Here is a 144,179-nt window from a genome sequence, read left to right on the forward strand (position 1 = left end):
TTACTCTAAAATGATACCCTTAACTTTTTGAAGGAAGTTGTTGCTTCTTCCTGTGTCATTTCACTCTTATTTTTCATTGTTTCTTCCCTTCTATGTCTTAATTTATATTTTGGTGAGGAGAAACTTGGTGAGCAGACAAAAACGATTCTCTAATTTTTCTACATATTTATTTTATATTCTGAAAAGACAACAAATAAAAAGTGAAACAAATATATGGAAATTCACAGAGCACATGAACAGGATTCCTATAATATCTATTCATAGCCTGGCATGGTACTAGGTACAAATATGGATATCATAACTGAGAATGCTTCACATCCACCTTCTGTGAGACTACAATGCCAAAATCTACATTGCTTTAATCTTTATTTTCAAATAATGACTTCTAAATTCTCTTTTTTTTAAATGAGGCAGCAGGGTATTCTCCTCTTCGAAAAATAATCTAGATAAAAAAGGATAATCTGATTCAATAGAAAAGATGTGAAAATTTTATTTGTTAGATTTCTCTAGATAAGAGAGCAACTTCTTTTTGAATAAACAAACGTTGATTTATTCACAGTTACTGTGGGTAGGTATTTTTGCCAATCAAGCATAACAGGTATATATTGTAGAACAACATCAAGAGGCGTTGTGAGGATGCAACTCAGTAAAAACAAACAGGTCACACACTTAGGCAAGAATAATGAACTGCAGAAAAATAAGGTGAGGAAGAACAAGCTAAATAATTGCATGTCAGAAACAGATTTGGATGTTAAATAGATCATAAGATGAATAGAAGTGAGAAATGTTATGCTGCTGTAAAAAAGGGAAACCCTTATTGCAATTTATAGCCTATATTATCACCTAAAAAATATTTAGCAATTCTTCAGCTCTCCTTGAAGATGTCTGCCCCAGCTGTGTCCAATTTTGGATATTTCAAGGAAGGTATTGTCCTACTGGGGAAAAAAACAGAGGAAGATAACAATAATTATCAGGCTTGCTAAAAGTATACTTGTAAGGAAAAGCTGAAGGAATTAGGATAAATTTAATCTGACATTCCTCTGAACAGCTGAACTTCAGGGAAAAGAAAATTAAGAGGTAAAATAGTAACAACTTTCGAGTACACAAAAGGTAATTTCAATAAGAGGAACAAACTGTTTTCTGTGTCTGCTGTGCACAGGACAGAGGCATTTTTCTCTCCTGACTCTTTGCTCATCTCTGTTGAAATGCTGTCTGGAAATGGACATGTTACCCAAATAACACTAAATACAGTCTTTTCACTGCTACAATTTTCCTGGTGCATTAAAAATACACTTAAGAAATACAGTTTGGGAAAAGCATGGCAGAACTGGAGAAAACGGAAAAAATCCTCCCATGATTGTAGATGACTCTTCTCCTCTGAAGCAGCTGCTGTCTGAAATTGTTTTCAAAGAACCTTCCCCTCACCTCTGTGCTGAATGAACCTACAGAAAAACCTTGCACAAGCTTGATTTGAAACGAAATAACTCTCATTTTGGAGTGGACTGTCTGATGAAGATGTAGTTATAAAATAAATAATGATTCAGCTCTAACTTTCAATTTTGTCCTTATTAAGTTGCTCAACCAGGTGTTGAAGCCAATAGAATTTGCTTTCCCTCTGTTGGAAAGCTATTTTGAGTGCAGCGTGACTGAAGAATAGCCACTTAATAGCTGCTCGGCAGTGCTCTTGGCTTTGCTGCTAGAATCCCCCACAATTGCTCGAACAACACTTTTGCCAATACTGATCTAGCTCAATCAGCAGCTATAACACTGGAGTATGAAATTCTGCACTGTTTGTGACGGTGGTTAAGTTGCCTGCTGTTTAACATCTCTGTTTCATGGTCTGATGTCAGGAGGGAGGCATTGCTGATTTTCATCTTCAGTTTGTATTTAATTCTTTCTCTCTTCAATCTATTCAACTGAATTCTCTTGTAGTCTTAGTGCAGTATCCATCCTGACTGAAATTCCCGGGCAATGTTGCTGTGTGCTTTTACGGAGTTGCCACGTTTTATGCTGGAGCTATATTTCCTTCATGATGGGGGATGTAATTCTTCTGCATCCCAACTGGACTGTGAGGATTAATTAAAGTTTGCAATGCACAGTGAATACCTTGTATGCCATTGAAGTGGAAATTATTGTTTATTACAGCCAGTCTGAATGCCATCTGGGATTTCCATGTTCCTATTTCAGCTCAGTTGTACATTACCAAGCTTGATCTGTTACCATGAACAAAAGATTAGCATTCTTGTTCTGTGTCCAGCCCTTGTGTAAATCTGCATACATCCCTAGAAGCTATGCTTAGCACACTAGGGCTCCAAAGGCTTTTCTGTAGCTGGAAGCCTACAGCATCCTTCTCTTTTTTCTGCACTTCCACTCTGGTATGTGTTGGGTCCACAGAGCAGTAGATCCCTTTGGCCTTCTCCACTGTCACCCTTGCCTGCAAGTCAGCTTTGAGACTGTGTAAGGAAGGATGGTGGAATTGGGCTCTGCATTTTGCAAAAGATGCTTTTTCCCATGCAATAGAATTGTAACTTTTTTGTGGTATCTAAAATCCCACGTGGACATGATGAAAAGGGCTGAGATCCAAGCCAGTAATGTAAGTGATGCATAGCCATCCCACAATATTCTTGTATGTTTGCAATACCTACAAAACTTAACCCCAAACCTGTTTTGCTAGTTCACTCTGAGATCCTCTACAAGGCCAGTGAGTATCTCTGAACTACAAAAACCACAACTATGATTTGTTACTCTGCTTTTATGGACTGGCTTTAGATCAGCTAAGAGTACATTTTAAAACACATTCTTGTGACTTCACTGTCTTTGTAAGTCACAATAAGCAAATGGGGTTAAATAACTGTACGAACTCGCCCAGTACCATGAGAGATACTCAAAATGGCATAAAATGTAACCACCCAACCTACTTGTGAGCTTTCCCTGGGGAACAGATGAGCTAACAAAGAGTTTAAAGTTTACTTCCTAACTGAAGGATTCTATTATGTATCTTATCTAAATAAACTGGGAGGGTTGACCTTCCTAGGAGCGCACTATTTTCATAGAGGTACAAGTGTAGTCCTCTGACCACACTGGCGTTTACATCTTGCTGGTCTGACAGGTTTCAGTTTTAGAGTCAGACCCCAGTGCTGAGTGCTAAATAAATACCTACCAGAAGTTAGATGTTATCCATCTGAGCTTTGTGTTTGCTCACTCCTTCCATAGTATTAGACTCTCCTCCACCTTTCAAGTGTCCCTTCTGGCTTTCGGTACAAGCACAAAATTAATTTGGCAGGAATTCTGCTGTAACTGTTCTTCAGTGAGGACAACGTCATGTGCATTACTCTCTTCCTCTGCCATGCTGAGACATTATTTTCTGATTTTATGAAGAAAAGCTTAGGTACCATCTACACTTTCATATTCTGGAGCCAGCCTAGGGAGCAGTGCCTATTTGATAATTTTCAAGCAACCACACCATGTGGACACATATCTGTTTGTCTCTACACACATCCAACCACCCGTCCAGTCATAATCAATTTTTACTTAAAGTCTTTGGAGATATTAAGCTCTTCGAAATTTCATAAAAAGAGTCAAGTGGTTACAGAAAATAAACTCTATTAAGTGTCCCCACCAGGCAAAGGTTTTGGCAAAGGTAAAACTCACCTCTGGCATTTGGGCCAGTATTGGGGAACCAGCATGGAGAGCTGAGAAACATGGATTATCTCTTACACGGTCAATAGCTGGGAGCAAGGAGATGAAGTTATAAAAAATGTGAACAGAAAGCTCCAGGTGAAATTTCAGGGAATACAGGGCTTGTGACAAATCTGAAGGATAGATGAAGAACTGGGAACAATAGAGAAGAGACTGGAAATCCGAATGAAAGAATGATACAGGAGAAATTGACATCTAAATGTTTATTACAAGATAAACACAATTTATTGTCATTATAGCTTCTTTGATTACCTTTCAACCTTTTCTTAATGATGCCCATATGTTGCAAATAAGAAGGTTTTATGACTTCTGTTCTCTCACCTTTCCCATGGCTTACATTCCCACTTTAATTAACACGCTGACATCAGATGCCTCGCCTAATGCTCTTGTCCCAGTACTCCGTCTGCGCTAATCCCTGGGGATCCACTTCCCGTTCGGGTGATGTTCGCCAGGTGGCGATGCCGGCACTGCTGTGCCGTTTCCAGGCCTTAAGGGGGCAGGGGGCCTTGTTTAACAACAAAAACTTGAAAAAATGCTTCAAATGACTTAAAATGGTGAGTAGAAGTATGTTATTGGATTCTATGTGGATTTCCTGAGAACAATAATAAAACAAGAAAATAAAATATCCAGTGAGGAAGTGGTAGCGCTGTCAGGAAGGGGCAATGCTCACTTTAGTCGCTGTGTATCTCTATATGAGGACAATGAATGTCAAGAATCTATGAATTAATATTACTTTCTTTTTCTGTTGATATAAATTTCATAGGGACAACAACATTTTCTCCTGTCTGATCTCTTTGAAATTATTGTGACTAGATGAGGTCTTGGAATTAAATCCATGGTGAATAAAACTGTAACTGCTCATGACTTACCCAAAAGTAATATGCTTGCTCCTGTGGTTATAGATGCAAGAATATCACGGAAGCTTGTTAACAGTCTTCCCCCTCCAACCTGCCCTCAAAATGTCAAGGCTGTAATGATATAGTAATGTTAAGACTTTCTCCCTTCAGAGAAGGACTTGGAGGTGATGGTTGATGAAAAAGTCAACATGAGCCAGCAATGACCACTCACAGCCCAGAAAGCCAACCGTGTTCTGGAGTGCATCAAAAGCAGTGTGGCCAGCAGGTCAAGAGATTCTCTCCCTCTGCTCTGCTCTTGTGAGACCCCACCTGGAGTACTGCCTACAGTTCTGGTATCTCCAACATAAGAAGGCCATGGAACTGTTGGAGCAAGTCCAGATGAGAGTCACAAAGTTGATAAGGGCACTAGAGCAGCTCCCCTTCAAAGACAGGCTGAGAAAGTTGGGGTTGTTCAGCCTGGAGAAGGTTGCATGGAGACCTCATAGCAACTTTCCAGTATTTGAAGGGGGCCTACAGGAAAGCTGGAGAGATAAGCATTGACTTTCTTCCATTACCTCTATGGGGTTTACTGACTGCTTTAACCATGTTAAAGTTAGTTAGTTAGAAACTTCTCTCCTTTAATTATTGAAACTCTGCTGCACATATATAGAATATAAAGAAATTGAGTTTCCCGAAAGATGCTTCATCTGGATAGCATTTGTTATAAACTACCATAACTGTAGCAGCACTCAAGCTTTGTACAGACAGGGCACATATCGGATATTTTAAGTGCTGAATGTTCTTAATCACTTTGTTTAAAATTACTTTGCATTGCCACTTCATATCGTGCGCTGTCTCTGCTAAGAAACCTATACAAGAGCCAATGAAAAAAATTTAGTCCCGTTACCTTCTTCTAGGAATCTTAACTCCTTATCCCTGAAAAAAGCCAAACTTTGTCAAGAGACAAGCTAAAAAAAAGGGGGGGGGGAATTTACAGTGCTTTTTAAATAAAAAAAGCTGATGCCTTTTCAGGTTTGGTTCTTTTTTATTGGTAAGAACAACGGAAGGACAATTTGCTTCTTTAATGGTTTTGCAGGTTGACATGAATTCCGCTTCCAGCAGAGGAAGTGCTGACAGGAGTAAGAGGAACCTTAGAGCTGTTCCCATCAGCTGGTGACTTTCAGCTGGCATCACCTGTGTCCCTTCAATGGCTCCCAATCCAGTACACCCTGTCTTACTCATTTCTCTGAGTATCATGACACAGACTGAGGAAGTTGGGGCTGTTCAACCTGGAGAAGAGAGGGTTGTGTGAAGACCTCATAGCACCTTTCCAGGGCCTACAGGGAAGCCAGGGAGAGACTCTTCGTCAGGAAGTGTAGTGATAGGACACGGAATAATGGATATAAATTGAAAAGGGGGAAAATCAGCTAAGATATTACGAAGAAATTATTTACTGTGAGGGTGACAAGACTGGAACAGGTTGCCTAAGGAGGTTGCAGATGCCCCAACCCTGGAAGTGTTCAAAGCCAGGCTGGATGGGGCCCTCAGCAACCTGGTGTGGTGGGAGCTGTCCCTGCCCATGGCAGGGGGGTTGGAACTGGATGATCTGTAAGGTCCATTCCAACCCCTTAACATTCTGTGATTCTACGAAGTAAAAAGATGAAGCTGTTCCCACTGAAAGTATAGTGTGGGGGGAAAAAAAGAAAAAAAAAGCTGGTGCTATATTTGGAGCATTCCTAATTGCACTGTTCTATTTCTAGCTGCCAAAATCCGTGCTAGAATTTTAATTAAGGGCTAAAATTATGCCGCAGATCCTGACAACAGGAAACAGCCCTAACAACGGGAAACAGTTCTGTTATTTAAACAGGCTTAGGAATAATCAGACTTTATCTCCCGAAGCGGCACTCCAATGAATATTAAAGCTGCTTTTGTTCTCCCGGAGAGGGCTGCGCTTGCTCGGCAAGCTTTGGGAAACCATTGAGGCCAGGCCAGGCAGTGGGTCGTTCCCTTTCACATATGGCTGCCACGGCCGGCAGAGAGCGAGCAGAGAGCGCCCCACGGGCTCCACACACCCCCGGCCGCACAGCCGCCCTGCCCGCGGGGCGCCCTGGGCGGCGGGAACGACGCCCCCGGCACAAGATGGCGGCCTGAGGCGCCTCACCTGCTCCGCCGGCGCCGCAGCGCCCCCTACCGGCCACGACGCCCCCGCAGCGCCGCGCTCCGCTGCGGCGGCCGCAGCGCGCAACGGCGCATGCGCGGGAGGACTCCCCGCCCCTCCCGGCGCGCGGACAGGCGCGTGCGCAGGAGGGCGCCGCTGCGCTGCCCCCGGGGGCGGGGCGGGCTGGTCAGGTGACGCGCGGCTCGCGCTGACTGACGGGTGGCGCCGGGATCGGGATCGGCACCGGGATCGGGAGCGGCGGCCTGGCGGGGCGGGAGGAGGAAGAGGAGGAAGGGTCTCGGCCCCGACGAGGCGCCATGGCGACCACCGTCAGCACCCAGCGGGGCCCGGTGAGTGCTGCGGGCGCGGGGCCCGCCCGGGGCCGTGTCCCGGTACCGCTCCCCGCGCGGGGCAGGCGAGGCCCGGCTCGGAGCGACCCCGATGGGCTGCGCCGTCCGGCCCTCCCGGCCCGGCCTCTGCTGCGCCGCTCTGCGAGCGAGACTCCGTGTGTCCCGCCTTACCCCCGCTCCGACCGGGGCGGAGGGAGGACAGGAAAAGTCCTCTCTTCTTCTCTGCCGGGGGGCGAGGGGAGGGAAGTCTGCCTCTCTTCCCGGCTCCCTGCCGGGCGAAGAGGCTTCGGGAGAGGGGAGAGTCCTTCCTCTCTGCGCATGGGGCTTGAGGCGGCTGTTCTGCCCGTTCTTTGTCCAGAGGCCTTCCCGAGCAGGGATCAGCTTAAACTAAACCGGACCTAAAGCGCTTTCCCCTGGAAGCGGAGCGCAGCTCCCTGTGCTCGCGGAGCACAGTCGGGCCTCTGTCCCTGGAACCGCCGCCTGAGGGCTGGAACGACGCATCTAGTGTGGGATGTAGGCGTGCGTGTTGGACGGGAGGCGCTGAGCAGTCGTAAAAACAATTTACAGCCTCCTGGGAGATGGTGCTCACAGTTTATTGGGAATATGTTATTGTCTGGTTTTGCCCAGGGATATTCATGCATCATACCGGGATGTTCCGCCGTGTGGGGTACAACATCAGCTCTCGACTGATGTGCTGCTCCTGTCTGTTCTTCCTGTCCAGAAGGATCTGGTAGTAATTGACAGCATGATGTTGCTTTGAAGATGAACTGAGGCTTTTTTTAGACAATCAGTTTAAACGGCTATGTTTTATTTTGTAGAAACAGCTACTCTTTTGCTACATCTACAGAGCCTCGTAGAAAGACCAGCGAGGTGAATTATGAAATTACTAGTCTTGAAGAACTGCGTTGCTGTCTGTTGTTATCTTGTGACAGTAATATTATATGATCATCGGTTTTAATTCCTTAAAAAAGTAAATTCATTTTTTTGTTGCTCCTTGTAGTATCATTAAAAAACAGCTGCTATTCTTGTTGAATCTGTGGTGACTTAGGCAGTTGCTATGCCCAAAGGTTTGACATGTGTGTGATTCCACCCAAATAGAATTCAGTCAATATGTAACAGATTTCACTCAAGAAAGCTCCAAATAATATAAATTCCTGAAAAATAGTCAGTCTGTTTAATAGGAACTTCACTTTTAGTTATCCTTTAGTTTTATGTTTAGAGGGAGTTGGGGATATTGAGGGATTTGGTTACAAACAGAATGGTTTGACTGAAGGTGAACAGTAGTCCTGATTTGCAGAGATGTGAAATTGTGCCGATATTTCTATCCCTGAAATGGAGTGGCATTTCTTTGCGGGAGAAGTTTTGCCTGCCTGTGGTGCTAAACACCTTGTTGGCATTGAGTGGAGTACTTTCGATGTCTGCTTGTTTTGGCTTGGTGAAACTTCCTGGGCTTAGACAAGATTTTAGTGAGAACTTTCTTGAACACAGAATCTACCAGGTTGGAAAGGACCTCTGAGATCATCAAGTCCAACCCTTGATCCACTACCACCGTTGTTACTAGACCATGGCACTAAGTGCCACAACTTCTCAAACATCATGTTTGAATATTATAACCACCTAGTCTTTCTTAAATTTTTTAAGGGAGCTACATCTCAGACATAGAATGTTATTCTTCTAGATGTCTTGTTTTACAGTTTCCCAGGTACTCCTGTGTAATCTCTTTACAATCTTTTGTTTCCTAAACTTGATTGAAGCCTGGCAAGTGGAAAGATGTGTGATAATTTATTGTGTGCAGCTTTGACTTTCTGGATTTCGGGCTTTGGGAGTTTTTTTTAATGCGTTCCTAACATTGTTTTGCATGCTTTTCTTCTTTGCCCACTTTAGAGGTTTCAGTGTTTTCAAATGAATTAATAAATTATGCAATATTAAGCAGCCATTCACAGCTAACGATATTGATATGATACATGCCAGCCTTTCTTAATTTTCTCTAGAGAGGAAGATAGATTTCTACTTGTGTCTATATATGCGACTGCATTACAAATGAATGGCCACTGAATGGTGCTAAAGGATTGGGAAACATTTTTTTGTTTAGTGCTGGAGAGAACAGTTCTGTCTTTCACACACTATAGCTGAGTATGTAAGGGCTGCTAAGTGATACCTTTTACAAATGGGAGTATTAATAAACAGTTTGATCAGGCTTAACGTTAAGACTGAGCCACCAAAAACCTTGTATTTCTGATTCCTTGGTTAGCCGTCATATCCAGAATTACTCAGTATTCACTGTGCTGGCGAATATGTCAGGTCCTTCAAAATTAGATCAAATACCAAGCTAGGACTACATAGATTTCTTCTCCTAATTTCCTTAATAATCACTACTCTGATGAGTTTTGTCTTGAGACACTTCAAGACTTTGATATCTTTTTCTACAGGCCCTGGTCAGAAGTCCCTCTCCAGCTTTCTTGTAGGCCCCTTTAGGGACTGGAAGGTGTTCTGCGGTCCTCCTGGAGCCTTCTCTTCTCCAGGAATAGGTGTAGGTGTCATATGGACACTCATTCTATCTTTAATTTTTAACTCATGTTTGTATACCATAGTTACCCCTGTTTATTTCACGTAAAATCTCCTCCATTTCAGTTTGACAGCTGAGATCTCCTTTCTTCTTGTATTGCATCTCAGAAGAGAGCCTGGCTCTGTTTTCTCAATGACCTCCTCGTAGATACTGGAAAGCTGCTACAGGGTGCATTTTAAGTTTCTCCTGCTCTGTACAAATCTTCAGCCTGACCTCACAGGTTTTGTGCTCCAGCCCTTTTCATAGGCCATCTTGGTGCATGGTGGGTCTTTGCTGGGCTTCCTCAAGCTCAATACTGCTGGGTCCCAAACAGGTTGCAGTATTCCAGATGTGGTCTAACGAGTGCTAAATAAAGGGAAACCATTGCTTTCCTCAGCCCACTGGCTGGGCTCTTGTTGATGCAGTGGAGTCTGCTGTTAGGCTTCATGCTGCGAGAGTGCTCTGCTCATCCGTGTTTAGCTTGCTCTTCACCTCTGTAGAGGTATAGCCCTGTCAGTTGTTTCCCAGTCTGTATTGGTGCCAGGGATTTTTCTGTCCAAAGTACAGGACTTTGCCCATGTTGAATTTCATAGGATTCCTGCCAGCGAATTCCTCTCTCTCTAGTTGATCCTGTCCTCAAATATTTTTCCCCAAATTTGGTGTCCTCCTCAAAACTGGTAAGACACATAAGTTAGTGTCAGTACAGACCTTTGAAAAATTTCACCTTTAACCAACCTCCAGTGTCATTCACCACTGAACTTTAACTTTGATCTCAGTGCCTCAGCCAGTTTTTCATCAATGCAACCCATTTGGATTGTAATGACCCAGCTTTGATACTTTTCTGCTCTCTCCTTATTCACATATTCCAGTAATTTTATTGTAGAAGGCAGATGGCTCATTAGGCTTTTTTTGTTTTAAAGCATTGTTAAAGGCTGGCTATTCCTAGTCCCTGGTGTTTTTTTTTCTTTGTGTGTCAAGAAATGTCTTCCAGAAGGACTTGCTCTATAAAATTTTTAGTGTCAGAAGTGAGGCTGACCTGCCTGTGGTTCCTCAGGTCATCCTTCTTACCCTTTTGAAAGCTGGGTATGAGATTTGTCTTTCTGCAACTATAGGGCCCTTCCTCTAATCTCTGTGACCTTTCAAAGATGTTAGAGAGCAACCTTGAACAAATATCAGCTCTTTCAGGACCTCTGGATGCATCTTATCTGGTACCAATTTTTTATTTAGTGTGCAAAGCATAGAATAGTAGTTCAACATTCTGTCTCATTCACTTTTTCTTTCTTAAAGACAGTAAAACCATTTAAAGGAGAATGGTTAGAACTTTTTTGAGCAGTTAGGTGTTTAAAGCTCTGTGATGTTTCAAAGAATTTTCATGTTAGATTTCCTTGGTAGTTGCTGGTGTGGAAACCTTAGTTATGTTTCCCTGAATGGACTGTGTCTGGGCAAATGGTTCCGTAAGTTAGGGCATTTGTGGTTGTCCCTGGCACTGCGTTCCCTTTCCCTCCTGTTTGTAGGTACCACTTGCGTGATCAGTTACTGAGTTCAGGGTTCTGATGACTTCCCTCCACTTCCCTTTACTTCCGAACCTTGTTTCACTTTCTTCTGATCATCCCTCTGCACTAACATACTTTGCAACTATTTGCCCCATTTAGTGTTGTACAAGAAACAGGGAGGTGAAACTGAGATGCCCCCGTCCCCGGTTACTTCAAATAGCTGTAGAACATCACACTGCCTTCAGTTTGAAGAAGCTGAGATGCAGTTTTTGTACCTGCAGCTTTCCACTTTGGAGATCCTCAAAACTACCTCTCAGGTGGTTGTAGCACATAGGAAAAGCAATATTATTCTGTTTCTAGATAATGCATATTTTTGATGTGCAATGCTGTCAATAAAGTTTATTAGGAAGTAATTATAAGCAGGCTTATTTTTTATGAATGCCTGTTAAACATTTATCTTCTGAATTGTAGTCCTATCCATGTTCTATTGCTAAATGAAATTAATTTTTCATTTTGCATTTAGTGACAGAACATGTTTGAGTTTCACATTCTTTCTTAAATGCCATTATGGTAGAGGGAAATGCATTTGTTTTAAAGTGGTTGTGGAGTAGGATCAGTGATCCGAGCTTGTCTGATATGTTCTCCTTGTGTTAAAAACAAAAACTGGTTGAATGCTGGTTATGTAACTTTGTATTTTTGATGGAGGTGGCACTTATGTGCCTGTTGAGGAAGATGTAAATTAGCCTATCTCCTTACAGATAAAAAGGTTGCAGTATTTGTTGCCATCAGTATGGAATCAACTGATAATTAGCATAAGGACATACAAAGTAGTGTATTTTCCTCAATAAGCATCTCTCCTAGGTATTTTACAGACTGTATCACCAGGACTTGTCTTCTAGATCTCAGTCAGAACTGAATATTTAAAAGGAGAGTGTATGCATCTCCTGTTCCCCACTCTTCCTTTTGGAAGGGTTTACCACTCAGATCTTTTGAGAACTTAGTTAACACTAGCTGGTTTTAGTTTCTATGTGAGTCTACTCTGCAATTCTAGGATAAGCACGTAGCTTTGTATGAGGTAACTGAATGACCTAAAATTAGCTTAGATGCTGTAAGAAAACTTTGGTCTCCCTTACAGGCTTTTTTTGTCCCTTTTGAACCTCAGTACAGAGACTATTTATATTATTTTGGGGCGGTATTTGGCTGACTTATATAAAATAAAATCCAAAAAAGAGAAAGATACTATTAGACTTATGTCGTGAATGACTTAAGCTTTCCAGTGTCCACATTAGTGTGGTAGAGATAAAAGAGGCTGTCCTGTTTTCTGAGGAGTTGACAGAGGGAGCTTGCATATATGGAAATGAGATTTCTGGGCTGCAGCCACAACTTCTGACTACGGGAAGTGTTTATGATGTTTGTTCCTAGAGATGCTAATAATAACAGATTTGAAACATCCTTTAGGACTAGGGCTGGAGGGGGACCTGTTGTGTTGTAAATGCAATTTCTTTGATAAATTCTGGTGTCATTTCAAATCTTGCCTAAATGGATTATGTTTTATTTTAAAACCAACTCCTTTTTAATGATATGTATTGTAATGAGAAGGCTGTTACCAGCTCACATGTAATTTCCAGCCAAATTTAAATAAGCTTTCTTTTATTATTCACTTTTAGCTTAGTTTTCTCCCTGTTTGCCCCTGTTTTTTTTTCTTCTCACTTTTTAAAACTAAAACTGCTTAGGATTTTAATGGTAAAATTTTAAGATGCTTGTAAGCAAAACTGATTGCCCTCTTTCCCTCCCAACAGCCTGGTAGCAGGCATTCGGTGCTTCTTCCTGAGCTTTTTAGATAAACTTCCTTTCTGGCATGTGACACCCACTGTTGCCAGGATTCTGAGGCTCTCAGATAGTCATACAAAATAGTCATGCAACATGTGATTTGGCAAGAGCTTCAATTTCTGTCTCCAAGATGCAATCTTGACATGCCAATGCTGTCTAATCTTGAAAAACTATGTCCTCGAGGCCTGTTAACATCTTAAATTATGTTCTGTAGGCATGCATCTGCCAGACAGACAATTGAGTAATATTGCTTAGGGTTGCAACATGAGAAATTGCATTGTCCTTTGTCTTCATGAGGTAGACAGTTCTCTATTAAATATGTAAACAACTCTATAGACAACAGAAATAAGTACAGCTTAATTATAAATTTTCCATGCCACTTTACACTTTGCCTTTTAAAATTTATTAGTATGTGTGTTAGTTTAAAACGATGCTCTCTCTAAGTGTGTTGTTGATAACGTTCACCAAGCATTTAAAACCTAGAAACAATCTGAGTTGTTGAACTGACAAGTAATAGGTAGAAACTTTCCCTTCTTTTACTGTAAAGCTAACAGAAAATACATGGTGAGTGCTGATTCATATTGGCTCATGTGGTGGAGGTCCTCTAGTATACTTTTTGTCATGACTTATCCTCTTGATAGACCAGAGTTTTAATTTCTCCATTATTGTTTTGAGTGTGGTGAAATTTTGTCGCCAAGATTAGTTGCAAGCTGGCTGTGTTTAACACTGGAAAATCATTAGGGCATCTTTATTCTGTTACAGGATTCATAGGAAATACTATTTCTACAATCTATCTTGAAGGTGACTGTGAAAGTGACCTTTTCAAATGAAAGCAGTGTGCTATGTCTTGACACAGGAATACTTGGGTTCAATGTGAGTGAAAGAACTGGGTGCCATCAGATGTCATCTGTGAATATGATGCAAAACTTCGTAGCTCTGACATTTGTAAGGACTACTTAAATGTTTAGTTGCAGAGCAGCTTTGGCTCTGTGTGTCCTGTATTTTTTCAGAGGCTTATGTTGGAATTTAGTGTTTTTGAAGGTATGAGAACATTCTCTACATGAGTTGGCAGTTTTGTCATTTTATTGGTTCTTTGTTTGTGCTGTCAAAACTAGACTAAATCCAGCTGAATTTGATACACTTTGATTTATATTCTTTTCTTTCTCATTCTAAATGTGGAAAACTCACCTTTGAAGTATTTTTTCCCTTCTTCCTCTTTCTTTTTTAAGGTATATGTTGGTGAACTTCCTCAAGATTTTCTTCGCATTACCCCAACCCAGCAGCAACAGCAAATCCAACTGGATGCCCAGGCAGCTCAGCAGTTACAGTATGGAGGACCCATGGGTACAGTAGGAAGACTCAGCATTACTGTAGTACAGGTATAAATTGTGCCATCTTTGGAAAATTAAGTAATTTTAAGTAATTAATTGTATTAATCTTTTTTGATCGGTGGCCATGAAAAGACTTTGTATTGGAATTCAAGTTACTAAGTTACTTGTAAAAGGGAATGAGTAATTCCTAAGGTTTTTGTAGCTTCATGTTTTCTGTACATCAGCATCTTGTCCAGTTTCATATTTCATAGCTGCCTGATGCAGTAATTTCCTGTAAACCTTGCTATTATAGCACATAATCAAATAAACTCATGGGGTTTTTTTGTGGTGAACAGGTTTCTCAGAAAACTTCTGTTAAGAATACTTCCTGTAGAAACACAGTGTAGTTAACCTACAGAAGGTGAAAGGCTGATGAAGTATTTTGTATTTAAATATGTGTTGATAAATTATATCGAGCAGCATGCGTTAGTTCTGTTACTAATAAACTGGTGGAAGATCTGAAAAAGTTTCTGGGAAGGTAATTTACTGCACTTTTTTTCATGCAGATACATAGGAATGGTGGTGAGTTTGTCTAAGCATTGTTGATTGTTGCCTTTCTTTTTGAAAGAGTTTTATGATAAGCTACTTGATCTCATGACTTCAGAGTCTAGAGAGTGGGTAATTTAGGTGCCAACTTTCCTACTTTAATTGTTAAGTTCACATTTACAAGAAACAGTTTGAGACCTTTCTCACAAGCTGTAATGTACCAATTGCTGAACCAGCACGTGTCCTGAAGGAGAAAAGGGCTTTCCAAGCCTGAGGCGCAGCACTTGTGATAAATGCTATGCACCTCTTCACTATTGAATTCTGTAAACTGTCCTGTAGGTGGGAGGCACCTTTAGGCACCATGGTTTGTCACTTGTCTTACTATGAAAAGAACTGCTTAGTACAGGTCAGAGAAACAGCATGTCCAAAGAACCCAGCTTCTGCTTGGGCACAGCTGTGCAGCAGTACTCGGTGTTGTGTTCAGGATTGTCTTCAACTTGTTCTGTTCTGGTCTTCTGATGTTACAGCAAAAGTATGTTGGATCTTTTCTGATTCTGCATACCATCTGTTTTTATAGTAATGTTAGGATTTAAGTTGTCCACTGAATTAAATATCCAGTGCACATGCTGAAGGTATGATCTCCTGAAGTCTACCTCAATTGAACTGCTTTTGCAGTTTGTGCTTTTGTATTGTGTGATGTTCTTGAAGCTACTGGATTTTTGCATTTCGTCCTTTAAAAGAACTTCAGTGAAAGAGAACAGGATACCTATCTCATTACGCTTTTGATTGTATGTTGGAGAGCACATATCTAGGGAAAAACTGGACTTTTTACTGTTTCCTTGTAATCGTGTATCTTTTGCTTTATTGTGAAGCAGTTTATTTTAGCTTTGGTGAAAATGTGTATTATCTACAATAGACAAGTTAAAAAGATGATCCCTTTTCAAGGTGTCCCAGACATTTAATGATGTCATTGGTTTATGTTTTAATCTGAATGCTCTTTTTCTGGACTTTTTTTTCCCCTCCTTCCTGTCTACCACATAATTGAATATAGTCCTTTATTTTCAAGTTTATGCCAATATTATATTCTTACTGTGTTTCTTTTCAGGCAAAACTGGCAAAGAACTATGGAATGACGCGCATGGATCCGTACTGTCGAATACGGCTGGGCTATGCCGTGTATGAAACTCCTACAGCACATAATGGAGCCAAGAACCCCCGCTGGAACAAAGTTATTCAGTGCACTGTTCCCCCGGGTGTGGACTCTTTTTATCTAGAGATATTTGATGAGGTCAGAACTGCTATATGTTTTTTCTACTTCTCTCCATCTGCTATTTGGACTGAGGTTTGGGTGAAACCTTGCAAAAAAGCATTGAGTTACCAAAGACAATTTCTGTGTTCTCTGGGAGATGATGAAAATTTTTCAGAATGCCAAAATCAGCAATGTATAAGGCCTTACTCTTCCCCAAGAATGTCAGAACTATTATTTTTCTTTGGTAGCTGATAAGAGGCACCAGCAGCAGAGTTGCCTGGAAAGGAAGAGAGGCAAAAGATGTCTGAGTGGTATTTAAGCTCCTCTTGCCTATCAGAATGCCCTGCAGCCTTATATTCTGCACTGTCCCTGTTAAAAATCACCTGTTTGTACAATGCTGTTTTACTCAAAAATTCTTCAGTATTATTCTAACCTAGGATGAGCTTGGAAGCTTTCCCAAGCTTGGACATGCTGAGGATAAAACTGTCAAATGTAGACTATGTGCAGTCACTAGGACTTACTAGAAGAAACTAGGGGGCTACAACTGAGGCTAAAGTCTTATAGTTGGCCTATTTTTTGCTGCCTCTCATGTAAAGCATGTCACTGCAGCAGCTGTGTGCTCATTACACAAGTGAGGCTTTTGGATGCTCTTTTGTGGGCTTCATTGGTAAGGTTCAAGTGCCTGTTTCATTGCTGCAGCAGGGATGGCAGATCAGTGCTTGTATCTGCTCCTGAATTACTGGAGTTCACAGCCTATAGTAGTAAAGAGAAGCTGTTTGCATTCATGTAATGGCCTCTGATGTGATGTCATAAGATTCACACAGACTATGCTGATATTAGTGTGTTGTATTTCTGGAAGTGTTCTGCTTCAGGCTTTCAATATCTTGCTATTAAATATCTGCAGTCAACCTATAATCCCATTAATTAAAAGGATCATTCATCCTTGTTGGAAAGGAGATGGCCAAAATATTTACTGACACTTCAGTAGTTTCAAAAGGAATAAAAATTAACAAAATTAAATAGCATGAAACTGAAGTGTTAGTCAAGAGTAATTTTAAGTTGCTTTGGGGTTTTTTATCAATTAACTCGATAATATTTTTTAAATTATATTTCAGCGAGCCTTTTCAATGGATGACCGCATCGCTTGGACACACATTACAATTCCTGAGTCTCTGAAACAAGGAAATGTGGAAGATGAGTGGTATAGCCTGAGTGGAAGGCAAGGTGATGATAAGGAAGGAATGATTAATCTGGTTATGTCATACACGGTAAGCCAAGTTTGAGGCTGGGCGGAGGAAGGGAGAGAAGCTTCTTAAGTAGCTGGAGGGAGGTATTTTACACTGAAGTAGAAGTAGTTCTGTTTTTCCATACTGGGTGTTTGTGTCTATTAGCATTTAAAATAATTATACTTAAGTCTGGGAATAGCAGTCAAACATATTAGTTAAGGCAATAAATACTTTTTAGTGAGGTGGTAGATGAGCATTTATCTCGTTCTGCAATTATGAAAAGTCAGCTTATTCCTGTTGTTTAGGAATACATTCAGTGTCGATACCTCCCCCTGCCCCCGCCACCAATCTTAAGAAATTCATGTCAGTTTAAAAGAAAGATAATGGAAACTCTTCTCTGTCTTAGATCTTTCTTGGATAATTTGAATGATCTTTCAGATGACATTGTTTTTTACTTCCATTCTTGTTCATTTGATACTACTGGTTATGAACTGCTGACTTATACAGGTCTGTTAAGCAGCTCATGGAGTGTTCTTATCTGTCACCTTTGTATTAAGTAGCTGTTGGATAACATGTAGCATGTGCAGCCCTGAGCACTTCCTACTGCACTTGTACATTGTCAGAAGTTCCAGGCTGCTGTTGAATGCACAGCTGGGAACAGATGTTTGCTGCTGTTTGAAATTCACATTCTGCCCCAGATCTGAACAGTTGTTCTGTTACCCTTAAGAAAAATAAGTTTGTGATGAACCTTGAAAACTGTCTCCCCATGAATCTACTGTACATAGAATTGGATGTTTTAATATTTTCAAGGATAAAACTGAACTGAATTGTGGTAGTAAAAGGGAATGGGGTTAATTGACATTTTCTTTAAAGAACTGGTTTACCTCAGAAATAATTGATTCAAACTCAATTTTGCTTCTAAGAGCAGTATACTGCTTTTAAAAATAAAAAATAAATATAAAATTCAGATTTTCTCTAATATTTCATTTATCATATGTTGTATATTCACTTCACTAGAATAAGGCATGAAAGCTGATTGAACCTGTATTTTAAAATAATTCGCTTCAGTAACGAGATTTTAGTGACAAATTTTATCACACTCTTGCAAAAGGTACTTTGACATGATGTGTTTTTATTAATTTACAGGCAAATTGTCACTTAAGAGTTGGTAGTTCAGTTAATTTGCTAGGGATTGTTTGATCTAGATTAGCACTTAGCATAATAATATTGTAATATTGGACATGGATTTGCAGTGTGATGACTTGTTTGCAAACAGTTTTAATTGATGATTTTGGGGGTTTGCTGTTTCTTGAGTTGTTCTAATCTGTTCTAATCTGTGCTTTTTGTGTCAAGTCTTTGCCAGCTGCCATGATGATGCAGCCCCAGCCAGTGGTGCTGATGCCCACTGTATATCAGCAAGGAGTTGGATATGTGCCTATAGCAGGTATGTTTTCTCTCCTTGAAGACTCTGAAACTTTCAGATGAAGGGTTTCTCAGAAATAAATACCAAATTTATCCCGTTTTCAGAACGTGCAGGGAGCTATAAATGATTTTGTCCTTGACCATTTTGCCCATGACACATTTTTGTGAGAAGAGGAAGCAAATTAAGTGTAGGTCTGCTTTCAGTTCTTGTACACTGTTTAAGGATGCTGCATGAGTTTGATTAAATGGATTAAAATGTCTATCAAGTTGGAACAAGTATCTTGAAGGCCTCTCTTTCTGAGTATTTTAGACCTAGGTCAGGTCACTGAAGATACTGTGTTGGAAACTTGCTGCACCGCATGTGAAGTGTGTAGCTCAGTGAATGAAGAATGCTAGGGAGCTCTGAGGTAGTTACGTAAATACATCAGAATGAGCTGCAGCAGGTATTGTCAGTGCTCTTGGTTGGTTCAAAGTCAGTTTTGGACTTCTAGAGAAAAGGTGTATTAACGTAGGTTTTGTGATTTTTCTGTCAAAGATGAAAAGTTTAAAGTATGTAAATAAGCCTGAATTTGCCCTACTTAGGTAACTGATAAGTAAAGTTCATTTGAGTTTGTGTTTCACTTTTAGGCTCTTAAAATCTCTGGTTTGTTGTATGGATATTTATTCAGTAATATGTGTAATTTTTAGGCAAAATAAGAGATAAATTTACTTATTTTTCATTTCTTTGCATGCAAGTGTATGAATGAGTGATAGAGTGTGTGGGACATAATTGCAGTGCGAAGGGCTGACACAACAGTGATGTAGATACGTTTTATTTTTCTTTTGTAAGACTAGAGCATGATTGAATTTAAAATTCCATTCTCTGTAAAAGCAAATCTCATCAACGGAAGACTGGATATGTAACTTAGAAATCCTACCTCCTGTTTCATTTTTATGGAGTTAAGTTAGAGCAAAACATGGAAAAGTTTGGCAGCATACTTTATTCCCTGATAAAAACATCCAGTTTGCTTCATCCAAAATGCTTTTAAGATTTTAAGTCTTGCTTGCTTTGCCAGTGAATTGCTTTTAACTTGGATGTGCATTCTGAAGGGTGTTCCTGTTGTGATAAACCAGACCTTCTGTAGTGAGCTTCAAACATAGTCATCTTGTGTGTGGTTAAAAGATACAGTAGGAGGTGCTACAGAATAGATCAAAATGAGACTATTCATATAATATTACAAAATTTCTGTGCCAGAGAGAATATTAACAGAAGAAATAAAACAGAGACTACTTTCAGGTATAATTGAAAGTAGACATAGAACTCAGCAGATAAAACTGATACAAGACCCTCAAAATTGTTTTTCAAGTACCATGGTATATCTTATGTTCAGATCTTGATGTTCTGTTAATTTTGTATTTATCTTGAGAGTACTTTCTACTTGCACAAGTGAAGAAATAAATAGTATTTTTCAAGTGATAGTTCCACTCTTGGATTTGAACTTTTATTTTGTTCTGGGAAAGTTTGAATGTACTTCCTTGGCTTTATAAATACCAGACTTTTTACAAGCCACCTTTGCCCTATATTTAATATTTTTGAAATTTTTTTAAATATTACTGTGCTTTGTATTTGCTGTTCTAGAATTTCTGTGGACATCATCAAATTTTCCCAAAGTACTGTGAGTTTTAAAGCTTTGACTTATTCACTAGTCAATGACCCACTAGTGATAATTAGACAGATGTTTGGATTTGGAATTGTAAAGTAACTTTAATTGTGTCACACATTTAATAGCTTAATAAAAGTAGTTTCAAATTACAAGTGAAACCAGTAGTGCCTCTTGGAAGACATGAATTTTTTTAAAATGTTTTCTGTATACTGAACTAGATGCTCCTCCTGGATTCTGTAAACACTTTCAGAAAGGTGTATGAAAACTATTGGCCTTCCCTGACTAACTGAATTGTTTGTATCTTCTGGGCCCACTCTGTTGGCACACTTTGTAACACTGTACAGCACTTTTTCTCTTTTTTTTGAAACTGCTTCAAGAAGGCTGATGGTAGGACATCAGTATGTTCCAGAGGAATATGTTTATCTTCTTTGCATCTTTTTAGTTCCGTTTTTTTACCTACCCAGCTAAATGAGTGTTGTAAGTAAGCAAGTTCTATTTGTTTTCCTTCAGAAGAGTGGAAGAGCATCACTGAATAGTTTATTATATCTGAAGTGGAGAGGATTCCGCTGTTGGGCAAGACTGTTAGAATCTAAGTCTTATCTATGATGGAAATACAGCAGGTAGACTAAAATGCTTATCCAGAGTTTAACAGTTACTTGTTAACTGTCCAAAATAGCAGCGCTTTAAAGAGAGATGATGTTAAGTTAAATTCAGGTGTGTCACAAAGGCCAAGCTGGTTTTCTGTAACAGAAACCTTCTGTTCCAACCTTGGTGTATGTAACTAACTTTCTAATTAGACTCAGAGCAGCTAATTGCTCTGGGATAAACAGTAGGAGCAAGAAGTGAGTCACTGTGGTAAGCAGGTGAAGGCTGCTCATTTCCTCACATTTGGCAATAGATGTTACAGAGCTGTGATGAGAACAGAAATGGCCATAGAATATTCTTGTACCATGGTAATTAATTTCAAAAGTTTTTGAAATTGGAAACTTTTGACAATAACACTAGTTGCTACAAACTGTAGTTGATGTAGATGATATATTTGTAGATTAATATACGAAAATTTAAACTTATCAATCCTGTTGCTCTTCTAGAAGTTGAATTTGTCTACCATCTCTTCCCTTTTCTTTTTCTAAAGATTACTTACTTAGGCTGTAGAATATTGTGATATACTGGTGCTGATAGTATCTTGGTAGTAGTGTATCAGAGACAGTAAGCTAAAAAATGTTAGTTCAATAAGCAAATGATATTTCTTATCAGCTAAGTAATCATGGGATAAATAGGAAACTTATTTGTACTTAATTTATTGACACCTGTGTGAAAAGTACCTCAAAACCCCATGTGTTTCAGGGTCCTATCAGAGTGGAGAATATCACTTTTCATTGAGGCAAGTTTGTGTGTATATGTACATTACTCCTTTTGGTGTCCATATTGAGTTTCTTGGGTTAGCTCGTGACACTATTGGTATTTGTTCAGAAAACCATGAATGTATGTTGTCCTTTGTGGGCTATAAAATATAATCCTTGCTGCAAACACCTGGTGGTTTACTTATTTTGGAAACATTTCCTCTAATTGTGACTTCTGTATAAACAGCACATTTAGGAAATTTGATCAGAGTGCTGAAGCAAATTAGTTGAGAGACTGAATCCTAGCAGCATTTAGTTTTTTTTAGTATTAGGTAGTTTAGGTTTTACCCAACTGCCTCAGTTTATCCAGCTTTCACTGTTGGAAGCTAAATGATCAATTTCCTTTTAAAAATAGATTAATATTTCTTTCCCATGTCTTATTCCTTTCCCCTTGCCCCTTCATTTTCACCTGTCTTTAGGGCTTGAGTACTTTGCACTGGGTAAGTTTCCAAGCTCTTTTCTCACTCCCATCCTCATTGACTCAAGAGTCTTTGCATGAACTCACCTAAACAGCTTTATTTGTTACAGCAGACTGTATCACAAGGTACTGCCACTTGGTTGTCACATTAGTACAATTTGTTCCATCTCCTGGAAATTGTTAAAGCCTCTCTAACCTGTTGCAAAATCTTCAAAGACTCAGCTTCATGCTATAACGCTTAAACTAATTGGTGATAATGGTGTTGATGGATATAACGTGATGTTATAATATTCTTCTGAAGCTGTTGTATGTCAGCGAGCTCTTCTAGGTCATAGTTTCGTAGAAGAGAACCATTATGCTTGCAGCTGTTCTGCTACTGCAAGTTTTGGGAAGAACCAGGTAATGTCATGACTTTTTGTGAGCTTGAAAGCAAAGAACTCAGTTCTGCAATGACACTGAGAAGACAACCTACCAGTTGCCTTCTGTTAATCTTCAAATAAGCTTTTTTTATTCCTAAAAGATAACACTTTTTTGAATCAGTGTGTATTTTTCATGCACATCTGTTTTAGATCCATGTCAAGTTTAAGCACCAGACTAGAACTCTTAAAGGCAGATTATATTACAGGAAATCAATTTTACTTCAATTTAGACTTACTTTACTGTGACACCTTTGATTTGGAATTGTGCGAAGATATTATGACATCATTAACTTTGATAAAACATTGGTCTTCAATCAAAAATGTTCAGAAAACTCTACAGTTACTCCTTGTGAGATATAATGTAATTTCTTGATGCTCTGAATTTCAGAAAGATGCTGTAAATAAAAATATTGTGGTTATTGCAACATATTTGGTTTATTCAGAGCTGTGGCATTTTAGAATTTTTTTGCGGGTCCATACGCTTAATTTTTCTAGTAGCTTGCAAAGAAGCACCATTTTAAAAAATTGAGATGTCATGCATATTTAGCACTGAGTTTTTTTCTGAAGCAAATATCATTAAGACCTATTGTGTCTTTTAGAAAAGGTGATACTGATTTCTTTATTTAAATTAAAAACTTTGTGCTGAGAAGGTTCCTGAGTTTACTCTGAAAGAGTCTATACATGGGACAGAATAATAATGAGTTAAGAGATTAACCATAGGGCACTTGACTGAAAAAGAAAATAAAATTACAAGTGTGTAATGCCTTGTATGCAGTTAGAAAAAGTTTACCCTGTTAATTCTGCTTTGATGCTTCCATTGATGCTTCTAGCAATTGACTTGCTATTGTTTCATGTATTGGAATGTCACTGCTTATGCCAGCATGTTTGCCATTGCCATTTCACTGAATTGGAAAACAGTGCTTCATTCTTCTGATTTACAACACCTGATACCTGAGGGCAACACAGGAGTCTGCAATTCCATTGGTAGTGGACTCTTATGTCGTTCAGTTCCAGTCACCTGCTAGTGATACGAGGTTTTTAATATGTAAAGCAGATCTTTACTGAGCATTGATAACTTTCTCTAATGACTGTGTATATATGGATATTTTCTAAATTCTAGTGTGTAGTTCTTCAAGTCTATGCTTAAGTCTTACTATTTTGAAAATCAGAAATTATGGATGCTTTTAGCCCGAGTGTGGAACAAAAAAAAGCCTACCCCAAAGTACTGTTAAATTGGTATTTGTGTAGCTTGAATGTTAAGTTTCATGAAAAGTAAGCATTTATCATGGAGGTATTTGTATACAGTGTAGTTGTAGAAAGTATGAACTAATTCTAAAACTGTAAGAGCTGAGAAAACAGATTTTGAAAAATCATTAGTGAGAAACAATGCAGTTAAGAAATTTCTTGTGTATAGAATTGATTATTTATATTGAAAATACTTTTGAAGTCTGTGCAGATGTCTGCCTTCATAATTTTTTTTTTTATGACAGCAGTAAGGAAAACTGTGTTCTAGTCTTGATTTTTGTTTCTGGGGGCTGATAAGACACTGAAACATTATTAGTAGGCTGTAGGATGCTATGGTGTTTGGGAAGTGAGCCTCATGTTTAATTTGGATTAATATTTTAAGCTGCCCTCCTGTATGGACAGTTCCTACACAGTTTAGGCTGATTGTTGGATAATCTTAGGGTATCGATGATGTACTAAAAATATTGGAAAGTTTGTGTTAAAAATAAAACATAACTTCTGTTGCTCTGTTCTTTCAGGTACTTTGCACCTTTATTTTTTTGAGGCCACACATCTTTGTTCAACCCTTTTAAATACAAAGATTGTTTGTAGGAGGTGTGAGGAATGAGTTGATGTTTGTTGAAGTTATGGAAGAGGCAGTCTGAAATGCTGCTGGATATAGTTATTGGGGAAAGTGTATTTGCAGTATTGCTAAGGGCTGCACAGTGTTTTGCCTCTAGGGTGCACACATGGTCTGATTTGCCATGTGTTCAGATGCTTAGTGCCAGACAAGATTACAGTGCCCATGGTCCAAATGGCATAAAAAAGTAATAGAGCTAAAGTTTAGGGTGTTGTGGAAAAGGCACCAGATGTCCTTTGTAGAGTTGTGACTCAGGTGATGGGGCAGGGACATGGTTCCAGTGTGCAGGTAATAAATTTATGAATCATGACTGAGTTGTCAGTATGAATCTTTTTGAATAGATGCAGCCTGTACATTTGACTTAAAGCTTCTAGGTTCCTTTTTTGCTTCTAATAAAACTTGAGATGATTAAAAGGGGAGTTTTAAAATCAAAATTGAAGAACATTGATAAATATGGGGGTACTTACAAATCAGTAGTGTATCCCTTCAGATAGGACAAAAGTCTGAGTTTAGGAAAGAAAGAGTACATTAGGTAAAATTGTGGTGGAAATACACATAGTCAAACTATATAAAATTACAGTACCTTGTCAGCCAGAGTTGATGCTTAGCTCATCCAACCTTGAATCTGATTTATAATGTAGCATTTTCAATACTGATAGAAAAAGAGTCAGAGAGATGCTAAAACATTTGTACAAGTTAAGGTGAGTATAGATGTTTCTAATTACATAGTTAGATTAAAGAAAATCTTGAAGAGACAAGGTAAGTATTGAAACTGCTCCTTGCTCTTTTTTTCAGATGTTAAGCCTGAATAGAAGTAGTATAATATAGTTGCAATAATCACATAAGTACTTTAGTCATTATGCTGAAAGAGATGAGGCTGCAGAGGCACTCTTGGAAATTTTATCAGTTGTACATATGCTTTGTTATGATTTTTGAGCAGTTAGAATTCAATAGAAGAGAAGCAGCTTCTGATCTACTTCTGAGTAATACATGAAACCTGGTTCAAAAAGAGTCATATTTTGGATGTTTATAATAGCAGTGATGCAAATAGTTCATGCTGTGTTTAACTTACAGGGAAGTAATAAAGGTCATATATAGAAAGCTAAACAAGTGAACTAAAAATGATGTAAAGGAAGTTGTTAGCTGCTCTGAGAAAACCCAACCAAAACCACAAAATCAACAACATTCTATTCCTGTGTTTAGTTATTGCTGTGAATCATAAAAAATATGAAGTAAAACAGTGAAGTAGGTTTCTGTCAAAAATTGGTAGGCCTGCCCAAATATGGGGATGTGGGTGTTAATTAAATATTAAATCTAAACTCGTTGTAAGGTTTTGAAGATCAAATGTGTAAAAAGTTGAGAGCTCTTTATTTTAAAGAAACAGAGAACCTAGAATCATTTATGTAATGAAATTACTAAAAAGATGTACATATGTAAGGTAATACAAAAAAAAAAAAACAGTTGGAAGGTGAGATAATAACAGGAGGAGGAAGAAAGTGTTTGGTTTTGCCCTTTTTAGGAAGGAATGCTTTTTTTATAAAGAAGGAACCTTAGATTATAATTTCAGAATTTAACACGATCTGTTAAGGTGAGCAATAAGAAAATGCAGGTAAGATAACATTCCCTGTCTTGCATGTCAGGTTTGGTTTTTTTTACCAAATGCAGTATGTAATCTATTGCTTAATTAGTCTTGCTTTCAGAGGACTGGAGGATAGCAAAGTGAAATTTCTTCTAAAAACAGTTCTCAAGTAACTGTTTTCTCTATTGCATAAAATGATTAAAAGCTATGAAGACAAACTGTTTTAAACCAAGCATGTAACTAGGTAAACTTAAGGAAGAAGTGATGTGGTTGAGTAGGGAAAGCTTATACCTTAAAATTTATAGACATATGAGTATGTGAAAAAGAATGGTGTAGTACACGGGTATCATCTTGTGAGCTGCATTTGGAAAATGTTATTTGCTAAGTATTCTTTCTGTCATACGATATTCTGATATAATAAAGGTCATCTTGTGGTTTAATAGCTATTTTGAAAAGCCAATGAGCAGATAAAAATAAGTGATTATTATATCCTAATGGAAAGAGACCTTTGATGGGGTGTGTCATATTTCTTAAAAAACTAATTGAAGGAAGGGGACTAATAGACAATTTGTCAAAACAAAACCACTTAGCAGTTTTCTAAGTCTCTCTGACTGCAGCAGGTTGCAGAAGGATCTTCTTATAGTAAATAGGAAATAAAATTGTACCTTAAGGCTAGTGTTAAAGTATGTGTAAAGAAAAATCTTGGCTAACACGTTTGGTGATGATTTCTTGATTGGTTATTACTGCACATGAAGGTCTTTGAATTACTGTAGACTACTCCATAAAAATACCAGATAAGTAGTCTTTGAAACAGTGCATAAAATGCTTGAAAGCAAATAGCAGCATGATAAAGTTTTAGTGTTTGTTCTCAGTATGAGGCAGTGCCATGTTTGTACCTAGGTAATTCTCCTTGCCCTACCTTGACGCTGTGGGAGAACTACAGAAGCTAACACACAAAGGAGTAGGACTAAGATAATAAGGGATCTGAAACTACATAGCGAAGACATGAAATACACCATTTTCAGAAGTGATGAAAAGGGAATTCTGTCTGGTGATTCCTTTTAAGAGGAATTGGAAAACTCATTTTCTAAAACTCATTTTTGTAAAACTCTTTATAAAAAACTACCTGCGCTTTAATTTCATGTAGACATGCAAGCAATTAACAAAAAATGTTAGATCAGATGAAATTTGTCCTCTAGCAGAGAGACAGGGAAAAGCAGTGTGTATACCCCTATAGGCATTGCTCTTTTGCCACTTAGTGACTTTTCAGGCTGGATGAAACTTTAGCCAGAGAAAAACATTTGCTAAAATTTTAATTGCTTATTTGTGTGGTCCAGTCTCCTAGTGGACCAAAGTACTTTGCTTTCCTTTGAATGCACTGCAGATTGCATTCATTGACTTTCTGAATATCGGCTATGTATATTGCTGATGTAAAACCAATTTTTTCATAACATAAATACACTGGAACTAAAATATGACGAAGGGGACACAAACCACGCCTTTCTGTGATGAGCTCAGTATTTGGTTAGTGATCCATGTGTAAACCTGCTTAATGCAAGATGTACCTAATTTTTACCAGTACCTGTTGCCATACTGTAGTTTACAACTTCTGGAATGTACCTTTGGAGGGACAACCTGTTCCAGAAAAATATTTTCCAGTTACAACAGTATAGGTATAATCTCTGCAATCTTTTTGTTTTCCCCCTCTTCTGGAGTGCATGTTGAAATAAATAAATGCTGAAGTTGGTGGGTTGGGATGAGCCATGAGCTGCTCTCTTCTTCAAAATCACTGATTTTTATTTTTTTCCCCCCACTCATGTGTTTTGTGGTTTTTCTTCTTCTTCTCTTTTTAACCTGCAGGGATGCCTGCAGTCTGTAATCCAGGCATGGTACCAATGGCAATACCACCACCTGCGGTCAACCCTCAGCACCTGTGTAATGAAGAGGACCTGAAATCTATCCAGGACATGTTTCCCAACATGGACAGGGAAGTAATCCGCTCAGTGTTAGAAGCTCAGAGGGGGAACAAGGATGCAGCTATCAACTCCTTACTTCAGATGACTGAAGAATCATAGATGCCCACTTCCTGCATAGTCCCCGTCCTTGATGCCACTTATTTTTACTTGCCAAGCCAGGGATTTAGCTAGAGGAAGAATTTCCCAACAGCTTTCTGTTAGCGCATCTGGTGTGAAAGATTATACCCCTTTTCTCCTTGGACATTTGGATCTTTTTCTTTCTCAGTCTGTACATACTTAGTTTAGCTTATGTCATGCAATAGACCAGTGAAGCATCTTTGCTGTCGGCTGTGCCCTGTGTGGCTGTAATCTGATGGGGTGGGGAGTAATGCTGCTTTGTTTCTTTCTCTCCTCCTTTTCATAAATTTACTCTTACAAAGTAACGCTATGCAGTACAAGGTTGACTAGTGTACATTAGATTGAGGAAAAAATCTTTCCATGGAAGGTTTGCTCTTTAAACACAACTGATTTGTTGAAAGTATTTAGGTTTCAGCAAGCAGCCTACTTTTGACAGAAGTTTAAAAAAAGACCCTTTTTGTTTGGTGGTGTTTAGTTATTACTGTAATACACTCACCCCTTTCTGATTAAAGATTTTTAGTTTAATAAGCTCAGTGTTTTAGGTTGTGCTGTTGGTATTTGCAATGAACATCTTTTATTCAATCTAGTCATTGGGCACCAAAGCAATGTATTTTCTGGTGTGCATTTGGGGCTTTGTCCTCCCACATAGTATTTATTGTTATGTATCTGTAAAATCTTAATAGGTGACTTTTAACTCGTACAGTATGTATTGCTGTAGCAGAGAACAGGACTAAGCCCTAATGTACTCCCACAGTTAATTGCACTCTAACTACTACTTCTGCATTCCCATGGCTGTTTCAAAGGATAAGTGCAGAAGGAAGGATTTTTATATCTGGAAAGTGACTGAAGCCGTAAAGAATTATTAAAGATATTGTCTTACATTAAAAAACGAAGAAATCTACGATCTGATTATAAGGCTTCTTTCTTTACACCTATATTTCAGCGAAGTTACTGCTTTACATTAGTGGGAAAACGATTGTATTTTTTTTCCTGTAATATTAAAATAAGCATGAAAAGTAGCTTCAGGATCTTAGAATGGCATTATGAATTGCTCAGTGACTTGTTAGACTACATTTGCTGTAGTCAATTTACTATTATGCAGATGGAAATAAAATTCTTTGTGAGAGACAATTTAACATATCTGAGTTACAGTCTGATCCTCAGAGGAGGTTGTTTGTATTTATTGTTAGTGTAATTTTTTTCTAATAAGAGTTGATTTAGGAGCTGCAGAATCTTACGGTATGCACCAGTTACACCTGTTGGATAAATTTCTGCGGTGTCTGTTTCTGTAAAGTAATGCACTTTAAATAGTAAGCACCGATTAATTTTTCCAGTGATGTGCAATGTTGCTGTTTTATCTCTTTAAGAATTGATTTGAAATACTTTCTACAATAGCCATAGACCTTTATATTTTCAAGAGTTGAAATGAATGTACAGTTGAAATCTAGGGTCTTGAGTGAGAACATTAAAGCCAGGTTTGGAATAAGGAATAATGACCCATATTCTTTTCTTCCCCATACGTTATTTCATGTCCCATGCTTAAAGTATTTTCTTTATTATCTGTTGGAAAGCTGATTTTATTTTTTTTCCCTGAACCTACATTCAAGTAGCCTTTAGGTAGCACTGTCAGTAGGGCATGAATATTTATTTTTTTATCATTAAAGTACTGAAACTTTTAAAATACAGCACCAAAAATCATCCCAGTTTCTGACCTTTTAAAGCTGTCTTTTCATAATGTATGGTTTTAAATTTTGTTATGAATCCCTTAACATCTTAAATTTTCCATTGAAAACCTGTGTCTTTAAACATCCTCCAATTGGCTTTTGATATTCAAAGTTATAGTTTCGGTGTGCTGTAGCTGTAGAATCACCACACTTTTGTTTTCTAAAGTAAAATGGGTGTTCTTCAAGAAACTAGTCTTACCCCTTCTCTACAATCATGGTAAATTTTGTGATTGAGTAGGTGTAGAGGCATTTGGTCTTCATAGCACAGTGTTTTATGACATCTTGACCCAAAAGGGTAAATGTTGGTAAGGATTTAATGCTTAGATACCTCTGTGAAGAGTCCCTTGCTCTAACTTTTACACAGATAGCATGAATTGCTAGGGATGGAACAATTCAGGGAAAATGTATATATTTAAATTTTTATATTAAAATGGTGGGATTCATAATACAGCTTTTCATAAAAGCAAGTGGTCATGGTTCAACTTAATGGCTGGTAAATTGTACTGCATCCTATTACAGCTCCATTTCAAGCACAGAATAAACACCTTTCAGTCCTAACTGCCAGGAGAGGTAAGTGCGAGTGTTAGGCCAGCCAGGTTTATTCATAGACTGGGCTCTGAGCCTCTGAGAGAGACTCCTGTTCTTAGATTTACTTTTGGTTTGTATTTTTTTCCTAGGCAAATGTTGTGCAAAACAGGGTACATGTATGAGTTAAAAGTTGGGATATGTAGGAGCAGTATGGCCAGTAAATGGAGTTCAGTATGTTACACTATACTTAAATATTGTTCTGTGAGGTGTTTTTTTTTTATTTAATTAAACATTAGAGCTGAAACTCTTATGTCAAAGCATGCTACTTTCTCTTGTTAAAAAGAACAAAAATCATAAGCCTACTCAGCTATTCAGCATACATATCCCTCCAGTCAAGCTGTTTGTTGGCAGGTTTGAATTTGAGAGAGATGTAAAAATGCAGGGAGTGTTTAGTTATTTTAAGGTCTGTGAAATTAAGGTATTTGAATTGAAAGTCTGTTTATTTAAATGAATAAATTGTCACTCATGATTGTAGCCTTTGACAAAATGCTAATGGGGTAATACTGTGTTTGATGCTGCTCCTCTGCTCAACAGCTTCAAGCAGCTTGGAGCCAAAGCCAGCTGTGTAAGACAGGCATCTGCTAAAAGTTAGTGCTCTTAGTACTAGTTTTGAGTCCTGCCAAGAGCCTCAACTTGCTAAAGGTAGGAACATTTTTTGTCTAGCTAGATCCTTGCAACTTCTCTACTGCTCTTTGCATCTGCTGATGGTACTGAATGTTTCCCCCCCCTTATAAACATTATTGCCTGTTTGGTTGATATGTAATACCGTACAGAGGATGTTTTATGCTGTAATTATTCTGAAGACATTGTTTCTCTGTATTGAGGTCCAGTGTCCAGTTATGTTTCTTGCACTCTAAAGTACATTAACTTTTTCATTCTAATTTAATAAATGTATCATCTAAATGAAAGTGTATTATGTCTCTGTTGGAAAGCACCACAGTTTTGAGTCTTTGTCCATAGACTGATCTAGAATTCAGTATCAGTTAGTGTCTTTTATTCAGTGTTGCACATTAGTTGACAAATTACACTGGTTCTTAATGTGACCATCTGGTGGGAATACTAACAGTAAATGCTCAAAAGTATTTTAAGAGTTCCTCTCCAGGTGGATACCTCTCTGACTCTTCTAGGTGTTGCTTTCTCAAGAAACTATTATACCATTTCAGGTCTAGAGGACAGAACAAGGCAGTAGTGAGGTTGCATTGTTTGAAGGGCAACATTGGAGGGAAAGGGAGGAGGGAAGAACAGCGTTTGGGTGTGGAGGAAATGCTGCAGTGTGAAGGACTGAAGACTCTGGATGAGAGTGGTGTCCAAGTGAAGAGTTATGAAATAGACCTTGTTTGCTATTTCAGCTACAAAATGAGCTGTCTTTATCTGCTAATGTATAATAAGTGAATTTAGAAGATTTGGTTTGCATAGCATCTCTTTCTAATTCTGTGGTTGCAAAGATAACTGAGTCACTCTCAACAGCATTGCTGTGCTTAGTGATTATTAATCAACTGCGATTGTGACCTATGAGTGTATTATCAATTGTGTTCAAATTGTGCTTTCTTCTAGTCCTGGAGTGTCAGTTTCTGTCCCGATTTATCTTGTAAAACTTACAGTTTGCTTTCACTTTTCTCCGTTGTACTGTGAGAGATAGGAAGAGTGAGAATTAGTTTACTTTAAACGGATGTTGATGTTTTTGTGGCTACTGAAGGATCTGTTTAGAGTTTTATATTTTTATTAGCTTTTTCATTTCAATGATAATCAACCACTGATGATGTGTGTGAGTGTAAAGATAAATGAGAGTATTTTGAATTATTAAAACATTTCAGAACATCAGTGAGCACGTAGTCCCTAGGAAGAAATGCGAATGTGTATTGTCTTAGAATAAATAGGAAAAATAAAACCCCATTTTAGCAATCTTCTCTACAGTTTTAAGTTGTAGCCTACTGGAGACTTGAACTTTCTCTTCTGCATCTTCAGGAAGCTTAGTTAGAAATGCACGTTGAACTATTTTCATACAGCAGTATATTTTAGAAGTATTTACTATTTTGCCAAAAAGCATAATTAATTTTGTAATAACAAATAGACTATACTTATATTATACCATAACTTCTGAAGGAAAATTTGCATGTAATTGGGAGAAGCAAATTTGTGGGAAACAAGTAGATTGAAATTGATCTTAGCTAAGTCTGTGTTTCCATGTGTGGGAGAACTATGAAAGTACTGCTGTTTGGTGTATTGAAAGAGTTCACTTAGAACATGGTTTTAAAACACCAAGTGTATTACTCTGGTATGTGAGGTGGACGAGATACAAATGGACAACTTTTATAAGTTTAATGCATTTATCACTGAAAGAGAATGAAAGATGATTTGGTTTATTTTAAAATTATCTCCAATTACAAAATAGTGAGTGAAAAACCTTATCTTCCATGTCTGTGCTGTCCATGTTTCTTTATGTATTAGATTCAGGAGCTTGACACTGTCACAGGACAATGTTTTTCTGTCCTAAATTCATAATCTCTGTAATAGTAATCATCTTAATGTGGAGTATTCAGTTTGATTTGAAATGCTTAATGCTATTTTTAAAATTATTCACAAAGTAGTTATAAAAGTGACAGGTTCCTGGCTGGCACACTCTGTGACTACCACACCTTCTCAGGTGCCCTTGTGTGATAGGTACAAGGCTCTGCAAGTGAACAGTGATGAGGTCGATGGTTCATCTATGTTGGAGAAATCGCCAAGGTTAAGTTGCCCTATGCACTGTATCAAAACTGCTTCCAGAAAGAAAAAAAGATGAGTTATTTTCATAGGAGACCCTCTTCTGAGGGGAGCAGGCCCACTTCTTAGAGCTTTCCTGGGGCCTGGGTTAGAGATGTGGTGAGGAAACTTTCAACCCTAGTACAGCCTTTGGATTATTATGCATTATTGCTTTTTATGTAGGCAGCAATGAAGTTGCAGTATGAAGGCCAAGAGTTGTCAAAAGAGACTTCAGGGCCTTGGGACAACTGGTTACTATGGGATCTGGAGCGTGAGCAGCGTTCTGCTTTATCCTTCCAGCTGCAGGGAATGATGAGGGAAGAAACAAGAACCATCATCTGGCTCCATGACTGGTATCACCATAAAATTTGGGGTTTTTTGATCACAGGTCAGTTTACATGATGCAAGGCCTGCTGGCAACAGATGGGGTACAACTGTCTCAAAGGGAGAAAAGGATCTTTGCACAGAGGTGCTGAGCTTGTTGAAACAGTTTTAAACTAGATTGAAGGGGGAAAGGAATAAATCCAGGCTTGCTAGAGGTAAGCCTGGTGACTACACTCCAGTGTTTGAGGGATGGAGTGATAGCAAGGTCCTTCACACCGTGCCATGATGTGTAAGTGCACTGGAGCACATTTGAATTATATGCTAATGCACATAGCATAAGGAACAAACAGAAGGAGCTAGAAGTGTTGGGCCACTCCCAGAGCTATGACATCACTGGCTTAAGCAAAATCCAGTGGGATGTGTCCTGTGCTGTGCCATGATGGATAGTTACAGGCTCCTCAGGAGGGACAGGCAAGGCAGGCGAAGTGGGGAGTGTGCTGTATGTAGAGGAGCATATAACACTCTTGGCAATTACAAGGGGTTGAGAGCCTCTAGGTAAGCATGAAGGGGAAAGCAAATAAAGCAAATGTTGTGGAATCTACTGTTGACCACCCAGTCAGGATGATGACGCTAATGAATTGTTCTACAAGGAACGAAGGGGTATCTCTAGATCAACTGCTGTTGTCCTTATGGCTGGTTTTAGCTTCCCAGATGTTAACTGGTGTTCAGTCTGGGGGGGCACTGGACTGGACCAGTTGTGATGCCCACCTGGTCTTGAACAGGGCAAGATACACAAGCACACTTGACAAAGTGGAGACATTTAATGTCATCTCTGTTTCTGTCACCCCCGGACTCCTGCATTGGAATACTGTTCCTGGGGGCCATGATAAACTCCCAGCCAACTGAACTTGTTCGAGACTTACTGCTCCAGCTAGATGTGCATCAGTCTATGGGACCTGATGGGATTCATCCCAGGGTAGTGGAATGTCTCCTGTTATCATGAAACCTCTCTGCATTATTTTTCAGTGGTCTTGGGAATCTGGAAGAGGTCCCAGTCTACTGGAAGCTGGCAAATGTCCCAGATTTCAAGAAGGGAAAGAAAGAAGACCCTGGTAATTACAGACCTGTCAGACTCACTTTAGTGCCGATTAAAATTATGGAGAAGGTTATTCAGTGAGTTATTAAAAAACACTTGAGAAACCATGAAGTCATTTTGTCCCAGCCAACATGAGTTTATGAGGGGAAAGTCCTGCTTAACTGACTCACTTTCCTATCGTGACAAGGTCGCCCATCTAGTTGGCCAAGGGAAAACAGTAGATGTAGTACTTTTGTACTTTGAGACAGTATCAAAAGCTGTGCTAGAGCGTCCTTCAGGACAAAAAGTCTGGCATACAGCTTGACAAATCCACAATACAATTGATTATCAGTTGGCTGATGGTCAAGCTCAAAGAGTTACTGCAAATGAGGCTACATCAGGCTGATGACCAATTCACCGTTGGGGCTCCTCAGGCCTCAGTTTTAAGCTTTTTTTTCTGGATGCAGAAGTAAAAAGTACATTAAGTAGGTTTGCTGATGATACTAAACTAGGAGGTACTGTGGACTCCCTTGAGGGTAGAGAGGCATTACAGAGGTCTGGATAGACTAGAGAGCTCAGCAATCACCAAGGGTATGAAATTTTAACAAGAGCAACTTCAGGATTGCCCATCTGGGATGGAGTAATCCTGGGGTACGAGAGGCTAGAGAGCCTGAATATTTTTATATTGAAGGTGGTCCCCCCACTGAGGGGAACAAAACAGTGAAAACAGCTGGGAGAAGCAGAGATGCTTCATTAGTGTTGTGTATAGTCAGCTGTCAGAAACATGACCATAAGGACTGTGTTGTGACTATCTCTGTAAAGGCAGCCACAAAAGTTGCTGCGATATTACGTTAGAACACACCTTTTTTTTTTCTTTGATTGTCACTTCTTTGTTTTAAATAAAAATGATTTTTTTTGTGTTATTATGTGAGTTGGGTTTGATGGGGTGAATGAAGCTTATAGAAAAGAAATTCATAGTCCTTTTCTACTGAAAGCAACATCCAGTTAAGAATCTTTTACTTCTTTAGAAAGCAAAAGGCTGAGGCTTTAGAAAGAAGGATAAGTAAAAGCAGATTGAAGGTCTGCAATATCTTAATTTTCAGATCCTGAACTGGTGCATCCATGATTTTTGTAACAAAAGCAAATGGAGTATGATTGGTCTTTTAAAGAAGGTCAGCACACCAGCTTTCAGTGGTTCCTTTTGACATCTTGTAGAAAGGAAGTATTCTTTAATTTGTGGACAGCTCATGATAAAGTTCTAGATCCCCAAAAATCATGAAAATGTCAGTGCTCTGTATGCTCATCCATCAGGCAAGCCCTTTTGCACATACCTTGTTTTCAGGATTACGGTAGGCGAACTTTATATACTTCAAATACTGCACCAGTAACTAATAGGTGAGCCTAATAGGCCAAATCAGTGATTTATTGTCATGTTGGCAACATAATCTTGGGGCTTAGGAAATGAAAGTGTGAAAACAGGAGATCTAAAAGTATCCTTAAGAACTTTCTGGTATAACTCATTGCCTGGAAGCATTGCACATTAGAGAATAGAATCTCTGCTCTCAAGAGATGGAATTGCACTGTGTGTAGTGGTAAAATTAATGATGCAGTAACTCCATATGTTTGTTGGGAGACAAGTAGGTGACATGAATGAACACATCAAACTCCTTAGACATAAAGTTATGGGAAGTGCTATCAAATACCATTAGAGGAAAGGGGAAGGAAGAGAGGTGAATAAAAGTCAAAAGCCAAAATCAACGAAATATCTCCTTAAATCACTGCCTGGTGGTGCTGTTACAAAAGAAGAGGAAACAGGAGAAGTTGCACTGAAAGATGAAAAAGAAAAATAAACAATGTAAAGGGAGAAGTATTTATCTTGTTTAGCATTTCTATATCATGCAAATTTTTCATATGCTTAAGACTTAGGGAAGGATCTGATAAATAGGGCCCCACTGTTCTTTTTAACCAAAATAATTTGGCGCTATTATTGCCCAGTTTCAGAGTAATTGATTTCATTTAGTCTTTCAAATTAATTTTAGTCTATTTAGCATATTTCCAGTCCAGTACCTGATTGAGTGTTGTTGGTATTTTGTTTGGAAAGGCTAGAGGAAGCACAGGTCATGATTTGGATTGGAAGGTAAAGGGCCTTGCTTATGAATGTTGTACAGGTATGTTACCCAATTTATTTTGTTCAGGGATACTAAATTCTGTCCTCCAGCTGATGAACTAATGAAGTCTGGGTTTATATATTATTGATATTAGTTTAAAACTTAACAAATATCTCTCATGTGGTTAAGCACCACAGTTCCACAAATGGCACTGACTTTTACAGAGCAGTAGCATAACCTTCATATTTGTCTAGTTTAAGATTATCAGATGATAAAACCTGTAAATCGTTTCATTTGCAATGGGACATTTTATTCAATGAACAATAATGAACAATTTAATAAGATTCTTAGTACGGTCAACAGATTTGTTTAAGAGACATTATGTCAACATATCAATAAATCACTATGTGGGTAGTTCCACCATACATATGCATATTGCTACATAAGATTCCCTAATGCAGTAGTCCCTGCAATCGTCTACTTAGTGGAATAGAAAAAGGAGTGTTCTGTTTCCTGATAAAGGTAAATACTTTTCTGTGGTACTTTTTAGTGAAGCATCAGTATATTTGATTATGGCAAATGTAGGATAAAAAGATAGCACTTACTGATTGTAGAGCATTCAGGATTCATGTTATGTATTGGTTTTTGTTTTAAATACTATTAATCTGTAGTTCTGTAACAGGAATTTTTCTGATGCTATGATTGTATATTTAACGTATTTGGAAATTTTCCTATAAAATTAAGACATACATGCATTTTATAATTTCAAGTTAAAATAGCTTGATATAGTACGCAATAAGTAGACATATTTTAATATAAATGGTATCTTCTTGATATCAAGCAAATGTATGTCTTCATGTTTTCCTTTTTAGCTAATTTCTTTGCTTTCATGTAATTACCAGAGATTCCTTGAAACTGTAATTGCAGTATAGCATTTGCTCAAAAGAGAAATTGAAATTATTGTTTTCTCCTAATCCTATTTACTCAAAGTGCAAATCCCTTGTGTTTTCTTCTGTGTAGGCCTGAGAGAAAAAAAAGTACAAAAATAGATTTTCTTTAAAAAAATTGGAAGCTGTATTTTAGAGCGGAGACAATTCAGTGGTTTCTAGCATTTTGCAGTGGGCTGGTTTTCAAAGCAAAAAGAACCCAACCAAAACAAACAACCCAACCCCCCAGAATTCCACTAATCAAGATTATTTCTTCTAAATGGTGAGTTATGGTGCTGAATTTTATTTATTTATTTATTTATTTTTAATGAATGCAGTGATCACTGAGTGTTGCAATGGCATCTTCAAATTACATTCATAGGTAACCAATCAGCTACCTGGAAATAATGTGGTGTTCAGCTTTGAGAAATAGTCCCTACATCCTCTAATTTGGAAATTTAAAATTAAAAAATACTTTTATGTACTAATATAATTAATTGATCTCTGATGGCTGATCATGCTCTGCAAGACTTAATGCAAAGCTTACAAGCCTATCTACTTCTCCCCACTGGTTAATCCTAATATGGTATCAGATCATGCCCGTGAAGGCCAATAGATAGGGCTCTACTGATTTCATTCAGGGATTTTGCCTCTAAGTAAGCATGCGAAAAATATGCAACTATTTGATCAAAGAGCTCCTCCTCTATTTTTCAGCCAAGCCTTCAGGGCAGATTTCAGGCTTTGTATTGTAACAGCTGCTGATAAGGTAAATGCTCCAAACAGCTCAGGTAAACATGGTGAACTACTGTGGGGAACAGGCAGCCAGTTTCCTCCTTAGTATAAATCCATTCAAAATCTTTTAGATCGTACAGGAAACAAACACACAGTTTAAAAATACATCCTGAACTTGTTTTTGAATATTGTTAAAATTATAGGCAGAAGAATTTTCTGATTTTACTAAGTTCATTGACTTTAGTATGTATATAGGTTTGTTTCTTCAGCTGAAGGAGCAAGTGCTGATTTCTACAGTCAAATACCTTTTGATCTAAGCATGAAATGGTAGTGATGAATACTGTTTTCCCTTCCTCTTTTTTTTATACTTGTTTTCTGGAACTCTTCATTTATTACTACACCTACCTGCTATCCCACCCTCTTGGCAACTAGAACACAGCACATGAGAGGGGTTGTTTTTCATCTTTGTACCTTTTACGCCAGTGGAAAGAGCTATTTAGACCCGAGTGAGTGAATTTTACGTCATCCAGGAAAAGGGCTTTGAGAGTGTCTTCATTCCCAAAGGTTGCTAGAGAACATACTCATCTGACTTAGAAAACTTCCTGATGCCACTGGACTCTCATTTAGATAATGAAGATGGGTATCGGACAGTCACCGAAATTGAAAAATGCTGAAAGTTTTATTAATCAAATAAAAGAAAACAGCTTTGTCCCTGTCACTGTGATGTGTTAGGACCATTAAATCTATAAAAATGTTATGCGATAAAGCTTTCACTAGGGACAGGAAATACAATGTAGCTGCAACGTTTTCTGGTTTTATTTTTTAGAGACCCCTTAATCCTTTTCTTTTTTCGGAAAATAACAGTTTTGTGATCAAGTAGAAATGTGTTTCCATATTTAATTTTCACAAGGTATTTTCCATGCTCATTTGTTTTTACCCTTCAATACTGTATCACTGAAAAAAAAATCCAAACACTACAATGTAATTATTTGCTTTTTTTTTATTTTTTTTTTACAAGTAAGAAATGAGAAAAGGTGATAACAGAAGTTGACATAAGATCTGTTAAAGAAGGAGCGCAAGTTACTCTAGGGAAGACATGATTTCAGCTTCCCTAGGGTTCTCTGCTTTCTTTTTTCAACGATATATCTTATTACTTGTGCTGATTTGCCATTGGGAACCAAATGCCGCAGCCTATTGCAATTGGGAGCTGTATTCTTCAGATTGTTGTGTTTGAGAGTCTTGTGATGCAGAGGTTTGTGAAGAGCAACCATTCGTACACTGGCATTTTTCCACGTATACATAGTTGTAATTTATGCTTGTTCCATTTTGGCAAGTCAGGGTCACCTCTCTCGTTTGGGTGCTGAGCTCTTGGCAACAGCCACACTCATGTTGCATCTGGTTTGCTTCAAGAGAATACCTGTGTTCCACCAGAAAAAAAAAATCATCTCAGTAAAAACTGACACACAGAACCTGCTCAGTGACTTTTCTTTTGGGGGTATTTGGTTTGGTTTTTGGTTTTTTATACATCCTCTTTTCCTCCCTCTCAGACACACTTATGAATGTGATTTTAATTACTTGTCTCTTCAATAGTGAAACTGTTCTTGCTTCCATTGAATCTGAATCAATTCAATGGAATCATATAAACACATTAACTTTGTTGCTATTCTGTGATCATAGAATCATGTAGGTTGGAACAGACCTTTCAGATCGAGTCCAACCATTAACCCAGTACTGCCAAGTCTACCACTAAACCATGTCCTGAAGTGCCACATCTGCATGTCTTTTAAATATCACTTCCTTGGGCAGCCTGTTCTGATACTTGACAACCCTTTCAATGCAGAAATTTTTCTTAACGTCCAATCTAAAGCTCCCCTGGTGCAACTCCTCATCTCACTACAACCTCCTTCCAGGTAGTTGTGGAGAGCAGTAAGGTCTCCCATGAGCCTCCTTGTGAGAGACCAATAAAGTATAAATGAAGCCATAGAGATGTTAAATTAATCTTTAGAACTTACACTGAGGAGCCAGGACAATTTCCTTCACAATATGACAGCTCAACAGGTTCAGAAGACTCACAGCCAGCATGGCGGATCACAGTTTTCTTGCTGTAAGGCTTACATTTTGCAGCTTCATGAAAAGAAGAGGGAAAAGTATATTTCAAATCTCTAGTTCAGAACTAAAGGAATGCTAACACAGTTTCAAAGTGCATGATGTTTGATTATTGAGAATCAGCAGTATGTGATGGGGTGGGGAGTGGGTGCTGTGTAAGGTATCTGGAGTTTTCAGATTATTCTTTGATTTCAGCTCTAAAAGTGTCTTTGGAAGATAATGCAGAGGCCTGAGCATTGCTGGTTTGATTTGTGATATTAAGTATCAGGAAAACAAATCTGCATTTTTCTTTTGAATAAATAGCGAAACACAGGGTCTTGACATATAGAATATGTGAAAACAGGGGGAGTGAAGAATCCTTCCATCCACTCAAAGATAGTTAGAAGTTGAACACAATCCTCTTTAAGTAGAACACATAAACACAGCATTACTTACGTTTACATATTTTGCAGCAGCCATCAGACGTAGTCTCTGTTTCATCCTTTGTAAAAGTAAAGGAGGATTTGTATTAGTGCATGGATGACAATCATGAGTAAGAATATGAGTTAGCAGTATTGATACTGAGCAGAAATCTCCTCTGTGCTGAACCCTAAATGAAACAATGAATGACTTGCTGTCCTCACCATAGAAATCTTGAATCCTTGTAGCCTCATAAAAAAGTACTAAGCCTTTCTTATTGCTAATGTTACAGCAAGACTAATTTCATTCTTAAGACATTCCTGCAACTTCAGTGAAACTAATTTGTTGTATTCTTCGTTGTCCCTCCTTGCTCTTTTGAACTGCATTCAATCAGTGAAGAATTGATTAAAACTTACAGGATCGCACTCTCCAGGCTCGTAGTCAGGGCATACTCTCTTACTTTGGACTGCAACAAACTGATCTTCGATTTTTTCACATTTGTAATGGCTGCATTGGTCGAGTGGCAGGATCTCATTAACCTAAGATTTTATAAGAAAAGCAAAAGTTTTTTTTCATTGTCATCAAGTATGTCAGAGCTAATTAAGTTCTTATACCTCAGAGGTTCTTAGATGCTTCTGAAGTTCTTTCAAGTGGCAAAAATGAAATTCTGCAAACTGCAGCTAACTTGAAAGTTTAAATCCTGGATCTGAACACTCAGACCCCAAATTAGAAATCACTGCCCCATTAACCACACATATCAAGAATTTGTCGTTCCAAGTAAGTGTTCAGTTCAGAAAGCTGGTGTGTTGTTTTCAGAGTATTTTCAGTATTATATTTTTACTAGTAAGGGACATAAATTGACTCTTAGCTGTTATACCAGCTAACAGAGAGATCTGAAATTGAAAGGAGTACTTACATTGAGTACGTGAACAGTGTTGTTACTTAGTTTGACTTTGCAAGCTACTTCGATACACTTCCCACAGCACTCTCCTTCCTCAGTCATATATTGATAACCCTACTCATAAGGAGATGAAAAAGAAAGTATGTTGAATTGGTGATGGAGAATTCTAATCTTGCTGTAACTGAGGGCTGACTGGGCAGCCTGGAGAATCTGAACTCACCAGTGGGCAAGATGTTTCACACTGAACCGTTTCACAATGCACAGTGTTAGCATTAGTCACTGGATCTTTCTCGGAACTGCAGGTACATTTCTTACATGAATTGATTACTACTGACTTTCCAACCTGGAAGACAGAAAAAAAACCCCAACATTCAAATGGCAACAGTTTCCATATAATGTATAGGCAGAGTTGAACACATTGCTGAGAACCATTAAGATTGCTGAAATCCAACTGCTCCTGAGTTCTTCAACTCTCTTTGAACACAGAGTTGTTTGGCTTCAAGCCTTGCAGGAAAGCACACAGTAAGAGGAAACTAAATGAAGCAATGTAAAAAAGAAGAGTAAATTAATAAAATGAAGGTAAGACTAGTTTATACTGTCTCATTATTTTCCCAGCTTTTCAATGCTCCATTTAAGAATATTTTTTCTCTATAAGTCATGTTCAGTGGTTATAATTTGAAAATGGAGATTAAAATAAGCATATACATAAGTAGAGGTATAACTTTACACATGGATTTTAGTCTTTTGAAATGGATCCCCAAAGGCTCCAATGCTAATGCTTCAGTTTTGAGTTAATGACCTAAGCACCAATTTTAGCAAAAAGGTTTAGGGTATCAATTAAAGCAAAAATGCTAGCTTTGTTTTTTTAAGGTTCTCTGTGCTTATTTCATTGAGTTTGCACTATTCATCAGATTGTTTGGGAAATTCATTAGTTCCAGAAGCAGGAGGGAGCTTAAAAAAGAAAGTATAGTACTAAAAATAGTACACTCTTCTTCTCTGCTACACGTTGTGGAACATTTCTGGGATCAATTTGTTTTTGACATTAAAAAAACTGAAAAACTCCCAGTTAAGGGTGAGAGATAAAAAACCCACATGTACTGGGAAAAGAACTTTCTCAAAGACTTATTTTGGTAGAAAGGATGTACTTTCCACTTCCAGCAATATACTCTACAATGCTATAACATTCTCACCGTGTACAATGTACCGTTAATCACACAGACATCAGGTACTGGTTCTGAAAAACAAAACAAAAAATTATTCCAGAGTAAACTCAAACTGTGAGACTTCCTGAGAAGTCAAGATGTTATCAAGTTTTGTTAGTAACACAGAGAGTATGGAAAACTTGAATTCAATCCTCCTACATGCTTAGACCTCATAGGTAGTAGATGTTTAAGTAAAGTTTCGTCATTGAGATTAGCTAGAAGAGTTGGTGAGGAATGGCTTCAAACTCAAGCTATTCATGAAAAATCCCTTTTTTGCCCTTTCAATATCTGATTCACTTCAAATTAAATTAGTTGTTTCCTCTTTGAACCTTAGAAGTCCAGTCCAATAATATTCAAAGATGCTTTAGTTACTGATTCTTTATGACCTCTCAGAATGTGGTTGGATGGAATACTGACTCTGAGTCAAAAAAGAGTGTCTTTCACAGAACCACTTCAAACTTGCCTGTTCCTTTGTTTTGACTGTCCTGTTTCAAGCTTAATTTATGGGTACTTTTTTCTTTTTATTCTTTTGCGCACATATATGTATATAAAAATTTATGTATATAAATAAACTTGTATAGCTGTAGGATTTTTAAATTTTCATGAGCATTCAATGACATTGTAAGTATAATTATTTTTTTTCATACATTGGCAATTCAATTACTGATAACGCTTCACTTTGTATTATTGCTTCCTGTTACTTGCTCTTGTAGTTAATTGTTAAGCTTTTTGCTGTGCTATTCTTATGTTTATGCATCTTAGTTTAGCTGCAGCTGGGCTAATGTTAATGTGCTCCAACGTTACATTAATAACATTTAAAAAAATTAATTGACAACATTTATGATTACAGATGCAGAGATAGTTGAGCTATATAGACTTCATGAAGGTTCAAAGTATTATCCTGCTATCCCACCCATTCTTTCATCAAAGTTAATTGAAAATAACGTTTTGTTTTTAAATAAAGATCTAATGCACATTTAGCCAAAAATTGATGTGTGTTCACTGAGACAGAACAACTTAAGGTTTTGCTATTATTGTGATACATGAAGAACTTCCTTAGGTATCAACAGAAGTGCAAATGTAATTTATTGGAATGCGTAGTGTGGTGTTTATATATGTATTTTTAATACTTACGGCATTTAAATTCAGGACAACATGGGTCTTTTTGTGGTAGTACAACCATGGAGACAAATCCTAGGTCACAAGTTGTTTCCTTTGTTGTTGGGCATGGGAGCGGCTGGCATTGCACAGTAGCAGTGAGGGAGTCACAGACACACTTCTGGCATTCACTTATCCAGCTCTCTCCAGGCTGAAAATATGTAAATGATTTATTCTCAAATGCTCTTTCTAGCCCTAGTTGTTTTGTTTCAGCTTAAGATAGACTCAAAATTGGTGGGAAGTTCAGATTAGAGTTTTCTTAGCATACTATTAAGAGCAGGAATGCTGAGAACAATTTTCTTCTGCATAAAAAGAAATATACTTTACTTTTCATACGTAGTCTGCTTCTTTCTATGACATTTAAGTGTCTTTTATTAAAAACAAATGGTCTGCCATGGTCTTAGTGAGCTTTTCCACCTACAGATTACTTAAAATAACCTGGTAATACCAAGTTAAAGAATTGTGTGTTATCAGGTCATTTGTTACACAACCAACTTCCTTATTGAAATACTTAGAGGTTGATTTGAATTGGCTATTAGAGGACAGAAATTGTGCTGTTTTTGCAACAGTGATATATTAGAAAGTAAGGAGGGGAACCACCTTTCGTGGAGGATTGACATCAGTACAGTTTCTTTCTGCTGAAGTTGTGAGGGATGTTGCTGTGGTTGGTGAGGCAGAAGACAATACGTGATCTGTGGATGAGGTGCCTTGTGTTGTAGTTGTTGAAGCGACTGAAGGGACAGGAGTTGTCAAAGGACACGGCCCCTGGAATGGCTCAATTTCGCATTCCTTGCTGCAAATTGCATAAAAATTACAGCCAGCTCTGTCTGTTCTGTTGTATACCACTTCGCCTGTAGAGGAAAATTGGAGGAGAAATTACAAGACAAATGAAAATACTTAGGGAGAAAAACCAGGAAAATACTGTGAAAATATAAAGTGTGTTCATCTATAAAAAGTTCTATGTTTAGATTATTTTGAGTGGTTATCCTTACTTGAATAGTGTCTTAAGGGTTTATATTGCTTATAGAAATTTTTATAATCAAAAAATAAGACACTTACCAGGAGAAAATAAAGTATCAAATACATGACAAAAGCATGGAGTTACTCTGCTGGACGCAGCATGGGTACTGGCTTCTGTTGTCACAGATGTGCTGGTGGAAGAACTGAATATTGCAGAAGTACTTGTTGTAATATGACTTGATTGTGATGTACCAGTAGTAGCAACTGTTAAATACAAATAATAATTTAATTTGCAGAACAGGATTTTTATATAAGAATTTTAATACATTCAAGAGGTCTTTTCAGCATTCTAGCAAAACGAGTGAACATTTTGTTGCATTCAAATACTTGACCTATTCATAAGTGGAGATTCTGAAAATTTTTTAGTTATACATTGAATATTGTGTGGCATTTGGCAACTCTTAGGACATTTAGCTCTAAAGTTTTCAAAAGTTTCAATATCACCACTTTTTGCCCTGAATTAAGGATTAATACTACGAAGCTGAGTTGTCTAACAGACATACTAGAGGCAGAGGGGCAGACTGATTAGAAATTCGTTTATGTGTTTCAAAAAATAGATATGGTGAAAGAACCACAGAATCACAGATTCACTTAGGGGCAGAAGTCAAAGACCAAAGTGACATAAAATGTTCTAAAGAAAAACTGGGAAATAAACCTTAAAGAGGTAGACAATGACATACCTGGACTGACTGTGGGACTAAAAGTTCCGGGAAAAACAGTGGTAGACACACTTTCTACAGTAGAAGAAACAATTTCAATAACACCTATGGTGCTTCTGGTTCCAGACTGAGGAACAGTGGTAGTGGGGACAGCCGTGGTGCCAGCAGTGCTTCTTATTTTTTCTTCAGGAGTTCTGGAAGCGGTTGTGGCAGAAGTCGGAGCCTGGGTTGCCACAGTGGAGGTTTCTCCTGGCGCAGTTTTGGCTGAGGGTGTTGTGGTGCTTCCCACCGTGGTCCTGGAGGTGCTGGCTGTGCTGGTGGCTGGTGTGGGCACTGTTGGTGTGGGTGTGACGATGATGGTGGTTGTGCCTTCAGTCTGAGGGGGAGAGGTCCTGGTGGTGGTTGCGATGACGGTCGTGCCTTCATTCGTTGGGCGTGTGGTGGTGGGGACAGCCGTGGTGGCAGCAGTGCTTCTTATTTTTTCTTCAGGAGTTCTGGAAGCGGTTGTGGCAGAAGTCGGAGCCTGGGTTGCCACAGTGGAGGTTTCTCCTGGCGCAGTTTTGGCTGAGGGTGTTGTGGTGCTTCCCACTGTGGTCCTGGTGGTGCTGGCTGTGCTGGTGGCTGGTGTGGGCACTGTTGGTGTGGGTGTGATGATAGTGGTGGTGCCTTCAGTTGTCTGGGCACTGGTCCTCAGCGCAGCTGTTGTGCTTCCAGTGGTTGTGTTTTGTCGTTGGGGAAGTGCTGAGCGAGTAGTTGTTAATGGTGCAGTTTGGGTTGCTGCTGTGGTGGTTTCTGGAGGGTAGTATGTGGTGGTGGTCTTTACTGTGGTCTCTGGGATCGCTGATGTTGTCTGGCAGTGTTTACGGTCACAGCAGAACACTGAGACCTCATAGTCAAAGCACATTGGGTACTTGACAGTCTGATCCTTATTTCTGCATACAAGCCCAGTGTCAAGGCTGCACTGAAATTTTTGTTCCATTATTTGCACAATTCTGTCAGGGTAATCTTTAGCACGGCACTTGATGTTTTGTGGCTTGTCGCACAGTGAATAACCAGCAGCTCGTATATTTTCAAATGTCTCAAAATCTCCATTTTGGTTACCAGGTGTAGGGGAGTGCACATCAAACCACTGTGTCCAGGCACAGCGCTCCTCACAGTTGTCTGTGGTCTTGGAGGTACTGGCAATAATGGTGGTTGCTGACGTGGGCACTGTTGGTGTGGGTGTGACGATGATGGTGGTTGTGCCTTCAGTCTGAGGGGGAGAGGTCCTGGTGGTGGTTGCGATGACGGTCGTGCCTTCATTCGTTGGGCGTGTGGTGGTGGGGACAGCCGTGGTGGCAGCAGTGCTTCTTATTTTTTCTTCAGGAGTTCTGGAAGCGGTTGTGGCAGAAGTCGGAGCCTGGGTTGCCACAGTGGAGGTTTCTCCTGGCGCAGTTTTGGCTGAGGGTGTTGTGGTGCTTCCCACCGTGGTCCTGGAGGTGCTGGCTGTGCTGGTGGCTGGTGTGGGCACTGTTGGTGTGGGTGTGACGATGATGGTGGTTGTGCCTTCAGTCTGAGGGGGAGAGGTCCTGGTGGTGGTTGCGATGACGGTCGTGCCTTCATTCGTTGGGCGTGTGGTGGTGGGGACAGCCGTGGTGGCAGCAGTGCTTCTTATTTTTTCTTCAGGAGTTCTGGAAGCGGTTGTGGCAGAAGTCGGAGCCTGGGTTGCCACAGTGGAGGTTTCTCCTGGAGCAGTTTTGGCTGAGGGTGTTGTGGTGCTTCCCACCGTGGTCCTGGAGGTGCTGGCTGTGCTGGTGGCTGGTGTGGGCACTGTTGGTGTGGGTGTGACGATGATGGTGGTTGTGCCTTCAGTCTGAGGGGGAGAGGTCCTGGTGGTGGTTGCGATGACGGTTGTGCCTTCATTCGTTGGGCGTGTGGTGGTGGGGACAGCCGTGGTGGCAGCAGTGCTTCTTATTTTTTCTTCAGGAGTTCTGGAAGCGGTTGTGGCAGAAGTCGGAGCCTGGGTTGCCACAGTGGAGGTTTCTCCTGGCGCAGTTTTGGCTGAGGGTGTTGTGGTGCTTCCCACCGTGGTCCTGGAGGTGCTGGCTGTGCTGGTGGCTGGTGTGGGCACTGTTGGTGTGGGTGTGACGATGATGGTGGTTGTGCCTTCAGTCTGAGGGGGAGAGGTCCTGGTGGTGGTTGCGATGACGGTCGTGCCTTCATTCGTTGGGCGTGTGGTGGTGGGGACAGCCGTGGTGGCAGCAGTGCTTCTTATTTTTTCTTCAGGAGTTCTGGAAGCGGTTGTGGCAGAAGTCGGAGCCTGGGTTGCCACAGTGGAGGTTTCTCCTGGCGCAGTTTTGGCTGAGGGTGTTGTGGTGCTTCCCACCGTGGTCCTGGAGGTGCTGGCTGTGCTGGTGGCTGGTGTGGGCACTGTTGGTGTGGGTGTGACGATGATGGTGGTTGTGCCTTCAGTCTGAGGGGGAGAGGTCCTGGTGGTGGTTGCGATGACGGTCGTGCCTTCATTCGTTGGGCGTGTGGTGGTGGGGACAGCCGTGGTGGCAGCAGTGCTTCTTATTTTTTCTTCAGGAGTTCTGGAAGCGGTTGTGGCAGAAGTCGGAGCCTGGGTTGCCACAGTGGAGGTTTCTCCTGGCGCAGTTTTGGCTGAGGGTGTTGTGGTGCTTCCCACCGTGGTCCTGGAGGTGCTGGCTGTGCTGGTGGCTGGTGTGGGCACTGTTGGTGTGGGTGTGACGATGATGGTGGTTGTGCCTTCAGTCTGAGGGGGAGAGGTCCTGGTGGTGGTTGCGATGACGGTCGTGCCTTCATTCGTTGGGCGTGTGGTGGTGGGGACAGCCGTGGTGGCAGCAGTGCTTCTTATTTTTTCTTCAGGAGTTCTGGAAGCGGTTGTGGCAGAAGTCGGAGCCTGGGTTGCCACAGTGGAGGTTTCTCCTGGAGCAGTTTTGGCTGAGGGTGTTGTGGTGCTTCCCACTGTGGTCCTGGTGGTGCTGGCTGTGCTGGTGGCTGGTGTGGGCACTGTTGGTGTGGGTGTGATGATAGTGGTGGTGCCTTCAGTTGTCTGGGCACTGGTTCTCAGCGCAGCTGTTGTGCTTCCAGTGGTTGTGTTTTGTCGTTGGGGAAGTGCTGAGCGAGTAGTTGTTAATGGTGCAGTTTGGGTTGCTGCTGTGGTGGTTTCTGGAGGGTAGTATGTGGTGGTGGTCTTTACTGTGGTCTCTGGGATCGCTGATGTTGTCTGGCAGTGTTTACGGTCACAGCAGAACACTGAGACCTCATAGTCAAAGCACATTGGGTACTTGACAGTCTGATCCTTATTTCTGCATACAAGCCCAGTGTCAAGGCTGCACTGAAATTTTTGTTCCATTATTTGCACAATTCTGTCAGGGTAATCTTTAGCACGGCACTTGATGTTTTGTGGCTTGTCGCACAGTGAATAACCAGCAGCTCGTATATTTTCAAATGTCTCAAAGTCTCCATTTTGGTTACCAGGTGTAGGGGAGTCCACATCAAACCACTGTGTCCAGGCACAGCGCTCCTCACAGTTGTCTGTGGTCTTGGAGGTACTGGCAATAATGGTGGTTGCTGACGTGGGCACTGTTGGTGTGGGTGTGACGATGATGGTGGTTGTGCCTTCAGTCTGAGGGGGAGAGGTCCTGGTGGTGGTTGCGATGACGGTCGTGCCTTCATTCGTTGGGCGTGTGGTGGTGGGGACAGCCGTGGTGGCAGCAGTGCTTCCTATTTTTTCTTCAGGAGTTCTGGAAGCGGTTGTGGCAGAAGTCGGAGCCTGGGTTGCCACAGTGGAGGTTTCTCCTGGAGCAGTTTTGGCTGAGGGTGTTGTGGTGCTTCCCACTGTGGTCCTGGAGGTGCTGGCTGTGCTGGTGGCTGGTGTGGGCTCTGTTGGTGTGGGTGTGATCATGGTGGTTGTGCCTTCATTTGTCTGGGCACTGGTCCTCAGCGCACCTGTTGTGCTTCCAGTGGTTGTCTTTTCTTTTTGGGGAAGTGCTTCAGGAGTTGTGGAAGCAGTAGTGGATGATATTGTTGTTTGAATAGCAATAGTGGATAATACATTCGGAAGGGTTGCTGCTGTAGGGGTTTTCGTGCTGCCGGTGGTGGTTGTAGAGGTGCTGGCAGTGCCAGTGGCTGGGTTGGGCACTGTTGGTGTGAGTGTTGGGACAGTTGTGCCTTGTGTTGGCAGGGCAGTAGTACCGGAGACAGCTGTGGTGCCAGCAGTGATTTTTGTTTTTGATTCAGGGAGAGTGGAGATGGTATTGGGTGTTGTTGGAGCCTGGGTTGTCACAGTGGAGGTTTCTGCTATAGGAGATGTGGTTTGGTAACCTGTTGTTGAGATTTGAGATGTTCTTGCTGTAACTGAAGTTTCAGTCACAGTAGTTGTTTTTTCTCTGTCATTTGGTGATGTTGTAGTTACTTCACTCTTTTGCACTTCGGTTTCTTGTTTTTGTGTTGTCGGTTTTATCTTTGTCTGTACTGTGAATTGTGTTGATTCTACAGCAGTAGTTGTTGTGAATTCTCTTGTGGTTATTGGTGTTGTAGATTGTATTTCAGAACATGGTATGTATCTGCAGCATGATATTCTGATTTCATAATTATAGCACTGCTTAGATTCTTGGTCCTGGTTATTGCATATTAATCCTCTGCTTTGACTACACTGTATTGTTTGGTTAAGGTGGTTAATTTCTGTATCCGGGTGTTCTTTGGCTCTGCATTGAACACCATTAGGGTTTGTACACACACTGTATCCTTTTTGCTTGAGACTTTCAAATGTTTCATAATCTCCACTGTCCTCTTCGTTTTCAGGCTGAGTAGAATCATACCATTCTGACCAGGTACACACATTTTTCACACATACAGTTGTCACTGGTGTTGCAGTTGTCATTTCTGTAATTAAAAGGAGGAACCGTAAGTCTTGTCTGCTGTAATTAAAGAAAGTGCCAGAAAAATTTTTCATCTTCCATATTTTTTTTTGTATATAATTTTTTATATAGTGTACTATTTTAATTTTAGTGAACTTGCTTAGGCAGTCTTCAATTTAATTTCTAAAGTAGTTTTTGACCTTTCGTCTATATTATTATCATTATACTGGTACTTTCTGTGACATCTATAAAAAATTGTAGCTAAATAAAGCTAATCTGATATCCTTTGCATGGTACGTTAGTACTTAGATAATATAATCTCATGATTTCTATGGTATATGTAGAGGAGGTTTTATTCTCCTTGCTATTATCTCTGTATTTATTTACTCTTAACTGCATAACCATGCAGACTTTAAAATATTTTTACAGAATAATGACTTTTCTACTTATTTTAATATTATAACATGTAACACATTTATAAACCTGAAATATAATACATATATTTAACATATATGTATTTTGCATATAGTGCATTATAATAGAGAATACACATATAGTATATATGAAATACATAATCTAATAAGTATTTTCTAGTTATTTTAATAAGGTTTTTTTCATATTCTTAGCATTATGAAGATGACCACGTGGAATAGATACCACTTGCTTCACATGAATGTTGCTTAACAGAAGACTTAAATTTGAATATTTAGTTCTTCCTGTAGTATAATTTTTTGCGAATATTTCTCAAAATTACTGAGAATTTGGTCACTGTAATGAATTAACTGCAGGAATAAAGTAGAAGTGTACTGTAGAGTAGAAGGAAACTGTTGATTTGGTTATTAAGTACAATTAGGAAAGGTTCTAAACAATGGTTATAAATAGTTTGAGCATTTCCTCAAACTAAATTTCTTATCTTCAATTGGTAGTAATGTGCTCTGTAGTTTAAGAAATGGCAGCAATTGTCTTTCATGTTTTCAGAAGGTGGTCTAGAACTGCTGGTTTTTGTTAGCAAGGAAATTAGAAGATTCTCCAGGATGCAATTATTAGTAAGCTCTATTATTTTTTTCCCCTGGATAAACCATGGTGAAACAGTGGAGATTGGGTTTCTAAGAAGTGCTGTACTCATTTCTACATCCTTATTATGGTCTTCTTTGGCAACTGAAGCTGCCAGGTGAATTGGTGGCTCCAGCAGAAGTCAGCGTTTTCAAGTAAAATTATATGCCATTAACTGATGAGAAAATCCTCCCTTTCAGCTAATTTTCAGTCACTCACAGAAATTTTTCACTTATTTTAAAGATTATTCATGCATACCTGAAGTAGTAGTTGTAGGCTGACTTGTAGAAAATGTAAATGGGGTTGTTGTAAAAATGCCACATTTAAAGATGTTCCTGCTTATTGTTCCATTGACATCGCATGTTGCACTGAAACACCATCCAGTTCCATCCGTGGTGTTATAGATGAGTTCACCATATTTATAGCTATTTCCTTCATAAATGCAGTGGCAGGCTGTAATTCAGAAGAAGTTAATTGTCAGGAATCTATGAAAAGGTAATATCCATTATTTCATTTTCTTAATAATTTTTCTTAGCTGTCTTACCTTTATCATCAAACTTGCACTGTAAACCTTCTGATGTGCACTCACTGAAATAGAAAGCATAAAAACCCATATTTTTTTGATTGTGATGTACTTTGTTTAGTCATCTTTCTGATAAATACTGGCATCAAAAGGCAAGGCACTTTATATGTGCTTATTCCTTTAGTGTCCAGTTGGTTTTGTCTTCTTTTTGGCCATCATTTTCCCAAATCTTTCTTTATATTAAACCCAAACTTATAAATAGAAGTGAAGTTAAATTTTACACAAAGCTACAGGTAGAAATCTTAAGGAAAACTTTCCTTATTTCCTTCATATCACTTTCCTTGCACTTACAATGTTTCTGTACTAAATAGCCGGCTAAAAAGGGAGAATCTAAATACTCAAGCAATATAAGTATGTAACAAAATACTTGGAAGTAGGTCACTATTAGATATCTTTAGTTCTGGCACAATGTTTTTCCTGCCACAGGAATGTGAAATAGAGAAAGCCTGGTCATAAAGGACTTCTTGTTCGTAATGGATCTTTACACTGAGAATTTGCAATATAATCAGGAACAAAATCAATAGAACATAAAATCATATAAAACCTTCTTACTAATGTAGTAAGAAAACCACCATTAGATAGTAAGGCATTATTTTTACACAGGCAGCATAGCCTAATCCTGTCATGTAAACGGAACATGCAATTTCCCACTTTCTTTTGATCGTTTTTCCTTGTATATGATGAGGCTGGTATGTTAAGTCTTACCATATATTACATTCATCTCGTTTATATATCTTTCCATCTTCATCATCATAACAGTCACAGAGACTAACACACTTCATCTGATCCTCATGGAAATATGGCTTGTCTGGTGGGCAGTTAGGGTAGCAGCCTGGAGGAAGGAAGGAAGGGGGCATGTACCAGGCAGAAAAGGTAAGAATGAGATACTGTCAGCAGAAGTTTTATTTGTGTAGAATGCATTTTCAGGTCTTGTTTTTAATTGTCATAACATTTTTATTTATTTTTTTCCAGTAACTCTAGTAAGTAATGCAGAGTACTAGCATCAGCAGAGCCCATCCACAAGGACTTAGTCTTAGAGATCTTTTTCACTCCAGTTTCCATACTCTGCCTCCGTTCATGTGGATATAATGATATTGAAGAGAGTTGAATTGTGCAAATGCAGATAATGGGGGAAATACACTCCATTAAAAACAATTAAAAATATAATAATATGTACCCTCTAAAAGGTACTTGCAGCTCTTTTTACCTTCTAAACCTGGCAAGTCATTGAGGCATTTTCCACTTGGGTTCCTACAGGTCTTCATACAGGAGGCTCCACAAGGCTTATAGTGCCATTCACATTCTCCTTGTTGATTGTAGTAATCACAGAACAGTGCTAAGGAGAAACAGAAAGTTGGACATGTTCAGAAAAAAAAAAAAAGGCACAAATATCTTAAGCATGAAAAATCTACACAGTGAGATTCTAACCCACATGTGTAAGATACTCACAGCATGTTTCAAGGACATCAGCAAGATACTGTACATTTAACTACACTTTTAGAAGAAGTGTTTATGACATAAAACTCACGACAAATTGATGGGCTTCTCCAGGCTACGCATACACCAACTTCACTGCATGCTTGGGCATAGGCAGCTACTGCTGTACAGAAGCAATCACAATCTCCTCCACTGTCACAGGCACAAGCATCTGTCACACATGCTTGGTAATATTTTGCTGGTTCAACCTGTTAGTAATCAGAAGCGTGATACTATACATCTTGCCTTCTAAATTCTTTCTTAGCTTTGCTAGAGTAATTTTCTTAAAATTGTAGTATCTCAGAAGGAAGGCCTACACCGGTAATTTCTTTTTCTTTTGTAAGACACTGTTGAATGCTAGAGCTGATGCCAAATGATACATTCAAATCATATATTGACAGATTTTTAGACACCCAGACATGTGTTCTGGGGGAAGATTAGATTAATTTTCCTGAGAAATATTAGGCAATTGCACAGAGTTATCTGGCAGTGTTTGGTATGTACTTAGTGTCAGATAAAGGCTATGCTGATACTTCATTACTATGTTATTACTATGTTGAGCTTGTGTTCTGTACCTGGTATATGAGAAATTTTTATTCAAGTCAGGCTATAAGGAAATACATAGTAATTATGAAATTATTCTTTTGTAGTATGTGGATAATTCTTATGAACTTCATGTCTTTTTATTTCTTACAGGTAGGGACTATAAATCTGTCCCACTCAGTGAGATTCAGATTGAAGTTTTTCTGACACTATCTGAAGTGAAACATGCTAGTAAGTGAGGCATGCATGTTAAAACATATGAGGATAGCACCTTCAGTGACACACAGACTTAGTTTTCACACAATAAACTTCTGCCCTGGTAATACCTGAGAGTGACAGGCAGCAAAGACGTTGCTGTTGATGATGCTACACTGCTTCTCTGACCAGGACTTTCGGTAAGGGTTGGTAGAACATGGGTCCTTGATGTCGTTAGCATCAGGACATGTAGAGGATACTTTCCAGCTGTTTCCAAACTCTAGGACATTCTCTACTACAGACTGACTCCTTGTAGTAAAGTCATTGATGCTGTTGCCATCATAATTTCCACAGAGGCCACAGATCTGGCCCTGCAAAAGGAAGTAAATAAAATAATAATGGATGTGAGAAAACTTGAAACAACATCTGAGACTGAAATAATACTTGAATGCAGCTCTTGGAATGGTGCCATTCCTTTCTATCAGTCCTGAACATCTTCATGCTCTGTTTCCTCAGCAACAGATCATGACCACTAAGGCTAAAAGGATACTGCTCTTGACTTTTCTTCTTTGAAATCTGAACAATAAAACCATCTTTGTCATTGTAACCTTTTGCTTTGACAAGAAAATGAGGACTCAGCTGATTAAGATTTACACTTAAGCCTTGTTTTATACAATAGATGTGCATATAAACAACCAGCCTTATAAAGCTGTCGTAAGTATTACCAGTTCAGCCACATAATCTACTCATTGTGTCTTTACCATTAAGACTGCTTACAGGTATAAAAAGAAATAACATTTTCCTTGCACATCCAGAAATATCCCTCATTATAAATGTATGGATCTGTACAACTGTGATAGGCTACAATAGATGCTGTACTTCCTCTATGAATCTAAGGTGCATACTTTCTGTATTACTACTATTTTTATAAAATGCCAGTGGGTGAGGCAGCAAAAGAACCTATGGTACTGAAGCAAGTTGGTATATCTAGATCTAAATTACGCTTTCTTTATATACCTAATTTAAATGTCACAGTGGTATACAATAAGATAGCAAACTCCTTATTTACTACAGTTTTTAGTACTTATGTATCATAAGCTAGGCAAATGAGTATGACAATGGGAATGCATTTTCCTTATCACCTGTGTAGTTACAAGCTTGAAAAATATGTGGTAGCATACAAGAGGCTTTCACTCAAAATATTCACTCATAATACACTTCCTTGTTCCTGAAGTATAACAATTTGACTTTTGTGTCAATGAGAATAGTAAATAATGGATTACTTTCAAGATCAAGACTACTCAGTTGATTTATACACATGTAGTTATGTAATTTTAATAAGGTCTGATAACCTTTACCAAGGTTCAGTGGGTAATTTTAACAAAGCCCAAAATAGTGGTCTGCCAACTCAAGTTCTGTCAGGCCAAATAGGCACTGAAAGCTGCCTTCAGAGCTCAAAACAGCAGAAGGACATCATAGCTTCCTGAGGTACCAGAGGAATGAAAAACAACATGGGATGTCTTGCAGCAATGCTAAAGACATCACCTGTTCAGGATCTTGGCAGGGTCTCAACAAAATTCACATCCAGACAAATCTTGGCAGGGTCTCAACAAAATTCACACCCAGACAAATCTGGACTGTATATTGCCATTTAAGTGCTAGTTCCACACCTTAAAATCAGGGCTGAGCTTGATGAAGATGCTGGTTTTCTTGTCCCACATGAGGATCAGTCCGCTTGTGGTCTCAATTACCAAGTACATACCCATATAGCGGATTGTGTATGGCACCTCATCATTTTGTCCTCTCTTTACTACACTGACATGTTCTTCACCAAGTATCAGTTCATAGCTCTGAAACAGGAGGAAAAGGTGATTAGAAATGAGCTCAGTAGCTCTCAAACCTGTTTTTCTGCTTTTAAGAGTACTATGAATAATTTATATAATGAAAACAAATCAGCAAAATTATATAGCTCAAAACTATATTGCTCAGATCTCAGGTTCCTGGAAATGTGGTAAAAGATAATTTAAATGGCATAGGCCTAAAAAGGGTCTTTTGACTGTCATGGAGGAACTACATTGCATAGAATAAAAGAATATTCTGACACAATAGGCTAACTTTCTGTTAAAAACTATTTTTCCATAGTTTTACCAAGAGTATAAGATAGTGTGGGAAATGGAAAATATAGAAAGCTAGGAAGCTCTACCAAATATTTCACTTGCATCTAATGTAAACCTAACTTAATAGTTGAATTGCTTTTTAAAATATTTTCCATCTTCCTTGAAGCAATGGATACCTAGGCTTCTCCTAAGCCTTAATAGATACAGAACAAAACTGGTCTATATACAAAACCTTATTACCTCTAAGAAGACTTTGATGGATTTTGAGCAAGTTGTCCCAGTGTTGCCACAAGGAATATTTTCAGTGACAACCCTGAAGGTCCCGTTGGCTGAGCCACAGTGGTCCTGGGTAGAGAATAACATTTAAAAATTTATTATTTTAAAAATATATTATTTTTACAGACACCATCAAGATTACCTCACACTTGTTATTGTTAACTATCAGTACCTGCACTAGTGTGTATTCACAATTTCCATTGAAGCTGAACGTTTTGTCATCAAAGGTATTATAATGACCATCTCCATAAACAGCACAAGTGCCCAGACACTGATTTTTGGTACATTCCCACTTCCTATTCTTGCATACACTAGAAAAGAGAATAAAATATATTAATAATAGAACAACTCGCTGTTTTGAGTAGACATACCCCAGCAATCAGTGTTTGTTTGGCAACTCACCCCTGGTATATGTTATATTGATTATGAAGTTAAAGTAGTCTTTTACATTTTTCATGTAAAGAATTAAAACAAAGTTCTGTTCTTCTGCTACTCTGAATACATTAACTGCAAAATAAGATACTTAATGAACCCTGTAGTCCTAAATGTTTCTTCCCATTCTGTGCTTTGGCCATCTGATACAGATCAGAAGGCAACCTGGTCATGCTGTGTAATCCAAAACAAGAAGATCCATCAACTGATTAAATGTGCAATCCAAATCTTTCATCACTGCTGTACTAGTTTAAGATCTTTAGAAAGACAAATGAGGGAACCAGGAATGTTACTTCCACAGATGTATTTACCAGGTGTTACAGTCAGAGTTGATCTTTTCCCCAGGCTGATACATGGCTTCATTGTGAATGCAAGGACATTCATCTTCAGGAATACAACCACCATTTCCATCTAACACAAGCCCATTCGGGCACATGCAGCCAGATGTACATTGTGAGCTATACTGGAAAAGACAAGAGAAAGACATAATTTCAGAATGAAATAATCACATTAAGAAAAGGAAGATTAAATTATCATAAAATGTCTTTATATGTTCTTTTTGCTGCCCAGGTTAAATGGGAGAGAACTATAAAGTACTTCTAGGACAACAGAACAAAAAGGAAGTTATTAGCCAATGAATTAATAGAATATAAATCTGTTAAAGATACATGTTTTATGTATGCCAATCCTCATTGTTCTTGTGGAATCTGTGAAATTTAGAATACATTGGATCTTGCACTTTGTAGTGGGTGATTTGTGATTGAATGGACTTTTAAAAAGAAAAGTAAGTAAAATCTTTTTCTGGTTTGGTTGAGCTACACTGAAATTGTTTATCTGATATGATACTTATTTATGAAATGCCATGTGGCCACCAAGAACCTAGGTGGAGTAATATTATTAGATGTGCAAGAAGTTCACAAATGCAGCAGGATATGAGAAAGAATAATTTCTCCTAGACAGTTTTTAGCCACTAATTTTCTCCTACAGAAGTCAAATGTGTGATAGAGCCCTAGATTTTTCACTACTGGTTCCAGTTACCTGCAGTAGCTGAAGTAAGGTAAACACTAATCTCAAGATCTAATTTGGATGTTACTTTATTATATTTTGATCTAAGGGTCCCAGTGCTGATGCTTCTTAACATTGTTTTAGGCTTTTGCTATGAGAATAAAGTATCCGTGTTGTAGATGTTGAGTAGATCCAATGGATCAATTACTTTAGCAGTAAGAGCACAGACAAAGCATGGAAGCACCATTCAGCCATGACATACTTACACACTGCATATCCAGAGTCTGGCAACTTTTTTGACATTCTGCTCCAGTTTTTCCTGCAGTGATGTTTCTACAGTCAAAGTAGACCATGGGAGATTCACAGACTAAAGGAAGGAAAGTGAGAGTAGTAAATTCTTCGGAAATTCCCTATTTCAGTTAGTAGAAATTGTTGTCCCTATTCAATCTGTTGATTAGATACACTTCAGAGCACTGAATTCTCAGGAAAATAACACCACATTATTTCAGAAAAAAAAGTCTTTATGTAAAAAGAGGTCTTATGATTAATGTAGGCACATTCCTGCCTTTTATGATAACTATTGCACTATAACTAAATGAGAAATACTTCTATTAAAAATCCATTAAGAAGAATCAATTCTATGAACTATCCTCTGCAAAATCTGACAAAGAGAAAAAATAAGTGGAAGATTATTTTTACCTGGAGTTGGATTTGGTGCTCCAATGCAATTCAGTCTTCCCTGGACACAAGAGCTGTGAGAGAGGAAAAAACATATTCCAAAATGCTGTTTCGCGGTCTCAGGAAAAAATTTCCCTTAATAACACTACACGCGCTGCTTCCATATGATATCCATTATTGCTTAACAGGAAAATTCATAGGTTGTGATGAGTATACATCTCTGCTTGTTATTTACATTCTCATAAGATCTCTCCTTGCTGGTATTGTCATAAATTTATACTTGAAAAATTATGGAATTAAATAAAAAATGCCCATAAATATAGTTGCTCTATCCATCTAGAAATATCATAGAAACATGGATTGGAAAAGACCCTTAAGATGGAGTCCAACCAGCACTGCCAAGTCCACCACTAAACCATGTCCCTAAGTGCCACATCTGCATGTCTTTAAATACCTCCAGGGATGGTGACTCAACCACTTCCCTGGGCAGCCTGTTGCAATGCTTTACAGCTCTTTCATGGCAGAAATTTTTAACATCCAATCTCAAGCTCACCCATGTACCTTGAGGCCATTTCCTCATGTCCCCTATCACTTGTTACTTGGGAGAAGAGGCAGACCCCCACCTTGCTACAACCTCCTTTCAGATAGTTGTGCAGAGTGATAAGGTGCCCCAAGTCTCCTTGTCTCCAGGCTAAACTTCCCAGCTCCCCCAGCCGTGCCTTATAAGACTTGTGCTCCAGACCCTTCACCAGGTGTGTTGCCCTCTCTGGACTTACTCCACCACCTTAATGTCTTTCTTGCAGTGAGGGGTCCAAAACTGAACACAGGATTTGAGGTGCACTCTCACCAATGCCCAGTACAGATGGATGATCACTGCCTTAGTGTCAAACTACAGGTAGTCAACATCCACAACCTTTCCCTCATCCACTAAGTGGGTCACCTGGTCATAGAGGGAGGTCAGGTTGGGAAAACAGCACATGCCTTCCCTAAACCTATGCTAGCCGGGCCTGATCCCCAGGTTGTCCTGTATGTGTCACATGATGGCATTCAAGGGGATCTGTTCCATAATCTTCCTTAGCACCAAGGTCAGGTTGACAGGCCTGTAGTTCACCAGATCCTCCTTCTGGCCTTTATTGTAGGTGGGCAGCACATTTGCCAACCTCCAGTGAACTGGGACCTCACTGGTTAGCCAGGACTGCTGACAAATGATTGCAAGTGGCTCAGTGAGCACTTCCACCAGCTCCCTCAGTACCCTTGGATGGACCCCACAAGCATAGGTTTGTGTGTTTTTAAGTGATGTAAGAAGCCACTAATGATTTTACTTTTCATTGTACTGGCTTCATTCTGCTTCTGTCCCCATCTTGCAGCTCAGGGGAATATGTACCATTTGTAAAAGTTGAAAATGAAAGAACTTAAAGCTGAAGAAATTCAAGAGAAGAGCGCTGTATTGAAATTCAGGAGACAGGATGAAACCATCTTAAATGTAACAGATTTTAATGTGAAACTAGGTATGCTGCTATTGCTTGAATGTTTTTCAAAAGATTCACTTACCATACTTGCCCATTTTCATGGACAACTTCTCCAAATGGTATGGGAGATCCTCTGTAGTAGCAGGGGCATTCAGTAGCAGGCACACATTTGCCACTCTCATCCATGTAGGTTCCGTTTATGCAGGTGCAGCCGTCAACTGGGACAAACTTAATGTTGCATGTGACATCAGGCTCACTCAGAGACCGACAAGTGGGTGGACAGGAAGAGATGGTATAGCTGTAGCTTAGGGATTTGGGACATGAGGTGGTGTATTTTGCTTGAGAGAGGAAAATAAAATAGCTCGTTAATTCTAGATGGTAAATTCTCATGGGAAAAAAACCAACATAGGCATAGAAATAACATGTAAACAATACTGTGCACATCTGCTTATGTTGCATCTTTCATGTAAATGTATTTCTGAATACTTCCAGAGTTAGATCTGAAAAGCTACTGTACATGTAGAGTAACTGATGCCTGCAAAGAAGAAAATAATTTTTCAAATGAAGGTTCAGAAATCTCCATTTGGTGTTGCCATTCATTGCCAAGACTCCTAAACTCCTTGAAGTATGAGACAAGATGTCTCCCTGAATGTCTTCTGGTGTGCTGAAAACAGACAGGCTGGATGAGCAGAACCTTGCATGCAGCTTCAAAGACCTCTCATTTGCAAGTGGTATTATAAGTACTGTTATGCTAATATGCCACATTTTCTCTACAATAACTTTTGACAAAGCTGTAGTGCAACTCAAAGTTCAGAAACAGGTGGAGGCACTTTCATAACAGCAGTCCCTTTCCCAGTCAAACTATGTCTCCCATCTGTTCTTCACTCTTGCTAGCAATGGATTGATTCTAAGGGGACAGCAGAGAATCACTTCCAGGAGTGCACTTAACAAAATTCCTTCCTCAACAGTTACTAATTTGTCTAGAAATGAGTAGAAAATAATCTCTGATCAGCAGTTTTTATTGATGTGTGTTCTTAGGAAATGGGGTAGTTAAGAGTACTTACTGCAGACATCAGTCCTCCATCCCTGCAGCTGGATTCCTTTTGCAGCACAAGCTCTCACATAGGAAGACAGGGCTGCACACAGACAGTCCTCACTATTTTCACAGTTACATGTGTCAAACATGCAGTTCTAAGAATGGAGAGAAAAATAAAGTCTCGGCACTGCTAATATGATCAATCTAAAAAAACAATGAACATTATCTTTCCGGTCTTACTCCCTAATCCTTCTTCAGATATGCTTACTCATAGACGCCAGTAACATAGCTTTTATCACTGTCTAGTCTTTGTCTAAGTTTCCTGGCAGGAGAGAATGCAGGTAATGGAAGTTCAGTTCGTGTCTGCAGTTATTACTAGGAAATAGTGGTCTTCAAGTCTGTTATACATTTAACAGCTTCATGGTCCCCTGAAACACATTCATGGATATGCTGCACAATAGCATACAAAGCTCTATTCACAGCATGCAGTTCAGACACATCCTTTCACTGGTGTATGTACCTGGATGACTTCTAATGAGAAGAAAGATTTGCAACATATTGATAACAGAATTATGACTATTAAGTAATGGGCATTCTGTGCCAAGTGGCTATTAATGAGACACCAGGCTGATGAGATGACAATTCACTGATACACAAACAAGCATTTGACATGCGTTTACATAGGCTTTCTGCTGTAAGTGTAAAACCTTCCAGGACTAAATACCTGCCTTTTCATTTGCAAACAGGTCAGGATCTTGAAGCCAAGACTGACAATTGAAATAAGGTAATGTTACAACACAAACAGAAACACATGTTGAAAGAAGAAAGTGCTGCAGTACAGAAATTAAGATATAGGCATTGCATAAGACATGTCTGGAACAGTCCTTTTCTGGTAGCTAGTTGTAATGATTCCATTTCTATTGTTTCTAAAGGGAAAAACAATCTAACAAAGTACCGTGTGGTAAACAGCGGGATTCACTGCATAGTGGCAATCAGCAAAAGGTCCTGTGCTGTTAGTTAGCAGTCCACACCAATACTGAGCGTATTTTTCTGTGAAAAGAAGAAACAATACAAATGCACATTACTCTTTGTATTTCATTAGTCACAAAGCCACACTGCCCTGGTCTATGAAGCCAGTTCTGACACTTTGTTAAATTTCTCCTTCTTTGTCTTTTTTTTTTTTTCTCTCAGCTTGTGGTCTAAGGTTCCTATAACCAAAGAAGAGGACTTGCTGAAGGGGATGAATAAAAGGTTTGACCTTACAGTTTTCTTCAGCTGTGTTTCTCTGGATCTTCTTTTATTTTGTTACTTATCTTCAGTGCTTTCATTTTTGAATATTTGTTTCTGATTTCAGATGCATGTTTTTACCAAATATGTAAATCTTTATTTTTTATCTTTGCTTTCCAACTGATGTGTTTTCCTTAGGGATGAGCAAACAGAAGAAAAAAGCAAACTAGAAAAAATTCTAAGAAGCACGCACCATTATCAATGCTGAGTGCACAAGGGTTTTCAAAACTCTGCTGGATATTGGGGCATGAAGCCTGAGTTTTCCATGTATTAGCAAATGCTGTTGCTGTTCCTTCAATTATTCCACTTATGACCTTGAAGTCATCAGTTTGGATATTATTGAAGTTTCCACAGAGACCTGTTGAAAAGCAGTGAGAAGTTTAAACTGCTCATATTACACAAAAGGCATTAATCAAGATGTTCTTATTTCATTCACTTACCACAAGTCTGATCTTTGAAAATAGGATCCAGTCGCACAAACACTTGCATTATAGGTATGAACTGGATTTCAAGGTGGACCCCAGAGTTTGTCTGCATGATCATGAAGAATGATGAAGGTCTGAACATGGTGACATTAGCTACACATGAAAAACAAAATGATCACTCTCAGGATGAGGTCAAATGCTGAAAACCTGACACTGTTCTTCTTGAATTTCTATCACAATTGTTGCAAATTCTGAGGTGAAATAAAGCCAATCTTTATGAAAATTAATCAGAGATATAAATCAAAATTTATTGTTCAAAATCTACTTGCAGCTACCAAGTTATTAGCTTTATTTCCTTCCAGAACATAAGCCATTAGAGATTACTACTTCAAAGAGAATAAGTAGGAAAAACTGTATGACACTGAGAGTTAAAAAGAATATTTCTGTTTCTAAGCTGGTACAGAATACATTGGAGCCCTCACTCTGCTGGAGCAGGAAAACAAGGAGATCTGGGGGTCAGAGATATCGCATGGAATCATTAGTTACTGAAACGAAGCAAAATTCAGATTTCTTTCTAAGCAAGTGTGAGCACAGGGGTAGTAGTTAAAAAAAAGAGGTAAGAGAGGTAAAAAGATGTCTTCTGCATTCAATTTTGGGCAGTAAGAAATAAGTAAACCTGAGAGTGATCAAATCAGGAGACTGTAAATGCTGTTTACTACTATTTAAACTCTTGCCTATGCTTGTACTGTCTCTCATTTCTTTATGACACCAGACATTTCACTTTATTTCAAAAGCACTTGTATCATTCACTGTTGTAGAGAAAAAAATACCTGCTGACATGGGCAGCTGGGTGTAGATTGAGTTCACAAACACACTACGATCAGGTCTGACCTCAATGACCTATTAAGGAAGGGGAAAAAAGGCAACTGTGTGAATCAGACTGGTTTGGGTTGGGAAGGACCTTTAAAGTTCTTCTAGTTCTAACCTCCCTGCTATGGGCGGGACACCTTCCATTAGACCAGGTTGCTCAAAGCCCCATCCAACCTGGTCTTGAATACTTCCACAGATGGGACATCCACAACTTCTCTGGGAAACCTGTTCCAGTTTTCCACCATCCCTGTGAGGAATTTCTTCCTTATATCTAATTAAACCTGCCCTCTTTCAGTTTGAAGCCACTCCCAAAAAATCACAAAGTGATTGTTCTATGTGCCCTAGTAAGAAGTCCCTCTCCAGCTTTCTTGTAGGCCCCCTTTAGGGACTGGAAGGTGCTCTAAGATCTCCCCAGAGCCTTCTCCTCCCCAGGCTGAACAACTCCAGCTCTCTCAGCTTGTCCTCATAGGAGATGGTCTCCAGCCCTCTGATTGTCTTTGTGGCCCTCCTCTGGACCCGTTACAACACGTCCATGTTATTCTTAGGCTGGGAGCCCCAGAGCTGGATGCACCACCCCAGATGGGGTCTCACCATAGTGGAGTCAAGGGGCAGATCACCTTCCTTGACCTAGTGGCCACACTGCTTTTAATGCAGCCCAGGCTGGCTTTCTGGGCTGCCAACCATGTGTGAAGAATAACTATAATCCAAAGAGTAATAATGGTGATATTAATTAAACAGATATTCAATAAAAAAGGTAGGTCTTTGTGATTTCACCTCCTCCCTGTTTCTACCTTGTCCCTTTACTAATTTTCCCTGCTGCAAAAGAATAACTTTTAAAGTGATTTTCTCAGTTTTTTAGGGGATTGCATCATCTTGTTTTCTTTGAACACATCTTAGTTATGAATTACACCCCTTACTGTTGTAATTGTAGTTACTAACCTTAAAACTCGTGGTTTTTTTCTATCTAACTAGGAGAGAAAATAGCTTTTTTCTGCTTTGTGAGTACAATGTGTTTCTTAATGAAATTCCACAAAGCCAAATTTATGGCTGATCTGATTTTCATAACAAAATCAGTTTCTTTTCACTTGATTAAAATTAATATGTAGTCATTGTATATGTTGAACATTTGACAAAGAAATGCAGCTCCCTGACTGATTAAGACCTAGTTACTTTTCTCTCCATATTTTTAATAAGCTTATTTTGCATTCTTACAGTTTGTCCTTTATTCATGTTGAGGGTCACGGTCTTTAAGCATGTCTCAGTGTCTGTTAGGCCACATTTGCGTAGGTCTACCAGGATGGTGAATGTTTCATCTTTGCAGTCCTGAAAAAAAATGCCAGCAGTTATTTCACGGAAGTCGAATTACAGTTGCTTTCCCTGTAAAAACTTCTCTCAACTCTGAGAAAATATTTCTGTTTCTGAAGAAGATACACACTCTCACAAATCCCTGACCCTCTTTGGCTGAAGATTCAATTTTGCCCTGTTGTAATGACTAGGAACAAGAAAACTAGAATCTGTATTTTATTGATTATACCCATATGGATATCAAGATGGTTATCTGTATTCATATTTGGTGTTTTTATTCATGCCAACTTCTGATGTTTGATTCAATTCTACTGTAACTCTCATCTTTCTGTAGCCGCTATCTATACTAGACAAAAATTTCAGATAAAACATGTCTCAGGTGAACAGTAACATACAACATTTTATTTCATTTTACTGAACTGTGCAGGTGAGGAAAAAGGAAAGCAAAAAAATGGAAAAAGCCCCTAAAAGATCAAAATATTTCACACAGGCCTGTAATTAAATATTTTAATTATCATTAACTTCTGATTTTTCTACTTCCTTTAGAAATGTTCAAAACCAAAATTAAATGTATCAGGTAACTTGAACTGATTTTCTCTATTTGAACGTCACAGAAATGAAACAAATTTTGGTTTAAAATCTTAAATTTAATTTTTTTAAGAACCGTTGGTGTAATTTTTCAGACTGATACCATCTGGCCAAATGCCATATAATAGAGTAACATGACAAAAATTATGGAACTCAGTAAGAAAGCTGGATTAATCATACTGAAGAATGTATACTAAGCAATTCTTTAAAAAGACAATGTTCTTCAATTACTCTATCACAGAACTGGAAATTTTCCAGTGAACACTGTATATAGTTGCATGACATCCTACTAGTTAAATGATGATTGTCACTTGAATGGCAGCATAGTAAACATCTGGCTAAGTGGTAGGTAATTTAATGTCTGTGTCAAAAGCGCTAAGTTGCAGAAGTGTTGATTGAGATCACGTTTTTTTTCTATAAGTGTAAGAGGCTTTATGACCTACTAATGTCTGAGTCCCACCTTAGAAAGGACGTAGGTGCAGTCTCCGTGGTGATCATAACGTTTTTTATCATATGTGGAAATGTGTGAACCTCCTTCTACTGAACATATTCCTGGGCATGACATGTCTTGGCAGCTCCACTGGCCTCCATTGCAGGTACTGGAAGAATAAAGTTAGCTGAAATCAGTAACAGTGGCCCAGAGTAACAGTGGTGTTAGGTTCAGCTGGTTTGCTATTGCTTTTCCCTTCAGGCTGTAGTTTGACACATAGTGAATCTAGACTTAAGACTTTCCAAAACATTGTGAACTTGTGATGGAATGACTCTGGTAACCATTCCCCTTGCTTATTTAATTGTTTACTATCTTTGGACAGGTGAACTTTCCAAAACAGGTATTGAATAAATAATTGTTTGGTTTTTTTCAGCTAACATAAAGCACAATGACAAATTGAAATATCTTTTGTGGGTTTTTTTGTTTTCTTTTCTTTTTTTTTTATATAATTGTATCATAAACTGATAAATAAGGAAATGTAATTTCACATTTACTCCTGATGCAGGTCGTGTCTGTCTTCTAAGGTGATGTGATAGTGCACAGGTACAAGATTAATAATTGTGAAATGGCGGTTATATTATGTCATCCCTTGCTTTCTCCAGAGAAGATAAATATTTGCCAATACATTAATGACTGCAACTTCATTCCTCTTCGAGAAATCCAAATGTTTGAACAAAATAAACAAAGAGGAAGCATTTTAATTGACTGATGAGAAATCTAAACATTGTAAATCCTTGCTTTGATCACCATGAGTTAGAGTGCAAAGCAAGTTATGGCTGTTGCTAAATAAAACAAACAATGTTTTTAGGGGTATTTTGGAACTGTAGTGGTCAGTTAAATACATATGTCAATTACCAGTGATGCAATGGCATATAATAAACTATTAAACTCATTAAATTTATGAGAGGAAATAGTGAGTTAGAAAAGCAACAAAGGTTACCAGGTCTGGCACGGCTCTGAAAAAGAAGCTCCTGTAGCGTAGGTGTTGCCATTGTAAATACAGGAGCACTGCTGCTGGGGAATGCAGCCAGAATTGTTGATGTCATCAAATACAGTCCCTAGATTAAAAAAAAAAAAGGACAAAACCTTGATGAATTTCCTATACACCTGTTTGTTTATTACAAATCCTTAATATCATCTTAGAGGCAGATCTGCAGCTATTGTGAATGGATATACCAATGCTGAGGACAGCATGTCAGTTTGCTCAGTGAAGGATTTGGCTTTTGTATTCTTAAATTCCACCTGCTCTGAAAGAGGGACTTATTGTAGCACAGGTGGCTGGTTGAAAGACTTGTCTTGATCTGTTTGCTGTTCTTTTTTCCTGCTTTCTAAATATTGCACATGTATTGGCAATTAATTCAGGTATCTTTTCTCAGCTGAGACATGACAAATGCTTTTCACTTGCAGCTGTGAAAAATGCAAATACATGAGATTTAAAGCCCACATGGAACCTGCCCAAATCCTACAGGTAAGCTATTGTTCTTTGAGATCAGAGATGTATTTTAGAACTTGCCTGGGGGGCAGAAACAACCATCAATACAGTGTTCTTCACAAAACTGAGATCGTTCAGGATTCGTGCATGTATCAGCACAGGGGGAGTTGCACTCCTCGTACTGCATGTTGTAAGGACACTTCTTGGCTGAAATTTAAAAAGGAAGAAAGATTGATGTTTTTTCAGTCAAAAGTATTTCTAGTTCACTATATATGTAAATATATATATCCATTTAAGGTTTCCAGCTAGATAAAAAAGCGCACCAAACTGCAGATTGACTACCAGCTCTCAAAATTTGCAAGTTTAATCACCTAGATCCATATTTTACTGTTGAGATGTGCATTCCATGAGTAGTGCAGAACTGGCTCAGTGACTGGATTTGTAGGGACAGCGAGGTAATGACCCCAGAAAGTCAGCAAGGTCTGTCTTTCTACTGAAGGCTCCCTTCCCACAAACACCTGTATTGCTCGCGAAATGTAAGATTTAATTCCTAAAACTTTAGCATATTTTCATTTTCTGATACCATCCTCTGGGCAAGTACTACCTTACGGGCTTTTGTTTTGGAGCAAATGCAGGTGACAGTATAAACAGCTACCCTGCAATAATCAAGTATGTGTTTAAATCAGTGCAAACTCCTCACTACCAAGCAAGAGGAGATAAATAAGTGCTTAACCAGCTAAACACCTGTGAAGACCCAATCAGTTAATAATGGAGAACAAGAAATGCTGTAGCCACCATGAGAAAAGGAGAGAAACATGAATAAAAGCAAGCAAGCAAGTAAGCTTGTCTCATTTTTTATTCTTGTTTCTCCTTTATTTGCTTCATTTACTGTCCCATTTAATTAAATTACACTTCAACTTCCATTAGTATCCATGTAAGTGTTTATAGTATTTAATCCAGTGTGCATTAAAATCCTTAGCTTTTTTAAGTCTTCATGCTGGAACTTGTACATCAGAATCCTCTGAAGAATACCATCTTGAATGGCCTGTAACTTTTCAGGCATCCTCAGCATCATTTGAGAGCTTGTTGTTTGTTAGTTACCGAGTATGAAGTAAGGCTGTCTCCAGTGATACTTACAGCACAGTTTTGAGGTTCTCCAGTTCAGGGGCTGCCCACCAGCATGAGCACACTGCCGGGAGTATTCAGCAAAGGTGTCACAAATACATGAGGCATTTTTAGATTCTTCAGAGCGGCACAAGTCATCTTGGCAAGCTGTAATGTACTCTCTAACATCAACAAGGTCATTACATTCTGCAAATGCAGAGCTGGTCAATGTTTTCTGGCATATGTCATCCTTTGGAGAAAAAAAAAGTAAAGAACATCCAGTAAATGCAAAGAAGCTTTTTTTTTTTTGCATTTTTACTTTATGTAATTATTATTTAATAGAATCTTATAGCCCTCTTTAAGTTACGGTCACCTGAGGGCTTTTCCTGTTGACCTGTCTGAAACTGTAGAAGGGAACAGATAAATTTGAAAGAAAAATACAAGAATAGTAAAAAGATCCTTACAAGATTATCAGAGCAATTAGATGGCAGGGTAGAAGTGGGGTCTTCACAGTGTTCTGTTGGCCCATCCATTTTGTGCATATTTCCAAATTGCAAGGCAGACATCCTAATATCTGTAGAAAAGAAGTTTAATAATGGAGGTTGGGGGGTTTTGTTCAGTGCAACTGCCTGTTATTTTTTTCTTCTCTAAAGAATTCAGCTCAAGACTGGACAAGGCAGTTAGTTCCCTTAAGTCTTTTAATGTGATCATCACCTCTTCCAAAGGAAGCACTGACTCAATTTACCTTGCACAGCACCCTGGAAAAAGTAAACATTAGAAAACAATTCTCAGCCTACTATGTCTAGATGCACACCAAGATTTTTACTAGAAAAATAACAAACTCTTTCCAGATTATATTGAGTCCATGTAGGGAAGAGAAAAAAAATCTAAATAGGGTTTTGAAAAACAGAGACTGGTGTAAGACAAGGTTTAGGAAAACGCTCAAACTGGGGATTGTTTAAAAAGATAAAGATAAGATTTTACAAAGATTATGCATTTCAGCAGGGAAATGTGGATATACCAATTTTAAGACAGAACTGAAACAAGAAATGTACTGTTTACAAAATTCAATTGCCTTTTGTTTTATTGAATATATTTCTGTATTATTTATCTTATTAGTGAAAATCTCAATCATTTTTATGGAGTTAGCTAATTAGATATACCAAAATGGTGTACAACAATGGCATGCAAGAAACATGCAATCAGTTGTTAGCACCAGTACTATATTTACACTTAAAGTATTAAATCACATGCTCTGATCTCTGTACTACATATCTTTAAACAGAGATTGAATCATATGTTCTGAGTAAACAATTTAACAGGATAGGAAAGAGGAATGCTGATGATGTCAGAGATAAAATAATAAAAAACAAAAAAAGCATGTTGGAGACCCCTGCAAGCCAATTTTTTTTGTTTAAAAAACTTACTGTTTGAAAAGAACTCATTGTAAATTGGAAGGCCATTGAAGTCCCCGCAAAGTCCACAAGTCTGATTGGCATATTTCTCATTCAATTCCAGCTAAAATGACGGATAGTAAGTTCATAGAAGTTAGTATAAACATTCTAAAATATATTCAAGACCGCAGAAAAGACTTGCACCTGCTGCCTCTAAGCATTTTTTGTCAGATCTGTGGTATTTTATTTAGCAGCTTAATTCAAACCTGGAGGATAGAATAAAGAGCTGGCCTGGATTTGACCTTCGAGGTGGAGTCTAAGCTATTGATGCTATTGACACAGACTTAAGTTTTCACTGTAGTAGCTATACTGCTCTCAGCCTCTTTCTATTAATTCTTCAGGAAGAAAATCAAATCCTCAGCAAAAATGAAGACCTAGGAGAGTGAAATTCTGCTAGAAATATATATATATTTGAAAGGGTAATTAGGCCCTATAATAATACCAATAGCTAATTATATAATGAAAGGGATTTTTCATCCTATTTTACTCAGACATCTGCTATCCACTAGGTATAAATCCATGTAATTTTCTTTAGGACTACTTGGATGCAAGCCTATCTTTACTAGGAAATAATTGCTCAACAGTATGAGAGAAGAAGGCAGTAGTAACCCTCTAAAGAGATAAGGACTGGCCTAATCAAAGATTAGCTCTAATCTCTGAAGGTGTAGAGAGGTCCAGGAATAGTTCTTACCAGGATGCTGTCATCTTCATTCCATAATAACACAACACCGATTTTGCTGCCAACTTTCACGTAAATGCTGCTTTTCTCTATCGTAATGCCAGATTGACTATATGGCAGCTGAACTCTGGGAAAAGGCAGAAAAAATGCTAGTTAATTTCTGATCCAGATGTTTAATAAGCTTGTGGTATCCAGCATCTGTAGGATTCTAAAATAATGTCTTTTTTTTTTTTTGGAAAAGCAATTGAAAAATAAGATGGTCCAACATAAAATATAGATCTAAATTTGGATCAACTTCTCAGGATTTTTCATCCAAATTTTATTTTTGAGGTTATATTTCAAGGAAAGATTCATTTTCTGTGGTAGGAATTTATAGCATTTTATTTGTTATTTATATTGGTAAAATTGTCAGATTTATTGAAGAACACATAATTGTTTCTTCCCAGATACACCAAAGTACTTGGTAAGTTTGAAAAAAAGTCTGTGGTTACCAAACAAGTGTTAAGAATAAACTTACCTGTTGCTGTTGATCATGACAGCACCCTTTGTTAGTTCAGCAACTACACCTTCAAGCTTCATGGTGATATGGTTGATTGTTGGAGCATTTGCCACCACTTCACGCCTAATCTGGATGTTGAAGTCCTCATAGGGAGTGTTGCAATGGGAGGCAAAAACATAATTACAGAGCCCAGGGAAATCGAATATGTCTCCATCAAAGGTCTTGAAGTGGAAGTTGCCCCAAGTGCTGCATACACGGCCATTGTGAGCAGGATTTGAGGCTGTGAATTAAAACTAGATGTTAAAGAATGGCTTAAAATTCCCAGCATTAGCATGGTGAAAATCAGCTTCTCCCAGGCTTCATTTGTATATTGAACAGTTTTTGCCTGCCTACCTCCATTTGTAATTTTCTACCTATCCATTATAATACTTTGTATTCCTTCATCCATCACCTTATATCTGTTGCTCCTATGCCCCATAAATGGTTATCGTTATGTTCAGTTAGATCTTAATTAGTTACCCACATTTCAGCTAAGACTACAGTTTAGTATTATGTTTCTTAATCACCCTGTTTCTCCTCTTAACTATCAATGACTCGCTTTACCAGTGTCTTTCCCCCTTTGTATTAGATTCTCTGTCTATATCCCCTAAAACTGAACATTAGCTGAATACATTCCTTTCCTTTACTTACGTGTTACTATTAGATTTGTCAGCATTGATGGGATGATGTTCAACTTGGCTGAAACTGTGAGAGAAGCTAGGAAAAAAAAAAGAAAGAAAACAAAAACTAGTACAATAATACCAAAATTTGCAACTAGGTTAGACCTAGAAAGGACTAGACAGTTAATATGCCAGATCCAATGAGACAATGTTATGCCTGTTTTATTTTCCACAGGCCATGGGTCAGGTTAAAAGTGCATACTAAAATTCAAACTCAGAATAGTTAAATCATAAGATATTGCTTTCAGCTGTGATGATCTGCATTTTCTACATTTTAATTTTGACTCTTTTACAAAACTCTGTGTTGCATTAGGAAGGCAGAAATTCACAGCTCTGCATATTGGAGTGCTTCAGACACACTGAACAATACAAAGGGCTAAGCTGTACAAAATTAGCATCCTATTGTAGAAAAGTGTAGTTGTCTTCTTATTACACCTCCTCTTTCTAAGGACGGAATAAAAACCTTAATTATCACATTTGCTCTTTGTTTTATATTTTTCTGTTAGGGGGCTGAAAACCCTTTGAAATGACCAGAAATTGGTTGTACAGGATGGTCACAAATCATTACATGGTGAAAATCAATGATGATAGACTTTTTGATTTCCCAACATCAGCCACTGATTTTACAGCAGACTAAAGTGGTCTCATTTCCTTGTTTATAAGGAACCAAACATCCTGCATATATATTCCACTTTGATTTTTATATATACATGTTCATGCACATATGCATACAGCCTCTACAAACACACATCTGTTTTCTTAGTTAACTATGATTATACAAATATAACCATACTCCATGTGTGTGTAGTAGTTGGTGTATAATAAATCTACTACTATTCTTAGAGAGAGAGAGAGAGAGGGGCTTGTTAATACATATTTCTCTTTATTTGACACTACTGACAATACGCTAAGAAGTTTTTTTTAGGCATTTTTAGTATTTAGTATAGATGTAGGAAATAAGTACAAATATACAATATAAATACACGTACCGTTTTGGTTTTGTAGAAGACCCCCAGAGAATTTGCCTCCTATTTGGATTCCAATCTGACCTCCTGTGAAAAAATTGTAAAAAGCATATTAAGAGTAATGTCCTGTATCTGAACTCCTAAAGCAAATCATTTAGACCCAAATACATCTCTGTAAAATGAAGGGGAGAGTCAATTATCACATCAGAAAAAATGAAACAGGCTCAAATAAGATGGTTCAAACTCACTTTTCTCTGCAGAAAACCTTACAGCATCATACTGTAAGTCTATTTGACCAAGGGTTCTTGCTACCCCTCCTGAGGCAAAGACTTTTGAGAGATGACAAACTCTGACCTGAATGCTTTGAAGTCTAGAAAAAGACTGACTCTGACCTCCCGGATTGGTGCTCTAAGCTCTTGTATTTTATGAGTAAATATGGCAGGCATTTTCTGTAAAAGTTGAAGGGCTACAACTTTATTTTGTGAAGGATTGAATACAGTCAGCATGCGATAACTGTGCTTGGAACATATTGACTAACATGTACCTACAACCTGCCAACTCTAAATCCTCACAGGATTTAAGCGATGAAATGACTAATATCTGAATCCTTATCTGGATTATGTGAATGAGCACTGTAGGTGTCTAGAGAATTTCTCAGTCAAAGCTTGTGTAATTTAGCCCTAAATTAAGCCTTTTTTCTCCTTATACAATGGGCGAGAAGAGTTGCTTGACTTAGAACTGGATCCATAAGAACCATATCACTGAACTGGAAGTCAAATCTGTGGAAGAGGGGGAAGTACCATAAACCCCAGTTGCCTTTGGTGCTTACCTTCCTTGCTGAGCATTTTCTCCACTGAAGAACCTCAGCCCATGTACCTCTATGAAAGCTGAACTATTATCTTTGCCTTTAAAAGGAGTGGATCAGGAGCACCTTTTTTAAAAAAATTATTTTTCTAATATAACTTCATCAACAATGTAAGCAGATTTAGTGTTTGATCCCAGAGCTGAGGAAGAATGCCTGCTTGAAGGAATTCAAGCCCCCACTCCAAAAGAGGACTCCAAGAGACTTCTGGCTTTGGAAGAGAGGGTTCTGGGCAGCCCCACCATAGCTGAAGTTGTTGCAGTGTCTGCAGTTTCTTTCAGCTCTAGGCTTTTAATTCTTTTCTCTTTAACTTTCTGTGTGACCGCTAGTGACGTACAGAGAAGTAACGCAGGACAGAGCTTAACCATTTGCCATTTCTTGCTCGGTTTTGTGTATCATAGATAATAACAGTAAGTAAAGGCATTCATAGCATTATAATTGATACTTATCAGGTGAGAGAAATACCTCTTTAAGTCTCAATAGGACAAAGTTTGCTCTCACACAACACATCTCTAAGAATCTCAGCAGGTATAGAATTATAGAGGGTTTGTTTATTCTAGCGTGGGAACCTTTGTAACAGAACAAAACAGTATATACATATATTTTGGTCTGTTAATTTTTCTCAAGGAAAGGCTTTTGTATACTTAGCAAATACATAATTCCCAAGGAAATTCTAGCTGCATTGGTTTATTCAGCAATTACACAATGTCATGTTGTTGACTATTATAAAAATAAGTGTCTCTCAGTTGTAAGAATAGTTAAGATAATTTACTATTTGATAATTTAGAAACTAACGTAATTATTAAGAATATTTGGATGCATCTTGATAAGCCTATATTCAGCTGCCAATCCACATATGCAATTATTGTTATGATCAATTTATAGAAGTTAATATAAAGGCAGACACAAAATGTTTGAGGAGATGGCATGGGATAGGACCAGTATTCTTTAGTCAGGACATTGGACAATATTTTCAGTGGGTGTGATTCAAATAAAGAGGTGTTTGCTGGACACTGTCTAACCATCACTCATTTTTCAAAGCAGCTTAGCAGCTTAGCACTGCACAGGAGAAATAACTTTCTTGTTCAATGAATGGCTGAAGATACTTTTGACTGACATTGCATAACTCTAAATATAAGTTTATACTCTATATGACTGTTGTATTTTCAAGTACAATACAAATCAACTTGCCGGTATTTTAGCATTTATTGCACAAACTATAAAGCAGCCTAAAATTATACTTGCACTTCTCAATGTTTTGAAAATTATATGCAAGATAAATTTACATAGGCACTCTGCAGATTTAAAAATGTTAGCTGACAGGGCAGAAATTACTGTACATGAATGGGACTGACTTGTCAAGCTTGTACTCATGCAAGTATTTTCAATTTGAATGATTCCATTGATTTAACAGGATTACCCATGTTAGTAAAAACTGCCAAGACCAGCCCTGATGGATATAATATTGACAGGAGAAAACAAAACCATACAAAATGATGGACTGTATGTGTCAGATAAATCTCCCCGTCCTGCTCATACTCAATATCTGTAATTTATATATAAATATAAAGGCACGATTAGTTACTAAAAATCCTTGCCATATGAATATTTATTCCTAGTCTCTTTTGCAAAAGAAGTTACAAGAAACCTTGAGGAATCTGGTATTACCCCCTGGTAGGTGATAAAATACTGGAAAAGATTGACTAGTGGTCTAATCTAGCAACTGAAAAATGCAGTGTTTTAGATTTAAAAAAACCCCATAACATTCATAACAAATCCTAATAAAAAATGCAACAGGAATAAAATGCTTTTGTAAGGCACAAGTGATACTGAAAACCCGACATTTTAAGACATGAATAATGGTTCTTTTGGATTTGATCTTCAAGGCTACTTTCCAAACATAGTTAAATACAGAAGTTTGAGGCAATAATAAATTAACTCAGTCCAGTTAATAGACAGACATTAAATGTTCAATGAAAACATATAAAGAAATCTTGTTTAAATGCCACCATCTGTTAAATGAATCAATGTGTACAGTTGTTTAAAATATATTACCAGATCTGAACAGAGTATTTTTTCTTTTCCCAGTAAAAAAGACAACTTACCTATCTGATGGACAAAGCACAGTGCTAACAGGAAAGCCCATTCTGGTAACGACATCCTCCTGCCAAACCCCATCTTGAGTGGAGTTTGGCACAAGGATGTTGGGTCTAAAGTTGATCAGGACCAGTAGTTCACCTGTGCTTTGTCATTCTTATATAGTAGGTGACTTTGGCTTCAGTCCCAGATTGATTCAGAGAGTGTAGAAAGGTGGGGTTTGGGGGATTTTAGCAAATGAACAGGTAAACAGAGGATGCTCTTCCTTCCTCAGAAACTGGCCAATGGTATTTGCATTTTGGGAGGAGTAAATACATTTACGTACGCATACTTTGTTAAGGTTCGTTCTAATAAAGAAACATAACATGATCTCAAATAAAACACAACTCCTCCTCCACACATAGCAGGTCCTGGAGCAAATTTAATTTGGTGTTGCTTTACAGTTACGCAGATGGCATGCAAGTAACTGTTCTAAGTTTTTCAGCACTATAATGGATGCCAGGGATCGTTGGCAAAAACCCCCACCAATTTCTGAAGTCTGAGGAGGTGTGGAGTATTTCATATGTGGGGACGCAGCATTAAGAAGTCACTCTGTGCTTATTGGGGCAGCTAATCTTGTAAAAAGAACAGAATAATAACCTTGAAGGGTCCTGCACTCTCACATGGTCGCTCAGAGAGTATGCCATGGAAACCCCTTTGAGTGGCACTGACAGGCATTGGACATCCATCTGAGTAAGGCTGAGCCAGCTTCACCTGCGCTGTATCCTACCTGTTAGAGATGGGCTTAACCTTGGAATCTGCATCTCAATTCTCTGTGTCATCTGATGTTGCCTTCTCATAGAAAATATCAGGAGTAATTTCAGACAGACAGACAGCCTTATACCAGCTTCATGGGTCTAAAAAGATTGATTATGGCCTGTGATTATGATCGCATTGTTTCAGTATCATTCCTGTTTAATTCCACTCGCATCTATAGAGTTAGGAGAATTACAAATTAGAGAAACAGGAAATGAATCAAGCCTATAAGGCTTGCCAGTAAAGGTTTAACAGACTTTTTTTGCTGAATATTGACTTTTTGCAGTTTGACTGGATTATCATTTCAAAGGCAGGAATGAGTGCATACTACAATTAACATGGACAGTATTGCTGCTTCATGTCACTTTATGCTTTTTAGCTTGGCATTGGAGACAGGTAGGATGAGTTGCTCTGGGCAGATTTCTGTCCTTTCCAAGGTCAATAGATCTTCCTTTAGTATAGTAAAAGATGGACAAAAGTATTCAAAGTTAATGAAACCATTCTTTTAGAACTGCTAGGTCTGGCAAAAACGATGCACAGTCCAGCACTTGATATACATAAAACATTTTCCCTCAGTTCATCTTCAGCTTAGGCCTCCTTCCAGTTTATGGGAATGAAGGTAGCTGATGGATTAAAAAATCTTCATCATAAGAAATGGAAGAAAGGCTGCTGCTCAGTGAGAAATTTACGAAGAGGGACCTGGGCGATATAATTGGCATGGGGGAGCCACATGAGTAAGGAGCCAAAAAAAAAATATACTGAGACGTGTAGAAAAGACTTTCTTTGGGTAAAATAGAACAATTTTACCTTCTACATGTCTGGTAAGATTCAGTTCAGCAGTCTCTGCTGATGTTTATTGTTTCTGCAGGGGAAGGAGACTAAGTCTGGAAGGTGTTCCAATTGTAAAATGTGATCCCAGCCAAAGGCCTAACTTCCTTGGCTTCTTATCAAAATCCCCTCCCACAATTACACATTTTAAAATATTTCCGTAAAAGAATAGGAGGGTATAATACAATATTCCTTTCAGGTGTTACTGAAGAGAATGGTGTAATTTTCTGCCAATTTATTTCAGTTCAGCCCCTATTTCCACTTTTGTTTAGCTCTAAATATATTATTATAAAATAAAAAAAATAGTTTCTTTATGAAGTTTTATTGGATTTGATTTCTGGACTGAAATCAGTGGTAGCTTGCTATGGCAATGTTGAGGTACTTAAGTGAACATTTTGGCCTTCTATAGCATGAAACATGTTCTCTGTCAAAATGTCCAGGATGTTTAATGAAGTTACATCTTCATAATGAGTAGTAAGCTGTTTACACACCCTAGATCTGTATCTTTATGCTTCAACAAACGAGGAGAAAAGAAAATACTACATTTCCTGCCCATAGAACATTGTTTTATTCTGTGCCAGTACTCCTAATGAATATAAATTCATCTGTACATAGAGAAGGCAAATGATTTCTTGTTGACGTTACCAGTTATCAGAATTAAATAAATATACTCTAGTCTCACTTAAACAATTAAATAAGCCACCCAACAAACTAGGCTTTGAACAACTAATGTGCATATACCTTTAGCAATAGGCTACTTGTGATGATTAGAAGTAGCAGAGCTTGCTTCCCATCTCAGGTACACCCACCTCTGCATGAAAGGCATAACAGAGAGTCAGGATCTTCTTGTGTTACTTTGAAACAGAGAGAGTTTCTTGATTTTCCATTGGGTGTATTAGGGAAAGGGAATACTGATAAACTGAGGAGCTTTCTGAGGGGGCAGTTAGTGCTTTTTCTACTCATCTGGTAAAGGTGAGGAAGGTATCTATACCTAGGATGAGTAGGTGTGTCACTGGGGTCAAGGCTGCTTTGTCCTGTTTCTTCTACTGGAGTTGTTGCTAAGCAGAGTGTTTATATCAAACGTTCCTTTTCTTCTAAAACAATTTTTTGTTTTCACTCATTAAAACTCTTTGTGACTAAAGCAATGCATGTCAGACTTTAATATGCTATTTCACAAAGCATTTATCAGTGCACAGTGGTTGTTGTGAAGGCTGTCCCAGTTGTATTCAAAGGTGTTCTTCAAAAGATGTTGTCCAGATAGTTCTCTCAAACCTTTACGTGTTCTAGAATTGTTATGATTGCTACCGCTTAGACTGAAATTTTTGATCTCCAGGGAACAGTGACAGTCAAATGATGTACTAATATTCAGCTTATCCAACCGTACAGCCTCTCTCTCTTCTTTCCTCTCCACCACAAGGAGAGGGTGAAATTGTTAATAATGTAACAGGTACAGAAGAAATTCAGGTCGCTAAAGTTAGTTGGCTCATGAAATTTTGAAAACAATCAGGTTATGACATTTTACTGATTGCTGGGGAATCACATCTGTAGATAACACTATCACAAAACCCAGAAAGGTTTAGGTAAACACGTTCATTGGTCACATGGATGGTTGCTCCAAATGGTTATTGTAGATTAAAAGAAAGTAATTCAAGTCCTTTTGTGTTTCCCAGAGAGTTATGCTCCCTACCTACTAAATAGGTAGAGAGGATAAAGCTCTCCTCTTCGGTTGTATGAGGGGAAAGAAATCTCATAAGCAAGTTTTGAAGTATTTTAAAAACAGAAACTTAACTGGCTGTTTTTCTTGTAAATGTACCCAGGAATACACTAAGGGACCACTGTTTTTGACATCACCTAGCACTAACACAAAGGACTTTTGTTCCAAGAGGGAACGTTCAGGGAGATATCGAAAGGATTATTGATTCTTTTCTGCATTTTTTGCTGGTTTTCTCAGTTTTAATATGTGTGAAACCCAGAAGCTTATCTTGACATCTCAGCACCAACTGACATGGAAATTAATTCAGGATAGATCTGTAGAGTTGACAGACATCAATTACTGGAAAATTATTGGAAGTTATTGGAATTTAATTGCAACAGCCAAGGATGCAACTGACAAACATTCTATTTTTATTTTGATCTTGTATCAAAAATATATACTAAAGGATTGATCACTAAAAGTACCTCTTGCAACAGTAAATTAAATAATTCTGAGCATGGATATAATATTTCCAATTTTACCTTTTCCTGTTTTCTTGCATAAAAGTAGGGACAAAACTTGAGACATTGATTATACTAGTTTAATGTAAAATTTCAAATGCCAGATAAAATGTGAATATTATATATACTATAAATACTATAATTACAATCTGAAAGCAGATCATATAATATGAGAGTAGCAAAGGTAAGCATTCAAAATTTAGGTAGTGGTAGTATTAAGGCTCTTAATGAAAGCCAAATTCATTGGCCTTCTCTGTTCAAACTACAGCTCCACTAGTGTTAAGAACTTCTGCCTCTTCACAAGTGTGAAAAACCAGAGATTGCTGGGACCTGCGTTTTGCACCTGAGTTGGGTTTGTGCCTGTGCATTGTGCCTCAGATCTGTGAATTCCTTGCTTGCCGTGTCAACTGGCAAAATGAAATAGTTGGATTGGTCAGAGAAGAGACTATTGTCGTGTGGAAAGTAACATAAAGTAATGACAGCATACAATTAACGTAAACTAAGTTGGTATTAACTTAAGCAGGGCATCCGGCACACCCTCTCCACCTAGCTCTGTAGAGGTTTAGTTGCTGTTCTTGGCTTGTCCTGCTCAAGCTTTTGTCACCTTTCTCTGATAGCCTCAATTGAAATGCTGTTGAAATCCCTGGCCAGGTTTAATTCTATCAGGGCTTTAGCTTTCCTAACCTGATACCTGATTGCTCTGACAATCTCTTTGCATTCTTCCCAGGCTACCTGTCCTTGCTTCGACCCTCTGTAGACTTCCTTTTTGTGTTTGAGTTTATCCAGGAGCTCCTTGTTCATCTATGCAGACCTCCAACTGCTTTTGCCTGACTTCCTCTTTGTTGGGATACATGGCCCCTGAGCTTGGATGAGGTAATCCTTGAATATCAACCAGCATTCTTGGGCACTCTGGGGCTTTATCCCACAGCACTCTACCAAGCAGATTCCTGAATCAGCCAAAATCTGCTCTCTTGAAGTCCAAGCTTGCTGTGCACCCTCCTCACTGCCCTAAGGATCTTGAGTTCCACCATTTCATGGTCACTGCAACAGGCTGCTAGAAAAGTTGCCATGCCTTGTCTTATCTCAGTATGTTTGGATGCCATTTTTTAGGTTGGGAAGATTCATATATGTATGTACTGAATCATTTTTACCTTGTTTAAGGTACTTAAGTTCGTTGTTGTATTGGGTTTGTGTTGCAGGGTTTTCATAGGAGGGGTACTACAGGGGTGACTTTTGTGAGAAGCTGACAGAAGCTTTCCCCATGTCTGATAGATCCAGAGCCAGAGCCAGCTGGCTCCAAGACAGACCCACCACTGGCCAAGGCTAAGCCCATCAGTGATGGTTGGTAGTGCTTCTGGGATAACGTATTTAAAAAGGAGAAAGAAGTTACTGCACAGAAGCAATTGCAACCAGAGGAGTGAGAGTATGTGAAACAATTCTGAAGGCACCAAGGTTAGTGAAGAAGTAGGGGTAGAAGTGCTCCAGACGCTGGAGCTGAGGTTCCCCTGCAGCCTGCGATGCAGACAATGGTGAGGCAGCTGTGCCCCTGCAGCCCATGGAGGTCCATGTGGAGCAGAGATCCACCTGCACCCCACAGAGGACCCCATGCTGGAGCAGGTGGGTGCCTGAAGGAGGTTGTGACCCCACGAGAAGCCTGTGCTGGAGCAGGGTCCTAGGAGGACCTGTGGAACCATGTAGAGAGGAGCCTGCTTTGGGGGAGAAATGGGGACCTGGCATTCACCCACAATCAATCCAGTATAATCATGCACTTAATTCAGCTGAAAGCATAACTTTTCCATTGCATATGCTGTCTGAAAACTCACCTGGTAGATTTTTCACCTGCAGTACTTGCTTGGTTCTCACAGTGTTAGGATGGTGTTTATAGCTCTCATTTGTTTTGTCTGCCTGGATTTTAGTTCTGTTTTCTTCTACTGCATAGAGCAGAGTGTATCTTTCTGGGCCAATGCTTTATCTGTTTGGCACTTTATTATCTGTTTGACACTATTGTGCATTTCCCTTGTCTGTGTATCTTTTCTTTATTTCATAAATTGCTTATTCTGTGAGATACTAATAACATACATTAACCAAATCTGACCTTTTGAACCCTTGATGGGGGATTTAGATATAGTTAATTTTTTTCTTTTGTTTTTCTGCTCCACAAGCTTGACATAACTATTTCTTCTGTCCAAATAATTGCACGTAGCCCTTCTTTTTAATTATTTTTTTTCCCAAATCACTCTCGAATTTTTATTTGCATTTCTTTGCCTACCTCAGAATCTGCTGTTGAACACATTTTGGTGTATTTTTCCTTGTGAGGCTTTCTCAATGAATTTCTGCATATGTTCCTTGAAAAACTGTTCAGATTTGGGTGTGCTCATTAGTGCTGCACATAACCCCAAAGCTTGACACACTAAGTTTATGTCCATATTAGGTGACTTTTAGTTCAGTTTGAATATTGTATGAGGGATCCAGGCTCTAAGTTTAATTCCTGTCTACGGTGCTGACCGAGTTAAGAGGCTCAGCTAAACTTCTGCCTAAGGAATCAAGCTTATCATTCCGTATCTCCTTGTCTCCTTGTTCCTCAGATCAATGGAAGTTACCACCCTGAGCAGACAAACAACAACCGAACAATTCAGTTTCCAGTTCATGGCTCTTCTGCTTCTCCTTCCTCTCTCTATCATCAGTACAGAATATGAGACACATCTACAAGTTGAGAAGTCTCAAGACAAATTAACTCTGGAACAGCCCAATTTGCAAATAAAAGCTCAACACAGACAATTTTGTCGTGGGCTACCAAGTGTTAAGCAGAGTCCAAGTGTTTTGGGACAGCTAATGCTGTCAGTGAGAATGACCACTGTGGTTCATCCTGCTGCTCTCCTCTGTGATATTCTGTTCTACCCCATTAGTTAAGATGTGGTTCCCAAGAATTTAAAGCCCACCTAAAGCAGAGTTGTTGCTGTCTCCTTTTTCCCTGCACTGACTACAAATGTCCATTCCCTCCCTTGCTCCAGCCTTGGCAGTCTTATAACCCCACAGTGAACCAGGTCAGTTAATGTCCTGGCTCCAAAATTTTATCACCCTTTTGTGCAAGATTATCCATAATGAGTTTAATTATTTTCTATAATTTTAAAAAAATATAGGAATCAATAATTTTTTTGTGGCTTATGGTTTATTGTTTCTCCAAATTCTTGGGTACATGAACTGAAAACATACTTTTTAGGGATAACATATTTGTGGCTTGAAATTTTCTGGAGGGAGCTTCTAGGTCTTCATACAAACCCTCCTTGTCTTCTTGTAAGACATCTGAATACTGTAGGACCACCTGTAAGCCATTTCTCCTTCCTACTAATTCTGTTTCCACCTTTCTTTTCCTTACTCATTCCTATTTCAATTTCAGAGCTCTTCTTTAATAGTTAAAAATCACCATAAAATTCTTAAATGTGCTTCTGTCTGTTCAGGGACAGGGAGACTGTTCTAGTTTAATTCCTTTTCTTATATATAGTCAGCTTTCATCAAATGCTTCTTAAAAGTAGGATTTTCTGAGTCCCTAGGCATTGTCCTGCACATAAGACATCACAAGAGCTGCCATATCTGTGAGGGAGAAGGGCTGAGAGCCTTGTAGCTGTGACTACATTTCTCGGTTACATTGCTCGCCTTATGTTATCTGTCAAAACACTGGTAACTTCTAGATGTTGAAAACACAGTCCAGCCTGGTGATGGGTACACCACCTGTTCTCTGAGTATGTTCTTCAGCCACCAAAGAATGGATGTGAATTTGGTGCTATTTCTCTTGCCCCAGTCTAATGAGACAAAGAAGCTAGGCAGGAATAGGGGTAATCAAGCTTCTGCTTCCCACAGATCACAGCATCATCCTGTATTTTCAGACCAAGCAAGAATTACTGTTCAGCAAAGTGCTGCCTGCCACTGCTGGGGCAGATAAAGCAGTCAAACTGAGTTTCAAACCACCTGCAATTTATTTAAAGTACTTAAGAAACAAAAGCTGATTGTTTCTGGCTACGTTTTAGTATAAACATGGATAGGACACAATTCACAGTAAGAATCTTTGTGTTTCTTGACTGCACTGCTTGACTAATTCTAGTTGCAGCAAAAGGTTTCAGAGTAACAGATCTGTATTGATTGCTGTTATTATTTTACTGCTGAGGTGAGTTTTAAGTAATGTTCTTTACAAATAGAAAGAACAAGCAAAGCAACTCACACTTGGTTTAAATTAATTGTCATTCTGCATATGGTATTTAAGAGCCAGTCAAAGCAGAATGTTGATGGATCTCAGGCAGTCAGGCTTTCGCTGGGAGAGGCTACAAGTCACCCATTTTGTTTATTATTTGCTGATCATAACCTTTGGTGTATGCAGACATATGCATGCTGCTCTGCTAGTTTACCATAATGAATATATTGGAACTGTCAAAGGAGATGATCCCGATAGCTGTAAGGGGGTTAGTTTCTTCACTTCTAATTTCAAATTCCAAAGAGAATTTGAAATGAATCAGGCTTCTTTTTTTCTCATTTTTGTGACATACATCTGTAATGAAGGGAGTTTAACAATTTTATTTTACCCAAACTCAACTGTACTTTATGATCACATTCAATAACGGATGAAATTATTGAATCTGTAGAAAATTTGCAAAGAACAGTAAAAACTATTTTTGCAGCTTTCTGAACATAATGAACAGGATTCTGATCTCATTTAGATTCTTGCATGTCGTGGCCAAAAGTACTGAGGTATTCTGCTTACAGATAAGAAGCTTGGGAATCAGATTAAATGCAGATAGTATGGTATTAAAGTGACTCAGCGAAAACAGGAAGTTATACAATGCTGAAGAAGTGGTCTGAGATCCTGAAGGTCATCATCTAAATACCTGCCTGTCATAGGTTCTTTATGAAATTCATGTCAGCGTACAAAGGATCTCCTCACATTTTTGGATTAATGTATAAACTCTTTAGATCCTATATAGGATAGAGTAGACTTTAACATGAAAACCAATACCTGGGAATAAAAATCTTGCTGCCATATCATTGCTGAGTTTGTTGGTTCTCTGACAGGAAATAGCAGACAAGGGTGTGAAGGTCTACACACTGCTGTGAATTTTCTCCAACTGCTCTACTTTTTCCTCACTGATTCATTTCCATGCATCATACTCTACAGCAGCCCCCGGTCCTGTGCCTAAATCTTCAAACTCAGTTACCCACAGACAGCAAACAGAGTTCTCTGCAACTCCAAGCTGTTTTTACTTACATAAACGTCCTACCAAATGGCCTTCCAACTTCCTTTTAAACCCAACCTGAGCTGCCTGCAACACTACTGCTTGTACTCCTGTATTCACCCTCCCTATTGCTTTGTAAACCCCACCAACACCAGCATTTCATGCTTTCTGATCCTTCATGGAAGTAAGATCCTTGGACAGATGCTTACAGTGTACTCCTGAAGCAGCCTCTCTTCCCAATTGTTGTTTCTGAATGCAGAAGCATGTTTTGCTCTTCTGAAAAGAGGGAATAAAGAGGGTTATAATATGGGTATAAAAGCAGTTAATATTAGGAAATATCAGGACAGGAATTGGAGAAGCAGAAGTGCAACTGTGTTCCATAAAGACATGTCTTCCAGCCCTGATAACAACAATTCCCAGTTACAGTTTATTGTAGCTCAATTACCTCCTCAAACCTGTTAACTCTATTCTTTTGTTAGCATCTGAATCATGAGTAAATATCAAAGTAGCTTATTAAATCACATTGCATATAGAAGTGCTTGAAATTTCCCATCCCAATGAAAAAAGGAGGATAAAAAATATATTAATTACATTTTTCTTAGGGCATTCCATAGCCATACTACATACTGTCCATAGCTACAATGAGATAGTGTAAGTCATTGTCTATGCAGAGCATAATATTTAAATTCATATACCCAGCGCTTAGGACTAAGATGAAGCGTTTTAAGCAACTTGTTAAACTCTCCAAACCCATCTGTTAATGGGGTATGTCAAGCAGTGGAACTGTTTCAAACCACTCATTCTAAGTACTTAAGAAACAAAAACTGGACATTTCTGTTTATGTCTAAGTAGGGACATGGGTAGGACACAATTTACAGTAAGAATCTTGATGTATAATGCAAGAAATGTTCATAGAAAGAATATCAAAATAAATTTGCTCTAATTCAGAATCAAAGTAGCTGCGTGATCATTAACAGGAACATGGTAGGGGTATCATCTCTTTCAGAAGTGGTTATGGCAGTCTGCTTAGACTCAGGAGTCATTGGATTTATCAGCTATAGGATGTCCTTGCAGAATGCCAATGTGCAAAATTTCTTTGTGTTTCTGATTTCTCTATCTATCCCTGGCTAAATAATTCCTGGCTACATATTTTTTTATAAATATCTCAAGAAGGAACAAAAAAATTCTACATTTACATCCTACTCTGATAGGAAGTCAATACATGTTGCTCCTAGAATAAAAAACTGTAATACTTGAAAGTTTCTAATTTTAAATGCAGACCCTTTTCCCCATATTTTGGTGTGCTGAGTGTAGGAATGGGCTCTTCTGCCTGCGATGCCTTTGTTATACTTTGCCACTGGGAGCAAATTAAAGTACCTTTCAGGTTGTCCTAATGTGAGCAAAAGAACTAGTCCTCTCTTGTTTCACTCATGGAAGAAGTGTTTCACCTCCCTCTTTTACTGCATTCAGTAATGCTCAGAGGAAGCCAAACGACTGCTCTGCCATGTCCTTCCATAGATGGGGGCATAGGCATTGCCTTATGTCCGTCCTTTGTGGTTCACAGGTCGGTATCACAGCAGCCCTGAGTTTGGTACAGTGGTTCTGTGACATTTCAAACTACGATTTCACAGTAACATTTAAAGTTTCAAGCCATAAACTTCATCAACTCAAGGACTTTCCAGGCACATTTTATATATTTGAGAGATAAACTGACTACTTTTCTGCTCCCTTTTAAGTTGATAAGGAGTTTTTCCATTATCTTCAGTTTGAACATGATCATGTCCACTGTGAGGGAACCTCTTGGGACTCTTGTATGTAATAAGACATATTTTTGGACTAACATATACACACCTGAATTGTGAAGGGTAAGGTGGTTTCAACCACAGACCATGATGTATATACACCTGGACAATCCAGTGGGTTTTTCCATTTTGTGCTACTTATTTCCTAACGGAAGAAAAATCCTACATCTACCAAGATCAATGACAAGCGAGACTTTGGGAAAGAATTTCCAGTTTGATCAGTCGTGAAAGAACTGAATGAGCTCATTCTGTACATAAGAGACGTTAGCTGTACCCAAAAAGACATCTGGCTCTAGAATTATTTACTAGGATATTTGTGGATCAAAACCATATAAAAGTTCTGAATGGAGCAAAACCTTTGGCATGTTATATTTTGAAACCAAGGAGAATATAAGAGAACGTCAGGTTCATTTTGGTTGTTCTTTTGGGCGTACCTGATAATTAGTCACTATTCTAGCTAATATTTGCTCATAAACTGAAAGTAATGTAAGTATATTTATGCATGTGATTTAGTCAGTTCTACACCAAAACTTATTTTAAAAATAATCTTCCTCAGACTGTTTTTTACTCAATGGCCCTTCAATGTTAATGTGGGAAAGTTATTCCTGTGGGCTTACAGGCAGGGAGATTATCTGTGGTCCAAAAATCCAGATAATGAAAGTCATGACAAATTTCCATGCACATTCATATTTTTCTTGAACTATGCAAATAAGAATTTGCACTTCTATTTTAGTGATTAGCCTTCTAGCTCTTTTCTCTCCTCCATTCTTCACAGCTGGGTAAGAATTTAATATATGTAGAACATTATTCACCTCCCACTGAAATCAATTACAAGACTTCTATGGAAGCTCATATAAATTGTATTAATCCTTTAATAATGTATAATTTGATAATAATTGTATCCTTTCCCATGTGGGCTTACTAAGTGCTTCCTATTGCAAGGCAATGTATAATGCAGAATCACAGAAGCTGAATGACTGCATATCTACTGATATGAATTATTATCTTGAACCATCTGTTATACATTAGCTTGAACATAACTGACTCCAGTTTTGATTTGCTCCTGAATATTTGTTACATCTTTACTTTATAGCACTGCCAGATGTGATATACAACATTTTCCATGCAAAGACCCTCTTTTCAATTGCTATGATTTTATCAAGATTTTAATGCCTTCTGATGTCTTAAGTTGAGACTTTATAGACTTTTGATCTACTTGTACCAAGTATTTTTGGAAGGAGGAGGTAGGAATACTTCAATCAGAATGATCCAGCTGTCCAGAATGTGGCAAGAGTATGAATTGTTTGATATATCTTTTAACAAATCAACATATTGCAGCATCATGTAATTTGGTGGAATCTTGCTTCTGTTTGAAAATCATGCCTTGTCAACTACACTTGAAAAACAAAACACTGTTCATTAGAATTTACCAGAACTCATACGAGTTCTGATGCCATCCCAGGGTGTTATGTTTAGCTCAGAGAGATCCTGGTATTTCTATTGTATGGTAAAGCATTTAATGGATGCCAAATCAAACTCTTAACCTTTCTGTAATTCAGCACAAAAGTAAACTAGATACTGGGAAACAGAATCAAACCTTTCTGATAAACATGTTTGCTAATAAGTTTGAGGCTTTTCCCCCCTCCAACACTAATGTAAGACAATAACAGTAAGTTGATGTTGGTTTTACCCAGATAAGAACTGCTTCTACTTTGTTCATTGAGTATAAAAATGAACACGAGTAGATGAGAGAAAATGTCCACCTAACCCAAAACCCTACCTGTGGCAGTGGCCAATATAGTATGTCAAGGAAAGACCTGAGCAAGCACAAAGTGATAATTTTGACAAATACCCTTGAATGCTCCACAAACATGTGGCTCAGGGGATCTTGTTGTGATTCCTTTGGGTCCACTATCTCTATGGCTTTGTCATTGGTTTTGTTGTTGTTACTTAAGTTAACAGGCATATGGATTATGGTTGCAATCGGTATGGAGAAGAAGCAAACAAAGTGGAAGCTAAAAGACCTTTAACACCCTTTAAAGTTTCTTTAGGACTGACCTATTTCACACACTTCATGACTTTCTGTTGCAGCTCAACTGTTGCCAGCACATGAGTTTTCCCTTCACTGCCCCTTTTTGTTTTGGCCTTTGCAGTTGCTGCTACTGGACTATGTGACAGTGTCCTCTTACAGAAGCCAAAGAGAGATGGAAAATGGAGCACAGACTGGGAGAGAGGGGAGAAAAAGAAAGTGGGACTTGGGGATCGTACAGGGAGAATACCTAGAAAGAATGAGTGAGGAGACAGAATGCAGAAAGGTGTCAGAGGGATACATATGGATGAGTGAGGAAGTTGAGATTGCGTGAGGTAGCAAGTGAAAAAATGAATGAGATATGTAACTATTTCTACCTCAAGATCCTGGAGCCAAACTAAATCAAACACAACTAAAGATACTGGCTGGTCTTTGTGACTGAAAGAGTTAAACAACTTGGTGTAAAGGATTCCTTTCTGTGCTGTTCTGGACAAGCCATGAAAAGGGCGTCATGCTTCTGAATTTTATTTGTCTTGGAGGTGGTGCACGGACATCCTTGTATCTCAGAGTTTCCTTTAAATGACATTGCTTGTTGGAGTTTAATAAAAGCTTCTGTCACTAGTCAGCTTTGATCCCTCCCTCTGTTTGATGACTACTGTTCACTCCATGAACACTGTGACTACTGTCTGAAAACTAGCAGAGCAGGGGGCACACTACAGAAATAACCAGCAAAATCCTGGTTTCAAGCAGTTGTCTGTTTCCTTTAAGCTTCATAAACAGCATAAGTAACCTTAGATGCTTATTACTGTTCTCTCTCTCCCCTCTCTTCCGTGTCGTTTTGCTTTATCTCTAAGAATTCTCACGTTTCATGTTTGTACTGCAAAGCAGAGAGTAATTCTATGCTCTTCTACTACAAGCACCACCATGGCTTAATAAAAATCTGGATAAATAGTAATAGGAAAATTCAGAGAGATGTAAACATAATTAAAGTCTAATCTAGTATGGCAAAGCATGCATGAGTGTATTTCAAAGAATTGATTCAGACCATAGGATATTATGGCGCCTAGCACAGGAAAATCCTGATTCATGTGAGTGGAGTTCTTGGCTGTTAGGGTAAAACTAATGCCAAAGCATGCATTTAGTTTGTTCTGAAATGCCTATGCTATTAAACTACACTTCTGAACAAGCATGTGGAATGGAATTGGGTATTAAGTGGAATCTGACTTTTACAGACATCGGTAATCCCAGTTGTTCCAACACAGCTATTCATCAGTTTAGAATTTCATAAATTCTTAAGAATGTTGCTGAGTTGATAGCTAAGGAGTACCCCACAGCCCTGAAATGGAAATGTCCTTAACAAAATGCAGTCGGAAAACTAAAAAAAAAAACGCAAAAGAAAATGGAGGGAAAAAAAAGAGGGAGAGAGAGTAGCTAGAGTAGAATTGCCCTTTCCTTGTTACTCATTCCTCCCTCTAAAGGAAGGCTACCATGCTGCTGCATGATTTTTGCAGAAATACTTCAACTAAAAGTCCCAATTCCTGTTGTGTTTCTGTAGCCTTCACATGGCTTCCAAACAGACTGTCTTGATTACTTATATTGACCTTTCCATCAAGGAGTACATTTTTGATGTGGACTTATTTTATCTATCAGTAATTATTTTACAAGGCTCTGATTTGTCAGCATGTGCATTGTATTGGAGTAGAGCCAAGACCATGCCTCAAGGACGTTTTTAGGCACCAGGCTGCAGGTAATACAACTCACCCACAATGGCAGTCTCTGACTGTTTGCTCTGTATAGATTCAATTTGTGTGACGCTGTTAAATATCTAAGCCTTTGTCAAAATGAATAGGAGATTTATTATCAGAGATAACATGACAACTACCCTCAACCTTTGCAGATGTCAAGAGCAAAGCAGTTTTTCCAGTTAGAAGGAGGACTTTGTCCGCTACCAGCAATTCATGGCGTCACACGCATGGATAGAAGTGGAGGACCCTGAAAAATCCTACCATGGAAACTGATTCAGTAAAACAAACAACCATCACAGCCCCAAACACACCAATGTTAATTGCAGAGGGACCAATTTTTTTGCCAGGAACAATGCCTCGAGACCCAAGACCTGTTTACAGGTAAAATACTGACTGCTTGTTTAGAATTTGACATAGTTGTTGCATATGTATGTGTCTTATATGCAGTGTAGTGAAATGTAAATGTAACACTCCAGTAAGCAAAGAAACACTGTTGTACCAGTACAGTGAATCTTTAACATATAACTATATATATAATTCCCAGTAGCGCTACTAAGTGTTTAGAGTGTTCATAGTGGAACAGAAATTCACGGAGAAAGTAAGATTTTGAACATAATTCTAAAATATCTCATGATTTTTCTTCAAGTGTCAATGATGCTAATGTTTTCCTGAAGCTGACCATGGGCCAAATTTTGTCCTGACTGAGCAAATCCAGTCTCCTCGCTTCAGCTGAATGGAGTAGAAGAGCAGAATTTGGCTGGATTTTACGACTTCCTTAGGTAGACAAACCTAAGAAATAACTCTCTAATGACAAAATATTTAGTCACCTTTTCTTGAAGCTCATTGGAGATCTGCTGTGCTAAAAAGCTCACTTAATTTTTCGAACAGTGCCAGCAGAACCAATAAAACTTCAGAGAAGTAGTGGTACAAGTACTCCAGTTTGATTACTGATAATAAGAGAAAAAAAGTTCTTTGAAATAGCAAAAAACAATAGACAAAAAAAAATCTGCACTTTCCCTGTAGATCCTATCCCTTTTGGGATCCTTGGGCATTAACTGCAGAAAGTACTTTTAATGTAAGAGTTCATATACATATCAATGCAGATTGCCTAACACAGCTGAAGCATCTGAGTCACATCCTAGATGACACATAGCCTTTGGGGAAAACAAAAGGAACAAAATAACCTGTTGCCTCAAGCAAAACACTCTGTTTGCTATTGCATTATATAGAAGTTTAAGGTTAACGAGATAGACCATTGATCTTCTATGCAACTGCTGATAGGTGAATAAATCAACTGCACAGCTGTGAAACTTCCTATGTGATTCTGAAAGCAGCTCCCTGTATTTCCTGGAGACTAATAACAAAATTTCTTCATAAAAGTGAAAGCTTTTGAGTTTAACTTAAAATATAAACACGCATTGTAATTTTAAAAAGTAATATGTTTAAAATAGGTATTTCGAAACTTTAAGAAGTTGTATGTCAGTAGTCAGAATGAAAGTCAGTAGGCTATATCATGTAACAGAAGAAAGGCAATATAATCATAAGTGCAAATACACATTAAGATACATGATACAATGGACATTAAGAATGAAACAAAGAATAAATAACAAGACAGACATAGCCTCAAGAAATATAAGCAGGGATAGAATTGCTCTTTCAGTAAGGTGGAAAACAGGCTGTCCTTGCATACATTCTGTTGTTTCCTTGTAAGCAATCTTGGCAGTCATGACTTTTGCAGCGAGGATACCTGAGTTCATTGGTATGACACATCAGGTTCTCAGCAGCACCAGAACACATATATGGCACAGTTTATGGAGAGGAATATGTACAGCTTTGAGCCTTCCCTATATTGTCCTGATTCAGCCCATTGTTCAAACTAACAGAACCCTCAGGTGTGCCTGAAGATCCTGAGAACAGAGGAGAGACGTGCTCCCAGCAGAGACCAGGGGAGCATCTGCTAAGGCAGAGGTGGCTGTAAAATGCAACCAGGCAACCAGGGTCAGCCAGAAAAAACTTGCTGATAAAAACAAAGAGGTTTGGATACATTTTTCTCTTTTTTCTCTTTTAACCTCTTCAGAAGATAAAACCATACCAAATCCCAGAGACGTTAGAAGCTGGACTTTATGGAGAATGGACTAGTATGCTTTGTTCACCTGTGCATAAATTCTATGTATATACCACCTGTATAACTACTGTATGGTGTGTGCTTTGCCACAGAGGATATAGGATGGAAGACCATTGCCGTGCTCTGTCTGCAAGGGCTGAGAGGGGCTGACCCTGGGCTGCAGCAGGGCCAGGGCACCCCTACCAGGGTCGAGTGGTGTTGGGAAGCAGTTTGCCAACAGCGCTTTCCAACCCTTTACATGTAATCTCGGGCATGAGTTAACAGGTTACCTTGCTGGATGGATTAACTTGTGCTCCACTAAGTCATTTTGGGATGGAAACCTGTGATTTCATTTGCAGTGCCTGCTTGCATAGAGGAGTGGGCATGCTCTACCCCAAATTCCTGTTGGGAAAAAAAGGAAGGAACAATTAAAAGAAAGGGAAAACAAAGTCCCAGCCCTTTCAGGCACAATCTTGGTTGCTGTCCCAGTAGCCAAAAAAATTACGTGAATAATTGTTAGCAACGACAATTATTTTAATAGTGCAAACATATGTTGGTTACTCATAACCAAATTTTAGTTATAAATGAGAGTTATAATGAATGCCAAAAGCAATCTAAGACTCAAGAAGGAAGATAATTTTTGAAACAGTAAGGTGAAAAGGAAAATTTGCTACAATCACTGCATTATTTGCAAAAATGTACTTTCTATGCATTTAATTTTGTTTTATTATTACATTAATAATGTTTGAATAGAACTAGTCTTTTCTATTCTAAAACTCTGTCTTAATCTGCCTGGTAGCAATAGAGCTGCTCATTCTTGCAATAGTACAACAAAACCTACTGAGGAGGAAGAAAGCTTCCTTCTTTGAGTTGGGTTTTACTATTATAAAATTTGGTTTCCATTTGTGAGTTGTGTTTTATCAGCCCAGCTCCTGAGTCGTGCCACAAACAATCCTAAGTCTTTCCATAGCTGTTTTCAGAACATGATGTGGTTTAAGCACACTTTGTCCTGCTTTTAGAGGCAAATGAATTACTTGAAGTGGATTGCTAGTCCGAATCTGAATAGACATATAATTTAAGGTTATAGTTTATACATTGCTGATAATTACAAAGCATAATTGGAAAGTGATTATTAGTAATTTGTTATTTACACTGCAAAGTTTTAATATGTTGTTTGAAAAAGGGGAAAAAATAAGCTGGTCATGCAATAGTTGGACTACATAACAAGAGTTCTGAGGGGGGGAGCAAATATATGAATGCCCAAGGAAGCATTACTGACTGCCAGTACTGAAATGAGACCCAAAATCTTTGAATGTTGGTGTTTTCTTCAGCTGGCATAACTTCTTTCCTAAGTGAATGATTTCTGTGTTGCAACTTACTTGTGTTTCAAAGATGATCAGATAAGAAAAGACAAAAAAATATGTGATGTATAAACAAGTTTTGTTATGTGGAATGGATGCTTGTAGATTAAAGACTTAGTTAAGGGCGTAATTTATCTTCTTGATCTGAAAGTAAGGAATAGTTATGTTGCTCACTTCAAAATGCCTTGAAAGAAACCCTTTTGACAGCAAATCTGTTCTTCCAGGCCTGTAAACTGTGAGCCTGGAGCCCTCTGGTGTTACTGTCCATGTAACATACATTAACCGTCTACACCAGCACAGTTCAGGGTGACTTGTGTCAATAAAGAGCTACCAAGCCATGCACTTTCTCCCACCTAATCATTTGTTGACTCTATTATTTATCTATGCTTTAAAAAAACCCCAGTAATTTAGTTTTGAGAAAGATAACTGATCTCATCCAGCTTTTAGAAAGGTTTACTTCAGAGCTATTACCCCATCTGTGTCAGAAACAACTCAGAACAAAGATAGGTCCTGTATAAAGGAAAATTTAGGAAGCCTGTAAGGCTGCTCTACTACATCCATTGCAGCACTCTGGTTTCATTTACTCCATGTCTTGTTTCAATGAGTCCTTACAAGATCTTTCATCTGGTCTTTCATGCCCAAAGCATGTTGTCACCTGTCCTTCTCTTGAATTGAGGGTTCCCATTTGCATTCTCCTAGCACTGGGACTGCATCTGTGATAGAAGTCCTTCCTTCTCCAAGGCAGGGTCTCCAGTACTTCCTCAGCCACAGGTTCTTCATGCTTCCATGATTTGCCTTGGCTTATGTGTCCTTTGCTTCCTGTTTCCCCATGCCAGGACCAAAGCCTATCTGTTCTTTTGCTTCTCTTTCTGTTTTGTTTTTGTTCTTTTTTTTGGTTTGTTTGTTTGTTTGTTTTGTTTTGTTTGGTTGGTTTGGTTTTTTTTGTTTGGTTTGGGGGTTTTTTTGTTGTTGTTGTTGTTGGTTTTTTTTCTCATGCCACCAAACTCTAGGCTGGTTTTGGCCTCTGCTGTCCCTGTCATTATCACCTCTCAGTCTTCCCCCATGCCACATGTCTCCCATTCCCTTCTTTCTCACTATATTGGTTTTTGCTCTTTCAGTGAGTTGTATGAAGTGGCTAGTGGCACAGACTTACTACATATAGACATTTCCAGGGAAGAGGATAGCTTCTGGGATGCTGAGATACAGGTGTGGAAAAACAACTAATGATCTCGAAGCAATATGCACGAAATCTGTTAGTTCAGTAGGTTAACTGTGGACAAGGAACTGTTGTGGGCCAATAAAGTGCATAATGATTGATTTTATATTATAGACAATCTCTTTTCCCTTCTGAAGAATGAGTAGGAGAATAATAATTTCCTAGCTTGCCTGGTAAGGTCAGAGAATCTGTCACGTGTTGAACTGGTCACGAATTCAGTAGTAGTGCTGCATTGGGAAACCTGGGGGGTTAGCTGGAAAGCAGGGAACAGAGCAGGGCGCCACCTGGAGCCTCACTGGGAAGCAAACAAGCCCAAGGCTGGAAAAAACAGACATCGAAGTAGTAGTTTGTCAACAGGAAGCTGGGAGGGAGGTAGGGATTTTTGGCAGCGGGAAGTAGGATGTTACTAGTAATGCTCACGGAAAACTCAGTGCTCACTTCTGAGTGGGGAAATATATGGGTGGTGGTTGTTCTGTGAAAGAAAAACAGGTGTGAGAGCAGCCTAAGCTGCTGCAGGGCACCAGCGGAAAGCCTATGTTGTTACCCTGTTACTTCCTCTACTGAGCTGTCCAAACTGTAAGGTAAGAGAAAGGTTATCACCTTTAGTTTTTTACTATTCCCCTTAGCAATCCTAGAACACTTATAAGTTATGTAAAAGATGTTTCTTGGTAGTATACAATCTGCAGTCAGATCTGTGCTGGCTGGTTCGAAGTATACTGTAACTAAAGCTGCAAAGTAACCCGTCAAACGCGTAGATTTACAATAGCACAATTTCAGGTTTGAGATTTATATGTATTGCAGTGGGCTCTAAAATATGAGACTAACTGGTTTGAAATACTTTGGATAGTTTCTGTCGGTCAGGTAAAGAATGTTTGGAGCCACAAAATATGTATAGACTCAGATGTGCTTGCTTACTGAAAGTTCACTAATTCATAGCATCTGAAGCCTTGTGCTTGGAACACTAAGTATTTGCCTCCTCTATAAGGGGCTCGGTACCACAGCCTAGAGTGACTTTTGACTTGGAGCTATGCTTTATGGGGCCAGCAACTCTGACTCGAGGGATTCAGTGAAAAGTCAAAGCAGATGTGCTGTAAAATGCTCAAAATTTATTAATCATCATTGCTTCCCCCCCATAAGGAACAAAAATAAAACAATATTCAAAAACAAAAGAAGAAAGTATACCATACCCAGACAACATGGCTGAGACTAAGAAATGGGATAACATTAATTCTGAAAGAAATGACCCACTAAATCAGTTTTCAAAAAAAAATAATAAATAGCAATGGTTCAACTTTTACAAGCTTCCTAAGAAAGAATTTACAATTATTATTATTAATAATAAACTTTTGTTTTAAAAAAATCCTTCATATGCCCCTGTTGGCAAATATATATATATACTTCTTCTGTAAACAGTTAACCACAAACAAAACAAAAAAAATCCATATTTTCATACAGTTACTATGCTGATGGTGTTATGTAAACAAAAAGTAGTGTGCAGCAGCTTCTTGTAATAGGATTTTTTCCTTTTTCTCACAAAAAATATATAGGGAAATATGTCCATCATAAATTGTCCAAAATATTGAAGTTTACAGTTTTGAAAAAGTATGGCTTTCTGCAGTCTAAGTTTTCCTCAATGCAAAAAGAAACATATAGAAGCAGAGAGGTACAGTTTTCCTTGGTTTTTGTTTGTTTTCTGGATTTATCTTTTGATTTGTCTCAATGAACTGGAATGAAAATGTTATTAAAAATCCATCTCTCAATCTTATGTTACAGCACTTCTCAGAAGACAAATGAACAGAAAATGACAAGATGACCTTATGCTGTACTTCTCAAGGAGGTAAAAGACATAAAAGAAAAAATGGGAGATATATCAATAATGAAAACTGAAATTATGTAGACAAGACATATTGGGGTTTTTGCAGAAAATATCATCTGTTCATCCCAAATTTTAGCTGCTCTTGACACTTCCATATTTTTTCAAAGTTTTTTTATTTTAGTCTTATGTCCAGCCCTTGTTTGGCAACTTGTCTCCAGTTCTAATTTTTGACATTTGCCTGTTCCTGAGAGGTCTTTGTCTGGCTTGTCTCCTGTTGGGTGCTGTCTTGGGGAATGCACTGAGCAGTCACACAGCTGCATTTCTCCACATAGGTGTATGAGTGATCAAGGTAGGTTCCATCACTGCATGTCAGAGTCACCTTTCTTTGGCTGGTCTTGATTTCCTGACAACATGAGCATTTGTGTTCCATTGTGTTTGTCTTTTGAGAATATCTGATGGAAAAACCAATCGAAGAGAGAGATTCAGAATTTATGTGAGAAATACCACTGCCCCTTCCACCCATTACAAAACATAACCAAAAGTTGTTTACTTGCATGTGGGACTATTGCTCAATATTACCATTCTTACAGTATTGTAGTGAAATATAGGTAAGTTGTTCCTAATTATAAAAATCAATGGATCTAACTCTTCATTAAGGCCCAGAAAAAAATAAAGGAGTTAATCCAGGTCACACAGTGAGCCAGTTCAGTGAGAGGAAAACAAGAAACAAATAACCTCGCTTTTACATGGGCAAAATCTAAACTGACACTGAACAGGCTGATAAACATTGTGAATCTTGAGGTAATTTAGTACAACGTCACGTCTGTTTGAAATTCTAGTTAATTATCACAATGCAAACAGTTGATGATTAGGTGGATGTTGGACACATCAGAAAATCACTTGCAGTTTGCTTTGTGTAACTGGTGTAAAGAGTAGAAGACAGGAGACCACAATTATCTTTTATACCACTCACCGTGAGTAAGCATCACAGCTGCCTTCACAGTATGTCATCTCAACAGGTGCAGGAGATACACATCCGTTATATTTGATGACAGCTGTAGTATTGTGCTTCATACAAACTAAAGCCATCACAAACCAAAAGGAAATAGGTTAAGATATATGTGCATATAAATAGATAGCTGTGTATGATAGACAGTTGGTAATGAAAAACTAAGAGGGATGGAGCTGAAATAGGAAATTAAGTCACAGTACACTTTTTTTTAATAATTGCTAAGGGCCAAATGAAGATTCTTGCTTTTTGTGTTATCAAATGGGTGAATTTTTCCCTTTTTCTTATGCAATTTTGGTGCAGGATGCAGAAATAAAGAGCAGTACAATGGCAACTGCTCAGTGCACACCCACTTCCCAAGACTGGCTTCCCTTTCTTCCTTAAAGAGGATGTATCTATGGAAATTGGAGGGTATTCATAGTCTTTGCCCTCTCACAGAAAAAACTAACATTTAACAGTATGGGATGGGAAAGTTCACCACGTCTTTGTTTCCCAAGGCCCTAAAATGCATGCTGGAGATGTTCTGTTCCTTTCTTTTTCCACCTGTTTCCTTTCTCACTCCAGTGTGAAACAGCGATCCCAAACTTGGTCTATATAAGATGGGCTAATATACCTAATAAGGCACATATTATCATTACTTACTCTTAACAAAATTATCATTACTTACGCTTCGGTTTTCTTCGGCACTCTATACAGCAACCATCGTCAGATAACTTGATGTCATTCTTTAGTGGGAAAACATATAAAGGTAACTCAGGTTTCATATCTGCATACTGAAGCAGACTTTCCCTGCTTCCTAAGTTTCTCTGGCACCAGAGGGGTTTTTTTTTGTATTGACATGGAATCTAATTTCAAGCAAGGCTAAATATTAAGGGCACATAACTACTAAAATATTAATAAGAGTTCTTTGAAAGCTGAAACAGGGAAGGACCAGAACTGCTTTGTTGTCATCAGAGTTCAGTAGTAAAATTTCAGATACAAAGCTTATAGCAAATGTAGGTCAAAATATTGAGTGACCAAAGCCAGCACAGGTGAAGGATTATGTCCGACAGGGGAACACAATGAATGAAATAACTGACTTGCCAGAGGTGTGGGGCTAGTTCTAATCTACCCTGAGTATTAATTTGAAGGAAGTAGCTTATTTTCCTTCACCTTTCCTTTCAATTAGTGAATTCTAAAAAAAGCCCCTAAAATAATTTATAATCTTAAATAGTTTAGGAATAACCCCCCAGTTATTTTTCAAAAATCAATATGATTTTTGCATTTATGTCACCTGACACTTTTAGGAATCCAAAACATTATGCTGTACCCTTTTCTCTACTGCCCAATCTCCAATGAGGATTGATATATCACCCATTTTAATTTTGAGTTGCCTTTCTGAAATAAAATCTCACAGGGACCAGATTAAGAGAGGACAAAAAGAGAGCTACTTCCTATATGATGCTTCTGCTAGGTATTTTCCTTGGACACCATGACCCTTTTGTCACTGGTGTTAGCCACTGCAATCTTTTCAAATATGAGAACTGGTAGAGCAGTACTTACTACATCACATTCATCAGGGTTAAAGGCAGGACAGCTTGTCTGTCTGACGACTTGAATGAACTGGTCAGCATGTTTTTCACATGTGTAGACTGTACAGTTATCACCAGGTGGGTTCCAGTATTCTCCTTCCTGAAAGGAATCAAAATTAAAGTGAATAAAAATCTTCTTAAATAAAAATGAAAAAAAAAATCAACACCCAAACCCCAGTATCTTATCATCACTGTGTACAGCAGTTTGATTATTCTGAACAAATTTTCTTGAATTTCAGCTGATCGTTATTTGCCATGTTATCATACTGCCACAAGTGTTTTTCATTAACCAAGTGAAGAGGTTCTATTTTTATCTGGGTATAGATGAACTTTTTGTGTGAATAGGGTAAGTATGTGGACTCATTTGGAAGGAATTTTTGGGTATGTCCATTCAGATACATGGAAGAATTTCTCATGGCTTCACTGACTCATCCTGTCATAAAGCTCTCAGCTAATTTAAGATAAGCTGTTTGGAGCTGAAAGCTGCCTCCACAAATAAAATTATCCTTTGAGCAAAATGGCTGCTACATTTTCAGAGCTGAAGGGGTAGATAAGGGCCCATTGCTTTCACCTGTGTATTTTTCTATGTTGATTTCTGAAAGCTATTGTTCAGTATCACAGTTCCTTCTTGAAGTCTTAGAACTGAAGTTTCATGGCATAAGATACTATTTAAACTGTGTGGAGGCAGTCCGCTCCCTGCCTGAATAAGCATGTGTCTAACATGAGAAAAGATGCAGGAAATAAATGTGACAAATACAAGGAGCAGAAAGAATGAAAAGACTGGCAGAGTTCCCCAAAAGTGAACTAAACTAGTGATAATTACATAGACCACGTGTGTAATGTTGTGTCCCACAGTCACCACACAAGCCTCTGCCTTGCACGAGCCGCAGCACTGTCCCGGTTCCTCTGTATACTTATAACCCTGTTTTGAAAGAAATAGAAAGGAAATGACATTGAGTCAGGTCACTGACCTTAACTAGTGGTTATTAGAGCTGAGTGGGGAAGGAATTTCTGACAGCAAAATAGCACTCACCAGTGGGCAGTATGTGTCACAGGTAACAGGCTTGCACTTGACAGTAACACGGTGAGGCCTTAAGTAAGAGGATTCAGAGCAGGTGCATTCTTCGCAGGGGCCTGATGGAATGACAGTTCCAGGCTAGGAGGAGTCAGGAAAAAAGTCATTATTAGTCAGTAAACGCAAGTTGCTCTGTGTATGTAAGTCACAGACAATACAAAGATGTATAGGCTAAGCTATCCCTAAATACAATTTTAGTTTTTATTTAAGAGGAGTTTCTGGTTTGGTAATAACAATTTTGGAATTAAATTCTACTCATGCAGAAAGTAGAGCAGAAAATGCTTTTGCTTTTACAGAAGATGTTGATTTGCTAACCTTGATTAATTAATATTATATAATTATATCTCAAGCCTTTCTGCAAAATATAGGCCATGATAGAGATCTCAAAACCATTGCATGGTGAGCTATGTGAAGGTGTATTTTTATAGTGATTTACTCTGTGTACTTACCGCATAGTAAGTTTCATTGACTACACAGCCATGTCCTGTAAAGGAAGAAAGATGATGTCTTAGAGGTGTAAGTTTTAAGAGGCAGAAGTGTGTAAAAAGGTTCCAGCTTTGCAGGCCTGTGGTGGTAACCTTAAAACACTCATTTACAATGAGGCCCAATATGGTAGTACAGATAATAAGGTTTTCATAAACTTAGAAAAATATAGCAGTAAATAACACATGAAGAAAGTGCACAATACTTACTGCATTCAAAGGTAGGACAGCATTTTCCAGGCTGCATTATTGTGATTATTTCTTGTCCCTCTAAGCACTGGGGCGTGACCTCAGGGCAGAGGCTGGTGTTGCAATCTGTTTCATGGAAGAGAATACACAAAATAATGAACTCAGAATTTTTAAATAAAAGCAATTTTGTTTGACATGAACTTCAGAAGTTTTCCGGTGGGGCAAATATGATGTTGTTTGCCTAAGACAGTTTAGTGACTATTTCAGTCTGCATGCCCAGGTGTTTTCAGAGTGAATGGGCTTTTCCATAACACTTGTAAAACAAAACATTGTATGAGAAGAACACAGTGATGATTGCTGGAAAGAGATAATTCCAAAGAGAAATTTGTATCAGTTGGAAAATCTGATGACTGTCAGTGGGTCAGGAACTTTCCTGAGCAATTTTTAAATGTTCAAGACTATGTTTTTTTAAGTTAAGATAACTTTCTAATACTGATCTTTAGAACAGAAAATATTGTGAATAGTTTTTGAATATTGTTTCAGATGGTGGCAGCATTAAAGTTTTTCAGTGTTAAATTATAGAAGATTTCAGTTACTTCTGTGTCTAACTATATAAAATCTTTTAATCTTTAAATTTGTTATCTTCAGACATTTAGTACAGCTATGCAAGAAGGCCCTAAAAAGTGTGATGAGGGAGAAAAGCATTATTACATCCATGCAAAGTATTAAAAAAATTGCTGTAGTTTCCCAAAATGAATATAGTGTATTCCCCATAATAAAGAACTAAGACTACTTACAGCACTCAGTCCTAGTACAGCATGGATCTTCTGGTATCTGTATCTGAACAGGCATGTAACCTGGTTCATCACAAAATACTTGCTGTGTCAGAGAACATTTGTGTTTTGTACAGTGCACCTTAAGAGTATTTTTGTCACAGACACATTCCTGGCAATCTTTTGTCCATTTTTCTCCTGGCTATATAAAAAAGAAAAACACACACAAAGAGAAGAAAAAAAAAAGTAAATTCAAACCAAAACAATTCTATTTGCTTCTAGTTGACATATTCATGGATACAGTGATAGCTGATTATATCAGCCTTTTTGTATTTTTAGATTTTAAAAAAGACCTCCAAATTGAAGCTTCTTAGGGGAAGATACTGGAGGCCACTGAAGGTTCTGAGTGTGTTCACAAAGCTATGACTTTGTTATGTCAGCATGAGTGATAAAGGATTTCTGAAGGAGAAGTGATTGAGCTTTGCATGCATTTTTGAATACAAAATATGACAAACTCATTTGCACATTAGGTTGCAGATTTGTATGCAGCTGAGGAACTAAGAATGCAGACTGTGAACAATATCAGCAACAGGTAAAATTTGTTATCCATCTCTCCCTTCATTTATAGTAACTTTAGCAAGACAAACTTCTGTAAATTAAAGAAACTGTATGTGAGGTTATTGACAGAATACTTCACCACTTCCTGTTACATTTCTGAGGGCTGCTCTAGCACTTACTATTTTTAAGACTAAAAGGGAACCAACATTTGAAAAGACAAAGTCTTCGCCAACCTAAGCAAAGCTTTGTTTTAGTGGAACACTAAGTATCCTCTTGTTTCACTTATCTGTGCACTTTAAGCCACATTGATTGTGATACTCACCCATCTGGGTACTCCATTTGGTTCCCTGCAAGCTGGAAAGAAAAAGAAAAATACCCAGACAATGAAATGAATGGAGATTCACACCACTGAAAATTGACATATGTGCAGTTACAAATAAAAATATTGTGAAGATAAAGCTAACAAGAAAATGAATATGCAGACTAGTTCTGAAATATAGAGTTCTACCGTCTTGGTAGGTCTCATATAAGGAGGGATGATGAAAAAAAGATAATATTATTATTCAATTTTTAGATGGGGAGACTAAAGGAGCTTAAAGAAGCTGATTTGCTGATGATCTGACCATGTAGAAGACAGCAGTAGAACTCAGGCCTCCTGACTAACAAACCTGATCTCTATTTATTCCCTGAACTAGCTACAGATTACTTACAACATTCAGGGACACAGATATTGCTCTCTGCACTCAGGAGTGTCGTTCCTTCAGGACAGAAACAGCCTTCAGTTATTCCAAAGCCAGGATGCTCAACAGAGCTAGAATGAGAGGAATGTATGTGTTTGAGTACAATATTTTTGCGATGAAGCAGGAGACAGAACAGCATATACAGAAGGTTGACATATCAGATACAAGAGACAAAAAATTTACACTTCCTGGCGTGCAACAAGAAGCACATATAGACAGAGCTGATTGATATTTATAAATCTTGAATAAGTTATCCAAATTTGCAACACATTTTGTTATGAAATAACTCAAATTTCTAAGGAAAGTGGATAGCCAATAATAGAAAAAAATAAAAAGAAAAATATAAGCAGTTGTTTCAGGATGGGGGGTTTTTTTGCCTTTCCTTACCTTTGATCACAGGTATCAGGATTAATGGGCCCACATGGCTTGTATACCAAGCTTGCTGGACAGCTGAATGCTATATGGAAAAAGACCAAAAAAAAACTTAAAAATTGACTGCAGATGCATTTTTGCTGCAAAAATGACTACAGCTTTGCCTTCGTCTGCAGCTTCTGTGAGAAAGGACCCTGCTGGATTTTTGTTGACAGCAGCCAAGTGTTAGATAGAAGACATGTTTACTGAATAAAAAACTAACTTCTACCATTTATCACATCCATTTTGAGTTCTGCAATACTTACAGCATGTATTGTTGGTCTTTCCTCTCCAGTCAATGCAGACACCTCTAGACGCACACTCTGTAGCATATATCTCCAAACTGGAACACTGCATGGATTCATCATCTATGCGACATCCATCGAAAACACAGCCTTTGAAAAATGGTTCTGGTGGTATCACAGCATGACATTCTGCAAAAATCCTGCAGACAGTAAAGAAAGCCCCTTCTATGTTAATGAGCCATTATATAAAGTCTGTTCCTGTCAGACAACACTTTCCACTTAATAGTGTGTGACTTTCTGTTTCAGAAAGGAAGGTGTGAAGAAACAAACCATAGGAATGGCCAATAAACTGGGAGTTAAGTTCAGGAAAGATTAGGAAATCTGAAGCTCCTTTTATTTTCTGGAGAGGTTAATGGTCATAGTGTTTCTGTATGTGTACACAGCTTTTCATCAGTCTGAGACCATAAATTTAGTGTAAAAGGCAACTGCACTGGGTTGAGGAAAAAAAGGGATGACAAAAGTAGTCTAGAGATAGAAAAATTACACATAAAATAGCTCAGAACTTATAAGACAGTACAGAAAGCACATGTAAGAGGGCCTTTATAAAGGACTCAGCTAAAAAAAAGCTGTTTTCAGCCTACACAAGTATAGGAAATACTTCAGGAAACAAGCATTTGTGCTTTTGGAGCTCCATGTTTTACATAAAATGTACAAAGAATGAAGGATGCTTCTTGACTGTTTGTGTCTGCTTTCTTAATCTGTTTGATAACCAGTTTCTTTATGGTTTGTACTGAATACCCAGTTCAAATGTAGAGTTAAGCCTTTGCTTAATACTGTAACTAAGAGTTATTAAGCATACCCTGGCAGGATTGCAACCAAGGAGTATGGATTTTAGTGCTTGCTGCATCCCTTATATTCTCACTTCACCTCTCCTTGCTCAGTTATCTTTGACTTGCAAGTCATTTAGGCAGAGCTGTTTCCTTTCCAAAGGCTTTTTACGATATATACATACATATATGTATATATTCTGTCGTTAAGCAAACATTTTCAGCTATTATAACATGCTAGGGCTATAGTTGTTATTCTTCTTCTAAGATACTGGAAGTTTTGTCTAGAAAGAAAGAATTTGTTCAGGTTTTTTCCTTACTCGCTCAAGATAAGCTTGCAGAGAGGAGGTGTTTCACAATGAGGCTTTGGTGGAGGTGTGGTTATAGTTGGTACTATTGGTACTCCATGACACGTCTTGTTGTCATCAACAATCCAGTGATGAGCCATTTGGGGACAGGAAGAAATGATCTTACCGCTTGGTAAACGGCATTCATCTGCTTTGTTATTTGTACATGTTCCTGGAAGAGACAAGCTGAGTAAGTCTCATAAGCCACGTTAGAAATGCACAATACATTACTGTGCCGATATGTCTGGATGTGCTCATGAAATGCATATGGTGCCTTGCTTCATAGGTAGTGCTTTCTTTACAGTTATATGAACTTTAATTTATGTTCTAGAAAAACAAACAAATCTAAAACCCCAGCGCCAAAGAAAAAAACCCTGATTGCTGAAATATTGAGCTTTTGATATCCTACAGAAGTTGAAGAGCAGAACTGTTTTCACTTCCATTTTACTGCTCTTTAAAAATTTCTGTCAGTCATGAGACTGCATAGCCAGAGTGGGTGAGAACAACCATGGTAGGATGGGGAAAGAGCACCACCTCCAATGAGTGCATCTGTCTTACCACACTGTCCTTCAGTGTTGTTGCCAAATTTGCTGTATGGGAGTTTCACAGAGAAGATTAGACCACTAAAGGTGATAGTTGCACCAATCTCTTTTATTTCAACAATCATATTGATGCCAAGAGTGGAGAAAGAAATGCCGTCTTTTTCGAAGCCTGGTTTGACAATCTTTTTGTTGAAGTACATCTGAATACAAGATTAAAAAAAAGAAACAACAAAAGACAACTTCAGAATAAGCACTGCTTCTGACTGATTGTTTTAAGTAATATTTAAATTTTCTAATCTTCATAATTATTGCATAAGTCCATATGGTTGTGCATCACATCCAATACTCACTGGCATCTCAATAACAGCATATATTTACATTGATATCTCAGCTTGAACTACTATATTCATAAAATGTGATAATAAACTAAGTGGCCTTTATGTACTGTGTTTGTACAGATTGTGTACTAATGCACGGTATTCTATATTCAAGTATTTTCTTTGTATCCCTCCTAATTTTGTGTATTGCGAATATTTTTCCTATGAAAATGAGCGGTAGTTTTCTTTAGCTACAGAAATATTTCTGCCATTGCATAATAACTTTGCTGGATAATCACACTTTTCTTTTACAACACATTAATTGGCACTGGAGGAGTTACCTGAATTCAAAATGAAGTCAGATGTCCCTAGTGCCAGTTTTATGTAGTGGTCATATTTATTTGTTAGCCTAAGCTTTTTAGTTTGCAGCCAGTATCTTATATGAGCTAACAAAGGTGAACATATTTCCCTAATAGCTTTTTGTCAGAAGTTATTCTGCAACTCCCTGCTCAGTGAACTGGGATAAAGTTAGAGTTAAAACTGTCAGTTACTGTTTTCTTTTGCAGGGAATCACTAGAAACAGCATGCCTTTCTGACTGAGAGTTTGGCATGGCTTTGTAAGGGGAGAGTGCCTATTTAGACAACCTTTTCCTCCCCATCTTTGCATTGTCTAATTAACTAATAGATTCCTCAGTATAAGAGTGGGACTGACTTTTCATTTTCACTGGCTTGCCAGCGCTAGTTCAGGATCACAAAGGTGACACTCAAAGTCAATTCTTTTCTTCAGCTATACCTCTTTTCCCAGTAGGAAACTGAAGGGGGAGTCATGTCAGGGCTCTATTTGGCACCTGAAGTTCCCTATGCAGAGAAAGCAGTCCCTAGTCATCCAGCTGACAAGTGATACATACCCATATTCACTCTAAGAGTAGAATCACACTTGTGACTTGCATTTGTGTTTGCTCATTATCTGTTTGTTTACAAAAGTGAATGGCACAATGTACCAGTTTTCATGAAATATGAATCAAGCACCAGTGTGAGCATTCTTTGTGCCTTCTCTATCAGCTCTATTATTCTGTTTCCTAGTATTATCTACATGTAAACATACATAATACATAATCTGCATAATGCTAAGCTGTTCTCGTTCTTAGAATCCAGTGCAGTCCTTTTCCCCCCCTCCCATAACAATACCCTCTGCCCTCATCACCTCCACAATATGATATTCTAATAGACTATCTCAAATCAGCATCAGTAAGGCTTGTGGACCTTATTTCTTTTTTGTAAAAATAGAGAAAAAAAAACCGCATTTTACCACATTGGTCATGACACCATTCATGAGTTCCCGAGTCAACACCACTTCTGCAGATTTGTAGAAAATAAGAATGGATTTAGGGCAGGAGAGTCCATCTCTTGCATCGCAGTAATAATTGTCGATGTAAACACGGAAGTTGTCATATTTAGGAATAATCTGTTTCACCAGGACGTAAGTGCAGTTTTCAAGGAAAGTATAGTAGATTCCATCAAATGTGATGTAATGAGGGTCACCCCATCCACTACACACACCTGGTATGAAGGAAATATTTGGAAGATTAAGATGATAATTAATGAAGAAGAAAGATTAAGAAACTCAAGTGAATATACTGTAATTAAAAGAGCAACCTTAAGAAAAGAAAATACCCATTTAGTCCATGCAAAGCTTTGCTTTTTTCAAAAAACCTAATTCCTTAATCTACTGGTGCTTACATTGACACTCATATCGGTAACAGCAGCCATTTTCATCAGGTACTAGGACTGGAGGATATTTGTTTGCACAGGTAATTTCCTTTACAGGTGGGCAGTATGTTGGTACTATGTCTATATCATTGTCTCCTTTACAGATGACTTCTGTACAGTTGGATAATTTGTAATGTTCTCCAGGCTGAAAAGGGACAAAAAATTCTTGTCACAGAAGATAGCAAATGGGTATAACCTTTATTAAATCTGAAGCAAAGACTAAAATGAAAAACTGCACTGGTAGTAAAAGATTGCCAATATTCCACATGATAAATTTCTTTGATGCTAAAAGAAGGTGGGAGCCTTAATTAGAGCTGTTTCTTCTGCATGAGGAGCTCTTCAGGGGTTTAGGGTGGTAAGTCTTAGGTTAAAGGAACTTTATACTATGTATAGTGCACTCCACTGTCAGCACAGACCACCACAAAAGGAAAAATAAAAGTGTATGGAAGTAGGAGGGCAGAAGAGAAGCAGATACAAGCCTCCAGAGGAGATTAAATATTTGTGTTTAGTGAAACAAGACGATCCACAAGAAAACTCATTCTATTATGGCAGAGAGATCTTATTATTGATGCAGTGCATCAGTGTTTTACTACCACTAAAGTAATTAGAAAAGAATAATGTAACTTGCTTTATCAGTATAAAATCCTGAAATTAAAAAAAAAAAAATTCAAATTTTAAGTCATATTTTGCCCATCACTAGTAAAATAATTACAACAACCTGTACATCTAAGCTTTATGGACTACAAGCTATTACACACTGCTGTCACCTGAAAAAGTATGTTATTTCAAAAGTCATAAAAAAAGTCAGAAATTACATACCTGTAGGAGAGGGTATGTATTAGAAACACAGCCGTGAAAATGAGAACTTTTCGTAGTGGTTGACAGAGGAATTGATGTTGTTGTGGTAGACCACTCAGAGGAAGTAGTGGATAAAGGAGTAGTGACATTACAAGGTACACTGTGTCGCTCAACAGTACATACTGGGCTACAGATTGCATAAAATCTACATCCATCACTATCCATTCTGTTGTAAATCAGATCACCTGTAAAAAAGAGAAAACACAGAAGTACAAAATAAGACAAATAAGATGAAAAAAAAGAAAAAAAAAAGGTAACAGGAAAAAATATTATAAATAAAATTTTAAAAAAGTAACTAATAAAAAAAATTAAGATGCCGCAAAATAAAAAAAAACACTACAAAATATGAACTATATTCCCTTAAAAGACAGAAAACTAACCAGGGGAAAAAATAGAGTCGCCAATCTTGCAGAAACATGGCGTTGTTAAAATCGGAGATGGAGTCCTGGTCCAGAAAGGTTCGCTTCTGGTACTGGTGGTGGTGGGGCTGGTGGTGGGGCTTTCGCAGTTGTAGTTGGGGGTGCAGCAGAGGACGCGTATCCTGTAGTTGAGGCACATCTTGAATTTTCCAGTCTGGTCCTCGTTCTTGCACACCAGTCCATAGTGGACGTCGCACTGCACGACCTGCCCCACCTGCTGGACGGGAACGTCGGGGTAGTCCTCCGCCCGGCACTCGATCTCCTTTGGACGCTGGCAGACGTGCTTCCCGGCGGCCCGGATGTGCTGGTAGGTTTCGAAGTCTCCCTGGTTGGGCCCGGTGGAGGGGAAGTCGACGTCGAACCATTCGCTCCAGGTGCACACTTCAGGTTCACAGGGGGTGGTGGATGTGGTGGAGGTGACGGTGGGAGTGGCTGTGGGAGGCGTTGGCGTGGGGCTGGTGATGGTGGTGGAAGTGGACGTGGTTTCTGAGGAGGTGGGCAGCGTGGTGGAAGAGTGGAAGGTGGAGGTGGAGGTCGTGACTGAGGTGGAGGTTGGGAGCGTGCTGCTTGCCGTGGGCCTGGTGATGGTGGTGGGGCTGGTGGTGGGGCTTACGCAGTTGTAGTTGGGGGTGCAGCAGAGGACGCGTATCCTGTAGTTGAGGCACATCTTGAATTTTCCAGTCTGGTCCTCGTTCTTGCACACCAGTCCATAGTGGACGTCGCACTGCACGACCTGCCCCACCTGCTGGACGGGAACGTCGGGGTAGTCCTCCGCCCGGCACTCGATCTCCTTTGGACGCTGGCAGACGTGCTTCCCGGCAGCCCGGATGTGCTGGTAGGTTTCGAAGTCTCCCTGGTTGGGCCCGGCGGAGGGGAAGTCGACGTCGAACCATTCGCTCCAGGTGCACACTTCGGGTTCACAGGGGGTGGTGGATGTGGTGGAGGTGACGGTGGGAGTGGCTGTGGGAGGCGTTGGCGTGGGGCTGGTGGTGGTGGTGGAAGTGGACGTGGTTTCTGAGGAGGTGGGCAGCGTGGTGGAAGAGTGGAAGGTGGAGGTGGAGGTCGTGACTGAGGTGGAGGTTGGGAGCGTGCTGCTTGCCGTGGGCCTGGTGATGGGGGTGGGGATGGTGGTGGGGCTGGTGGTGGGGCTGGTGGTGGGGCTTACGCAGTTGTAGTTGGGGGTGCAGCAGAGGACGCGTATCCTGTAGTTGAGGCACATCTTGAATTTTCCAGTCTGGTCCTCGTTCTTGCACACCAGTCCATAGTGGACGTCGCACTGCACGACCTGCCCCACCTGCTGGACGGGAATGTCGGGGTAGTCCTCCGCCCGGCACTCGATCTCCTTTGGACGCTGGCAGACGTGCTTCCCGGTGGCCCGGATGTGCTGGTAGGTTTCGAAGTCTCCCTGGTTGGGCCCGGCGGAGGGGAAGTCGACGTCGAACCATTCGCTCCAGGTGCACACTTCGGGTTCACAGGGGGTGGTGGACGTGGTGGAGGTGACGGTGGGAGTGGCTGTGGGAGGCGTTGGCGTGGGGCTGGTGGTGGTGGTGGAAGTGGACGTGGTTTCTGAGGAGGTGGGCAGCGTGGTGGAAGAGTGGAAGGTGGAGGTGGAGGTCGTGACTGAGGTGGAGGTTGGGAGCGTGCTGCTTGCCGTGGGCCTGGTGATGGTGGTGGGGCTGGTGGTGGGGCTGGTGGTGGGGCTTACGCAGTTGTAGTTGGGGGTGCAGCAGAGGACGCGTATCCTGTAGTTGAGGCACATCTTGAATTTTCCAGTCTGGTCCTCGTTCTTGCACACCAGTCCATAGTGGACGTCGCACTGCACGACCTGCCCCACCTGCTGGACGGGAACGTCGGGGTAGTCCTCCGCCCGGCACTCGATCTCCTTTGGACGCTGGCAGACGTGCTTCCCGGCGGCCCGGATGTGCTGGTAGGTTTCGAAGTCTCCCTGGTTGGGCCCGGCGGAGGGGAAGTCGACGTCGAACCATTCGCTCCAGGTGCACACTTCGGGTTCACAGGGGGTGGTGGATGTGGTGGAGGTGACGGTGGGAGTGGCTGTGGGAGGCGTTGGCGTGGGGCTGGTGGTGGTGGTGGAAGTGGACGTGGTTTCTGAGGAGGTGGGCAGCGTGGTGGAAGAGTGGAAGGTGGAGGTGGAGGTCGTGACTGAGGTGGAGGTTGGGAGCGTGCTGCTTGCCGTGGGCCTGGTGATGGTGGTGGGGCTGGTGGTGGGGCTGGTGGTGGGGCTTACGCAGTTGTAGTTGGGGGTGCAGCAGAGGACGCGTATCCTGTAGTTGAGGCACATCTTGAATTTTCCAGTCTGGTCCTCGTTCTTGCACACCAGTCCATAGTGGACGTCGCACTGCACGACCTGCCCCACCTGCTGGACGGGAATGTCGGGGTAGTCCTCCGCCCGGCACTCGATCTCCTTTGGACGCTGGCAGACGTGCTTCCCGGTGGCCCGGATGTGCTGGTAGGTTTCGAAGTCTCCCTGGTTGGGCCCGGCGGAGGGGAAGTCGACGTCGAACCATTCGCTCCAGGTGCACACTTCGGGTTCACAGGGGGTGGTGGACGTGGTGGAGGTGATGGTGGGAGTGGCTGTGGGAGGCGTTGGCGTGGGGCTGGTGGTGGTGGTGGAAGTGGACGTGGTTTCTGAGGAGGTGGGCAGCGTGGTGGAAGAGTGGAAGGTGGAGGTGGAGGTCGTGACTGAGGTGGAGGTTGGGAGCGTGCTGCTTGCCGTGGGCCTGGTGATGGTGGTGGGGCTGGTGGTGGGGCTGGTGGTGGGGCTTACGCAGTTGTAGTTGGGGGTGCAGCAGAGGACGCGTATCCTGTAGTTGAGGCACATCTTGAATTTTCCAGTCTGGTCCTCGTTCTTGCACACCAGTCCATAGTGGACGTCGCACTGCACGACCTGCCCCACCTGCTGGACGGGAACGTCGGGGTAGTCCTCCGCCCGGCACTCGATCTCCTTTGGACGCTGGCAGACGTGCTTCCCGGCGGCCCGGATGTGCTGGTAGGTTTCGAAGTCTCCCTGGTTGGGCCCGGCGGAGGGGAAGTCGACGTCGAACCATTCGCTCCAGGTGCACACTTCGGGTTCACAGGGGGTGGTTACTGTCGTAGTGGTGGTGGTCTGGTGTCCAGTGCGTGGTGTAGTTGTAATTGTCAAGGGCGTTGTGGTCGTGGCAGTAGTTGTTTCTTTTTGAGTTTGTGCTGTTTTTTTAGTTGTAGTTCTTGTAATAATGTGATCTGTTTGTGGTGCATTTGTTTCTGGTGGTGTTGTCTTGTGTTTTGTTATCAAGTGTGGAGTTGTTGATACTTCTGTGGATGTTGTACTGAATCCTGTTGAAGAAAGTGTAGTTGGTTCTGTTGTTTTTGCAGTACTAATACTTTCAGTGGTTGTTTGGCATGGTACTGTTATATTTTCACAGCATTTAAATCTTAGTTCATAATTATAGCAAATCGGCGGCAATTGGTCTTTATTGTAACATTTCAAGCCTTCTTCTGTATTGCACAGGATATTTTGCTCCAGGAGAGGATATGGTGTGTTAGGAAACCTCACTGCTCTGCATTCCACATCCCTTCTGTTAGCACAGACTTTGTATCCTTTTTTTTTAATGTTCTGAATGGTGTCGAAATCTCCATCATCATAACCAGACCCTGGATAACTGACATCATACCATCTGGACCAGTAACATTCTTCTTTAAAGCAAAGAGAAGGTGTTGAAGTAAAGGTGGTGAGCGGTGTTGTCATTATGGTTGTGGTTGTTGTTTCTTCAGATGTTGAATGTATCAATGTTGTACTTTCAGAAGTTGTAGAGACTGGATATGTTGAAGAAGAGCATGGTACAAAAACACAGCATAGGACTCTGATCTCATAATTATTGCACATTGTTGAAATTTGGTCTTTGTTGTAACATATAAGCCCAGCTGTTGTACTGCATTCTACTTTTTGGCCAAGGTCTTTCAGTGGTATATCAGGGAATTTTTCTGCTCTGCATTGAACATCCCGTGGAGCTTTACAAACTTCATAACCTTTAGCTCTTAAATCATTGAAGGTTTCAAAATCTCCACCGTCATAGCCGGGGGTTTGCAGACTGCCATCATACCATTCTGACCACTCACAGACTTCATGAACACATACTGATGTGGTTGGTGACACTGCAAATGAGAAAAGGAAGAGACCATGAAACTTAAAATAAATTCCTGTAGATATGATCTTTTTATGTTATTTTGAATGGGCGAACAATTTTCCTAGTGTTATTTTTCTTGCATTGTGATCCTGTAGGGCATCAGTTTAGCATAGTTTTAGTTTAATATGATTAATATTAATTTAATAGGGTGTAATTTAATATGGTGTTTCAGAAGCGGATTTGTTTTCTATGTTTATTTCCTTGTTACTGCTCTCATTTATTGTGAGGTTGTATTAATTTTTTCATGCTGTGCGTGTGGGCATCGTTTTGTAGCTAAATTTTACTCACTAATAAGCAGAATACACTCTTATGTCCTATAAAGAATTTACCTGTGGAAGTACTGGCAGGTGGTGTAGTGCTGAAATGAAATGTTGTTGCTGTTGTGGGTGACGTTGAGATTGGACACTCATAGATAATCCTTTCAAGTGTTCCATTGGAACCACAGATTGCAACAATACACCCTCCTGTTCCATCTGTAGTGTTGTAGACCACATCTTTGTAGTTATATTTCTGTCCCTCATAGAAGCAGACACATTCTGTAAATCAAAATAGGATGTTATTCCTTGCTATCTGAAACACAGAACAGAATACCTTAAATGCATCCTAATCATATAAAAACAACTTTGTCAACATACCGTGTTCGTTATATCTGCATTCTTTGCCATGAATTGTACATTCACTGGAAAAGAGAAAAATTAAGATTATCAATGTGAATATATCAGTTCATGACATAATTTTGTTGTTTCAACTTTTTTTCTATCAGTCTATTCATTGTGTGTTTAAATGTAGAATGCCCCTATGTTCTCTGAGTTAGAGCTTCAGTTCTGCTGTACAAATTCAGGCTAGGTTATCTTCACGCAGTTCTCTGGCAAGAAAGATAACTCTTCTGTGTCAGCCCATGAAACGTGCAGCAACCTTATCAGTGCTTTTGGGAGCTGAGCAAAGGTGTGAACAAGGGTCATCTGAGATGTTCTCATCACTCTGATAGGTCTACTTATTTTTTGGAAGGGAAAGTGCAGTAAATGTATCATTTACATTCATAAGGATATATACAAAGGATCACTGTATCATGGATGTTGAAGTAATCTACACAGCAAATTTCCATCAGACTTCCAAAAGATGCAAGAATGCATTCTGGTTTTAGATGGAATTTGTCTATTATGTTTTAATAACTGAATCTTGATGTACTTATTTACAGTGACTAAGGGCATCTATACATTGAATAAACTTAAATAAATATAAATATGTACTTATTGCTTCAGGTTTAGTGCTGTTAATGGCCTAGACCATGTAGACAAAGATGTCTATGAACTGCAAAACATGCCAAAGAAGTTGGGTTTGCTCAAATGGGCTTTGTGTTAAGATTTTTTGCTATTTGCATTGCACTACTTACTGTATTCAAGCGCAGCTACTTTAAAGGTGTCTTAAGACAATTGTTAACTGCTTAACAACTGATTCTGCTAACTTTGTACTATTTTATAGAAGGCTTAGCAGCACTTGTTGCAACTTGCCATCAGTAATGTGTGGTAATACTTGCAACTATGGGACAGTTGCAACTATGCAAGTACCAGTGAAATAGCAGAAACAAGCTCAAAACCACGTATATGAGTTGGCTGCTAACTTCTAGAGAATTTCATACAATGAGTTTAGGGATATCTTAATACAAATTCTAGGACTATTCCCTAACTATTGTTATTTTATTTTTATTTGATTTAATAATTATCATAATAATTTAAAAGCACTTTAATAAATATACAGACTAAGTAGTAAATTAATCTCTCAATGGTGAAATGTTTTACCATGGTATCATTTAAGTTCCTGGGAAGGGAAGAAAATTAGACATTATTCATCAGCCTCTGACTAGCCTGCTTCCTGTTGGTAAACAACATGTTTAATGTGTGATAAATTATGTTCCACAACTTTAAACTCAATTTTTAAAAATCTTTACTAATCTTACCATGATTCACAATTCTGCTTTGGAGGCATCTCCATTCCTGGTTTGTAATTTTTCCCATTTTCATAACAACCACAATTAGAAACACAGGTCATGGTTTCTTCATCAAAATAGGGCTTATTTTTTGGACAGTGTGGATAGCAGCCTGCAATAAAAAGAGTCAAGTTGAAACTAGCCCTTTCACAAGTAGAATTAACTCTAAACTCATATCTGCTTTCCCAATATTGTCCCAGGTGGTAAGTGGAATTTCAGACCCTCTTACTGCTATTTTGATTGCATATTAAGCTTTGGTGCATTTTGTCCTCATCTTCACTCCAAACAAGTATGATCCATTAGGTAGTAAGATACTAAATTAGAAAATCTCTTGTAATTTCTACTACAAGCATGTCATACACTGAGTAATCTAAATTTTGTTAATCATACTGCATTTTAAGCTTTTAAAACCAGAACAAGAAACATTATGTTTACCTTCCAAACCTCTCATCTCATGAAGGCAGTTCCCACTTGGATTGTTGCAGGTCTTCATACAAGGGGCTCCACATGGTTTGTAGTGCCACTCACATTCCCCTTGTGGATTGTAGTAATCACAGAATAGAGCTAGAAGAAGGGGAAATGTCAGCAAAACACCTTTGATCTTTCAGCTCTATAGTCTCTCAGTTTTGCTGGGTGAAAACCCCATGGGATCAGCATAGTCACATAGGTGGTGAACAGTATATTGTCTTATTGCTAATTTGATAAAATTGTTATATTTCTACCACCTTTTGACATAAATTAATTTATAACACATAGAACAGAATTACACATTAAACAAGAAAAATCAGTTGATTAAATCACTGATTTTAGCTAGTATGCACTAGTATTTATTTACATGGAGCCTGCTATAGACAGGTGGGAGTGTAATATAATACTATAGTTCACTAGTTGTGTATCATGATTGACAAGTTAATCAGACATTAATCACACCACTTGTAAAGTTACTATCTGTGGTTTCATTTTAGTAGGATAGGTTGTCTTCCTGTGATTTACCCAGATTTCTTTGTTGGGGTTTTTCTGGTTGTTTTTTTAAAGAATACAACAGTGCCTCTTTCTTACAAATACAATTTTGTCTTTCGTTTTTTCCTACCTTTTTTTTCCCTTTTTTTTTTTTCTGTTTTCTTTCCCTCTGGACCCCTCCCAAAGGTAGTAGGTCAAAACTTACGACATATGGATGGGGTTCTCCATGAAATGCAAATGTCCAGCTCATTGCATGCTTGAGCATAGGCAGCTACTGCTGTGCAGAAACATTCACAGTCTCCTCCAGTGTCGCAGGCACAAGCATCATCCACACATGCTTGATAATATTCGTTTGGTTCAACCTGATGGAGAAAACATTTAAGTTTTCATGCCCTTGTCCCATTTGCACTGTCCTAAAATAGCTGAATAAAATGTCTGAAACTGACAGCTGTATGTAAGGAAGCTAAGAAAGGAAGAAACCATGAGAATGCTTTGAAAAAATCAGGAGGAAAATGTAGACTAAAGCTATTGCTACTAAGCTGTAATACTAAGAACTGTGTGATGCTGAAGGTACAATTGCAGAATACTGTTAATTACTACAAGCTAGCACACAGTCATACATATCAGGTGGCTGATATTTATATTAGTAGAAAATGATGCCATTAGAAAATAAGCATATCCTGAAATTTTATCTATGATTTGTCCTTCTATTAAAAACAAACAAACAAACAAGCAAACAAGAACAACCAATCCAAACTATCAATTTCTTTAGTGTACTTGTTCAAGGCTAAAGCTGAGAAAACGAAAGTGAAAATACTTTCGTGAAAATACTTTCCATGCAATCTCCATAGAACTTGGTCTGAGCTCACTTTGTAAAGCATGAAAAAGCGTATTTTAGGTGTTTGTGTTTGGGGTTTTTTTATTTGTTTGTTTGTTTGTTTTTTTTAATCTCACATAAGAATTGATGTAATCTTTGTCTCAAGAGAATTTAAGACTAAAGTTTTTGTCATACCTGGGAGTGACACTTTGCAAACACTTCACTGGTAATGATGCTGCATTGCTTCTGTGCCCAGGCTTTCCTGTATGGGTTTGCAGTGCATGGATCCTTCGTACGATTGGCATTTGGGCAACTAGAAGACACTTTCCAGCTATTGGCAAACTCCAGCACATTTCCTACCACAGACTGACTGCGAGTAGTGAAGTCATTATTTCCATTGCCATCATAGTTTCCACAAAGTCCACAAATATGTCCCTGCATCAGGATAAATACACAAAAATCACAAAAATAATAAGGTACAGTTTCTCAGTATCTGTGAGTAACAGACCTCAGAATGAGTCTTATTTAAGATTATCTGTGCCTCTTAAGTAACAGTGTTGCAAATTTTCATAAAATGCCTTTCATAAAGAGATTATTTCTGAATTGTTGCTAGGAAGGATAAACAAAGATAGGAAGAAGAGTAGACTCATGGGTTTTGTTCTTAAGTACTGAGCTATTTAGTTTTAGCTGATCATGAACATATCTCTTCTGTGAGGTCTTTTCACGAGGAAAGCTACTGACGTAGTTGCTGAATAATGTAATGGAAGGAAAATGCATAGTACACAATCTGATTCAACATAGCAAGGATAATAATACACAATTGCTGCTCTTGAAGTCTTTCATGTACAGCCTAAATTTCCACACTTTTTCTTTGAGAGATAATATGGATGTGTTTCAGAATTAATTTTATCAAGGTTTTTGATTTTAAAGTGTACCTGAAAGCTGGGACTAAGTTTGATGAATATACTGGTCTTCTTGTCCCACATGAGTATCAGACCAGCAGTGGTGTCAACTACTAGGTAGATACCCATGGAACGGATTTGGAATGGCATTTTTCCTCCAGGTGTCCTCTGGATGACATCAGAGTGTCCATCACTGAGTACCAGCTCATAGTTCTAAGACAGGAAAAGAAAAAGTTAGAGGCCAATTAAAAAAAGTTATTTTGGTACAGGTTTATCTGTTGCCAGTAACTAATTGAAATAATAACTTATCAAAAGGATTCTATTCAACAGCCTCACATTAAGAAATTTTAGAGTTTCCTCCTTTGCTTTCTCTAGCAGAGAGCAGAGTCATTAGCAGTGAGCAAAGAAGTCTAGTAACATTTTCACTGTCTTGGAGGACACTTCTGCAATGCAGTCTATCTGGGACAGCTTGTTCCACCCTCCTGGCATAACTTAAAGGAAATACTCACCCCCAAGAAAACTTTAATAGATTTAGAGCAGGTGGTTCCTGTAGTGCCACATGGAATGTTCTCAGTGATGACTCTGAAGGTTCCCTGATTCATAGCTTGTTGACCACAATAGTTCTGAAACAGAGGAATGGTATTCAATATTAACTATGCTACATGGTCATAAGTAAAATGCAAGGTACTTAATGCAAAAATCTGAGAAGGACTCTGTTACCTGGACCAGAACATATTCACAGTCTCCTTCAAAATCAAAGCGTTTGCCATCAAAGGTGGTATAATGCCCATCTCCATAAACAGAACACGTTTCCAGGCAGGGTTCCTCAGAGCAATGCCATTTTCTGTTTCTACATGTGCTACATAAGACAAAAAGCACTCAAAATGTAAAAGCTATACATACACCCAATATAGGTACATTCCTGCATTTTACAATGTGTTAAGACGCTAATGAAAAAATAAAGTTTGCTTAGTCTCAGAAATGCAGCACAGCTCAAGAACTTTTGGGATTTAGCCAAAGACTGTTACTTAATGATGTAGTAAATAATTTGGATAAGAAAACATTAACTCTTTCGCATTTCTAAATCTTGCTGGATGTACTGAAATGTAAGGATTTCCTGGGAAGAAAAAAAAAAGATTTCTTGACTTGAATGAATATGACAGCCTCCAAACCATAGTGTTCTTCTGACCACTTGCAATTTCTGGGCTGTATACCATCAAGAAAAACAGACAGAGCTTGCTTTTTAGGTACTAAGTGGATCATTTTATGTAGGATTCCTTTTATGAATCTTGATGCTGTTAGAGTGAAATGGTATTCACTCATATGTTACTTCCCTAGAGCTTGAAGGAAATGTTATTTTTCAATATGCTCTTACCAGTTGTTACAGCCAACTCTGATTGATTCTCCTGGATTGTAGGAATTCCCATTGTGAATACATGGACAGTCTTCTGGAGCTATACAACCTCCTTTGCCATCTAACACTTGATCATGAGGACATACACAGCCAGAGACGCAGTGAGTTCTGTACTGTAAGAACCATAGAGAAAACATGTCTTGAAACATTTCCCTCCCGGAAGAGTCCAGCGGCAGCTGGTTATTGTAAAAGAGATCTAGTTTAATATGCTCTCAACTAATTATAAAGACTCTATACTTACGCATTCCATATCTAGAGTCTGACAGCTCTTCTGGCATCCTGCTCCTACCACATCTGCAGTGGCGTTACCACAGTCGATATAAACCATGGGAGGTACACAGACTGAAAGAGAGAAAAGCCATGAGAAATATGACAGAAGCCATGCATTTGTATCTTTGTGTTTCCTTAATACAGACTGAAGAAAAATGAGAGAAGACTCCTTTGTGACATATGGGTACCTTAAAATGATATGTTTGACCAGAAAGAGAAACTGATTATTGTTTTGAAATCATATTTATCTGCTTTTTGTGCTTATGCTTGGACTAATCCATTAAATTAACATTTAGTTAGCTTCGTGAAACACCTTTCAGAGAAACAAATCAAGAAAACAAAGATCTTGGATTACTTTGTTTGTGTTTTATTTTTGGCTTTTACTACTTTCAGTTAAAATGTGGATGGTTTTCCCCTCACATTCAGTGAGGTGACTTTGTACTCTTTTCTACTGGGTAACCCAGGGGGTTATAACTTATTTCAGCCATCTGAAAGGTAAGAAAGTATTTATTTATATTTTTGGGAATATCCTCTACATTACAGAAGTCCTCAATTAATTTTCTTGATTGATTTCCTACTTTTACAATTTGCATCATTATGACAAAAGAGAACTGAAGAGGATGAAGATGGAAAAGGAGAATTGAAGAAAAGGAATAAACTGATATGTTACCTGGTTCAGGTTTCTCTCCAATGCAGCTCAGTTTTCCGTACGTGCAAGTGCTATTAAAAAAAAAAAAAAAAAAAGTAATGGATATGTTTAAACATTTTTTGGTCAATTTTCAGCCTGTTTCCTAGTGAATTTGAAATAATGAAAAATTACTGTGTGATAAAACAGATAAAACAGATAAAACATGTCCTTTACCAAAATATTTTTTCTGTTCAAAAATATTTTATGTTAGAGCAGAACAAAATACAAGTATATTCTATATAAAGGAAGTGTTTACTCTGTCTATTTGCCTGGTTTAAAAAATGTCCTTTGGGACAATTCAGATTCCATTCATAAAGGGAATAATCTGTAACGTTATTATCAAGTATCTTTCACCATAGAACAAGTCTTTTACAGTCATAGATAAGAAAAGTATGTGTTGTGGGGAAGGAGACAGGAAGGGAGGCAGAGAGAGAGGGACTAGGTAGGAGTTTGGCTTTTAGCAAAGGCTAACCTACCCCGGTATGTTTTGTTCAATTCCTGCACAATCTTCCAAACATGGGTAGCCCTAACAATTTTTAGGAATATGTGATTTTTTAATTGAAATTATTAAGGAAAAAGGTGCATTTGATTTGATTTCATAACGTATATATGATTTCATGATTGGACATAAGCAATCTCATTTTTCTCTTTACAAATCTCTTACCAGACAACACCGTTATCATGAATAACTTCTCCGGAAGACAGAGGCATTCCTTTGTAGTAACAAGGACAGCTAGATGCAGGCACACATTTGCCAGTTTCATCCATGTATGTTCCATTTATGCAGGTGCAGCCGTCAACTGGGACAAACTTAATGCTGCATGTGACATCAGGCTCACTCAGAGACCGGCAGGTGGGTTGACAGGTATCAACATTGTAAGTGTACTTCAAAGATTTCGGACACAAGGTGGTGTATTTTGCTTGAAAGTAAAAGAGTGAGTTACATTTGTAGTTCATTTAAGAATCAATGTAGGTATAAGTGAAGTATTTGAGATAAGATATATATGATAAACATGGCAATGTGTATACAAATGCTTTACTGATATCCTCAATAATGTAATTTTTTTTTTTACTGCCGGAGCAGAATTTTCCCCTATAAATGTGTCACAAATACAAGTATTTTTTCCAAATTAAAAAGAGGACAAAGTTCAACTATATTAATGCATAGTATGTTTCTTCCTCATTGCTATTTTTACTTTTTTTTTTTTTTTTTTCAAAGTAAATCGAGAAACACCTTACTTATTTTATTCCTATTGCAAGGGTATGGCTCTCCACGTTACTTCTGCTGGTTCTGAGCAAGTAATCTAACAAAGCCTCTTCTTTCTATTTCTAACTGTTTATTGCTTGTCTTTTATGATATTCCTTTCCTCCTCAACTTCTTCAAAGTCAATGCTACGCTTAAAACCCAGTTTAACACAATTTACTGTGGGAATCCCTGAGAGCTGCTCTGTAGGGGCTTCTGGGTGATCATTTTCAAAAGGCAAAGGAATGTAAAACTTACTGCAGGCTTTGCTTCTCCATCCAGGGAGGAGAACTCCTTTAGCAGCACAGGCTCTGACATAGCTTGAAAGGGCAGCACACATGCAGTCCTCACTCTTCTCACAGTTACACGTGTCAAACATGCAGTTCTAGGAACAGGGGATGACATATGATCATCAGATTGTCATGTCAAAGCCACAGTGCTCTATAGAGTGTTACATTCGTTAGAGGTTAAAGTGAGTGTAATCCACAAGTGTAAGTAAACATATTCTTCACTGTGTACTTTCAAAGAAGATTCTTTGCATGAAGAAAGAGTAATTAGAGGTCTACAATTTTGAACTCTTTTTTTCATTTTCTTTTTTTTTTTTCTTTTTCAAGTGTTGGTAGATTTTCCAACTACATCCAGTTTTTCCCCACTGTGCCATATATATTTAGAATAAATAGAGAGTATTTGATGCCACTCAGCTTTGGGAGCTTAGGTTTAAGAGCCTGGGCTCTCTGCACAAGAGGAACAAAGAAAACCAGTTATTTAATGTGTTTCTGTGCAGGGCAGGGATACTATAATATTATAATTCCAGAAGATGTTTGCTGAACATAATCTTATAAATTTGCAATAACAGGGAGATTTTGTAAAGTACCCAGGGACTCTGTTACAGAGCTTCATCACCTTGAATTCCTGGGATGTTTTTGTTCACATATCTAAATCTCTTTACTGTTTCTTACACACATTGCTTGCCTTGTCCTTTACATATATGCAAAAGCCTTCTGAGAGCAGTTCAGAGAAACTAAAGTGCTGGTTAAGATTCTGACTAAAGCTTTCCTTCTACCTCAGGAGGGACAGGTTTTGTCCCTTGACCTCATAAGGAGTCCAAGGAGTCCAAGCTCCTAGCTTAATCTTTAAGTTTGTACCTAAAAATGCAGGAGGTGCAGGAGGAATATACCTGTAAATTTATCCTCCTGGGAATGGAGAGATACCTTTACAAAGGAGCAAATTTTATAAGAATGAATCCTTGGCTTGAAAAGAACTACCATGAATGCATATCCTCTCAATTGGCAAGTTACTCTCTCAGGTGTTAGTATCAGAAATCTGAGTCTTTTTCTCTTAAATGGGATAAAGTTAAGAGCCAAGTACCTTCTGGTAAACTTCTGGATTCACTGTTGAGTGACATTCAGCAAAAGGTCCCATAGTATCAGAGAGCAGTCCGCACCAGTGCTGAGCATACTGGTCTGTGAATTGAAAACATGGTAAGAGTTTCTATTGTACTTAGTTTTCAAAACTCTTGTCTCAGTTTTACTATACTTCCTGCAGGGAGATTGCAGAAGCTTAACTTTATGATATAATTTAGCCCCACATTTGCTGAACCAGTCTTTTGCTTCCTGTAAGGAGAAATATGAACTCTTCATAAACTGAATGCTGTCTAATTTGTGGTAATTGTCATGGAATAAACTAAGACATCCATAATCGAATTTTGAAAAGAAAAGTTCACATTGTAAATTAAAAATATGTTAGTTCATCTGAGAAAATAAAAGAGTAAGCTTGTGAATACTCAAAATTATATATTTTATTGTCTGAAATGGAGCTTGAAAACTTTGAAATTCTGAATTTTAAATCTGGTTCTCAGTTTAACAGTGGAAGGGTCACACTGAGTCCAACATTCAGTGGGGCTATGCACAGTTTTTTTCCTATATGACAGTCAGCCCTTTCCAGGAATGGATCCCTAATATGCTGTATGGTTCTACTTTCTCTTAAATAAGCTGGCAAAAACAGTTGCTGTCTTGATCCAAAGGAATATTTTTACAGATCCAAAATATTTTCCTAGATATTGTTTATTAATTGAAGACTTCTAGTGTCAGCTGAGGAAAATAGTGTGTGTGCAAACAGTTCTGTTATTTTGTCAAAATACTTGGTGACTTATCAGCTTATTCTGTCTTTGCATCTTAAAAGAGAATAGAAGAAGTTACTATATGCTGAGCTTACCATTTTGTATGCTGACAGTACAGGGGTTCTCAAAGGTATTTTTGGCATCAGGACAATCAGCCCGAGTTTTCCAAGTATTGCCAAAGGCAGCTGAAGTACCCTCTATTACACCACTGGTGGTTTTGAAATCATCTGTCTGCATGTCATTGAAGTTTCCACAGAGACCTAAAAGGAAGCAGATGGTCTGTGAAAGTGCCCTACAGAATGACACATACTGGTGAAGGCACTTGTTACGCTAAGGTCACTTACCACAGGTCTGCCCTTTATGTGAGGGGTCTAAGTCTATAAAAAGTTGCATGAAAGGCACAAGTTGAACCTGTAGCTGAAGACCAAAGGTTGTTTGCAGAATGATGAAGAAGGATGAAGGTCTGAAGATGGTGACATTTGCTAGGGATATAAGAACAAAAGTGTTATAATTTCATATGATATGAGCATTTGAAATTATTGTTCATCACACAGAGGAATTCTACAGCTGTGTTTGATACGATCCTAATTTCTGAAGAACTGGGGGGGAAATGATCCCTACAGGATTTCAAATCCAGCACCAAAACAGGCTAATATAAACACCTAAACAAACATATACAAACCCTGCACTTTTTGTCAGATGTTTTAAAATAAGGGGAAGAACACACACTTTCATTGCTATTTAAAAGGCTGCTTTTCCTTGGTGAAAATGATATAGCACTATTTAATGGAAGACTCCAGCCTGGTCCTATTAAGTCCTTTCATGGTTTGCTTTGTGTTCAGGTGCAGTAGTATCTGAGAAGAACTGTCATGAGAGAAACTCCAGAGATTAACGTGCTCCAGAGGGAACACAGGGAACTAAATTTCTTGAGATATTGGAGTCCTGTTGCATGTCAGATGTTTTCTTTCATCTCTTATGTCAATGTTTGGATCTGGAAGTGTGCAATGACACTGTTTCCTTGAACTGAATGTCCATTTCATTAGATATTTAGACCTTAATTTTGCTAAAATTGTAAGTTTTGAATAGGGACACCCTATTACATTAGAAGTGGGAGACTATGCTCTACTGCAGTACTTTGGGGTTGCTGCAGTGTAATCAAAGGCAGAATTTGGCTTTAGATTAATTCATTTTTAAAGTAAAAAATGAGAAACATTACAGAAGTCTTCCAAAGGAACTTACCTGCTGAGAATGGCAGCTGTGTGTAGATCATATTCACAAATACACTACCAGAAGGTTGGATCACAATGTTCTGTCCACAACAAAAGGCAATGATTACCAAGCATATTTAGGAAGAGTAAAGTACTTTCAAAATATTTTCTAATACTGTTCAAGATGGAGGGGGAAAAAAAGTGGAAGGAGACTATGATGATGTTTTGATTAGTATATTATTTCTTTAATTTTATTACTGCGATCCATTGACTGTCTAAAAAAGCAAAAGCCCAAAGTTATCTAACTAAGAGAAAACTACCAGGATCTTGTCTTCTAATGTACTTACTTTATTCTTAATTTTACTTTGAATAATGTTCAAATGAGATAAAAGGAAAAGTAAGTGCAGATTTCCTGTGTGTGCTGTTATGTGTTGTTTGCAAACTACTTGTCTGTTAAGGTTTGAGAACATCCCTGCAGAATGTTAGGTGTTTACATTTGCTACTCACAGTTTGTCCTCCACTCAGGCTGATGGCTATACCCTTGAGGCACGTCTCAGTTTCAGTCAGGCCACACTTGTGGATGTCTCCCAGAACTGTGAATTCATTGCTGTCACAGAGCTAGAAGAAGAAAACAAAAGATACCAATAAAAGGATTTGTTATATTAAAATATTGTTAACTTAAAAAAGTTCACACTTAAGTGGAATTCTTAGTAGAGTGAATCTTTCAAAATATTGTGTATTTAATTTCTTCTTGCTCACGTGGTCTTACATGTATGTATACAGACACCAAGTCAGCTGCCATTCATGCAGTCTGCACTCTGGAAGCTATCCATTGTTCCTGACATCAAGGGTGAGTTAGACATATTAAGCTGAACATTAAACTCCCTAAGGCTTAGGTAATAGTAGTTCCTAATGTTAAGGTAAAACTAGTTTAATATGCTAGAGAAGAAGGACACATGCCTTTCTTTCCCAGTGGTTATGAAGTTTACCAGGGACAGGAAAGAAATTGTTTCCAGTCTTCTGCACTGAATAAATTATCAAGGACCTTGGTGATTTGAACATTCTTCAAACTGGTAGGAAATCATGCATTTAAATATTCTCTAACAGGAGAAAATTAAGCTAAAATCCTCATTCACTAAATTACTGAATAAAGGTAGAATTTGTTTGGGTTTTTTTTGTCTTGGTTCTGATTTTCATTGAACTGTGTTCTGTCATCCACCTTCAAATGGTGACTAATGGCCAAGACTTAACAGGGCAACACTCAAAGAAAGCTGTGATTCTGAATTTGTCCTATCACTTCTTTGGCATAATGAAGACTAAATTGAGGATAGCTGATATTCAGAATTCCAGACATCTGGAAATTCAATATTAAATTTGTGGGCTTTTTGAACTTTTGAGTTCAAATTTAGTGATTTTTCTCTACCTCCAGAAACCCTGAGAATCTAATTTTACATGTTGGTGCCAAAAAGAGGAGTTTAAAGTGTAAGTCTGATCTATGCTTCCATTGTGGATCAAGAACAATGCTTGTGAATCTCATTCAAAAGTTTAATCAATTTAATCTAATCTATTTCTAAAGTACTCTAGCTCCTCCCTCAGTTTTTATTATTCTCTTACTTGGTAACATTCAGACTGATCTTATTGCTAACAGATTTGATTCAACATGAAGTCCTTATGAAAATAGTTTACATGACTCACCCAGTACAAATAAACCATAAAAATAGCTAGGGTTATGAAATCTAGGTATTTAGTATATCTACTAAAATCTAGGTATTTAATACATCTGCTAAAAACTCAGTGCAATTCTTAAACAATGATCGAAGAACACAAAACCACTACAATATTATTTAGTATAACCCTAACAGACAGGCTCCATGTTGACCCTCTAAATTTCATAAAGTTGATGTGACTGCCAGTAATTTTCAACAAACAACCTTATATATAATAAAGACACTTTCCTTTAGCAAGGGTGACTCATTTTTACCTTGGTTAGGACATAGCTACAGTCTCCGAAGAAAGAGTAATGTTTCTCATCAAATGTTGAAATGTGGGAGCCTCCTTCAATACTGCAAGTCCCAGGGCATGACTGAGTGACACAAGACCATTCACCTCCAACACAGGTACTGAAATGAAGAAGGCATTCAGTAACCTTGGGTAATGCAAATGTAAATGAAATAGAAGACAATAAGGGCAGATGATGCCTCAGTTTTCCTCTTGAAACACTGATCATACTGTCAAAGAAACCAGTATTGCTATAAAATATCAGAATAAGTATGGGGCAGGCACATTTATATTAGTGGTAATTTTATATATATATTGCTGTTCATTTCCAGTCTTCGGACAGAATTCAGTCCTGGTGAACCTGTCATGCATCCTTCTGCATATGAAGTATCACTCCTCATCTCCATTAGCATGGCTCAAGCTTCAAACATGTGAAGTTTTTCATGGAAGATAATATGGTTCTTGTGTTCATACATAGATAGGTGCATTTGCACACAGTTATGCAATAAAACTTTAGTAGTTATAGTGATATTTAAAACATATAGGTAATATTTGCCAAATATGCCTCTCAAATGTGATCTCCCACTCTAAATGCAACATGTCCCTAAGTGTCATGCCCTCTATGGTATTTACATGAGCATCCTAATATTATACTGCCATGCTGCAAAGGATGTAACACTAATTCACGTTTTTAAACACCTCTGTTATTTGATTGTCTTCTTTAATTGATAGGTCTTGAAATTGAGGCATCTATTCAAAAACTTAAATTTTGCTTCCAAGTGTAAGGGGAAAACAGACATGAACTGTCCTGTAAAACTCTGTAATCAGGAAATTTCAATTGATAAGTAGTTCCTAATTTTTTTAAGGGGAAATTAGTTATTTTTCCCTGTCTTCGGAATATTCAGATAGTGCACCTAAAAGAAAAGACATGTGTGAAAGTATCTTACCATGATCTGCATTTAGATGAGAAGGAGGCACCAGGAGCATATGTTTCATCTTCATAGGTACAGTGGCATTCTCTACGGGGAATGCAGCCAGCACCATTAACGTCATCAAACACCATTCCTAGGAAAAGAAATGGTCTGTTACTCATTCTGTGCACTGCACAGCCTGCCTTTGAACACATATCTAGCAGATGCCTGAGAATATGCCCCATTTCTTCTGTATTACACAGTACTTTAAAATAATAGGATGCAAGCTATGTAGAGATTGAAAGGCTATATGCCATTGAAGCCTACCTAAAATCCTAGGGTGATCAAAAGAGACCTCTAGGGAAATACATTTCTGTTATGGACTTCATTAGAATGGAATTAGGATTAAAATTACTAGATAATGAGGTGGAATAGATGAACCATTTGTAAGACTGCCCAGGGACATATTTGTACAGTAAATATTTTTGTGCCCAGAGACAGAGGATTGTTTAAGAGAAGTCAATGCCATTACACAAACAAATGATGGTGAATTCTCTGAGACATCATGAGAATGGGCAGAAGAGCTGCAAGGGGTGAAGATCCTACCATACAGTCACTCACAACAGCAACATAAGTGTGCACAAAGAAGATACACTTGCATTGTTTGTCTTGTACTGATACTCAGGTCTCATACATAATTCTCTGAAGCACCAAATTTTACACACTGCCTGGTGCTCTCTCAGCTCCTTGTTGTTTAGACACTCAGCACTTGACAAGAAGGAGATTTGGCGAACCAGATGCAGCTTTGCTAACAGGAGTTATCGTTGTGTGCAAAATCTGATTAAAGATTTCATACTTTCTGGGAACTGAATCTGAATGCTCTTGTTGTTAGGAACAAATTATCTTATTCTCAGTTCAGTCATATGCACATGTCTTCTCAATGTTTGTTATTTAAAAGGGCATATTTAATAATCTGAATAGAAATAGAGCATGTATATGAAGGAAGAAATGTAGCTTTTCTTTTGATGATAATGCTGGTGTCATGATGAGAATGATACAGAGTGCGAAAGTTGTTAAATGTGTACAAGTAAGTATTCTAGTGGGTTTGGCTGTGAGAACAGGGCAGGAAATAAGCTTGCCTGGAGGACAGACGCAGCCATCTGTACAATGGTCTTCACAAAGTGCAGATCGTTCCGGGTTGCTGCACGTGTCAGAGCAGGGAGAGCCACACTCATGGTATTGCATGTTGAACGGACATGATTTGGCTAAAAGTAGAAAAAGTATTATAAAGCTGGCTTTTCCCCTGAAAGGTTGAGAAAACATTTGCAATTTAGGATGTTTCCTGTCAAGGTATGATGGGGAATCCTGATCCAAGTGGAGGCCAAAACATTTTAGTTTTTCTGATATATATTAAAACTGTTCGTAAGGAAAATCCCCTAAACTTCCATATTCCCAAAGTCTTGAGTATGATCAGGTTGAAACTGATTTCACGATAATTGTATGCACCTTTAAACAACTGTCTTTTCAAGGAAAAAACCTCACATATTTGGAGTTTAATAGATGTGGGTAATAAGCACAGGTGGAAGTCCCTTCCTGAGATACTTACGACACAGTTGTGAGGTTCTCCAGTTCAGAGGTTGTCCACCTGCATGAGCACACTGCCGGGAGTATTCAGCAAAAGTGTTACACATACAGAAGTCAGCCATAGAACTATCACAGTGGCATAGGTCTTGTATGCAAGTTTCGATGTAGTCCTGAACATTGACAAGCATGTTGCAGCTCGTAAATGCTTTACTGGTTAATACTGTCTCACAGATAGAAGCCTGGGAAGGAAAACAGAGAAGGTAAACAAAACATTTAGAAAATATGAAACTAATTATTTAAGGTTTGTGGCAGAACAAATCAAGGATCCATCCAGTCCACAAAACCTGTACAACAGTAGCCATAAGCAGATATTTAGGGAAAAGTATATCAATAGGGCAAGAACATAAAGGAAATCCTTTAGTTAATTCTAGTATCTTCCATATCTTGAGTTACTTTCACCTCATGTGAGTTCCCAAGCCTCATAGAATTTCTTTATATTAAGATATCCTCAGTGATTTTCTCTTTCAGGAAAATATGCAGTGTTCTCTTAGATGGGGAATTTTTTGGCATTCACTTTGGCATATTTTTTCCCTTCTAACAAATTTTCCCCAAAGATAGAGTATATTTCACACTGAAAAGAAAAATTTTGAGAGAGAGGTTCTTACAAATTCTGCTGAGCAGTTCATCTGAACAGTAGAAGGAATAGGATCATCACACTGCTCTGTGGGTCCATCCATCTTCTGCCTATTACCAAACTGTATGGGAGTTAGTTTTGTCTCTGTAAAAAACAGTTCAAATATTAGAACAATGTTTACTGGTTTTTTGCATGGAAATGTTTTCTTTTGTGATCCTACCCGCTATCACATGAACATTGATTACCAAATAATATCACTATAGTATGAAAGGTAAAAGAAGATGAACAAGGAACTCAACCCAAAGTATTGCAAAAAAGTTTTATGTGGCAGGTCTTAAAACATCTAACAGTGATGGAAGCAGTCTAATACATCTCAAAGCCCTGACTGTGCATAACTGATATCATAGAAATACATGAAAAAGTATCACTAGTTTTGCAGTTAATACGACCCACAAGCTACGTTACAGTATATTGTAAAAGAAAAAAAACAAGCGCCAATACTTAATAATGCTTTTTATTACTTACTCCCTGAAATAAATTCATCGTTAACTGGAATTCCATTGAAGTCCCCACAAAGTCCACAAGTCTGATTGGCATATTTCTTATCTAGTTCCACCTAAAAGACATGAGGAAAGAGGTTCATAGAAATGTCAGTCTGGGTGGTTAGGAGCACAGCCTACATCAGTATTGCTTGTGTACTCAAAAATTGACATATGTTTGCTGTGCAGACTGTGTTGTGTGATAAGAAGGTAGGCATCATTGGAAAGGTCAGTGACAACCAAGAAAAACTTGCTCTTCTTCTAGCCCTGGGTTGTGAACATCAGTACATTGCCAGGTCTGGAATCTGAGGATTACTTCACTGTGAGGTGAAAATATTATAATCGGGGGTCTATTGACTCTGAGCTGAGATTAGTGGGGAAAAAAGGGAAAATTGGGAGAAGACTGGAAAAACAATACACTAAAAATGGACACAAATTCAAAAGCAACTAATGTCTACATGACTGATTAATACTGCAAAAATGTAAACAAACTATTTTCAAAATACAGACTTTCTGCCATGTTCTGGATGTTTTCTTACCAGGAGGGCATCCTGTTCATTCCAAAGGAAGGTCAGTCCTAACTTGGCAGAAACTTTCAGATAGTTGTTACTTCTCTCTATCAAGACTCCCATATGGCTGTAGGGCATCTGAACCCTGGGGAAAGATCACCAGAAGTCAGCAGGGGTAGGGACAGAATATTCATTGAATATCCACACTGCCATTCTTTCTTATTCTCTTTGAGAATTTTCAGCATCCATCAGTGAGGAAATCAGAGCAGTAGCTAAATACAGACAACACAGGTTTGTAACATCTTGGCTGTTTCCTGTGCAGTTGCTTCTCATTGTGCAAATGGATCAGCCCTGTTGTTCCTTTTGGCTTTCTCTCAAGTGTTTTTCTAGGTAAAGTGTTGGTGTATGTTTTTGGTTGTATGGTTCAAAGAAGTGCTAGGAGACTCTGTTTTGCAAACAGTATGCTTCAGGCCTTAAAGTATTTGATGATAAAGAGATGGACTCCAGGCTTTCTGTGACATGAGTGACATTCAAAAAGCTGTACCCAAGATAACCTTTACACTAGCTCGTTGTACATAGCTGCTATAATAGACAACTCACAGTGGGATAGCTGCCCAAATGTTTACTTGTCCTTTTCTACAGGTTTCACACCCTATGCCAAAGTCAGTGCTACAATTGCTGTTATAGATTGCAAGTTTCCAGAATAGATAATTTTAAATTAACTCAGATATAAGCTGCAGCCACCGCTTTACTGCACGCTGTTCGGTGCAAAGACAAAAGCTGTCAAAAACTCCTCTCAAGAATTCTGTTCTAGTAACATTAATGGAAGGTAGGTTTTGCACCCTTTAAGTTTCTAACACTTTGACTGAATCCAGCTTATAGACTCAGTTATATATATGCATACACAATTGTAGAAGTGGGCCATCATATGGAACATAGTTCATGTGAATAAAATGGACACAGGGATAATGTGCAGAAGTGGCACTTAGCTCACTGTCAAGCCCTCATTTTTGTTAATACTTCAGGAAAGACCTGAGCCTTCCAGCTGCTTGGAAGCAATGTCGGATCAGACAAGGGAAAGGGATGCTTGCTCAAAGAGTTCACTGGGATCAACAGCAGTGATGACAGCTGCAAGTTATGAACATACAATTTGTTGTCTAGCCGGACAGAGCCACGGGTCAGTTCAATCACTGCTCCTTCCAGCTTCATGATGACGTGAGTGATCACGGTAGCATTTTCCGCCATTGTACGCCTAATCTGGATGTTGAAGTCCTCATAGGAAGACTTGCAGTTGGATGCAAAGATGTAATTGCAGACTCCAGGGAAGTAAAAGATGTCCCCATCAAAGGTTTTGAAGTGGAAGTTACCCCATGTGCTGCACACACGGCCATTGTGAGAGGGGTTGCCAGCTGTGGAGCCAAAACAAGCAGTATGAATTTCCTGTCATTTGCTGTAATACCCTCCCTTCAGATGCCCTTCCCCTCCTAGGTCTTTCAGTAGCCTCTGTCCCAAAAGCCCATCTTCTGTTTTCCTTCTTGTCATGCTATTTGCTCATCATAATTTTTTTATTTGGTTCAGTTACTTTTTGTGTTTAATCTGTTTTGCATAGAGAAGGAGACCTCCTGGGTCACTAGATCCAATGCTCTGGTTCTGTCAACACCCATATCCTTTAAATCCTTTTGTAAATGTATGAAGTTCTAAAGTTTCACCATAAACCCAGTTTAAAGTTAAACACCAATTCATACTCTTACTAGGGAAGGCCACTCATACCTGCAACCTTTGAATGACTGGAAGACTTTTGCCGACATCTTCCAAACAATATTCCTGTCCTATGTATGCCTGGTTGTTCTTGTGCCAAAATTACACTTCACCTTGAAGGGGTTTCACCTGCCTACTACTCCCCCCACCAGTTATAGAAATCTCTTGTCTCTTTTCAGTCTTCATTTCCTTACAAGAAGGCTCTTCTATCTCCCTGGTAATCTTCACAGTCCCTTCCTACATTTCTTCCACACTTACACTCACCCTGCTTGAATTGTACCCTATACCCTAGATAAGATGTCTCCGCAGTGTTTTCAGCATATTAGTATTTTTCTCTCTTTACTGGAAATATTGTGCATGATTTTTCCCATTATTGCATATATAAGTATATTTTAATTAATTTATTTTTTTTTTTACAGCTGCATTATATAAACACAATGCAGGTGAAGCACTGGATTCACAGTTAGATTATCTGTGTTACCTGAGGAACTGATGACTTTTCTGTTAAGTCTTTTTTCACAGTGCTAAAGCATTTAACACAATCTATTGATCTTTTCAGTCACTCCATGCTCTGTGTGATCAACAAGAACACAGATATCTGTGCCATGACATTTGGTTAACTTACCCTTTACTTTCAGTGTGTTTTGAAAAGGTGGAATGATTGTCACTTCTTGGGATTTGAAAGCTGGTAGAAAAGCAAAAGGAGAAAAAATGACCAAGTTTAATCTTATTAGAATACTACAAAATGGATAGAGATAACATAGCCTTCCTACTACTGTTTACACTCTGTAGGGAAGTTTCCACAAGGTTTTATTGGTGGTTTTTACACATTGCTTTGTGATCTATCTTTCTATAAATTTCACTGACAACTAAATTCCAAAGACTATGCCCTTTGGCTGCAGTACTTTCTTTCATTATTTGTTCAAGACTCCCATCTGATCCTGGCCCAGGTTCTGAACTCAGAGGCAACAATATGATCCTCAGCTATTGTTAAATAATTTGTGGTACACTTCTTGCAGGACAGACTTAGTGATCAGTTGTTTCAGCCTGCCATCACTAATATACCAGTCAGCCTTGTATCCTTCCACCCTTATTTTCCTCTGTACAGTTATGTGTCATGCATGATCTTGTAGTGCTTAATTATGCTAGCATTTAAGGTAGTTGCAGTTTCCTTATTCTCTCATGAGTAATGCAGTCATCTTGACACAGTGTAAAAAAAATTAAAACGTGTCCTTTATTACCTACTATCAAGTACCCTGGTGATACGTATGTAAACACACACCTCTTCTGAAAATACACTTTTAGATAGAAGGTATGTACCTTTCCTGAAGTTAAAGATTAGATAACTCTATCATATCAGTAGAGCAGATCCACTGGCCCAGATCTCATAGGAAGTTCTCAAGTTTAGAGCAGTCAGAGATTGGGTATATTGTACAGAGGACTTCTCTTTTAACGTGTGTGGTATTCTAGCTAGGACTAAAAACATTCTAGTAATCTTATTATTTATCAACTTGATTTGGAACAAAAATCTTAGAAATAGATCAACATAAAAATACGGTTTTGTCGCTGCAGGATAGATGGAGAAATATACTTTGTTGTTCACCATCTTGGGCTTGAACTGCATCAAGAATGGTAGAAATGTTAATGTCTAATTTTCTTGAGCTTCCTCAATTTCTCAATTACATCTGTTTTAACATGTAACAGTCAGTATACATAAAAAAAAAAAAAAATCAGCAAAGATATGCTCATGTACAGGTCAAATTTGAATCGGGATCTGGGCTGCGTGCAACCATGATGGCCAAACACCACTCCTTCAGCTTTTCCTTTTTTTTTGATATGTTTTTATTTTTTGGCTGATAGATTACTGCAGGGAAGCCATCAAAAACATGCCTGTGGTAGTTTGAGCAGATCCTTATTCTGTTGCTGTCACAATGTACCCCTGCATTCCCTTATAAGCTTTTCAGATAAAGAACTTAATTTTCTTAGGTTTTATGGTCACTCTGTGCTTTAAGCATCAGTAAAACCTTTTCTCTAGCCAGAGTACTTTAAAATTTCCTTTTGTACAGGAAGAATTCATTTTAGGATTATAGGACATATCTCTGGCCTCTCTTACTCAGTTACTCTGTATTTCAGGCACTCTTTGCAGCAGAAGAAAAATAAACACAAAAGCCACACAGAAAAAGAAATAGGTCTTTCCAATACATACATTTGTGCCTGTTGATTTTACCCCAAAGCAAAACTTTTTGTTTCCAGCACAGAAACCATTTTTCATTCCATTCTACTGCAGCATCACAATAGGAATAAATACATTATCTGCAGGGACCAGAGGGGCTTTTAATACACCGCTTAGTGAGAGTTCATCACAGGGTATGTTGCAGTGGAGATTATGCTGGCCACAGAAAACTAAAAAGGCAGGCTCACCTCCTGCTGCACCCTGCAAGGGAAGTCTGTGAGCAGCACCACTAGAGGGGCTTAGGCTGAAACCAGAATTGTAAGAGAGCTCTGCAAGTCCCTTTTAGCACTACCCAGTTGGTGTTGGAAGGACATGCTGTGCCTTTTTTTTAAGGTAGGAACCATTCAGTGCCTCTGGGCTCCTCCTCTGCCCAGCCTCAGAGAGCTTTTTGCTTCTCTCTCCATGCACTGTATGGCTCCATTCTGTCTCATGCCACATGCATTGCAGATCCCTGCTTCCATTGCATGGTGTGGTAATGCTACAGTTAATCTTTTGATGGGCTTTTCCATGACACTACCACTTGTTAACATAAGTTAGTATGGAATTGCCTAGGAGTAGGAAAAATATAAAATCATACAATAGGATCTGCACCTGAGATCAAAATGGAAAACTAATATTGTTGTTACCTTAAAATTTAAGGGAAATTATCTCATGAAAAAATAATTTAAAAAATGTAAAAAGTTATTTCAATCCATCTCTGACTATTAATGCCCTCTTAGAATACTTAAAGTCGCTTCATTTGCTTTTAGCCCATTGCAAACCAACCCTGTGTGCTAAGCTTTTGTGCAACCTCATGGGCAAGAGTAAAAGAATTGTTAAAACCTATTGTCCAGTGATTTTCACCAAAACCCTCCTTTTTTCAATACTGTGTCATCAGCTGATAAGCAAAATCTTTAAAAATGCATGCAGACAATCTCATCCACTGACTTGTTCCTTTCTAGAGGTACTTTTGCACCTTTTGGTTTGTGCATTTAGAAATACTGTACCACCTTGAAATGGACATAAAAAGCTAAATGCAAATCTTGAGGCATTTTTGTGGAAATGTAAGTTCTGAGTGAGTTCCACTGAATGCAGGGGAGCTGTTCCAGATTTCAACTGGAGAAAACAGGACAGCAGTTTGAAAAGAGGTAATTTCTTCTTCTTAAGAAAGAAAGTATTCATAACAGAAAAGAAAATCTTGCACGAATGTAACAGGTTCATTAACTTTACAAAGCCAAGGAAAAAATGTTTCAAACTCCAAAGCAAGCTATAAATTCTTTAAAACAGTAAAAATGCCAAGAAAGTGAATCTTCCTACCTTCAATGTGTATGAAGACAAGTGCTAGTATTGATATCCATAGTGGTATTCTAGTCCCACCACCTCTGCCCATCTTCTGGAAGTCCGGTAGAAGCTACCGAACAACCTGCCTCTGAGGAAATACCTCTCTGTTCCTGAGTCTTATATACTGAGAGAGGAGGTTTTGGCTCAGTTCCCAGATTGTTTCACAAGGTTCTTAAAAGGTGGGGCTTCAGACGTTTTAGTTTTCCTTTGCAGGTGCACAGGTAAATAGAGGATGCTCTGACTTTCCCTCAGGTATTTACACTCTAGGAGGAGTCTTCTTTCTACAGGTCTTTCTGACAAAATGTCAGGAAGTGAGCAGGAAGAATTTTTGCTTAGGCTTAGTCTTTCCAAATTGTTGTATATTATGAGATAAACACAGTTTAAGGGACTTTTAAGTGACTTTTGAGCAGGAACTTGGAGTGAATTACTTCCCTTTTTTTTTTTTTTCCTCCTTATGGTAAATAATGGTAATTAACTTCTCAAGAAAACCCAAAGAAGTTCCACCTGGTACAAATTGTTTTTAATGAGTTTGCACCTGCCTATGTAGCTAGTTTGCTTGTGAAAATGGAGAAATCAAGTGCCATCTAAGGTCTGCATTTATGCCACTGGCCAGGCACGACACAGGTCTACATAATGAAGATCCTTCAGCATTGGAGAGTCAGTAATATGGACCTCTCCTTGAGGGACCGCTCTTCTCACGTGGGCAGTTGTAGTGCTATTTCAGCTGTTTCCCTTCTCAGTAAACATGATTTCACCATTAAAAATTAGATTGATTCTATCTAAAAAAAAAACCACAAAAAAACCCCAAAACAAAGCAAAAAACCCATCATGATTGCTAACCCTAGAGACACACAAATAGAGATACAAAAAGACTGATTTGCAAGAATATTCCTTATCTTAGGAACAATGAGAGAGTGAACAATGCTTCGTGAGTGTGTTAAAATAGTTATTTACAGCTATATTACTTGGTGAATTAACCTTTTATGGTGTTTTACCCTGGGATGCAGAGAAACACAGTCTCTCAGTAGGAGAACAAATCCCATAATCCCACATGGCTTCAAACATTTCTGGCAAGGAAGAAGTTATGGGATTGTTTCCATATTCCATGATTTTCTATTATTGTTTTCTGAAAAATAATCATGGAATCACAGAATCATGGAATTGTTTGGGTTGAAGGGACCTTAAAAATCATCTAGTTCCAATTCCCCTGCCACAGGCAGAGACAACTTCCACTAGTCCAGGTTGCTCAAAGCAGCCCCATCCAGCCCAGTCTTGAACACTTCCAGGGATGGAGCATCCACAAATTCTCTGGACTACCTGTTCCTGTGTCTTACTACTCTCACAAAAAGAAATTTCTTCTTAATATCTAATTGAAATCTACCCTCTGTTGGAACAGTTAGATTTGAGGAAGTAACTTCAACACTAAGAAAGAAATAAAAGGCCCGATTTTTCCCTGAGCAGCAAACAGAAGCAAGAAAATATGCTGGTTGTCCTGAACATTTTAAGAGTACAACTGGTTATTAATATTTAAATAAAGGTAGCATAACAAAATGAAATTGGAACTGTTGAGGAAAAGAATTGTTCAATTTCAGTCATGAGTTATATCTCTGGCAATTTCATTGATGTGTAAGTCTGTAGAATTTACCTTAGCATTATTTGACAAGGAAAAGAAGATGTCTACAAGATACTTGTATATATGGAAATACATGCAGTGAAAATTTAAGGAAATATCATTGTCTTTAATGGTTATTATCGAAGTTTCAGGATGAAGATCTAGCAAAAAATAAAAAAATTTAACGGATATAAATGGCACATAATTAGAATAATGATAAAATAGTATGGTAAACTCAGGTGGGTAACACACATAAGCATAGTAAGAGATTATGTTGGTAGGAAGAAAAATATGCTTTATGAATCATTACATTGCTTAGCACTGAAAAATCAGTTCATATCAACAGTTGCTATGCTGTAGTTTCGTATACATTTCCTTCATGTTTAGGGAAGCACTGTGATCTCTGAGAGATCCCAGTTTGGTCATCACAAATTAGGCTGAAACTGGTTTACAATTAAATTTACCCCCTTTAACTGAGCTTTAAGACATCATCAAAAGTTGTTTCCCTATATCTGTATTTTTTAGTTGTGAAATCTCATATATGTCATGAATCATGTTATCCTTTCACTCCTAAATGGTTAATTCATTGATTAACTCTCTTGCCATAACTTAAGATAACTTCCTTATCTTGTGCTATTTCTTCTAAGAAATTATTATAAAATGTGTCAAAATATACTTGTCTTGCAAAAATAATCTCCAAATATTTATGATAAATTAATTTAGTAGTATTACTATTTGTTCAAAGATATAATTCCTCTTCAAATTGTATCTCACCTCCATTCACACAATAGTCATACACCAGTGATATGGGAGAGTATTTTTCTAAGATTGGTGTGGGGTAACATGTCCAATTTGTGTAACTGTTTATGATCAGATCTATACAATTGACTGCATAAACAGAAGTATTAGTATATTAGAAAAATTTACTGATATAGCTATTTTTATTTTTTTTAACAGAAAAGATAGAATATTTTGAAATCGCATTTGATCTGAAAACCCTGACACTTTTTTTCTATATTTTCTCTTCCTTTTTCATGGGGTCATATTCCTAATCTCTACATCTGCAATATTAAATTGAATTAAAAATTTCAGTAGAAGAGTTGCTGGCATTTTCAGAACAATTCTTTTTAGTCCTACATGATCAAATGCTACATGGTGATGATATTAGTTCCACATCTTACTCATGATTTCTGAATCTTATTCTTCATAAGAAAAAAATAGACTATCATATCTTATTTTCATACAGTGAGTAGAATGTAAATAAAATGTCATGGCAAATTTGGTTAACTTTCAGGTACAATAATGATTGAAATTGATGTCTCCATTTGTAGTTAAAAAAGACAGAATGATGGACTCAGAGCCATGTAAAAGGTGTCTAGTCCACCTAGTGTCCTCTTGGAGCAGGGACTATTCATATTAAGGGAAGGATGAAAATACCTGTACTTGATAGGGATTACTCTGTGCCAAGGCTAAAATGCAAGTTAACGAGGAGTTGTCTGCTTGGCTTTTCTCTGGTCATTTGGCCACTTCCGAAGCCGTGTTTAAACTCTAAAATGGTGTTGGGACATTTGGCATTGCATTCAGTTGAAGTATCATTCTGATTGTCCCTAAATTTTAATCTGTGCAAATTCAAACTCACAATTTTTATCTGAAAGTTTCTTTGGAATGGGAGGCAACTGATCAGTTTCTACCAAAAGAAAACACTGTCCATTAACATTATAGGTGTTCTCATAGTTACTTGAAGACAAACTACATTTCAAATAGTTGCAGTAGGTATTTCATAGCATGATAGGGTATAGTATATCTAAAGTTAAAGATTAAAATGGAGATACAACTCCTTTTATTTTCTTTACTAGATCTTACTCAAACATAGTGCCATTGATCCATTCCTTTACCTCCAAATGCTTAGATAAAACACAGATTGAAAATCAAATCACATTAATACTGAATTTGAAGCCATTTCATTAACGTGAGTAGTTCTCATGCAGTCTTTTAGTGTGTACATTGTAGAGAACCAATACATAATGCGTTGACCTCCATTGCAGTCTCTATGTTTCACCATAAAACAAGTAACATGTAACATGATTTGGATCTATTTCTTGTTTTATTTCTATTATCTGTTAATTTTAAAGGTTGATGCGTCATTTAGAAGAACCCAAGCAAAGCATAACGTTTTAAATTAGGCATTGGAGACTGTGTAGCTGCAACATGAGAGGCTAGTTAACACCAATATGACTAGGAAGTAAGAGATATTGAGCATAATACCTCTTATTTTATTTGACATTTATGCTTTGGGAATCAAATCAGTAAGAAAACATTTTAGATCACTGTATTAAGACATTCAACCTATGCAAGGATACTGTGCAGTTAGTAAAGAAAAAAACAATGTGCACCCTGTACCATGAGAAGTATGAACATGGGGGCCAGAGTAAGGTTTTCATGTTGTCTGAACATGTCCAGGATATCTCTGTGTATAAAGGGGATAAACACTTAAGCCTCTTTACAGTTTGTAAACACAGACACCACAACCGTGCATGCCAATATTTGCAATTGGTATTATAGACTAAAAAATTGATGTACACACACATACCTGAAGGCATATTTGCATTGTGCAGTGGTGCGTGTTGCAGAGATCCCTCTGCTAGCAACAGCCAAGGTAAATTTATAATAGGAAGTAGTGTCACTACATTGATATGAAGTTGCAGCCAAGAGAATTTGCCTTTCTCTGGGGCACTGACGCTGCAACACTGTGTTTGGGATTTGAGCTCTGCCTACAGCTATACAATGCCATAGGGTCATAGTAGTGCTGTATAATGCCAGCTGAAACCCAGACTCTGTTACGTAGTACCATAGTGCCCAAAATATAAAATCAGTCTTTAGAAGCAATTGGTGTTTGCAGGCTCAGAAAAATAAATGGTACAACCGGTAAAAAAGTGGGTGAAATGGAATGCTAAGCTGAGCAGTGCATATAAGCCCTCAAAGGAACCTCTTAACGATGCACAACCTCAAAAAAATCTACATGTTAGTATACTGTGGTGGACATAATTCTGCTGAATGACACTTTGTTTATTTGTAATAACGTAAACTACAGTCTGTATATAAGTGGAGATATTTATATATATATACACACACACATATATATATGCTATTACCACTAGCAAGTTTTGTCAGTTCTATTATTAGTGAATGCTGTACGGCTCTTTCTCCACTGGATCCTTGAATACATATCCTTAACTTAAATCTGTAGCAGATTTTCTTTATCTAAAAAGTGCATGGAAGATATAATAAAATGCATACAAACAAGGACAAACATGGAGAACAAAACAAAATCCTTTGGTCCATGCACGATTAAAGACTCAGAGAAATTAATAAAATTTATACCTGTGAAAAAAGTTAGCAGACACCTCTTTAGTATTTCAGTTCAAATGTTGCCATTCCTTTTAATAATTAAGGTTTCTGTTATGTCATATTCCTTGAAGGCAGAACATATTGCATGTGAGTGTATGTGTATATACATTCAATCTCTATTGTAAAATAACTTCTAAAAGTTCCTTTTCTAAATTTTGCATTTCAGTTTACAAACTTGGATAATGGTACAGCAGAAAAGCTTAAACTAATGGAAGATGTGGAACAAAATACAGGGAGGTACAAATTGGCCACATATTAATTTCACTTGGAAATTTGGATGAGGTTTGTAAGTGTCAAAAGACTCCCATAGTTCTTCAAGATCTTATTGCAGTAGAAGGGATCAGGCCATAAGCACTGTGAAGACAAACCTGATGCTTACTCATGTGATTATTAGTATGAGGCTTTATTGTCTTCATTGTTTGACTTTTATGCAAAGCTTGTATTTCTTTTATAAAATGCTATTAAGTTTGCAAGGTCAAAACACCTGGAGGTGTTGGTGTTAAGACCATAAGTGCAGTTCCATGAGATAGTTTTAAATTACACAAGTGAAATACTATGTTTCTTAGAGGGTTCTTGCTTTTTTTAGACAGAACTTAGGTAATGAGTATCTCTTCAGTCATTTGTCCCATTATTTTTACTTGTGTCCTAACTTTGTTACTGTGTGCCATTCAATATCTTCACTCTAAATATAGACTCATCAATTTCCCCAGTTATTTTTCTGTGGTCTCTATCACTGGAGTACCTGAGAGGTTCATCAATAGTAATGTATTGCTTTTGAAAATATGTTTTTAAATAGTAGGGGTATATTATCTTTTGTTTTACATATTCCTAGATGAGGCATAGATTTTTTTGGGGGGTAAACAGTCTAACACTCCTAGGATTGATTTTTTCAGCACTGAGCTTTATTTTGGTAATGTGCATGTTTAGAATGCAGTCTTCAGGTAGAACTGTGAAGGTGCCACAGTTCTGCAGCTGAGATGCTGAAGTGTCCAGCACAATATCTGGAAGAAAAAAAGCCACTGCATGTGAAAATTCCAGTTTAAACAGATATGCACAACAAAAAAAAAAAATAAGGGAGAATTTTAATCCATTTCAACATGGTGGCATCTGTGTGCTATTTTCACTCCATAGCAACCAAATTATCCAGGCAATGAGAGAGAGGACTGCAGACAACCATCACGCTCACAACATGCTCTCATTCAACCCTGAATCCGGGTTCACTCTCCCTACAGCAGGTGCTTGATGTGCACACAGTCCAGTGGAGAACAGCAGGATCCAATCATGTACTTAATATTGTGTAATACTGCATACGCACAAAGATGGCACATTACAACTTCAGATAGCCTGAACTCTGCTCACGTAAGTAATCCTTCCTCTTTGAGCCTGAGTAGGCAGAGGAGAACTAGCCTTGAGAAATTCTCATTTCTCTGGGCTGTATAGTGTAAGCTATCATAGACCATGGGTTTTAGATATATTCTCTAAATATGCATCATGGAGGTGACTAATGGAACTTGCACGGTTTGCTAAGCTGAGCTGTCAGCCTTCTTATCATTTTTTAATGGCGAAGTGTGATATAAAACAAGAATGCTGTCAAACTTGAGCAGCTAGTCCTGTACTGTATTAAACATTCAATACGTCAGTAAATGAGTTGTCTGTTGACCTCTTTTGGAGACAGTTTTTGGTTTTATTGATGTGAAAATTACAAAAATTCTTGTCTGCTTTGGTCTGTTGCTGCAAATGGCTGAAAACTGGTGTTGCATGTTCATGTTTTGTGCATAAGAACTGTATTGACTGAAATTTCCTACCTTGACCTGAAATGACTGCCAGAGTTATGAATGAGGAGAAGGTTATTCTACTCTTTTATAAAAATTGTCATCATCAGGCAAACTTTATCCATGGCAATTTAACTGTCAAACAGTCTTCAGTAGGAGTATGATGTTATAAGCTGGTAGTGATTGTTGTAAGCAGTCTAATTTGAAGAGTACATCCTCTAACTCTTCAACTCCTTCAAGTGCTAGCAATATTCCTGAGGGAATGAAAGTAGAGTTTGAATTAGTACTAGTAATAAATTGAAGAGAGAGAATCGCATGTAGATTTCAGATCTGAAGCAGATTTTGGTGAGCTGCTAATTAGGAAAGTAGCACTGTTTATATTCACCCTAGCCATCAAAATGATATTTCTAGATCACATGGGCAGCGTGAAATTCACTTGGTTTTCATAAAAAAATGGTAATCAAACGGTATTCAAACTTCATTTCTAGGGGATAGATTTACCATTTAATTTGCTTTTGTAAGTTTTCAAATGCTTGATTTTGTTCTGTATCTCATCTATCTCTTGATACAATGACCATTCTGGTAAGATGGAGTAC

The 144,179-nt window shown here is 38.5% G+C and overlaps 3 protein-coding genes and 2 long non-coding RNA genes across 6 annotated transcripts; 1 reads left to right on the top strand and 4 right to left on the bottom strand.

The window, feature by feature from the left end:
* Positions 1–5,560: 5,560 nt before the first annotated feature.
* Positions 5,561–6,778, bottom strand: LOC113989509. Its single transcript, XR_005563530.1, has 2 exons — positions 6,697–6,778; positions 5,561–5,824 (listed from the first exon to the last, which is right to left on the bottom strand). It is a non-coding gene; the product is annotated as an uncharacterized LOC113989509 (long non-coding RNA).
* A 122-nt stretch (positions 6,779–6,900) lies between these two features.
* Positions 6,901–31,303, top strand: LOC113989504 (toll interacting protein). 2 transcript variants are annotated; one of them, XM_027724162.2, is made up of 7 exons: positions 6,901–7,043; positions 14,141–14,290; positions 15,873–16,055; positions 17,132–17,284; positions 18,596–18,686; positions 22,130–22,150; positions 27,851–31,303. In XM_027724162.2, the coding sequence occupies exons 1-7, from the start codon at positions 7,011–7,013 to the stop codon at positions 28,063–28,065; spliced, it is 846 nt and encodes a 281-aa protein (XP_027579963.1). In that variant the 5' UTR covers positions 6,901–7,010; the 3' UTR covers positions 28,066–31,303. The 2 variants fall into 2 exon arrangements, with proteins under 2 accessions (XP_027579963.1, XP_027579964.1); XM_027724163.2 differs by lacking the exon at positions 22,130–22,150.
* A 14,592-nt stretch (positions 31,304–45,895) lies between these two features.
* On the bottom strand, positions 45,896–76,311 carry LOC113989510 (mucin-5B-like; the record flags this gene model as incomplete). The annotated part of the gene is made up of 31 exons (XM_027724173.2): positions 76,257–76,311; positions 73,314–73,376; positions 72,296–72,361; positions 71,624–71,885; positions 71,119–71,233; positions 70,401–70,491; positions 69,438–69,547; positions 69,007–69,223; positions 67,951–68,076; positions 67,378–67,495; positions 66,408–66,546; positions 65,267–65,377; positions 64,015–64,084; positions 63,200–63,337; positions 62,953–63,117; positions 62,428–62,522; positions 61,501–61,627; positions 60,519–60,774; positions 58,989–59,041; positions 58,556–58,656; positions 57,596–57,747; positions 57,025–57,163; positions 56,817–56,921; positions 56,130–56,309; positions 54,591–54,830; positions 53,774–53,930; positions 53,453–53,581; positions 52,951–53,077; positions 52,207–52,250; positions 51,920–52,115; positions 45,896–50,627 (listed from the first exon to the last, which is right to left on the bottom strand). Coding segments are annotated over exons 1-31 (8,679 nt in total), but the record flags the coding sequence as incomplete, so codon positions are not given.
* A 24,764-nt stretch (positions 76,312–101,075) lies between these two features.
* On the bottom strand, positions 101,076–102,538 carry LOC120323238. The gene is made up of 4 exons (XR_005563529.1): positions 102,504–102,538; positions 101,728–101,832; positions 101,485–101,519; positions 101,076–101,116 (listed from the first exon to the last, which is right to left on the bottom strand). It is a non-coding gene; the product is annotated as an uncharacterized LOC120323238 (long non-coding RNA).
* A 794-nt stretch (positions 102,539–103,332) lies between these two features.
* On the bottom strand, positions 103,333–135,031 carry LOC113989511 (mucin-5AC). The gene is made up of 39 exons (XM_039381201.1): positions 134,992–135,031; positions 133,864–133,923; positions 132,628–132,889; positions 131,511–131,625; positions 130,958–131,048; positions 130,464–130,576; positions 129,821–130,037; positions 129,354–129,479; positions 128,251–128,368; positions 127,287–127,425; positions 125,813–125,923; positions 125,337–125,406; positions 124,442–124,579; positions 124,193–124,357; positions 123,347–123,441; positions 122,237–122,363; positions 121,400–121,655; positions 120,718–120,767; positions 120,019–120,119; positions 119,739–119,890; positions 119,084–119,222; positions 118,873–118,986; positions 118,397–118,576; positions 117,657–117,896; positions 116,850–117,006; positions 116,120–116,248; positions 115,655–115,796; positions 114,333–114,376; positions 114,027–114,233; positions 109,475–113,665; positions 109,056–109,279; positions 108,207–108,381; positions 107,776–108,026; positions 106,166–106,349; positions 105,581–105,779; positions 104,455–104,633; positions 104,165–104,234; positions 103,748–103,848; positions 103,333–103,391 (listed from the first exon to the last, which is right to left on the bottom strand). The coding sequence occupies exons 1-39, from the start codon at positions 135,029–135,031 to the stop codon at positions 103,333–103,335; spliced, it is 9,531 nt and encodes a 3,176-aa protein (XP_039237135.1).
* Positions 135,032–144,179: the final 9,148 nt, after the last annotated feature.

This window comes from Pipra filicauda, unplaced genomic scaffold (assembly GCF_003945595.2).
Source record: "Pipra filicauda isolate LSUMZ 115617 unplaced genomic scaffold, ASM394559v2 scaffold217_size2002032_pilon, whole genome shotgun sequence".
NCBI lineage: Eukaryota > Metazoa > Chordata > Aves > Passeriformes > Pipridae > Pipra > Pipra filicauda.

Coding starts and splice junctions, on each gene's coding strand:
- LOC113989504 (XM_027724162.2), top strand. CDS start 7,011: ATGGCGACCACCGTCAGCACCCAGCGGGGCCCG. Junction 7,044..14,140: donor TCAGCACCCAGCGGGGCCCG/GTGAGTGCTGCG, acceptor TTCTTTTTTAAG/GTATATGTTGGTGAACTTCC. Junction 22,151..27,850: donor GCTTGAGTACTTTGCACTGG/GTAAGTTTCCAA, acceptor TTTAACCTGCAG/GGATGCCTGCAGTCTGTAAT.
- LOC113989511 (XM_039381201.1), bottom strand. CDS start 135,031: ATGGTTGCACGCAGCCCAGATCCCGATTCAAATTTGACCT. Junction 128,369..129,353: donor TGGCTGCGTCTGTCCTCCAG/GCAAGCTTATTT, acceptor TTCTTTTCCTAG/GAATGGTGTTTGATGACGTT. Junction 124,580..125,336: donor ACAGCTGCCATTCTCAGCAG/GTAAGTTCCTTT, acceptor TTATATCCCTAG/CAAATGTCACCATCTTCAGA.